The sequence below is a fragment of the Xiphophorus hellerii genome, chromosome 8 (genome assembly GCF_003331165.1).
Source record: "Xiphophorus hellerii strain 12219 chromosome 8, Xiphophorus_hellerii-4.1, whole genome shotgun sequence".
In the NCBI taxonomy this organism is placed as follows: domain Eukaryota; kingdom Metazoa; phylum Chordata; class Actinopteri; order Cyprinodontiformes; family Poeciliidae; genus Xiphophorus; species Xiphophorus hellerii.
Window position 1 is genome coordinate 27,765,695 of NC_045679.1, and position 121,346 is coordinate 27,887,040.

At 41.6% G+C, this 121,346-nt stretch overlaps 6 protein-coding genes across 10 annotated transcripts; 4 read left to right on the top strand and 2 right to left on the bottom strand.

Moving 5' to 3' along the window:
* The first annotated feature begins 506 nt into the window (after window positions 1-506).
* Window positions 507-13,662, top strand: hpse (heparanase). The gene is made up of 12 exons (XM_032570733.1): window positions 507-846; window positions 4,226-4,341; window positions 5,373-5,501; window positions 5,575-5,748; window positions 7,325-7,496; window positions 8,109-8,156; window positions 8,442-8,535; window positions 8,619-8,725; window positions 9,939-10,053; window positions 10,888-11,012; window positions 11,192-11,338; window positions 13,050-13,662. Exons 1-12 carry the CDS (start codon window positions 644-646, stop codon window positions 13,207-13,209), a joined length of 1,590 nt encoding a protein of 529 aa, XP_032426624.1. The 5' UTR covers window positions 507-643; the 3' UTR covers window positions 13,210-13,662.
* Window positions 13,663-15,927: 2,265 nt separating this feature from the next.
* On the top strand, window positions 15,928-50,334 carry ppp3ccb (protein phosphatase 3, catalytic subunit, gamma isozyme, b). Of its 3 annotated transcripts, none has more exons than XM_032569534.1 (14): window positions 15,928-16,492; window positions 31,637-31,834; window positions 32,975-33,099; window positions 39,271-39,382; window positions 39,475-39,620; window positions 40,537-40,676; window positions 41,759-41,836; window positions 41,947-42,041; window positions 42,143-42,268; window positions 43,520-43,597; window positions 44,691-44,775; window positions 45,800-45,897; window positions 46,972-46,998; window positions 48,757-50,334. In XM_032569534.1, exons 1-14 carry the CDS (start codon window positions 16,441-16,443, stop codon window positions 48,930-48,932), a joined length of 1,536 nt encoding a protein of 511 aa, XP_032425425.1. In that variant the 5' UTR covers window positions 15,928-16,440; the 3' UTR covers window positions 48,933-50,334. The 3 variants fall into 3 exon arrangements, with proteins under 3 accessions (XP_032425425.1, XP_032425427.1, XP_032425424.1); XM_032569533.1 differs by having other exon boundaries at window positions 15,929-16,492; window positions 48,748-50,334; XM_032569536.1 differs by lacking the exon at window positions 46,972-46,998 and having other exon boundaries at window positions 48,748-50,334.
* Window positions 50,335-53,922: 3,588 nt separating this feature from the next.
* Window positions 53,923-71,711, bottom strand: dmtn (dematin actin binding protein). 3 transcript variants are annotated; one of them, XM_032570662.1, is made up of 16 exons: window positions 71,452-71,711; window positions 65,419-65,466; window positions 65,223-65,303; window positions 64,726-64,869; window positions 64,512-64,556; window positions 62,430-62,538; window positions 61,668-61,712; window positions 61,440-61,574; window positions 61,261-61,364; window positions 60,276-60,381; window positions 60,144-60,193; window positions 60,000-60,045; window positions 59,418-59,425; window positions 57,946-58,011; window positions 56,330-56,410; window positions 53,923-54,823 (listed from the first exon to the last, which is right to left on the bottom strand). In XM_032570662.1, exons 2-16 carry the CDS (start codon window positions 65,425-65,427, stop codon window positions 54,710-54,712), a joined length of 1,143 nt encoding a protein of 380 aa, XP_032426553.1. In that variant the 5' UTR covers window positions 65,428-65,466; window positions 71,452-71,711; the 3' UTR covers window positions 53,923-54,709. The 3 variants fall into 3 exon arrangements, with proteins under 3 accessions (XP_032426553.1, XP_032426552.1, XP_032426554.1); XM_032570661.1 differs by having other exon boundaries at window positions 60,144-60,196; window positions 71,452-71,709; XM_032570663.1 differs by lacking the exon at window positions 65,419-65,466 and having other exon boundaries at window positions 60,144-60,196; window positions 71,452-71,709.
* Window positions 71,712-72,534: 823 nt separating this feature from the next.
* On the top strand, window positions 72,535-74,594 carry pbdc1 (polysaccharide biosynthesis domain containing 1). Its single transcript, XM_032570936.1, has 6 exons — window positions 72,535-72,668; window positions 73,475-73,540; window positions 73,620-73,679; window positions 73,763-73,903; window positions 74,118-74,229; window positions 74,308-74,594. Exons 1-6 carry the CDS (start codon window positions 72,639-72,641, stop codon window positions 74,397-74,399), a joined length of 501 nt encoding a protein of 166 aa, XP_032426827.1. The 5' UTR covers window positions 72,535-72,638; the 3' UTR covers window positions 74,400-74,594.
* Window positions 74,595-76,198: 1,604 nt separating this feature from the next.
* On the bottom strand, window positions 76,199-104,630 carry xpo7 (exportin 7). Its single transcript, XM_032569831.1, has 28 exons — window positions 104,556-104,630; window positions 95,019-95,165; window positions 93,711-93,804; window positions 93,410-93,576; window positions 92,209-92,274; window positions 91,452-91,556; window positions 90,068-90,233; window positions 88,915-88,988; window positions 88,721-88,840; window positions 88,493-88,639; window positions 88,230-88,402; window positions 87,146-87,339; window positions 86,959-87,064; window positions 86,691-86,826; window positions 84,850-84,923; window positions 84,674-84,754; window positions 84,197-84,260; window positions 83,982-84,090; window positions 83,786-83,892; window positions 83,617-83,705; window positions 83,414-83,521; window positions 81,849-81,931; window positions 81,530-81,744; window positions 79,996-80,134; window positions 79,739-79,896; window positions 79,561-79,659; window positions 79,351-79,478; window positions 76,199-78,362 (listed from the first exon to the last, which is right to left on the bottom strand). Exons 1-28 carry the CDS (start codon window positions 104,586-104,588, stop codon window positions 78,269-78,271), a joined length of 3,276 nt encoding a protein of 1,091 aa, XP_032425722.1. The 5' UTR covers window positions 104,589-104,630; the 3' UTR covers window positions 76,199-78,268.
* Window positions 104,631-113,624: 8,994 nt separating this feature from the next.
* On the top strand, window positions 113,625-114,855 carry LOC116724872 (keratinocyte differentiation factor 1-like). The gene has a single exon (XM_032570644.1). It carries the CDS (start codon window positions 113,730-113,732, stop codon window positions 114,810-114,812), a length of 1,083 nt encoding a protein of 360 aa, XP_032426535.1. The 5' UTR covers window positions 113,625-113,729; the 3' UTR covers window positions 114,813-114,855.
* The last annotated feature ends 6,491 nt before the right edge of the window (window positions 114,856-121,346 follow it).

The window sequence follows — 121,346 nt, forward strand, 5'->3', positions numbered from 1 at the left end:
CCTGTTAATGTAGCATCAATAAACTGTTGAAATATCTGCAACATTTCTTCTTATTATTACCTCTGTTATCTCTCACCTATTCAATTACCACTGTACTGGCATTGTGCAGTACTGTTACATTACATATGATCACCTTCCTAAAATAATGGCCTTTTTTACACCACAAGTGATTTTTGGGGGGGGCGACAATTTTGCGATTTTGGTCTTTGCTATTTGTCTGTCTGTCTGTCTGTCTGTCTGTCTAGACATGTCATAAACAAACCCTGTTGGAGGCTGGAAAACTCTTAATTTTTCAGCAAGACAGCAACCCCAAAAACAAACAGCCAGAGTTACAATGAAATGGATTACATCTGGTGTTATAACTGGCCTAGTCAAAGTCCAGACCTAAAATAGATTGAGAGTTTGAAACACATGATTGTGAGGCAACCAGCCTTTAACCTGTGGATCTTGTCAGGGCAGAGAAGCAAGAGCTTCAGTTCATTTTAATGTCCCATACAGACACCCGGAGGTGAGTGTCCCTCCGTAGAGAAGTCTGTCCCTCCTCTCCTGTCCCGCCTGGGCTGACGGCTGACTCCCCGCTGGGTGGTGCCAGCAGAGCCGGGTCTCCGACCTGAGCAGCAGGAAGTGTCTCTCAGTTGGAGACATGAACTACTTTCTGTTGCTCCTTCTAACTTTCTTCTCCTATCGGAGCGGAGGGGACCGGCTCTTCGATGGAAGCCCGCTGTACCAGGATCCGGACCTGGACCTGGGCCTGTCGGCGGTGCTTCGCCGGGTGGACCCCCGCTTTCTGTCTTTCACTATCGACGCCAGTCTGGCATCAGAGGAAAGGTTCATGCTGCTGTTGAGGTGAGGGTTAGCGCTCCAAGCAGGCAGGCAGCCGCTCACACTTTCAGTCCGCACAACTCTGCGTCAGATTCACCATAGAGCTGCTAAAGTCAAGGCTTTGTTCGCTAATCTTCGCCGCTGCGCGCAGTCTGGTTTAAAAGAGGACGATGAACGCAGCAGCAGCATCAGAGACACACAGCCTCTTATCCGGTTACAGGTTCTGATGTTAGAGACAAACTCTGCAAATCATTAAGTCCATGTGAGCTGAAAAGGAAGCTGCTTCAGATTCTGACTCCGAAGTTCAAGTTAAAGCCAGAATAAGAACGGTTCTGATTGTTCTGTAAGGTTCTGATTGTTCTATGAGGTTCTGATTGTTCTGTAAGGTTCTGATTGTTCTATGAGGTTCTGATTGTTCTGTAAGGTTCTGATTGTTCTATTAGGTTCTGATTGTTCTATGAGGTTCTGATTGTTCTGATCTGTAAGGTTCTGATTGTTCTGTGAGGTTCTGTTTGTTCTGTGAGGTTCTGTTTGTTCTGTGAGGTTCTGTTTGTTCTGTGAGGTTCTGATTCTGACTCAAACTGCAGAATGACTCTGAACTGACAGCTTTCATTTCATCTTTGAACTGAAATCCCAGCCTCACTCACTCCTGCAGTTGTTTTACTGATCAATTTCCTTTTTTTCCCTAGCTGTTCATTTAAGACCTGATTAATTTATTCTTCCTTTATTGTTACAAATGATTTAGTTTTTTTTATTAGTGTAATTTAGAGTTTAAGCCCTTGTGTGTTTCTGTTGTGAAGCAAACATGTGGCGGTTCATGGGTCAGTGGCACCAGGGGCGCCATGTGTTCTCACTAATGATAGGCCTATATCCGGACAATAGTCACATGACTCTTGTGATTGACGTTTTGCTTTGTATTAATACCTGTGTTAAGTTGCACAAAATTCGACACCAACCTTCAGCTATAAAAGAGAACAAACACAGCTTTAATTAACATTTGCAAATGGAGAAAACATACAAAGCTCACATCTCAGTGAGAATCAGATGAATTCTGACTTGGGGCTGAACGTCCCCTCATTTACATAGGATACATCACACATTACTTAGTCACACCCCGTGGCTCAAGTGTCAGGTAAAAATCTATACGTTACTTATCTGTAAGTTCCAGTTGAGCAGGGTTGTACACACATTCACAGCTCAACTTTAGGCGTTTATCCAAAAAGCCTCTCTGCTGATGGCTAAACAGATACTACTGTAGTAACTGAACTTCTACAAACTAGGCTTATCACCGTAGCCATGTCTCACATTTCTAACTGCTGAACACCCTGTTCTTCACTTCTTTGAGGAGGGTCAGAAGAGCATATGTCCTGTTGAGCTGCAACTGAGTGCAAACCTTTAATAGAAACATCATAAAGTGTACATTCAAATTTATTTAAACATTGTTACTAAATTTTTCCTTCACACCTGCAAAAAGGATGCAATATTTTACTATTAACTTTTAGCACTGTGTAAGTGTACACTCTTAGAAATGTCAGTAAATTTACGGCAGAATTCTAGCAGAAACATACTGCTATGATATTTGGTAGAATACTGAATAAAAAATTACAACTGCCAGTAAAGTAAATTACCACAGAATCACATGTTGTGTTGTCCTAAGTTAACTATTACTGGTTTTCAAGTGTTACTGCTGCCGTGTTTAATTTTTAATTTTTTATTTTGTTCTTTTTTGTTTTTAATAATACCAAAACCATGGACATGTGATAATTTTCTTTAACAGTATTTTTTGAGTCTTTGATTGCAAAAATGGACCAGTAAAACCCAGTTTTACTGTAATTCTTACATTTTTGTACCAGTGTTTTTGCAACCATGACTAACTCTCTGCATAAAAGGCTTAGTTTTTAATAACTGATTTCTTGAATCTTGGCCATGTGTTTTATTGTTATTTTTTGCATAAATGTATATGGTTTGTGGGATAAGAGTGTGTTTAAATGAAAATTTGGTCCAAAAGAATTTTTATTGCATCCTCTTCTGTGAAGTGACGTAATGACAATGCATTTTAAAACTGCACCAATTTTAGCAGTTTTAGTACCACTCTCTACTGTAAAGCTAAGACTGTACAATGCAATGTTTCACAACCTTTTCTTTCAGACAAAGAAAAGGTCCATTTACTTACTGATAAAGTAAATGGAGTAGAAAACTAAACTTACAGTAAAATACTGGCAGCTATAGACACCAGTACATTACTGTATGTTTAGTTTAACTACTATATTTATTTTAACAGTGAACTACTTTTAAAATTACAGTGTTCAATATGTACATTTACAGTAACTTACTGGCAGCTAAATTAACCAGTATTTTACCTTTTTTTTTTTTTTACAGTATCTGTACTGCATTTACTTTAGCAGTAATCTACTGTCAGATTAAATTACGGTGCAGATATTGTAAATTTACAGTAAAATGCTGGCTTCTGTAGCTACCAGTGTTTTACAGTACATTTGCAGAATTATTTCTTAGAGTGTACCTCATTTTACAGCTCAGTAAAAAAAATTAAAGTAAAAAAAATGCAGCATCAGTTGCCACGGCAACGGTGTGCGTGTGGAGTAAAGCACACAGAGAGAGAGAAAAGAAAAGTTCAGGTGGTAAGAAGTTGTTCTTCTGTTTTTCTGCGTTATTTTACTTTTGCTCTGGCGAACGAAGCTGCTGTAATTAAAAACAATTTTTATAAGGGAATAACATTGTAACATGATGTAAAGCTAAAAAAAGAGAGGATTTTGCATAATACTGACCCTTAACTCAGTAATGAACAAATAAATTAACTGAATATGCCGAGACCCAGAGAACATAAATTAAACAACCAAAACATAATTAATAAAACACAAATAAAAAGCCTTGAATCATGTCCTAGACTATTATTTTAAATACAGCTCAGTAAAATAGAATATATAACTGCTTCATCCCAGCTGTTTGTAACATTTCCCAGACTGATAAAGTTATCAGTTCATTCATGACATCAGTTACTTTCTCTGTTACCTTTTCTGCCGACTGCTTGAGAATCATGAAATGTTGTTTTTCTGGATTATTTCTTATTATTCTGTCCCTCACAGTTGAGGCGTACCTATGATGACACTGTTCTTTGGAAGAAGGGAAAATTGAAAAATCAGTGGTGTGTCAAATACTTATTTTCCCCTCTGCATGTCAGCCTGTGCTCTTCAGAACCACCATGAGACACGTAGCAGAGTAGTGACAAAGCTTCTTCCTCTAGGCTGATAATAAAAATAAAGGTGATGATGATGATGATGATGTCATCATGTTGTTCAGAGCAGACAGTCAGCAGGCTACATGAGGACCAGCGGTTGTGTTTGAGTGTTTGTGCTGAGTTCTGTCCGCCTTGTTTCCTCTGCAGGTCTCAGAGGATCCGGACTCTGGCCACGGCTCTGAGTCCAGCCTTTCTGAGGTTCGGGGGAACCAAGCAGGACTTCATGGTGTTCAGTCCTCAGAGGAGCCAGCAGCTGGATCCAGGTCTCTTCTTCTTCTTAGCAGCAACATATCTTAAACATATCTTTATGTGAAACCAACTTTGTTGACCTTTAGGTCATGTTATAATGTTATTCCCTGCTCAACAACATACCTGGAGTGTTGCCTTGATTCTTTCTTGCATATTTGAGAAACCCTTCAATCTCCATGGCAACCATTCAGTTGTGCAAAATGCCGACCCAGCGCCTCAGAGAAGTAGCTCCTCCTCTGAGTTGCAGTTTCCAAGCTTCCCCCTCACAGAGCAGCCCTCCCCCATTCAGCTCCTTCAGACTAGCCAGCAGCAATTAGCAAACACCCGGTGGAACTGTGGATCTGCTGAGCTCATTATAGGAGCTTCTTCTCAGTGCAACGCTGACAGAGGCCCAATTTCAAGGCGATAAATCAGAAAGTAAAATTCTTTTCAATCATATTTGATATGAAACAGCATTTTTATATCAACAGATTTTTCTACAAAATGGCATTATGGGCCTTAAAAATGCAAACTACCGCCCCTTTAATTGTAACAGATTCAAAATTAAAGCAAATACACTTTGCTTTAATTTTTACAAAATTCCTTTTTTTACAGCCATTACTAAACAAACATAAATGGAAATCATGGATGCTTTTTTTCATTTATGACAGATTGCATAATAAACACACTGCACACGCTATGTAAACCATTATTTACAGTGGAGATGGGCGGATCAATCCAGAAATATTGATAATATCAATACCAAGCCGGTATCATTTTCAGGAGGGCGTCTTCATCAATTTTCAGATTGATACTGACTTCTCTTGTCAGATTGATAACAGTTTTCCTCTTGAAATGTTATTTTTAAATAAGTATTGGTATTGGTTGATGATACTGGCGCTGTATTTACTCGGTATTGTATTGATACCATGCAGTATCAGACTCCTCCAGCTTACAGGACTGCAACGTATTTGCAGAAATAAATGCCGTGTTCAACAGTTTGTATTCTGATGGCTCCTTTAGCCAGGAGAATTTGTCCTGTGACGAGTGGCTCTCGCCCCCTCAGGTGAGCCCTGCAGCAGTGTCCGGCTGCCCTGGTGGGTGGAGCAGAGGCTGAAGCAGGACTGGGCCCAGCAGCAGCTCGTCCTCACCAAGGAGGAGCAGCAGAACCAGTACAACCAGATCCACTTCACGGGTAGGTTCTGGATGTCCGGCCGGCTGTCTTCTGAAGCTGCGGGTGTCTCCTGACGGCTGTCTGTCTCTGTCAGAGCTCACCGTGGACCTGCTGCACTCCTTCAGCAGCTGCTGCGGCCTGGATCTCATCTTCGGCCTGAACGCGCTGCTCCGGACGGCAGACAACAGCTGGAACAGCAGCAACGCCCGCTCTCTGCTCGGCTACTGCGACTCCAAACAATACAAGATGTCCTGGGAGCTGGGAAATGGTTAGCATCCGCTCTCACAGTTCTGACTCAGACACCGGCCTCAGTGGTACACTGAGGGAGCAGGGTGGGCTTCAGGCAGTGGCATGAACTGCTCAGCTAGTCAGGTGCTGCTAACTAAGTCTAACTCACAAGGGAAGGAGACATTGACAGATTCAAACACCGTGGTGACATCCATGTAGCCTTAACCTGCTCACTGAGATGAAACTCAGTCAGTGATTAATTAACGTCTCCATCTGTGGTGTGTTAAGAACCAGGAAGTTATTGTCTCGTCTTCGCTCTGCTGAGAGGGCTGAGGAAGGAACAGGAGGGCGTCTTTATCAGGAAACGTATCTTGTTCAGAACATGGCGCCTTGCAAAAACATTCACCGCTGAAACATTTTGTAATCTTACAATCACAAAATGTAAAAGAAGTTTATCAGGATTTTATGCAATATCCCAGCACAAAGTACTACATGCAAGGGTTTGTATCTGTTTAAAAATTGTTTTAAAATAAAAAGTGTAATCTGCAATTGTATTTAACTCCCTTTAATCTGATACCCATAAATAAAATCCAGTGCACCCAGCTGCCTTCAGCAGTGCTCAGGTCAGGGATCCGACACCCGCAGCTCTTTGGATCTAACACAAAACCATGAGAACTACTGGCTTTTTTAATGTTTCCACAAATATTAAAGGAGCAGTATTGTGTAAAATCCACTTTTCTTTTTACTTTACATCATATTATCATTTTATTCCCTCATCATGAACATACCTGGAGTGTTGCGTTGATTCCTTCGTACACGTTTGAGGAATCCTTTAATTTCCCATGGCAACCATTTGGTTTGCAGAAACGTCTGCTGTCACTGAGCGCCGTCTTTTCCATACAGCTCCACCCTGATGCTGCAGACCCCACAGAGCAGCCCCTCCTCCGCCTCTCTCACTGAGCTCCTTCAGACTAGCCAGAACCTGCACATCTACTTCTCAGTACTCACTGGTAAAAATATTTTTACTCTGTTGGTAGACGACTGTTGATGTGACAACACACACCCGTGTGGATGGAAAGCAGCTGGGAGTCGAGTTCATCCATCTCAGAAACATGATGTCAGAGTTTAAACTTTGGACAGAGTCAGAGTTTAAACTTTACATTTTTCTCTTTCCAAAGCAGCAGAGAAAAACTTGAGTTTGGGATGAAAGTGGAAGTTTGTGGTTGTAATGTTGCTGCTGTCAGTTCATCTCTAAGGACAGAGAGAAATGTCTGCAGCTCCAAGTTTCAAGTTCCTTTAGAAAACAAAGTCTGTTTGTAACAAACAGAAAGCTGGATGGACTTCTGAAGATTGTTCCTTTGTTGTAGAGAGGAGATGAGTCTGTGTGGTTTTATCATGATCCAAATTCAGCAGTGAACATTGAGCTTTATGGGAGTCAGGATTTTTAAGCCGATTATCAGATGAGCTTCTTATTTCTCTCTTCCCTTTTTACAGATAATTGCAGCGAATCTGAAGTAATACTGAAACTCTGTGGTTTCTTATGTGACGTCTGAGTTTCACTTCCGTGTCTCCTTGTGGTCAGAGTCTCATACTGACAGTGTTCTGTGTGTCTGCAGAGCCAAACAGCTTTGAGAAGAAGGCTGGGATCCGTGTGGATGGAAATCAGCTGGGAGTCGATTTCACCCGTCTCAGAAAGATGATGTCAGAGTTCAAACTCTACCGGGACGCCGGGCTGTTCGGACCCGATGTGGGCCAGCCGCGGGACCGCAGGGCGGATCTGCTGGAGAGGTCTGCACCGGACGTGGATCTGCATCACAAATGGAACTATAATGCTTCTGTTTTCTCTATGAACATTTTTATTTTCTTATGAATAATAAGGAGAACATCTACAAAAATCCTTTTATTGAACTTCAGAGGGGAAATTCAGATGTAACAGCAGGATGAAGACATGCAAGTTTACACAAAAAAGTTTCAAATAAGTGCTTAAACATATACATATAAAAAACAAGATGAACAATAACAACAGTAATAATAATATATTATACAAGAGTCTAACATAAAAATACTGCCCAGTTATTAGAATAGAAATATTGTACTCACAATCCAAGAGATGTGCATCTGAGTAGGATGACTCTTAAAAATGTTCATAATGTGTGAACATCAAAAACAGAAAAACTGATGCAGAAATGATGTTAAAAATGAGCAAAACTGCAAATGGTTGAGCAAATGCCAGCAGGAATGTAAACAGTGAGTGAGTTTGCAGGGAGCTGTGATGTTTGTAGAGTCTAACCTGCTGACTGCTTCATGACTGGACTGAAGAAGACGTCAGTGGATCCCCACTCTGCTTTAGTTTAACTTTATAAATTCACTAACTGTTTCCTCCCCGTGTTTCTGCTGCAGCTTCCTGCAGAGTGGAGCCAAGGCCATCAACGCCTGTACCTGGCACCAGTGAGTTGACTGTTGCCATGCCGACCATATTCTTCAGCAGCACAAAAACATCAGCTGCAGCATCACTGCAGAAGCTCTGTCCAAACAAATCTGTAGTCACATCAGGGTTTTTGGACAGTCAGTGCTGCTGGAACTGCTGCAGCTGCTGATGGATTCTGATCCCTCTGTGGTTTCACACCCTGAGCTCAGCCAATCATTGATTAGATATGAAATCATCCCTGAAGCGATGGCTGCTGTCACATGGTGGTTCCGTCACGCTGTCCTGTCCTGTCCTCTGTCTCCTAGTTACTATGTGAACGGCAGAGACACTTCACTAGAGGATTTTTTAGATCCTGACGTTCTGGACACCCTGGCTTTGAAAACCAATGAAGTTCTGGAGGTAACAGTGTCAGGCTGCAGCAGCTGGGTGGCTGAGGGTTTGATGACAAAGATGTTTCATTGTTTGTTCCTTGTGTGGCTCAGAGAGTACAGCAGGAGTCTCCGGGGAAACCGGTGTGGCTCGGAGAGACGAGCTCGGCTTACGGAGGCGGCGCGCGGGGACTGTCGGACACCTTCGTCTCTGGATTCATGTGAGTCCAGAACTATTTAGGAAATAAAGTCTGATTCATTCAGTGATCACTGCTGCTGAGACAGGCTCATGTTGAGGATCAGCTGAAGCTGTACGATGTGTTCAGGCTGTAATTCTGAGGGCTGGAAAAGAAAGCAGATGCTCATCAGAACCAGAAATACTCTGCTGAGTCCGACTTGTGCTGGAAGTCTGAAGAGTAGAAAGTGAAAAGGAATGGTGAGAGAACAGTGCCCTGTGGTGCTCCTGATTAGACACACAGTCCATCAGGTGACTGTTGAGGCATTCACCTTTGACCTCTGGAGTTTCTCACAGGCTGAATTGTGTTAAATGAACTTGATCCTCACGGTTCCACTGCTTTGACCAGATGACAGTGGGTTTGTTGATGACATCATCAACTCCATGTTTATTACATCACATTACCGTTTACCATCATTCAGTTAATTAGAATACTGAAAAGTTCGTTTCACTCAGTAGCTCAATAAGTGAAACCTATTTTATGGATTAATTCCACACAGATGGATGTTTTCAAGCCTTTATTTCTGTTAATTATGATAACATTCTGTTAATGAAAACATGACATTTGAAATCATAATATTACATCAGACCAATAAAAAAACATTTTTAACACAGAAAGTGTATTTAATTCCCACTTATACCTGGTTGTTAGTCTTAAAAGTTACTTTTAATCTGACAAACAGGACTAATTGGAACAAGATAATGAGTTTCTGAATCTATCTTTAATGATGATGGTTGTAATGTTCGACTGGTGTGACGACGTTCACTTCACAAGGCATAACTGAAAAGTCTGCACAGTTTATCAGCAGCTGTGTGATGTTATGGTTTTATGGTGCAATGGATTTTGGATCCAAATGGGGAAGGAGAGCAGCTGACTGCTGTCATAAAATGGTCTCATAAAATGATAACTTAACAGATCAGTGCTGAAGTTTAATCCAAAACAACCCAGAAACCTTTTATTAATACACCTCATATTTTACTACTGAAAGCCTTTGACTAAATCTAAAACAACCTGAGAAAAGTGAAGAAAATCATTCAACAAACAAAGAAGGAGAAAGAGAAGATTAAATACAAAGTTAATTGCAAGAATGTTAGCTCGATAGCAGCTCATGCTGACATGAGGGCCTGTGCTAAGCTCACATTTAGAGCTGAATATTTTCACTTGATATTTTCACTAATCAGATTTGTGGTGTGTGCAGGTGGCTGGATAAGTTGGGCCTGGGAGCGAGGCTGGGCCTGGATGTGGTGATGAGGCAGGTGCTGGTCGGCGCCGGGAGCTACCACATGATCGATGACGACCTGGATCCCCTCCCGGTAAGACGGTTCTGCACTTCCGAAAACTGAGTTCATGGTGATCACCATCGTTTCAATCCACTGCGTGTCTTTACAAGGTGACTCAGTGAGTTGATGTCAAAATAATAAAAACGTTACTGAGTGAAAAATAGATCTAGAAGTTGTTGATATAGGAATATAAGAGCATGCATGGAATGATATATATGAAGAATGCTGATGTCCGGCGGAAACACCAGGACCATCGTGTCATCCTGAACCATGTCGCGGATCCGGGTCCGGATGAAGCCATGCTGCCAGAGACTCCCTGCTCAGCTGGGAATCTGATCTGGGTTCCTGTTGACTATCGGAGTAACTTTAGCCATTTTCATTTAATGTGGAAACGATCCTGTTGGAACACACCAACTTTCAGCCCTGTGGGGCGGAGGAGGGAATGGCTAAATAATGAAAGAATATCATGACTTCTGTCATTAAATGGTGGAACTGATGGTGTTGCTTTCATCCCCAGTATCCTCTAATACAAAAAACACGTTCTGCCACCATAGTTGTTAGGCAATAGCATATACACAAAAGTAAGGGCAGGAATAAATCTGAAGGCTTGACTGTCTAATTTCGCTTTCTTCTGGTCTTCATGCTGGACCAAGGATCAATCTTTGCTGAGTTTAGTCCCACCCTGCATAGAGGAGGTTTTAAAAGACACAAATAAAGGAACCCAGAGTGAAGGTCAATTTAACATCTTAACAAACTGGAATCTTTATTTTGGTTTGATTTTATTCGCCCATACTTTTCTCTCTGATTTTCTGGCGTCCTTCTGAATCACGCTTCTCTAGCTGACTGAATTGCTGACTCTTCTTCCAGGATTATTGGCTGTCGCTCCTCTACAAGAGACTCGTCGGACCGGAGGTGTTGAAGCTTCAGCTCGTTTCTGATTCCAGCAGAAGTAAAAGAGTGAGGCTCTATCTGCACTGCGCCAACAGGAAGAGGTACTCACAGAAACGAGACAAACATGTTCATGAAGCACGGAGAAACAAACTTATCAAGAGGTCGAGACAAAGGAAATGTTTGCCGGCGTTTTGAAGTTCAAGGCGGTTCGAAGTGGTGAAGCTGGTGTAAAGATCTGGTGAAAGCCCAAGGTGAGATGCTGTGTTTTGTGTGTGTGCAGTTACCCCGGCGGAGCCGTGGTGCTGATATGGATGAACCTGAGCAGGAAGCCAGTGAGGATCTCACTTCCTGCCCTCGTCTCCAGCAGCACAGTGGACGCTTTTGTCCTCCAGTCCAACCAGCCGGGGGAGGAGGGACTGCAGTCCAGGTGTCTCTCTCCTCTCAATACAGCCTTTTTTCCCCCTAACTGAGAGCCACCGAGTCACGTGGAAGATTTAATTTAGTTTTGTCTGGTGCTTCCTGTCATGTGAATCGTTGACAGCGGTTTAAATCAGAACACTTTCCCAGAGGAAAGAGGAACGTTTGTAGGCAGTGATGGACCAGATGCTTGTGGCAGCGGCTTTTTTGAGATTTTAAGCTATTTGTTTGGAATGTTTCTGTGCTAAATGGTTAAATAAAGTCCAAGGCATTTATTATCAAAATAGTCAAATTTATATGAAAATTCCCCCATTTACATTCTTGATCCTTCTTTAATTCAGTTCAAAAACACTTCGTTCTAAAAGGAAATGTAAATGTCATCTCACCCAAGTTCTTCAAATAGTGGTAGATGGTGATGCTGTGGGCAGAAGGGTGCACCAGTAGCAGTCTGTGTTGCATCATATCTGAACTAATCTCTGACTGAATCGAATTACATTTACATAGCACCTTTACGAACAACTGCCATTGGCCAAAGTGCTGCACGCAAAGACAACAAATCACAGCAATTCCGACATTAAAGAAAATACAAACCCAGCATAAGAGAGAAACAGAAACATAGAAAGGGCCAAAAATGAATCTCTCACTCTGTATTAAAAGGCATTGAGTACAAATGTGTTTTAAGAAGCAACTCAATAACACCTAGAGTTGAGGCATGTTTAATATGAAGTGGAAGCTGAAGGGAATGAAGACTTGCTGGGTCTGCTAACCCACCTCCTTTGCTTTTGTTGCTCTTTTCCACACCTCTGCCTGGCCGTGGTCAGAACATCGAATAGAGAGACGTTAGAGTTCAGTATGTCATTAGCAACCGCTGCTAACATGGAGAGACTGATTTCAGCTCACATGTCCCTTCCTTATAGGAAACAGTCTGCTGATTAGAATAAACTCTTTCACCACTTCACCTGTCCTGATGATCTGAATGAACTGACATGAAGCAGCCAGAACAGAAATAAGAACTATAAGACAGAAGAAGATGAGGCATTTTTCAGCACCCACCTCTCGCTCCATCCTACTTCCAGGGCAGTCTGTGTGGAAACAGTTGGGACTGGGTGGATGTGAATCCTACAGCGTGTGTGCACTGATGCATATAAAAGCAATGAGAACAGAATTAGGGGCAGGAGGGAGTATATAACCTAACCACTTACCCTGGTGCATTCAGAGTTCTTCTGTTCTCCTGGGTTCCTGACATTACAGTGACATTGTGGACCACTGTGTGCTTTTGGAAGGGTCATTAATTCTCCAGACCACTGCCTGCTGGACACTTCGGTTCAGTCAGGTCAGCATCAGAAGTTACAAAGGACACAAACACACCAGACTGATGCAGCTGGACCTCTGCTTTCAGCCACATTGCTGATGTCAGCAAAACTAAGGCTTTTGTGTTTGACAGAGAGCGCCATCTAATGGTGAACTGTAGCGATCATGTAGCAATAAGGTATGAGCAGGAGTAGGGTGACATCTAGTGGTGAAAGGGACAAACTGACCAGATGAACTTCGAGGGTTCTAGAGAAAGTTACCGAGGCTGATGCACCAACCTTATTATGAGCAGAATTTCAGTAAACGTGACAGTCTGGCTCTTTACGGACTATTGGAGCTCTGCTTGATTCTCACCGCCCTTGCCTGCATTGTCCTGACTGCTCAATGAGTGTGTTCTGTTTTCCCTGCAGGTCCGTTCAGCTGAATGGAGAGCTGCTGAAGATGGTGGATGATAAAACTCTCCCTGAGCTCAACGGCACTCAACTCCCTCCAGCAGAACACCTGAAGCTTCCTCCGTACTCCCTGGGGTTCTTTGTCATGATGGATGCACGGGCGCCGGCCTGCAGCTGAGCCTGGTACCGACCCTGGTTCTGAGCCTGGTACCGACCCTGGTTCTGAGCCCAGTGCCGAGCCTGGCTAACTGCTGCTGGCTAGTCTGAAGGAGCTGAGTGAAGCTGCTGAACATTCTGGGACTGGACATGATCTTCTGCTGTGCAGGTTCACTCACACCAGGCGCTGCTGGATTGTCCTGCTCTGAGAACACACACTGTTTGTAATCAATTTCTCCTGCTGGGAAAAACTTTTATGTGATAATGTCTACATATTTATCCTGATAGATCTCAGGTTAGTTCACAACTGGACTACTTTTCAAGAGAGCACCTTGAAAATCGGTTACTGGACTAAGGGAGAATTTTAAAGACGATTAATGATTTTATACCATTTACAGCTGAGGCTTGTTTCACTTTATTTCATCTTGAATAAAAAACATTCAGGTTACATTTCTTGGCCTGTATTTGACAAAGATGCTGCAGCTAGAAATGTACTTCATATTTTAGTACTAATCCTATTACAAGTATACAGGGTCAGTGTCATGTTACCAATACTGGTATGGATACTGATACTTTGAGTTTGAGTGACAGAGCTAAGCCCCTCCTCCCGGCTCTGATTGGTTGTTTTTGAACGGGAGCGTTGCGTTTCTTCAGACAGCAGCTCAGGGAGGAAGTGGAAGAGATGGATCTTTTCACAGATTATCTTGTCTCATATTGTGCTGTCACAACATGGTGACAGCTTTAACAAATATGTAGAAATCATACTCTTTTAAGGTTACATATTGCAGCTTTACCAAACTTAGAATATTAATAAATAGCTGTCTCTGCATTCCATAAGTACGTCTTAAAAATAAATTTCATTTTACATTATTTATCTGCTTTATCTTATTTAAGCAGATAAAAAAAATCTGCTTTAATTTGATTGATAGAATAATATTTAAGCAGACAACTTTTATCTTAAAAGTTCTATTTATGTGGCCCTCTACTCTTCAGAGGGCCACATAAATACTTAGTAGAGGCCTGATTCGGCCCGCTGTGCTCCAGTGTGTCAGTTCAGATTTCTGTTTTTCTATTGTAGTTTGGTCGGTGTCCACACGGGGGCGGGCTTGCTCCACTCTGCTTTTCTGTGCTCGTAAAACCCATGTGGCACAGCAGACACTAGATCAGCAGTACTTCACTGAAGGTTTCAGTCACTGTACTGTGGCTTCAGTACTTTTAATATTTGTTTGCATGTTACATTAGACTACAGCAGAGCAGACGAAAATTTAAAAAAACAACAACAAACAAACTCTGATGTTTCAAAGCTTTATTAGGTTTCCAGGAAGCACATTCAGTCCAGCTGAACGTTTTGATCGTTTTAGGCACAGTGCTCCTCTTTTAGCAGTCAGTCTTCTGATTGGATGGTCAGAGGGAACCTGTGGAATCCTTATCAGCTTCAGCTTCTCTAATAATCAGGCTGTGACCAAATAAATAGATGGTCAGTCAGTTTGTATTAGAACAGCATATCCATAATGTTGATAAGTCAACATTATAAACTTCAGTTTCAGACTCCCTCTTTAAATGTTATTTGATTTTTGGGCTGTAGTTTCTCAATTCTACCCTGAAAAAAGATTTAGCTTTGATTTGGTTTCAAATGATAATCCTTTGCACTTTGTTTATTTATAAATCAGTGCACACAGGATAAGGTATTGGTTCTGTTTATCATATAAATGTGCTATCAAAGCATTTTGTCGACACCTAAACAGTTGATCTAAATACTGTTGTTGGTTTTAACAAAATATTTTAAGGGAAAAACTACAAAAACACCTAAAGGTCCAAAGTCTGATAATATATCATATTTAAATAATAAGTATCGGTAGAAGTATTGACGATACAGGCTCTGTATTTAATTGGTATCAGATCGATACCAAAATTTAATTCCACACCCCAAGTAATCCAGGGCAAAAATATACAAACAAAGTTTTTTGGGGGGCAATTTATTAACATACATCTGATTACTGTAAATATAATCTCATAGGTGAATTGTCAGCATGAAAAACTGTTAGCACATCAAAACATTGTTCTTAAATTCATCTTTCATAATAATATTTTTAACCCAAAAGTGGACCAATCAGTGACATAAAGTCCTTTTCAGGAAATCAGACCACTTTCTTTTTGAGATACATTTATTTTATACTATCAATTTTATTAAGTATATGCATTTCTGAGGCTTTAATTTGTAAGTCCCGCTTTTTGAAATGTTACGAGCATCCCAATAAATTAGAATATCATTTAAAAGATGATTTCATTTAGTAATACACTTTAAAAATGGAAACTTAACTCGTATATGATTCACTACAGAGTGATTAATTTTAGACCACACCCTCCACAAGGACATAAAACCACTAAAGGTGATTGATTAAGAAACTGGTTGTTCACTCACAGAGTGCTTTGTTCAGTCATGTTAACGGAAAGCTTTGTGAAAAGAAAAAGTGGTGCAGAAAAAAATGCACAAGCAGCAGAGATGACCAATTCCTTGGTATCCGCCTTTTGAACTGAATCAGTGACATAAATGAACTTTTCTGTGATATATTTAACTGAGAGGAATATATACGTGACATTTTATTGGAACTATGCGAGGAACATTGAGCTAAAGAGCTGAGAGTCTGGGCCCTGGCAGCTGCATGGAGTGGCCTCAGCGACTACAGTATGAAGGCGGCGCCTAAATTTCACATTAATACTACACTACCCACAGATCCCCGCGTCGAGCCATGTTATAGGAAATCCGCTTGCGGCAGATTATTGTAATCCGACAGAGGGTCTGGACGACACATCGGATCACGATAAAAAAAAAACCAAAGCGCAGCGGCCTGTAACAGATGCAGCTGGTCCGAGAATAAAAGGATAAAGTCGGGATATGATCTGAGGCGCGGCGCCGTGTTGCTGGAGCCAGAGATCGGTGCTGCTCCCCCGGGCCGCTTCATCCGACACACACACGGTGACAGCGGCTCGGCTTTTCTGCACCGCAGAGCTCGGGAACTGCTACAGTTAGCTGGACAGAGACATTATCTCCGTCAGCGCCTTCCTCCTATCCGCGTCGGGGTTGAGTCCTGCTCGGCCTGGAAGCTGACTGCCGCTGTCCTCTCTGCCGCTCCGAGACGCCCCGCTGCTAGCGCGGCTAGCCCAGCCCAGCTAGCCTGCTAGCTGGAGAGGAATCTGTCAAGTTTGGTTCGGATTCAGCTCCGTGTCCGCCCGCGGCCAGCAGGCAGCGAGGATGTCGACCAAAGACCAAAACAAACTCTCTACCGTTGAACGGCCCATCAAAGGTAGGCGACTTTTCTTCCTGTAAACTTCTCTCCGGGTGCAGGAAGTGAGCGGGGCGGTGGGGGGGTACAGGGAAGGGCTAACAGGAGAGCCGGAGGTAGCAGCCGCTCAGCAGCTCACCTGCTCGGCGATCCCCCGCTGGTCACCGCCGCCTGCTACTTGACAGCAGCGGCAGATGTGTGACCTGACGCGGGCAGCTCTTCTCGGAGACACGTCCCCCGTTTCCGGGTGAACGTTTCGGTAAAAGGGGTGGGGGTCTTCATTTGGACGGACACCGTCCAGGGTAGTTTTCTTGCTGGCATAGTTATCGGTGCAGATGTCCCTGAGTTAGCTCCGTTTTCCTACAGTGTCCTTTTAAAGACACGTATGCTTTAAAATGCTTCATTGGCAAGTATCGAGCAGGTCCAGAGGAGTGGGGGCGTCTCTTTATGTTTCTAGGGGAAGAATGTAAAGAGATGCCATGAGGGGAACTGCTGCTGCATGAGGAAGTCAGGTGAAAGTGAGGGGCTGTGCAGCCAGACAGTGGTGAGGTGTGCGGTCTGAGTCCGGCTGGGGTTAGAAATGGGCCAGAAGAGATTCTCACAGTTCGACCTTAAGTTGGTCAGTAGTTTCACAACAACCTAATAAAATGTAAATGAAATAATAATGCATTTTATTTCATTTTACTTAACCTTCATTTAACCAGGTGAGTTATTAAGAACAGATGATTTTACAATAATGAAAATTCTATTACATTTATGATATTCATTCTCTTCCAACATCTATAAACAAACACCAACTAAATTTAGTATTACTTTTCCAGTAAACTTGCTAATAATGCAGACTTGAATTACTTGAGAGAGCCTGGGAGTTGAACCGGCTGATACCAGCAGGTTTAATAACTGGTTATCTGCTCTGGTAGAACCTGCAGTCAGAGCTTCTACCCTGTAGTTGCATGTGTAATAATGATGGGTATCATAGTTTAATTTCCCTGCCATAATTACCTTTTTTGCGCTTGGCAATTTCTTCCCAAACACTAAAATTTGCTCTTTTAAGTAAGGCTGAAACGATTAATTGGAATAATCGATTATTGAAATAATGGTCAACTAATTTAGTAATAAAGTAATCGTTAACTGGAGTGTAAAGACAAAAAAAAAAAAAGTAATTTGCTGAAAGAACAACACACTCGGAGGTAGCCTGGTAAAACCAGCCCCTCGTTCTCCATTTGACTTCATCCAGAGGGTCAGAGCTCGGCGTGCCTCACGCGGGACGGACTGACTCCAACGCCTGGTCGGCAGTCTTCATGTCTGCAGATGAAGATGAGGTCTGCAGAAATCAAGACGGGGTCTAAATGTGAGAGAGACAATCGGAGCAGAGCTGTTTGTGGAGGAGTTGGACTTTCTGTGGTTCAGACCAGCATCCAGAGCAACAGGAAGTGAAGAAGAGACCAGTCAGTCCAGCCGGGTCGTCAACCTGCCGGTGGGTCAGGTTCAGAGGCAGTGGGTCAGGTAGCAGGCGGCCATTCTGATGGACTCAGGACGTGTCAGACAGGCTTATGGAGGCAAATCTGCCTGAAGAGCATCAGTCCATTAAAGCTGGAACCTGTAAGCTGCAGGTCGACCCGACCCGACCCATTCTGATTGGCTTCTCACTTTTAGCTCCGTCTCCTCTCACGTCTACTTTCATCTCTTCATTTGATTATTACTCCGGACTTCATGAGTCGCTGGTGGTCGTCCTTCACCTTTTTCCATCACAGCAGCTGTTTAATTGTTGCGCTCCACATAATTAGCCTCTTCTGGTTCCCAGAGCGCAGCATCGCCCGGCGAAATGAGGCAGAGAGACGCAACGACCGAGCACGAGAGAGGCAATTTAAAATGCATTTAGTGCTGCAGTGAAAAAAACTTGCAGATATCCATCTGCCCAAGTTGGTGTGCCTGTCTTTGACTCCAGCATGCCGCGTCGAACTGATTAGATGTAGGCTTAGACTGTTGGTTTAACACAAGAAAAGGAGAAAACTAAGACTTCATAATATGTCACGAATATCTGGTCATCGCAATATCAGTTTGTGCAATATTTATATTGCATAGAACTGTTTGGAGTGTAGTAATTGTTTGACTAATGTATTCCAGCTGTTATGATAGTTGGACAGCGGATCAGTCAGCTGGACAGAGATGCTGCCCAAAATGCTGAAGGTCACAGAGGAACAGAAACACAGATGAGAAAAATAGGCAAGAAGAAAATATGCTGCTATATTTACCAGCTTTATAGCTGTTGGAAGATTTTCTAACCTCTTGGGGGGAAAAAACAACACATTTTGCCTTGTAGACAGATTCATGTTCTATTTGGCTTCGGAGGCTACCAAGAAGTAGCACGTAGTTGTGAAGTAGAGAATAAGTTCCTTCAGCAGTTTGCCTCAAGTCGACAGCGTAGCCATGTTCACCACCGATCCCTCCAGGAGGTTGTGATGTTCTTTGTGATTTTTGTGGCCTAAAATTACTGATTTCTGCAGCACCTTTTTTGAAATGTGGAAGTCAAAGTTGCAGTTTATTTAAGTTTTATTTTTGCCATAACCCGGTCTTACTAGAAAGTGAAATCGCTGCACATGACCTTCCCAAAAAAGACACAGGATTTTAACATGGTTCGTGATTAAAGTGAACATTTTCAGGGTCCTTCTTGACAGAGCAGCTTTACACAAATCAAATCCTGTCCTGAGGAGAGGTCAAAGTGCAAAAGAATAATTCCATATTGTCTCATCCAGGTTAAGATGAACTGTAGACACAGTAGAAGCAAATCTTTCAGAACATCTCTCAGAAAAAAAAGTCTGATATTAACATTTAGAGTCACTCATGCTGTCAGGTTTGGCTTTCAAGATACCGTGGGAAACAGGAAGTTGAATTAGAAGGGGGATAATGAGATTGGTCAAGATTCAGCTGAATTGCAGTGATTGGTCAGAAAAGAAGGAAATACAAAACATTAAGGTGATTGGTCAGATTAACAGAACAATTACGATGACTGAGCGTGTGCAATGTTGAGTTGCAATCTCAGTATTGTAGCTTCCTGGAGGAAGTGAGTAATATGAATAATAATAATAATAGTATTAATAATATGCTCTTGTCAGATGAGACCACAATTGAACCTTAAAGCTCACAAGCTAACGCTGACTAGCTGCTGGTTCTGTCAGCTTCCGTCTGGGTCTGTTTTAAGGCAAACTCAACGACCTGAAAATGTGTGTTAGGTATAATGTTGTCAAATACTTGAGACAACTAAAAACACGTAGAACTGTCTATTTTAATAGAGTTTTAATATGCGCTAATACTTATAGTGGAAACTATCTGGGCATTACTGCAGAAGGTAGCACACTTGACCGTGGTAACCTCCACTTCCCGGGCGTACAGCCAATCAGAGTCAAGGAAAAGGAACGGCGTTCCTTTAGGAAACAGAGGGGTGGGGCAGGGAACTCCTACAATTATTCTGCTTTGACTACAAATGGCAGTGGTTTCACACTTCTCAGCAAATGGTGATGTGAAGTTGTTTGCAACCTTAATAAAAAAAAAAGTAAGAACAATAAAACAAAAAGTGTTTTACTTTAAGATGATTCGGCAACTTGGTGGCCTAAGAGATGAAAGGGGCTCAGTCTGGATCGACTTTTATGCTTTTTTTTCTTTTTTTGTTATTGAATAAGGCTGTCGCAATAAGAAATTAATGACATGATAAATTTAAATGACCTCAGTAGTTTCCATTCTGATGATGAATATTTTTCGAAGGTCAGTTTTGTTTACTGAGACATCATAATCCAGTTTGTTTATGCATTTGGTTGCATGTTTTTTTTCTTCCCTTTATTGTTTTTGTCGTATTTTATTTTGGACATATGAAATATCTTCATCTGTCCAGTGTTCCAGCTTATAGTCATTGAGAGGGCCAACTTGCATTATTATGACATTTTCCATATATTATTTATTAGTTATATTATTTGAAAATGATCTCAAAACCAAATATTATCGTTTATCGCAATCATTTCTGTGACAATGTATCGTCCAGTAAAATGTGAGATTGTGACATGCCTAATGTCGAATTGATTACATTGAAATATTGATTATTCTTAGCAAACCTAAAATGGAAGGGTTTGCTACAACAGCCTAGTCAAAGCCCAAAGTTGAGAAATTGTGGCCAGGCTTTTTGAAAATCCTGTATCCTGTTTAGGCTTTGAAAATTATTGTGTAGTTTGTTACTATTGCAGTTACATTTTTTAATATCACATCAGATCGTTACAATAAGCTCTAATTGATTGTTTATTTTTGGGGGGTTAGTTTTGTTTAGTTTTTTTTTTTCCTTAAAAATAAGTTACAAATGACAAAAAATATTTTCTCTCATTTGGCTTTTATTTCAGAGCCTGATGTTACCAGAACATAGTCACAAGATTAGCAGAATAAAAACTCAACTTAACCACAAAAAACACCTCTTAAAATTACAAGGAAAAAGCATTTTAACCATAAAACAGCTCAGTTATCAGGATCTGATGTCGCCACCTCAGTCTATGTTGAAGTTTTTTTTTATAAACTCAGTTGTTTGCACAATTGTTTCAAAGTCTTGCTACTGCTGATAATTTGAAGCTGATGTGTTTAAAGATTATTTCTATTTTGAGTAAATCATACACCGAAGTGTAACTTCACAAGATGCTCAACAGCCGTCATTTAATCTTTCTATTTCTCATGTTGGTCTCATAAAATTCCCACTTTATTCTGGTAATATCCTGTCATAAACGTCACTGGAATTCAGAGTCTAAATAAATAGTAGCTGTAAACAAGATGGCCGCCCTGTGTGTGCTGACATCACTCTGAACCATGGAAACCTACAGCGTGCATTGGAGGGAAAAAAATCCAGATTTACCAAAGATTAAATCTTCAAAAACCAAGAATTGGATTAATTGACAAAATGCATTTATAGCCCAGCCCTAGTTGGATGGTAGCAGACGGCGATATGAACGTAAAGTTTTATCATGATACTTTGTGGTGATTGGTAATGATAAAAGTGATAATGAGAGATATTGCTGTTTTTTTAAAGAACTGTATGGTTATGACTACATGGCACATCATTCACAGCTCATTCCACAGGCCTAATTAAATCCTGCTCTTGAAAAACATGGAGTTTGTGAAATACTTCTTTAGGACAACAGTCACATGAAGAAGTGAGATTTGTATCACTAAAACAGTTTAACTGCATTTAATCATGTTTTCAAATGTATTGATATCTATTGATGCACCTTTACTGAACAAACGGTGGATAAAAATAATTAAAATAATAATCCAGACCACACAGACAGTCTGAAGGGATTTTAAACATCATTAATTGGAGTTTATCGTGACAATGAATCAAAATCTTATCGTGATTATTAATCCATTAATCATATTCATGATAAATGTTACGCTTAAATGCCCACCTCTTTTAGAGGGTGTGAAAAGTTTTTCTGGAGGCGCTCTGCTAACTCACGGCAGAGTTGTCTCTGGTGATATCGCCGTGGAAACGGCTGCGGCAGGCACGCTGATGCATCACTGCTGTTAGCTGCTTTCAGCTTCCAGCTTACTTACTGATGGTAATCCAATCAGTCCTGCCTTTTGCCTCGCCCGCCATGTGTAATGATTGTTTCTGCATCCATGATTGATGAGGCCCGTCCAGTGAGGAGCAGGGGGCGTGTCCTCTGTGACGCTCCGTTCAGGGATCAGGGCTCAGCTGGCTCCTCGCAACAACAGGTTGGGGTAAGTGTCATGTTTTCCCTCATTTCCACCCGTTCCCGTCCACACAGCCGCAAAGTCATGCTGCTTCTTGCTCTCTCTGCCACTTCAGAGAGTGTTGTCAGTCAGCGGTTTGCCCCATATTCTCCTGGAACGCTCCAGCAGCGGTTCAGTTCTGAAGGCCCAATTGTTTCTCACACAGCCCACTATGGGCATCAACGTTTTTATCCAAGAGCCAGACTGATCAGGCTTAGGCTCCCTGGACCACTTCACCAGTAACAGTCGCTTGTTTGGCTCTAACTTTTATTTTACCGGGAAGACAAAAACCCACTGAGATAAAAAAAAAAAAATCTCATTACCAGAGTGTCCTGGGCTTTGCGAATACAAACAAGGCAATTTCAATTTTCCTACTTTAAAATAAGTAGCTTGAAGCACTGTTAATACCTTCAATAAGAGCTGTCAAAATCAGCATTTTTGTTTTACTATCATTTAATTTGAAACATATAATGATGTCTAATTTTTAACCGAAATGTGCCTGTGCTCACTTTTAAAGGCAAGTAAAATTGCAAGAAGAAGGAAAATTTATAGTGTGAAATAATTTGACCCGGCTGCAAGGTGGTGCAGTAGGTAGCACTGTTGCCTTGCAGCAAGAAGGTCCTGGGTTCGATTCCCGGCCCAAAGTCTTTCTGCACGGAGTTTGCATGTTCTCCCTGTGTATGTGTGCGTTCTCTCCAGGTACTCTGGCTTCCTCCCACTGTCCAAAAACATGCCTGTCTCTAAATTCTCCTTAGGTGTGTGTGACAAATTGACCCAAAGGGAAGAATATACAATGAAAACAAATCTGGTCTCAAAATTGGGCCTTGAGGCACTCCATAAGTCAAGAGAAGTTATTTTTGAGCTGAATGGGATGAACAATAGATGGATAGATGTGGGCATTTTGTTGCCGTTTACCACCATTCAATATGAAAATCACAAGTGCAACAAAAAACAGATTTGCGCTGGTTTATGCACAATGTTATGAAATGGCTTGTTTACAGGTTAATAATGCAGATACATCACATCAGTTATGGGTCATATTCCCTCATCATCAAACTAATGATGTTTAAATCTTTCTAAGGATTATTTCTACATACATGTTCAGTCAGTTTATATGAGTAATTTATTGCACAGTTCACACGAATAGTCAAAGTGTACTGTTTGGAGTCCTGTGGTAAATGTTAAAAATTCCTCAGGAACAAAAGAACAAGCCTAAACTTGAGCTGTCCTCCATGCTGAGCAAACAGTCACATTCTGACAGCGACACAAAAGTTGTTTAAAGTTTTAATATGCTTCCCATTTCCACTTTGTCCTGAAGAACAATAGAAAAGCTAGTCGTGGCTCAGAGCCTTTAATTGAGCTCACAGTCAGCCTGAGGTTTGTCTTTTTTAAACACCCAGAACCGTTAAATTCCATAAGCATGCCACAAAAATGAGCAACATTTTAGTGGCATGCTAAAACATTTGCTAAAGCTAAAACATTTATTGATAGAATAAATGATTACCAAAACATTTATTCTATCAATTATTTTTGCGGAAAAAAAATTATGGCACATTATGCAGATTTTTCATATAACTTCTAGCCTATTTTATAAAATATTATAAATACAAATAAACAGTTCCTTTTTAAATAAGAAAAGTAACATTAAGAGCTTTCTTTTAGTGAATTCTTGATCACATGTAGCAAATGATGCATCTGCATCTAAAAAATCCTTCCAACATCAGCATGTGAAAAGTTCAGACCTTTCTGCTTTTCTCGTCAATACAGTACATGGCTGATCTGGAGATTAATTTCTTGGATTAATAAATTAATAATTGAACAGTAAAATGTACTCAATATGAGCTAGTGGAACATATTTGCAGACTAAATATGTTGTATCAGTACAGTTTGGACTTGCTGCTCTGACTGTGGCATTCTTCCAGTAAATGCCATGTTTGAGTTTGTATGTGCATCCAATGATCAACCAATTACCAATTACTAAATTTGTCAACAATTATTTCAATAATTGATTTATCACGATTAATCAGATTAATCGTTTCAGGTCTAAGTAAATGTGAAACTGAAATGCCTCGGAGTAATGTTAGCATTAGCCATTAGCTTGTGTTTACCAAGCAGCCAATCCAGGAGCGTCCTTCATTTTCCGTGCTGCTGATTGGCTGTACCCCCAAGAGCATTTGTTAGGAACACTGTCATGTTTGACGGTTGTCTATTGATGCATGTTTAGGTAAATTTGGTGTTGAATTGTTAAAATAAGCAGTTCTTAGCGTTTTTAAAGGGGATATCAAGTTTCCGCTATACAGTACACATAGCATCAGAGCGTATGACTGCTGCACACAGACACAAACACTCTAAAAATTCTGCCTATAATCAAATGTGTCTCTCAAGTGGCCACTTGGATAAAGTAGTGCTACTGTATAAGAAGGCAGTGCACAATAGTTTGATATTTTTGAAATGTATTGAGCTGTCTTTAGGCAATTGTGGAAAAGCGCGGTTCAAAAGGTAAAACGATGTCAAACATGATCACTTTCTTTACTGATATCACCCTAAATCCTAATCGTTATCAGAGTTTTGGTTCCCAGACAGTGAAATCCCAATCCTCCTCTAACAATGTGGAGCAGGCTCTGCTCCCATGTTACCACCGCCCTGCAGCTCACTTCTCAGAGTCCTGCTGCTTGAACGCTGTTGGACTTCCTGCAGCCTCCCTCGCCACACCAGAAGCTAACATGTTGAAGTTCCTGATGGTCCAGATAAGTTCTATCAGCTGCTGCAGTTTCCTGCCTGTGAGGCCATTTTGGTGCAGCTGCTTCACACTGTCTACAGGTTTCCACCAAAACACGACACGGCTCTCTTTACAGCAGTCAGTCATCATTATATTCTGACAATGTGAACCCACACCACAAAACTGAAACCACACAATTTGCAAAACACATCAGTGTGTCTCTGCTCTGAATGTGGGGTTTGCTGGCTCTGAGACGAGCCATTAGGGTTGAGTCCGTCGCTGAGAGCAGAGCTACTGACAGACGGAGACTTCAGCCGTCCAGGCGGTTCAGTTGAAGCATAACCAACTTCCTGGATGAAGAGCGCTGAGCCAATCACAGCAGGGGTCTGCTGCAGTTCATGGTCAGGTGGTCAGTAGAAGTGTAAGGCTGCATTCAGATGGTCACTGAAGCAGCAGTCACACTGTCAGCTAATTTGCGCATGTGTTGAGAGAAATATTTCCAAGGAGTTTTTTTTTTCCTTTTTCTATGTCATTGTAATCATAAAAATAGTAAATGATTTATAGAGAATAACATGAAGTAAAAGTAAAAACATCTTAACCGCATTTTGCAAGATTTTTTTTGAAAATAAAAAATCAAGTATGTGTCCCTGGACCATAATAAAACGAGGAAAGAGTAATAAATTAGTGCTTTCCATGAACTTATTCCATATCTAGTCTTGTACAGTCCATTAACACCTTGAGTTAATCTCATAGAAGATGTAATTATTCTAAAAATTATACCAGGAAGCGGTCTGTAGCACAGGGCATTCTGGGTAAATGCACCCAAAACAAACCAAGTACTTCTCAAACAAACTCGTAAAGTCTTCATGCTGTTTCCTTCTGTGGTTCTTGGTGCATCGCCACCACAGGTGGGGAGGGGTTTTTACATTTTCACATTATGTAACAAATGTTGCAACTTTGGTCCCCAATGGAACTGAGACTACTGGACTATCAGGTCTAAAGACTTGGTTCATAAAAGTGGTCCACAGTGGAGTTCATGATTACTACTAAAGTGAGCTGGGTTTGTACGGTGCCCATTGAGGACCCAACTGAACAAAAAGCAATTTAAAAAGAAGACCAAAAGCTGAGCAGTGCTTTACTGAAGCTATTGACTCACAGTGTGATGAAGTCTTCCTCTGTCCCTCCAGCCGTTGATTATTTGACTACCACTTCCTCCTGCGGTCGATGAAGCCTTTCTCTCTCGCTTGTGGTTTTTATTTTCCTCTACAGACTTGAGGCTGGCTTCACAGGTTGCTCTGTTCAGGCCGCACATCTACACATCGTCACTGGACTGCTTTCTGCCCTGCTGGTGATGAACCAGTTCAGGAGCCAGCGGCATGATTGGCAGGATGTGTGCGACCTGGTTTGCTTTCATTAAACTAGACCACAGAGCCAGCTGTGTGTGTGTGATATATAGGGAAGTTTTCTTCCAGTGAATGAGAAGAATTGTGTGCGTAATGTCAGTTTTCAACAAAATGTCAGTTTTGTTTTAGAAAGCGGTTTCATTTATTGCATTTGTACATGTTTTTGTGTGTCTGTGTGGTGTGGGGGGTGTCAGCAGTCTATGTCCTCCGTGTAAACCGTGTTTACCATCATGTTCTACTTAGAAAAAGCAGAAATCTCCTGACAAACTGGGAGGTGTTCACATTTAGAGCAGCTCAGTTCCTCTCCATTAATAGACACATGGTTCAGTGAGTTCATGTGCTTTATTCAAAGCTTTTCATATTCTGCCAACAATAAGAACATGAGAAATAAACAATGAGATAACCGTGTATATTGAAGATTAGAAATGGGGACGAGATTGAGTGTTTTATCCTTCATTGTTGTTTTAACCTGAATGCATCCTTCCATTTTTAAAACAAGTTAAGTGACTGAAAACTAGACGGCATGGAACAGAAAACCATTCAATGCCTGTTTTAAATGCAAACTGCTACATTAAAAAGTGGCCAAACATCTTATGTTATATCCAGCTAATGGAACACAATGATGATTGAGTTCATGAAATGAGATTTCAGAGACTGAGTCAACTAAAAATCTACCTTTTTTCCACAAATATAGTAAAAGTTCAAGGAATCTCAAACTTCATTTAGTCTCTAAATCATGTGGAATATTCCAGTCCAGGGTTCTACTTGTTTTCACGCTGTTTTTATGGAGGCAAATTGAATGTATTCCTGTTGCTTTTCAGGTTCAGGTCTAAAGTTTTATTGTAGATTTTGAACTACATGTGTTCATTTTGAGTTGAGGTTCCTTTAATGAAAACTTTAAAACAGCCGTTCAGTTTAGCGCCGACAGGAAGCTAATAATTCCGATTCCAAGCTTTGGTATGCGACGGCATTTAGAATTTTTTCTAACGTTTTGGATATTGGCTGACAATACCACAGGTGCACCGATCCGATACTAATATCAGAATCAGTCCTGGTATTGGAAAAAAAAATTCTACATTGGATATCTTGACAATGTGTCCGATCCATCAGGGTAGATCTATTCAGTTTAATTCTATGCTTTGTGCTCTGAGCGACATCATGCTTTATTTATTTTGCATTATATTTAGAATTTCTAACTGCACTTCCTGAACGATTTGAACGAAGGTTTGTTGCAGTTTAATTTTACATGTTTGACAAAGGCAGTCAGCCTATTGTTGGTTTTTACTGCTGTTCTCCTGATTGCTCTGGCTGAAGAGGTTGGAGTTGTTTTTAAATGTTTGACCAAGCTTGTGAAACTATTGATGTATTTAAGTGTGCTCTACCGGTGCAGTGTTATCAAATAAATTTGTAACATTTCTTTGTTTTAATTAAACAAACATTTTAAGTCGATTCAGTATCGGATCAGTATCGGCTGATACTAAACCTCAGATATTTGTATCGGTATCGGAAGTGAAAAGAGTAGTAATCTGATATTATCTTTTAACAGTTCACAACTTGCAGAGCAAGAAACAGAATGAAACATGTACATGGCTGTCACTGAGGCGGGAAAGAATTCAGTGTGCAAGAAGAAGAAAGCTGCTTGGGCTGTTCTTGAACGACATCGTTCTGGCGTCAAATTTTTTTTTAAGGCACACATGTCACACTGAAGGCCCGCAGGCCAAATCCAGCCTGCCTGTCAAATTTGTTTTATCTCTATAGTGCCAAATTAAATCAGTGTGGAAAGATGTTTAATAATAGTTAATTTTGAGAAGGACTTGTGGAATGCAGGAATTGCTACTTATTAATATTTGAAGAGTTTGTTGATGGGTAGTTTTATTAATACACAATGAACCCTCTAAACATTTTTCATCTCGACATGGCCCAAAGTGAGTTTGCTGCCACTGTTATCAGACTCAACCTGCTGAGTCCAACATCACAGAACCGTGCTGAATGTCTAACCTGGTCTGAACTCTGACCTTTAGACAGGTGTTGTAATTAGCTCTTAAATAACAACAACACAGTACAGTGAATCAGATTATTTGGTTAAGGTGGAAATTCCACTTCCAGTGTTACTGTGATGTTTATGTAACGAGAACTAAGCACTATAATAAACTTCACCATGAAGACGGGGACATCCTCTTCCAAATGAAGTTATTGACCAAACATGCAATGTCACTTAAGAGTCGTAAATTATATTAAACTGATTTTGTATCAAAATCTTTGCAAACTACATTTTCATAGTTACATTTGTACTGTTTTATCAAAGCAAAGTCACAAAGTCCATATCTGTATCTCAGGTTTATCAGCATATTTATCAGGCATCTTATTTGAATGTCACACTGTTTACTATTACTAAACAGTATGCTGTTCACTAGAGTTCATGCTATTTACTGTGACCTCTGTGTACCACTCCACCCTGGTAGCTGCTGGACATTTTAATGAGCGGCCAGTGAAACACGATGATCGCAGTATTCTGTTCAGTTTTACTCTTTGTATTTGCATAATTATTGAAACGATGGATATCCCATTAAATCAAGTGTCAGGAATGTCTTGAATAAAGCCAGTAGCAGTTGTTGTTGGTGTGCTGTCACACCCTCAGCCAGCTACACACAGCCGGATTCTAGTACAGGGAACAGACAGCTCTGCAGAGTGGAGGAGGGGTAGTGGTATGTATGGGCTGCTGCCATTAACACTGCATTAGTTGAGGTTCAGTTCCCACTCACTGAAGTTTGACGAACTCCTCAAATTCATTGTGATCTGAAGGAGCCGATGTTCTCAAAGCAACATTGGTTAGTTGGTTACTAAGATGAGGTGTGGTATGTTTACAGTCAGGGGTCCAATAAACGGTGTGCTCTACTGGCACTGTACCAATAAAAAACTGCTTCAGCAGAAATATAAAGATCTCTTAGCCGCTGCCTCCTCCATGTGATCCGCCAGATTTCTCTGTGAAACTGGTATTTTCCAGGAATCGAGCCGTTTGGTATTTCCTCTGGGCGCCGCACCGCGCCGCACTGCCAGAGTGTCTGGTCAAGCCTCAGCATGCTGTCGTAGCTCATTGACTTGATTACAGCTCTGTGAAAACGTCTGAACACCACGTTGACTTCCAACACCGACAACGTACAGCAGCGGCCACTTTGTGGTCAGCACAGACATTCCTGGTTCACACTTAAACATTGTTGAACTTTGTTCTACCTGGAAAGGAGAGAAGACACTCTGAAATGATGTAATCAGAATGAAATGATCAGACTGAATGGATGCTCATGGGAAATAAGGTGGTGACTGAAGGGTGGGTGTGAGGGGATGGAGTTGGAGAGAAATGTGCCTTTGGAACAGAATTGGGTAGAAGAAACAATGACAAACCAAACCAGTTCGGTGAAGTCATTCTAGTTCATGCTGTAAGATTTTTGTCCCAATTTTCTCCTTCCGATCCTCCTGGGAGAGATTCCTGCCATGTGTGGTGTGTTAGTGTTCTGGTCCGCTCGGAAAGACATCGTCATGTGTGGGAACTCTCAGGTTTGGAAAATCGGCCCGCAGTTTCCAAATCTTGTCGTGTGAACAAGACTTTAGCTTTCTGTCTGATGCTGGAGCAGTGCTGAGTGATGTGACCTGAAATGATCACAGTAACTGTTCTACACAGCGGTAAAAAGAAGAAAAAAACACACTTAGGATGAAAAGAAAAGCAACTCTTCAGCCGTCCTCCTTCTCTGATCTAACAGTGCAGCTTCAGTACAAAAGTTAAGGTACAGAAAGTTTGAAATCAGAACTGTTGCTTTGTGTTTGGGGTAAAATGCAAATGCTGCTGATAATCCCAACATGGCAGAAAGTTGCTGAACGGTGATAACAGAGCAGAGTTCAAAGTGGATCAGGGAAGACCGGGAGTGATTGTAACACTTGTTCCTATGGTATATTTAACTCCTTGACGTTTGAAGACAGAGTTCTCAAAATGTTCTTCAACATACCCGTGTGTGTTCACTACAAACGGCTCTGGTTGAAAATGCTGGAAGAATATCTTGGACTTTGAGTTACACAGATGTCCTTTGTTACATTTTAACTCACCACTTTGGTAGTTTGTAACAATAAGACCAAAAAAAGCAACTATAAAGGCAACTGGTTGAGCCGACTCTCAAGCTTATCAGCTTGGTGTTGCATATAAAACAGTTTCACAGCCTGCCGCTGGCATGATCATTTAAAATGAGCTCACTAATTTCCATTCTAATATTTCTTTGAAGGCCAATTTTGTTCAGAGCCGTAATGATCCATTTTATTTTTGGTTATGTTTGGTTTTATTCCCATTTTATTTATTGTTTTTGGTTGTTTTGCATATTTCAAATGTCTTCCAGTTCCAGTGTTGTTCTGTACAAAATAATGCTCCATTAGTCTTTGAGAGGGCAAACCTGTTGACAATATATTACTTAAAAAATGGACACCAAAAATATTATTAATTTCTGGGACAATTCTTCATGACATTCTTCACATCTCTTTCTAGAAATGTTGCTAGCTGTGAGCGTTCTACTGTGCGACGGCGAGCGGTGGTAAAAATGGACTTGATTGAGTCTGCGCTAACCTCCAAGCAGTAAAGTAAACCAGAGTACATGTGGTCTGAAGAGATGTGTTCAGGAGTGTTGTGGCATCATTTGTAGATGAGGGAAGCTAACCCTCGATGGGGAAATGATGCTCCATAGTGCAATGAAGCCATTTTCCCTATTCTGCATGCAGCCTGAGTGAGAACGGATTTCTACTGTGAGGAACTGAAGTTGCGGCAGCTGCTGTGCTGAAAGCGTCTTCGTGGCATTCAGGTGCTTTGTCTCTGTGTCCTTGTGGAGGATACTTCCTGTTGCAGCTCCGTTTTCAAAGCATTTCTAAAGAGCTGCATCCTCCAGCAGAACCCACTCATTCAGAGGACGGAGCTGCCTTGGCATCAGGCATTTCACAGAACAATTCCATTGAAATAACTTCTTGAATGAAGCAAAATTTATAAAGAGACATTTGTCGTCAACATGTGGTAAGGGTTGAGATGTTTTATTGAAATCCACCCAGAAAAGAATGTGCGTTTTTCTGCCTCACCTTGGCGTCTCAGTTTGGGTAAGAGCTCTTCCTGCCTCTGTAAGGTAAAGCATCCGAGCAGGAACCGCTCCATCGCTCATGTCCTGTCCTCACAGTGAACCCTGGGTTTATCAGTGTGTTTGTGTCGTTGACGTCAGAGCCTCACCCCCCTGCCTTTCTTCCCCACCATGTTTGCAGCGGTGCCATATCCTCCCGGTACACGCCTGTCGGTCAAAGACCTGTATGCGGACGGGAAGCCCAGCCTGGAGCTGCTGAAGGCCCATCTGGTGAAAGAGGGCCGGCTGGAGGAGGAAGCGGCCCTGCGGATCATCAACGAGGGAGCCAGCATCCTGCGCAAGGAGAAATGCATGCTGGAAGTGGAGGCGCCCATCACAGGTACACCAGCCTACATTCTCCTGTATCTATGAATGCCCTGAAAACTAGATCTGTTGGTGGTCAACAAATCTGTTTTGGGCTAATCCAACTGAAGTAGCAGCAGCTGTAGAGTCTGTGATGTTTTACTGTCTCATAGCAACAGCTGGGTTCCTAATGACAGCAGGGAGAAAAGAACAATCTCTTTATAGTTTCTATGGCCACACAGAAGTTTATATTTCTACTCATATTAGGACTTTGTATTATCTTCCATTCATTTTAGTAACTGCATTAATGCCTAACCCAGACATTTTAATTAGTAAGTATAAACTTTACTAATTTATTCAAAACCCTATTCCAAAACCTAATTCACATAAGTTGATCAAGGTTTCATTTGCTTCTAACCAAAGCAACGCTAAACAGCTGGACTTTATCTTTGATTTATAGGGACTCACTGTTTCAGCTGTTATGCAGTTTTCTGGACAGGTCCTGCTGCAGCAAAGACACAGATAGGGCCACACAGTAAGGACTATCTGAACCAGGTTGGTTCAGATAGGGCTCTTCCCCTTATTTAATAAATGAAGTAATCATTTAAATAGTGATCACACCATGTCACCTCCTTGGACCTCAGGCTTTCTGCAGTTAGCATATTCCCTGAAGTCTTCCACCTTCTTTGCAAATAATGCAAACATGTTAAACTTGATCTCAGTATAATAACCAAACATGTATCTGTCTGGAGTTAGTTGTTAAAACAAGAATCCAACCAGCTTTTTTTTTTTTTTTTCATGGAAATAATAAAAGCCTTCCATGTAACTCTACACCTTTCCTTCAGCCAGTAGACACTGATCTCTGATATGCAAATGATCCCACCTTGTCCGGCTGCAGCTTCCAGTCTGTTCAGACACACTCCACTTTGTTTCTGTCACACACACACCAACATAGATCTGTCTGAAACCTTTGCAAACTAATTTTGACTTATACAAATATAGGAAATATTCCAAATAAATGCTTTGTCTCCCGTTATCCATTTGACAGCAGAATACCAAAGCATAGAAATGGTCATCCTAGATTCCACAGGTTTTCAGTTGAGACCCGATGCCGAGTTTTCTAAATGTTTGGAGAAGCTGAACCCAGCTGTGTGTGTGTGTGTGTGTGTGTCTCCAGTGTGTGGGGACGTCCACGGCCAGTTCTTTGACCTGATGAAGCTTTTCGAGGTGGGTGGCTCACCCAGCAACACCCGCTATCTGTTCCTCGGAGACTACGTGGACCGAGGATACTTCAGTATCGAGGTAGGACTGCCCAGGGCTCCACTTCCTGCCTCCTGCAGCAGGTGCTTTTGAAACTAGTTGGTGTAAAATTATAGATCTTAAATGGAATCAATCTGGATTGGCTCATCGGTGCTTTCCAGAAAATATAGATTGGAAATCATCCACAGACCTCAGCTTTCCCTTCATCATTTCATTTCATCCGTCTCATTTAAAGGGCCAGTATCATGTCTGTTCCAGGCACATAGAGTCATTTTATAGCACAATCAAGTAACTGTGTTATCTTCAGTTGTTATAAAAATGCTGTGTGTATTAAATATGATTTAAAAGAAATTTGACAATATTTAACACCTTAAAATTGGGCCTCTGTCTCTTTAAAACCTCCTGTTCTTTCTGACAGTCCGCCTTCAGGAAGTCATCACAACACGGCTCCTCTGTTAACGTTTTTACCTGCGTTTCACTGAGAAGTAGCTCCTATAATGAGCCCACCAGGTGTTTGCTAATTGCTGCTGGCTAGTCTGAAGGAACTGAATGGTAGAGTGGTGGGAGAGGGCTGCTCTGTGAGGCGGAGTCTAGGAAGCTTGGAACTTGCAGCTCTTAGCAGGGGCTTCATCCTCATAGGCGGAGTTAGGTCCACCCAGGCATTGTGTACAGCTGAATGGTTGCCATGGAGATTAAAGGATTTCTCAAACATGCATGAAAGAATCAAAGCAATACTCCAGATATGCTTTTGATGAGGGAATATCATAACATGATGTAAATCTAAAAAAATATCAATTTTACATAACACTGCCCCTTTAACCTTCTTCTTCTTCTGGTCCTTTAACAGTGGAGTTTTGTCCGTTTCAGTAAACAAAGGCACAGACATAAAGAACTGTTCCATAATTAGAGGCGTTACACGAGGATGTAACAAGTGAACCTTCACAGCTTTAAATAGTGTAGGAAATGAAAGACGCTCTGTTGGTCGTCTCACACCCCTGACTGCCAAACTCCCAGCCCCACCCATACAAACACACAACACAAGCCTGCCAACGCCTCCCTCTCCGACTGTGTGAGGGTTCTGAGCTGAGGAGTGGACTCTGTGTTTTCTGGCTGGCAGCCGTTCTACAGTTGACTTCCAGGAGCCCAGAGCTCATTAAACAGCTGCTGCGTTCTGGGCTCCTTTAATGGAGACGCCGTTAGTCTCCAGACTGACTTGTCATCCAGAGCACTTGGTCAGCTTGACCACTGCACTGTCATCTGCCTTTAAAAATACACAGTGTTAAAACTTTTGAATTTGTGGTTTGACAGGTTTAGAATATTCTTTGAACAAACCTTGATGATTTCCTCCGATTGCGTGAATTAAATCACCAACATAGGTAATCATTAACTTCTCGTTCCAAACTGTCTTCCTGCTACAGCAGGGAGCTAATTAAAGCTACACAGAGTTTTTCTCTTGTCTGAGCCAAATGAGTGATAGATTGTTCATCAGTATTTTTTCCTGCCCTTTGTGTGTCGTTCACACATGAAGGCTACATTCACACAGCAGGTGAACAACGACCCAAATCCGAACAATCCAATTTCCATTTGTTTTCACTCCCCCAAAAAATCTAATCTGTTGGATACAGATCCGATTGTTTTCAAAGTGTTCGCCGTCTGAACCGTATTGTTGCATTTTATCTTACTTCTGTCATTGCATCATAAATCTGCACCAGAAGAAGCCAGATGTGGTAAATCAAGACCTGACCGATGGCTGAAAATTACAATTATGAACTTCTATATTATTATTATCAATTATAATCCCATCACTCCTGGCTTCAACTCCACAGCCAAACAGTCTTCTCTACAGGAGTTTGGATTTATTCTCTGTTGCTATTAGTTGTGCTTCCTTCATCTTCCCGTTGCAGAATAATTCTAAATTTATCCCTGGACGGCCATTATTGTTGTGATAAGCACGTCAACCTTCTTCTGCACATATGGGAATTAATTCATTCATCAAAAAGTCTTGATTTGAGCATCAAGACCTGCTGTGTGAAAGTAGCCTGATTTGAAACCGTCAAGTTTATTTGTACAGCACATTTCGGCAGCTCAAAGTGATTTACATCATAAAAAAATAAAAACAAAAGTCATAGAAACAACATAAAGTCAACAAGTGAGGAGCCAGTACCAAACATTACATTTAGACGAGTGCTATCATCAGAATCATCAAATATGTTGATCAACGTTCCAGTTATTATGGTTCAAAACAACTCTAACATGTTCAGTTTTTAACTTTGATTTAAAGGAACTCAGTGTTTCAGCTATTCTGCAGTTTTCTGGAAGTTTGTTCCAGATCTGTGGAGCATAGATGCTGAATGCTGCTCCTAACATGAGAAAACTAACTGTAGACTAGCTTGGAGCTACTAGCCTTGCAAGCAAAGGACAGAGCAATTATGTGGAGAAACATGAGGCTTTCAGCTGCTTCCATTCTGCTGTAGGGCTGATGTATATTTGGGAGATACAGGAGAAATTGAGGAGCTGATACAGAGATAGCAGAGTAACAGTGCTGGTCAGAAGTGGAGCAGAAATTATATCTACCTTAGTACTACCAGAAATGTAAGTTCTAACTGTCACTGTAGTAAATTACAGGTAGACTGTTACTTAGAAACGGTTGGTAGGGAACCGGGGCCTCTGAGAGATGTGATCTGAAGCAGTCCAGCCCCGACTTCAGAGCGATTCACTCAGCTGCTGAGAGCGAATCTCAGCCAGGAGACCAGAGACTTCTGTCTTAGTGAGGGGTTTGGTTGACCCCGTTGCTAGGTGTGGTTGACGCTGTTGCTAGGTGTGATGCTTGTCTTCTAGGGACTGTGTAACGCTAATTGAGGCTAGGCGCCTGACTACGGCCAATAATGGTGATATGGCAATCAGAATGATTCGACTGAGGAGCCCGTGTGTGAATAAACACCAACAAACAGAAAGTAAAGTTAAGTTATTGTATTTGCATGTATATTTTTCCATATATTTAGGAAGGTATTGAATGATAATAATATTTTCTTATAAATATAAACAATAAACACAACAAGAAAAACAACAACAAAAATAAATAAACCCTGATGACCCCCAAGAGTCTTTCTCTCTCTCATTCAAGTCCGTGCTTTTTGTTGGTAAGGTGATTAATGGTTCACCAAACAATAGTCCAACTGGTTTTAGTCCATAATCCAAGGGAAGCAAAAGGAGGGGGGGAGAAAAAAAAAAGGTCCGGGAAAATGAGGTAGTTCGGTTCAGTTACATCCTACCGCGAAGCTGCGGTGATCCGGTGGTAGCTCGCCATCCTGACGTGGAAACAGTGGGGGGGAAAAAAAAAACCTGACCTAAACGAGGTCATACATAAAACAAAAATTAGCATTTAACCAGAGTTAACCTGCTATCCAACAACTAAACATTCAGAAGAATACATAGCTATATTCCAAATAATATTTGTCAGGAATCATTCAAATAAGTTTAAAGTTAATCACATTAATATTACAGATCAAGTAAAGTCAGACGAGATATCAAAGTAAAGTCAAGTAAGATATCAAAGTAAAGTCAAGTAAGATATCAAAGTAAAGTGCACTTTTAAGTTCTATCCGAGTTTAATTGACACTAAAGTCAATTAAACTTAATTTACTTAAATACTATTTCAATAAACATTGAATTGGTTTCTGGTTTTGTTGCGCAACTACGGAGCAACCAACCAACTGCAGAGTTCTGTTGGCCGTTCACAAAATCAAATGAAAAATAACTAAAAATATCCCTAAAGGACAAAATCAAAGGGCTTATTTAAGGGCATATCTTTAGTTCGGCCACATAATTAACAGAAAAGAATGATTTTTAGTCTACAAAACCATTTTAAAACGCCAATACATAAATCGCAAGTGGGCGTGTCGCCACCAAGTTTCTACTTAAAAAAAATAAACAAAGGACAGGATCAACAACTCACCGTCGAGTAGTTGTCATAACAACCAACGTGGTGCTTCGGCTGTGTTAATCTGAGTCGATTTAGCAATGTTCTTGCAGCGATTTAGGAAAACGCCAACACACGCAGCCAGCCACAGCGACAGCAGCAACCGTCATGAAGAGGACCCGAGTCCACCCCCGACCCGGAACTTAAAGTGTGCTGCTTGACCTGCCAAAATAAAATATGTTCTGATTATTTTGTGCAGGTTACAACTGTGATCAGTTAGGTAATCCACCCCAGTAATGAATTGATAGAAATGAACCTATCATAGAATCTAGACGGATGAGGAAAAGTGTCAATTAGGGCTAAAACGATCAATCGGATAAATCAGTTGTTGAAACCATTAACTAGCTTAATTGTTAGTAATAGATAAGTTAATTAGATTATATTAGTTAACTAGATTAGTTAATTAGTGTATAAGAACAAATTCCTAGAAAAAAGGTCTAATAAGTCAGAAAAATGTCCATCTTGGCAAAGGCAAGACTGTTTTGGTAAATGTTGCCATGATTTGATTCTCTATAGACTGAGGCAGACTGAAGTGGAGACAGAGAGGCGTGGGTCTTAGTTCTGGCGTGTGGATCGGTCCGATAAGCCTTGAACATTCAGAACTCCAGAGTAGCGTTCAGCAGATGAGCGGAGCGGGGTTTCTTCCATCCCGTCTCTAAGGTCATTGTGTTTGATCTGATGGTGCCTGCTGTCTTATCCTGGTTTGTCGGAGCAGAGAACCGTCTGTGACGTCTGAACCGAACCGATAAGGCCTCACCGGGCTGCGTCCGCCTTCTCTAAAACCACCTGAAAGTCCACTTCCAGCCCGCTGCAGCCTTCCTGCTGTGTCCGCCACCTTTCCCAGCCTGTCAGATTTGACTGAGTGTGAGAACAGATTGAGATGAAGCAGGTGGTTTGAAGCGGTTTGTGTGACCGTTCAGCCCAGCAGCATGTTTGCGTTCTGGCTGCTTTGTTCCGCCGCTGATCAACCCTCCAGTATTTCCAGTTGTTCCAGTCGTCATGTAGACAGGATGTTGATCTCCAGTTGCTCTCGTGGGAGTTTTCTGCAGAGCCTGGCTGCTGATCAATGATCACATCGGCTGAATCCCTGCACCGGTTAATGATTCTGTCCCTCCTGATCCGGTGTTATCCTGGAAACGGTTACAGATGCTTATTAGTGCTGCAGGCCGGTCGGCCCAGTTCGGTCCGGTCCGGTTTGGTCTGGTCTTCCTGTGCAGTTTGTTGAAGTCTGGTTAGACTACAGATCAGATCAGCTGTGTTCTGGTCTGACTGGTGCTTTGAAATACTTCTTCAGTTTTCAGGTTAGAGCCACAATAGTACAGTAATGGTTTCCTTTGTTCCAACTGAGAGAGAATTACATCCCACTATCTCCTTTATTATGGAGATTCAGGAGGGTCAAATATACAGAAGATTATTTGGATTACTGGGAGAAAAAAATAATTCTCACTTTATTCTCAAAAGTCTGACTTTACTTTCATTTTTCCTTTTTGGTCCAGAGAGTGTTTTTGAGATCTCAGAAGATAAGTCAGAATTGTTTTTTTTTTCTAATCCTCTTCTGTACAAACTACACAAAATAAATAACCTATGAAATAATTATTCAAATAAATATTCAAATTTAAAAATACCTCAATAATGTATTAAATATTTGTGCCTCAATTAAATGTATTGATTTCATTTTAAAAACTAGATGTAATTATTTCACTATTTCATGTTGCTGCGCTGAAGCAGGTCATGAATTGATTTAAACTGTCAACTCTGTGGGCTCTTCTGATTGGTTGCAAGACTGCCTGCAGGAGATCCTTCTGGCCCACAGCATCACCATCCATGACGACTTACTTGAAGATACTTACATGAAATTAGTTTGATTTCCATTTGAGATGAAGTATTTCTGAACTTCTGGTCCATTTGCTTCCTTAGGTTTTTTTATGGATGGTTGTCATTTGGTCTGTTTCTAGTGAGGAGGAGTCCCATGTAGGTCTGATTTCACAGTTTATTGATTACTGAGGTGATTACATGGAGGTGAATGATCAGATGGATCTTCACCGTGGAAACGTCTCTTCAGCTCTGCTGTATTTATTTATTTTTTTAAGACTGAACAGAAAAGGAAAGTTGTCAGAAATCTCCCGCTGGAGCCGCTGGGAACAAAGTGATCCAGGCAGAGTGGGTGCTGAAGCAGAAAGTCAGCAACTTGTTGTTTTGTTGGACTAACCGTCTCTTCCCGTGTGTGTCTGCAGTGTGTGCTGTACCTGTGGGCTTTGAAGATCAACTACCCCGACACGCTGTTCCTCCTCAGAGGGAACCACGAGTGCCGACATCTCACAGAGTACTTCACCTTCAAACAGGAGTGTAAGTCCAGCCGCTCTGCTTCCACAGTGAACGGCTGGATTCTCAGAGTGGTAGCGCCGTGTGTTCAGTGTGTGTGTCTGTGTGTCCTCCAGGTAAGATAAAGTACTCTGAGCAGGTGTATGATGCCTGCATGGAGGCGTTCGACTGCCTGCCTCTGGCGGCGCTCCTCAACCAGCAGTTCCTCTGCGTGCATGGAGGCCTGAGCCCTGAAATCACCTGCCTGGACGACATACGAAAGGTGAGAAAAACCTTAACATAATGCTAAAATATAAAACAAACAGGCTTTGGTCGTTAACAGCCATGATTTCAAGTCTTGTTGAATGCACATCTGAGGTTTTCTGTGGGACTTCTAATAACCTGACGAGTGTTTGGCGGTTCAGACCTGACCTGCTCTGTAACAGTGGGGACTGAAGGTACACCAATGAATCTGCCCCGATTTCATTAATTTTGGGAGATTGGTGATTGGCTGATACTTACATGTGAAGCTGATCGTATCTTCCTCTGCAAAGGTCTAAAAATCATCCACTGTCCTCTGTCTGCTGTGAGAGGTTTGACTGACAGACCGACCCACTGGGTCATGTTTGCAATAGTCACCCCACTGCTGCCAACTCAGCTATTTTCTTTCTATATTTAGTGACATTTCTGACAAAAAAAAAAATTGTATCGGCCAAAATTGAAATCATCAGGTCAGGCTTTTTAAAGATCGGCCAGAAAACTGTTTTTTTTTTTTCTACAAACTGTTTTGCAAGATGCTAATTTCCAAACAGCTAACATTGAGTCATGCTAGTGCAATGATGAACGTGACTCACTAGTACGTCTCATGTTTGTTGCAAGCAGTGACTTTTTCTGTCACCCAATCAATGGACTGAGTTGTGTGACTCCAGTAGCTCTGCCCTAACCAGCCTGTTGTACAACTGAAGGGGGAACACTACTAATTCAGTTCCACAGTGGCAGAAGGACAACCAGATCAATGTTCTGGGATGGCCAGCAACTAGAAAACTAGTCTTTGTTAGCGAGGCGACCTACAGACCTGACTGAGCTCCAGCGGTTCCGTCGGGAGGAAGGGACCAGAGCTCCTGAAGACAAATATAAGAATTCTGAAGAAGGAAACTAAAACCATCAGTGTTGTTGTCTAATTAATGATTTGTGTGCAGCTGGACCGCTTCAAGGAACCCCCTGCATTCGGGCCCATGTGTGACCTGCTTTGGTCAGACCCGGGGGAGGACTACGGCTCGGAAAAGACCCAGGAACACTTCTCCCACAACAGCGTACGAGGCTGCTCTTATTTCTACAGGTACGGCCCTCTGGCAGCCTGACACGCCGTTAATCTGCTCTGATTAAAGCGATCCCAAACAACGGCTTATCTCCAGATAAGTGACGGCTGGTTAAATCCTCCGCCACACAAATATTGGAAACAAATATTAGCATTCTCCTCTCAGTCTTAATATTTGTACTGAATCGGCCATGTTGACACCAAACATGGGTCATAAAGGAGACGGAGCCGCTTCTGCCTCTGCTTTCTATTGGCTCAGAGGCAGAGAACACACAGGATTTGGGGCGGGGGGGTTTGGCTTCAAACTGGAGTCACTTTCAGGATGATAGAAAATAAACCACATGAGCACTAGATGATGATTTCCAATTCACTTCAGACCCCTGATCTCATCTGTTTTTTGTTTTTATGGTTGCAAGCATCAGTAATACAGTTACTGAACCTGTGAGATGGAAGCATGAGTGACGCTGGGCAACATTTGCCCTTTTTGTAAAATCCAGTCTGAGATGTTCGGTAGGATCTACTTCTACTGGGTCTACAGTTTGTGTCAACCAGGGTGACCAATATGGAATTCCTCTTTTGCACTTTGACCTCTCCTCAGGACAGGATTTGATTTGTATCAAGGTACCTGCAAATGTTATTTGTACTTTAAATATTAATTCTGTTCAACTCCTGTCTTTTTGGGAACGTTTTGTGCAGCAATTTCTACTTTTTAGTAAGACCAGGTTATGGCAGAAATAAAGCTTTCACCAAATTTGCACCTTTGAAAACGGTGCGGCAAAATCAGAAATGTTATGCCACATCTATCACAAAAAAGGTCAATGACGAGTGGATTTGCATTAGTAGTTGTGATCTCAACATTGCAGCTTCCTGCAGGGACTGCTAACTGCATGCAGTGTGCTGTGTGTCCTCAGAGACCTGCAGTGGTGGAAGTGGGTTAGAAGCCCCCTCCCTTGGCCCCCCTAAAGCCTCGACCTTATTAAATCCCTAATTTTAGTACGGCTACCGTCTCTGGTAATCATCTAGTTAAAGCAGCCATCTTTACTGTCATGGCAACCGAGTTGGAGTGGAGGCGAGGCAGCAGTAACCCCGTGTTGTTTGTGCAGTTACCCGGCGGTCTGCGACTTTCTGATGAACAACAACCTGCTGTCTGTCATACGGGCTCATGAAGCTCAGGATGCAGGGTGAGTCTGGGTGACCTGTGGAGTGGGTCCATATTCTGACTCCTTGTGTTCATCCTGAAATGTCCTGTCCTGATGTCCTGGGGACGTCCCCTCCTGTCTCTGTCCTGCAGGTATCGAATGTACAGGAAAAGTCAGACAACAGGCTTCCCGTCTTTAATTACAATTTTCTCCGCTCCCAACTACCTAGATGTGTACAATAATAAAGGTAGGAGAAGCGCACGCCGGAAACCATGGATACGGGCTGGAGACCTTGGGTCCCTAGCAACAGAACGTGGAGATGTTGACGTGTTTGTGTTTTGTCCTCAGCTGCGGTGCTGAAATATGAGAACAATGTGATGAATATCCGGCAGTTTAACTGCTCCCCCCACCCCTACTGGCTGCCCAACTTCATGGACGTCTTCACCTGGTCCCTGCCCTTTGTTGGGGAGAAAGGTCAGCCTGCCGACCTCTGCTACACACACACACACACACACACAAACAGATTGAGACCAAAACCTGTTAGAAAAGGTACAGACAACCAGAGCTGGCCCTGATATTCTTCTGAGCAGAGGGACACAGAGGGACCTGGTTCCTCGACCCAGATGTTCATCTGACTGAGGCAGCGGGTAAAAACAAAAGAGAAAAAATTTGTCTTTTTTTTTTATCCTATCCATGAAGTCTTAAAGGAGCAGTGTTATGTAAAATTGACTTTTTAGAGCTCTACATCATGTTATATCTACATCATGATATATATATATATCATGAGTGTTGCCTTGATTCGTTCGTTCATGTTTGAGAAATTCTTTAATCTCCATGGCAACCATTCAGCTGTGCTGAACACCTGGGTGGACATTAGCCCCGCCTTCCAGGATGAAGCTCCTCCTCTAAGCTGCAGCTTCCGCCTCACAGAGCGACTCCCTCACTCAGCTCCTTCAGACTAGCCAGTAGTAATTAGCAAAGACCTGGTGGAGTTGAGCATCAGCTGAGCTCATTATAGGAACACTGCTAAAAATGTTGTAGTGTTAATAGAGGAGAGATGTTTTGATGACTTCCTGAAGGCGGAGTTTCAGAAAGAGCAGGAGTTTTTAAAGAGACAGAAACCCAATTTGAAGATTATGAAGTCACACTTCATTTAAGTCATGTTTGACATGGATAGATTTTTTATAACAACTGATGTTAATAAAGTTACTTGATTTTGACATAAAGTGGCATTATGTGCCTGGAAAACACACAATGCAGCCCATTTGCAATCACTTAAATTGTTTGTTGAAGTTTATTATTTTAGAAGCACCTAAAATTATTTAACCCTTTCTGTAAGTTATGTTTCATTCCCAAAATATATCAACTGAAAACCTGATGAGAATAATTGAGAGGTTTGAGCTTTAATTAGACTCATTTACATGATATGTCCCATTCAAATGAAATCAATTCATCATGTTAGAATTCATTTGGTTTTCACAGTCTGTTCTCTGAACTTTTAGGTCACTCTTCTTAGTGGCCATGATGAGTCCAGGTATTCCTGGCTACATCAGGCCTGGTGCCTCAGGTTTGACCCCAACCTGTTCTAAAAGCACCAAGGTTCTTCTCCACCCACTTTATTCGTCATTAGCCTTAACGTCAGGCGTCGGCTTCCCTTATCACGTTTCCATTCTGTGCTGCTGTAGTTTTAACCACACACTGCCACCTGCTGGTGTGTTTTCACAGTGACGGAGATGCTGGTGAACGTGCTGAACATCTGCTCCGACGACGAGCTGATGTCCGAAGGGGACGACACGTGTGAGGGTAAGAGTTTTTCCTCAGCGTCTGCTGCAGCTCACATCCTCAGCTGGAGAGGTGATGGCTGACAGGAAGTGTCGTCACGTCCAGCTGTCGCTAACAGAAGCTAGCCCTGAACCTGCAGCTCACTGAGCTGAGAAGATCTGGGTCTGTTACACACTGGTGCAAACACACCCCAGTGTGTTTGTGTGCATGAAGGGACATGTCGGCCTGCGTGTGTGTGTGTGTAAGGCCTGGCATGCTGCCATGCTGACACACAGCAGGCGTTTAACACTGAATTTGATTAATCAAATATAGCGAGGCCAGATGAGGAAGTGAAACCCTGGAGGAAGTGGAGCCGTTCAACTTCTTCTCTTCCAGCTGCAGAACAACTCAGGCTGCTGCTGCCACCGCCGGCGCTCACACCACCTCAACGCTCTTAGACGTTTATGAATAATTAATAACAAACTGGATGATGTAGTAAAATGATCAGCATGGTGAGAAGCTGACAAATCACAATACTGACGATGATGTAAATAAGGCCATCAAACATGTTGGTGCTGTGTGTGAAGCTGGCAACACTCTGATCAGCGGGATTTCTTAATCTCGCTGGACGGGACATCAAGGAACGAAAGTGTTCGCGGTCGCTAGGGAAACGGCCTCAGCAGCTTCAGAAGGACTTTGGTTGATGTAACGCAGAGTGCCAACTTTGCAGTTGGCACTCTGCCCAATGAGGAAAGGCCTTTCGGGTCTCCATGGCAAGATGAGCTTTTCCACCGTTAAACGAAACTGGAGATGGACACAACCTCAGACTGACCTCTGACCTCTCAGTCAGCTTCCCAACGCATTAACAGCAAGGCGGCCTTTTATTTTCATACTTGTGTTTTAAAGGTTTCAAGGTTTAAAGGAATATTATTTAACTGGAATAAAATGATTTAGTTTCACTTTACCACATTTTCTGTTGATGGTCATAAAATGTTGACTGTTTAGAGCAGGATAATTAGAATTTTATCAATAATTTGCTAATTATTTAGTTTTGTGAGCAGAGTTGGTCAGAGGATGTAGGTAGATGTGTGTGTGTGTGTGTGTGAACTCATTTTGTTGCTCTCCCTATGTTCAGGTGGAGCCCCTGCTGCCAGGAAGGAGGTGATCAGGAACAAGATCCGCGCCATTGGAAAGATGGCGCGCGTCTTCTCTGTGCTCAGGTGGGCCCCCAGTCTTCCATGGGCCCCCAGACTTCCATGGGCCCCTCGTCATGCTGGAGGGAGATCAGAGTGATGCTGTTGGCATCGTTCATGTCCAGCGGATGTTGTTTGGACAGAGCCGTCTCTCTCTCTCCTCCACTTTCCTGCAGAAATAATGACTTTTAACTTGTCCTCCTTTAACTCTGAGGAAGTGTCACTCTGCTTCTCATGACCCAGTTCAGTTCAGAATGAACACATGAATAACTCACAGCAGTGCAGATCATCCATGAAGGGAGTTTTCCAAACGATGCCTGAGATAAATGCTCATCCTGCCGGTCAGCAGCTGACCTCAGACAGAGAGAGCTGCAGGCTTTTTGTCCTCTGTGGCTTACCGTTGCTGACATGCTTGGATTGTGTTCTAAACTCTCTTTATGTTCACATGAGGACCAGCGTTGTTTCCTGGAATCCTCCAGTGATGTGAGCAGCTCAAAGTTTCTGTTTGGAGGGAAAAATAATCAAATTGCTGAAAACATCTGATCTGTTCAGAGATGGATCTGAATGGAGGTGAAGGAGAACAGACTGCACTGCTGCCCTCTACTGCCCCCTGGTGGCTGTAGGCCTTACTAACCCTGTCCAGTTAGCACTGTATTTTATTTCAGAGCATGAGAGTAAAGGGGCTGAATGGAAGAGTCATCTGTGGGTTGAATTGTTTTGGGCTCCTGATCAAAAAAGAAAACTCAAAAGTAAATCTTTCAAGTCTCCACACTAATTCTTGGTTTTCTTCAAGTCTGGACTTTGACTAGGTCATCCTAACTCATAAACACACATGGTAGCTCAGACTGTGTTGAAGACTATTGTAGAGAATCTCCATTAGCGCCTTGCTAATGAATACTTTAGCAAGGCGCTGTAGCCCCTCCTACAGAACCAGGTCATCTGGGGTCATTCCGGGGGTCATGTGGGGTCATCCGGGGGTCATGTGGGGTCATCCGGGTGGGTCTGAATCAGACCCAGCTGTCAGTCAGTCAGACGTGTGTTTCTGTTCCAGAGAGGAGAATGAGAGCGTGCTGCAGCTGAAGGGACTGACTCCCACCGGGACGCTGCCGCTGGGCGTTCTGTCTGGAGGCCGGCGCACTCTGCAGAGCGGTGAGCCTCCCAGCACACACACACACACACACACACACCCACACACACACACCACACACACACACACAATCATGAGAGTTAGCTACCACTAACTGCCCCTGTGCCTGTACTCACACCCTGAGACTAACTCAAGCCCCTATGCCCCCCCACCCTCCCCATCTACACACTGATTATAGACATGGGGGTCGTCTGTCCTGCCGTCCTGAAGAGACAAACATCTGATCTAAAGCTGATTACTAGAATATGATTATTCTAGTAATGGATTGATTATTCAGATGATTAATGAGTTAAGATGATTAATCGATCAATCGGAGAACAAACAATGAAAACAAATGAATTTCATTCAATCATTTCAGCTTTTTTCTGTACAATGTTGGAAATGCATTAAAAGATACAAATAAACAAATAGTTCAGTTCATTATTAAATGAGAAAATCAACATTTTCTTGCCTAAAATGCATAAAGGACTGAACTTTAGTGAACTGTCCATCATTTGTAGCAAAGCTAAAAAAATCGACATGTGGAAAGTTCAGGGCTTTCTGCTGGACTGAACATCAAATTCAACAATAATTATAATATATTAAAGAATAATACAGTGTAGGATTGATGAAGTGTAGGTTATTATATTAAGTGATTAATAACTGGACAGCAGAAGGTGGAGTTTGAACCAAGTGAAGCTAAAACTTCCACTATTTACAGACAAAGAAGTTTTCATGATTATTATAAATGCAGTGTTTCTATTTTTTATACAGTTTTTGCTAAATTACTGCAAAGTGTCATTTGCAGTGTACTCCAGTTAGTAATGAATCAGCTGATGATTATTTCTATAGTTGATCAAACTGATTGTTTTAGCCGTAGTGTTGAGCACTGAGTGCTAATAGATGCTAATAGAGTGGTTGTGCTCCGTTTCCATGGAGCCGTGCTGAGGATGGGGGCGGGGCTTTGTGTGATGTTCAGCTCCATGTTAACAGAACTGATGGATTGCATTGATAAAGTGTCTGACTGAATGCATTGATAACGTTCCCACTCTCTCTCTGTTGTTTTGGGCATGGCACTTCTACTCACGCTTACACAGCCACCGTAGAGGCAGAGGAGGCACGAGGTATGCTACCCTTTCTGTCCGTCCGTCTGTCTGTCTGTCTGTGTCCAACTCTGTCTCTGTGGAACTCTGCCTGTGCTTCTGGAAGCTTCTCTGTCCGGACAGGAAACCTTATAGAGCAGCAGCCGACCTGCAGGGCAGAAACGCGTAGAACCGAGTCTAGAACCTCCACAACGTTAAAGACACACAGAGCAGAAGTAGATCTAGTTCAGAATCTGAACTCCTCTGAGCCGGACCGGACCTAACTGGACCGGACCATCCAGAGATGAACTCTGAGCCTTCATCTGTTTATCTGACTGAACCCACTCCAGAACCTTTGTTGCAAGGAAATTTGCAGCTTGGACTTTAACTGGGCCGTTAAGGTTCATTGTCCCGTTGACGACCCAAATGCAGCCACATCTCAGCTGGGTGGCCTGCTGCTGTCATCGTTCATCACATCACTTATCATTTATCATGGTACATGTATTATAAGATTTTTGATTTTCCCCCCAAAAAGTCCATATTGTTGGAATTGTTGGTTTGCTATTTTCACCATTGAAAGTGACAATAAATGAGAAAATATGATACAGTAGAGTTACAGTGTGCAGCCTACAGTGTGAACTTGTTGTTATTGTTTGTGGAGCTCTGATTGCTGCGCCGTGCAACACAGCTTAAACTTACCTAAGAAAGAAGAAATAGTTCTCATCGCTTTTATCATTATCACAATAGAACCAGATATTGATAAATCAGAGCTGATATTCCACAGAAGCAGGACCTGGTTGCTCCATCTCCTTTGCTTTTGCCACTCCTCTTTACGTCTCTGTGTGGTCAGAGTCAGAGAGAGTCGGGATCTGATCCCGCATCATGTTCCCTGGAACGCCGTAATTCTTGTAAACTCTGCCTGCGTCCTCGTTTTGGACCTGAAGTTCATCCAGTTGTTTCCTGACGGATGGAGGAGCTGATTGACCGTCTCTCTCTCTCTGCATCCATGAAGCCTCATTTTCAGAGTTTATGTGTTGCTGAGCTTTTGAGATGCTAATCAGCTGCTCCCAGCTGTAGAAACAATCGCGTGTTGCCATGGTTACACGTCCCTACTGTCCAAAAGTGAGAGCAAAAATCCGTCCATCCAGCTGCTGGGTGTCCGTAACCAGGGCGTAGGATTGTCAGAGCCACCGCAGCAGAGCTGCTCCAACATGCTGCCGTGTCAGTGGTCACTGTGGGCTCAGAGAACAGAGCCGAGGTTTCACTGATGGAAGAGGACAGTGAAGCTTCCAGATGCTGCAGCAGGTTCTAACAGCACAGAGGAGCTGAATGTAAAGTTCCTGTTTAATGAAACTGACTCTCATTTCCTCCATGCTGTCTTTGTCTGCTCATGAAGTAAGTTTGTCTTTTGGTCACTTTAAAGCAGTTTGTTGATGTTGATGGGCAGCAGACGTCTGAACAACGTCTGCTTCTGGAACAGCAGTAATATTATGGGATGTGCTGTAGCTACAGCACTAGCAGTAACTGGAGAAACAAAATCACAAAAGTCTTTAATGTTTTCTTTAGCATTTTTTTTCAAAACGTTCATTTTTACGTGTTATGCTGATAAAGTTCAGCTTAGTGATTAATCAAGGATAGAGACAGCTGTCTGGTGCTGACCTTTGACCTGTCAGCTCAGACCTTCCTAATATGGCTGCTGTTGATCTCAGACTGGTTCTGACTCTGCTGCCGGTACTGTGTCTGGTTCTGGTTCTGGTTCTGGTTCTCTAACGGACTGCTCCCTCCCTGCAGCCATCCAAGGCTTCAACCCTCAGCATAAGATCCAGAGCTTTGAGGAGGCTCGGGGTCTGGACCTGATCAACGAGCGGATGCCCCCCCGCCGCGACAGCAAGCAGAACGAGGGCCCCCCGTCCTTCAACAACCTGCCGGCCGGCACCGGGCCCCCCGACAAGAACGGCACCAACGCTCAGGCCTAGCTCCCTCCGGCCTCTCTTCCTCTCCTCGTTTGTCCCTCCCTGCTTCCTGTCCCTTGGCCTCCAACCTGCTGGGGGGAGAGGAGGAGGGGGGCAGCGAGGCGGTCCAGTCTGAGTGCTTATTTATTTTCTCATAGAGTAAATATCATAGTATGAGACTGAACCGAGGAAATCTCAAAGCGACCAGGACTGGATGCTTGCTGGTACTCCACACCACACCTCCGTGCCAGCCGTCTTTCTTTCTGTTTTTTTGTTTTGTTTTTTTTACCATTGGGGAGGGGGGGTGCTGCTCATTCAAATGCTGTGTTTGTCCTCACACACACACACACACACACACACACACACACACACACCTGCCCGCACGCACACATCCATCGTTTTCTTATGCCAACAATAGTGTGACTGAGCTCTGCGGAGCAAGTATTGACATTTATACTGTATATGGATATTTTAACTGTTCCTGCTTTTCAATGTGACGGTTTTTCTTTTCGGTTTCTTTTGTACAGCACAGAGATGTGGGAGCTAAAGGGTCATTCCGCTACGTTCTGACTCAGAAAGACCTGCTGGGGTCTGCAGGAAGTCTGGCAGTGAGATCTGATTACTAAAACTGATCATTGGAAATAAATTGGTGTTTTTATTTGTGGAAAAAGGAAACGGTGAAATTGTGATGAAATGAATACATCACTTTTTGTCATGACGACATCGGGTCTTCCTGCAGTCCATTCCACCTTCCATCTCATTTCTGATTTCAAAATAAAGGTGGAACTTTTTAAGGATGTTGGTGGAATTTGAGGTTTAATAGGAGAGAATTATTCTAAAGAAGAACTTTGATTTGAAAAACTTGGAAACATTTTAAAAATGTAATTTAAAGCTATAAAATATTCAAGTGGGTTTACAATCTTGTAATAGCCAAAAATGTCTTGAAATTGACGTTATACAGTAAAAATGTCAAGGAAAAGCCTTTAATAAATTCAGGACATTTCTATAAATCTTATTTTAGGAAGGTGTATATTCAACCAGATAGTAAAAAGTTTTATTAATCTCTGAGGCTGAATAATCTAACAGTAAACAGAGCAAAACAACTTAAATCCTAACATGAGGAGTTCAGGGTTTCCTGTTAAATGTTATTTGCTCTTATGTGGATGAAAACCAAAGTTTTAAACCAAACCGATCTGAAAACGACGATCCGGTCCCAGTTGGTGTGAAGCGTAGCTGGACAGGCTGTGGAGGGATTCTGGAGGGAGGGGCCTGGGGGGGTCTGAGCCACGCCTCACCTCTCTGAGCATCCCACAGATTGTTTCTTTTTTCTTTACAGATGAATTTAATTTTTTTTTTGTTCATGTACTGCAAGGCCTCTCGTTTATGTAGACGTTTCACTCCATTCAATAAAAAAACTGAAAAAATCCTTCTTGTGTGTGTGAAGCCTCTGTTTCCACCTGCCGACCCTCGTGTCTCCTAGCAACACGGAGCCTCTGCATCGCAGCTGGCGGAAGGTCACCATGGTGAAACCTTGAACAGTGCGGGGGCATTTCAATGCTCCACAGCCTGATCACCGTCTGGAAACTGTGGTAACCACACACACATTGGGACCATCAGACCTGTGTGTGTTTGTGCAGGGATCAGAAAGCACATTCAGATCGAGGGGCCCCTCCTTCAACGTTCAGAGCGGTTACTACAGGATAGAAGCTAACAGGTTCTAAACTACATGTGTCAAACTTGAGGCCCGCAGGCCAGAAGCGGGCCGCCATAAACTACGTATGTGGCCATCTGGGCTCTAGATGGACTTAAACCTTCAAGTTAACTTATGCTCTTAAATATAATTTTATCAGTCAAATCAAAGTAGTTTTTATCTGTGTACATTCCAACTTATATCGATGTTAAATATTTAATTTAACATTGACTCATGGAATGCAGAGACAGCTGCTGCTTTATATTTTAACAGTTTGATTTCTTGTTTTATTGATACGTTCGGCCACAACCAGCACCCTGAGGACACGTCTGATTGACATCCGTTTTCTAGGCTGTCCGGAAAACCAACTCTAGCAGGATGGAACGTTGAGGCAGCAGAGAGCTGTGATTCCAAAGACCACATTAAATAATATAACATTATGCAGTTATAGTTTTGTTTTTTCTTTTAAGTTTGGATCACTACAGCTTATAACTAATGGAAACCCAGACTTTATAATATTAGAAATGACAACATTGCATAAAGATCTTTAAAACACAAATAATGTGGTCTACGCAGTCAGGTAAGGCTTGACGGTTGTCCCACAGCTAAGAACCTGTTGATGTTCTGTTGAGAACGTTCTGCACTGTAAAAAAAAAAAAAAAAAAAGACGTCCAAAATAAACATGCTCAGTAGAAATATAAAACGAGCCAGAAAATGTTGAAGCTTTGAACATGTGATGGGACTTGTGAAGAAGACTCACCTAGGTGAACTGATCTGAGTTCAGCTAATGACCGGACACAAAGAATTAAAGAAAGGACACCAAAAACGAGTTTGAGTTCAACAGATTTATTCGAGTCATATGACACAAACTGAGCACAGTGTCCTTTACTGGTACCAGTGACACCCTAATGAGCAAAAAACGCCCCTTTAATGTGCTGAATATTAACATCAGTGCTCATTAAAGGACTACAGTCTCCAACAAAAAGGTTCACAGTAAAAACACAATCTATAAATAAAGCTGCCTGAAATAAATAAATTCACAATCGGCTACTGAACGAGGTGGAGACTCCTTCAATCGGCCGTCATTCAAGTTATAGAGCAGGAAGCTGTCAGAGTTGGATCAGGAAGAGACTGGACTGGTACCATGAAGATGCTTCCAGTTTCATGTGAGTTCAAACAGGCAAAATGGCTTCTTTAAATCTTAGATTGCTCTCTTTTGGATTGCCTGTGAACTACAACGTGGCAGAGAAAGTCTTAATATTACAACTAAACTGCAAGTAGATTTCCACCCAATCCCTATTCCCTCTCAAACTGTGACCCAGTTCAGTTCCATCGTTCAGTTCTGACCTTAGCTTGGATGAAGAGCGACACTGTCCTGGTGAGCTAACGTGTTAGCTAAAAAAAATGAAAAAAAGAAAGCATTTAGGAAAGGTTGCTGAAGGATAACTGAACATGGTCTGTGACCTTGAGTGATTCCTTGTCTGTGAAACTTTTCTTCCCCTTCCAACATTCACTTTAGGGCAACAAAATGTTTGAGAAACAATAAAAGAAGGTTCCTCTTTTATTGTTTCTCAAACATTTTATTTTATTACTTTACTCGCAAAACATTCGGGGACATCTGCTCAAGGTCGTAGCCAACTTTTTAACAACCCTTCCTGAAAATGTTCTCCTAACCTTCTTACCTTGCATTATGTTAAAAGCCATTGTTTTTATTCAGAGAAAAAAAAAACTTCCTTTTCTAAAGTTGAGTCCTTAATAGTTTTAGCAGGTTAGCTTGTTTTAATGTGTCGATGTTTGGGATTAGGCTGACTACAGAATATTGTCTTTAGCTTTAGGGTCATGCATTTAACACTGCTACCACCACTACTACTACAACTACTATTATTAATAATAATAATAATACAATTAAGGTCAAATTAAAGCATACCTATAGTAATTGAAGTACCAGTCAGAGTGGCCCACTGATGTTCTGAATGTTACTAACAGAAAACACTTTGTATCCTAATAGAAACACAGTAGTCCAATGGATTTTGGTCATTTCTAACTGTATGATAAAACTCTGCAAGTTTCTCCTTGTATCTATGTGCATCAGGCTTCATCTCAATATTATTGACTTCAATTCAGAAGCTGAGTTAAAGAAAGAAGCAGGGCTGGGTGAGGTCCTCCCAGGTTAAAGCAGCTGGCTCAGTGAACCCCACCAGAGAAGGAATCTCTCAAAAGCATCTATAAGTTAAAGAAGCTCACTAACAAAAACTAAACTTTTAGATCTTAGGATTTTTAGTAATTCACCAGAAGCTCATTATTAGTAAGTTTTCTTTACAAGTAAATGCATTAACATGTTTGTTTTGCTTTTTTTCCTGTTTTTTAAAGTGTCAGAAAGACACTAACACCTGACAATATATGGTACTGAAAGCGATTAGAATATTGTGAAAATATTTCAATATCAATAAATAAATGGAGTGGTTCCTGTGGTTCTGATTTATAAATCCATCACACTGTCCCATATCTACCTTGAGTTTCTATGGTGTATGAAGATGTGCAGCTTGGACAACAGTCACCTCTCCACATCTAGTACAGTTCGACCGGCTTGCTACAACATTTTTGAACAATATTTCATGACATTAGAGTCACAGTTCTGAGACACCATTCATGTATTGTGCAGAAGTTAAATAAGTTTATACTCAATACAGCTTATCCATATAATAATTTGACTTGATCTCATGTTACATCATGCAGACTCTCAGTTTGCTGAATCTTCAAAGTAACAACAAGATGGCAGGTTAAGCAACTTTCTGATCAGTTCAGCTCATAATCATTGTGATGTTACTGACTATAGATCATTACCCATCATCCTAACATGGTCAGATAATCATTAAGTAAGGAAAAAATAATTATGTTTGACATTTATACAACTCGCTCCTTACGCAGTAACATTCTTCATCCTAACACACACTCTATACAAAACAGTGGCAACACATTTCATTTATAGATAAGAAAGAACTTGATGTTCATTTGTTAACGTTTTGACCTATGAAAGCCTTAACTTTAGATTTGCCAACATACATGGCAAAATAAGAAAGTAATGCCAGCTCAAGCATCTGTATGAAGACTTTAAGCTGCCTCTCCAGTTATAAAAACATCCATCCATCCATTTCCTGTACACCCTTGTCCCTTAAAGGGGTCGGGAGGTGCTGGTGTCTATCTCCAGCTAACCTTCCAGGCGAGAGGCGGGGTCACCCTGGACAGGTCGCCAGTCCGTCGCAGGGCAACACAGGACACACAACCATGCACACACACTCATACCTAGGGAGAATTTAGAGAGACCAATTAGCCTAACAGTCATGTTTTTGGACTGTGGGAGGAAGCCAGAATACCCGGAGAGAACCCATGCATACACAGGGAGAACATGCAAACTCCGTGCAGAAAGACCCTGGGCCGGGAATCGAACCCGGGACCTTCTTGCACCAAGGCAACAACTCTACCAACTGCGCCACTGTCCTGTAAAAAAACCCGATACTCTTAAAGTACCACTTTAGAAATAACTGACACAGTAAGAATAATGGGGAAGGAAAGTAAGTGTAACACACAACAACAGGTCTTGGATGGACATAGAGGAGGTTTAACAGACTGAGGGACTCCTGTAGGAAGCAGCTACTGGTCAGCAGTCGGCCTCTTTTGAACCCACAGATTAGCAGCAACTTTATGGTACCAAGAAACCCGAGTTTCTCCTAAAGATAACTGTTGATCTCTCTTCAAGATGGTGACCTCTGGAAGTGTAACTCTGAGACTAAATGTCACATTAACAATGGTGATAATGATGATGATGATGATGATGATGGTGGATATATGATAGGAATGGTTTGCAAGCAGTGGTGGTTATAAGTGCAGTACTGGTAACACGTTAGTGTATCGCCTAAGTTTAGATCTGAGCAGAACTGGTCGTCATTAGACGTTCTGATCCAGTCTTCCAAGGAGCGGGGGCTGTTAGTGGAGGGGAGGGGTCTGCTGATCTGCTGATTGGATAGCTGACGTTATGGCCTGTTCTTTGGCTCCTCCTCCTTGCAGAGGAGAGGCTTCATCAAGTATCGGTTGGGAATTAGGTCACTTCCTGTTAGAAAAGTGAGGCTTTTTTCTTCAGTTCGTTTCGTCTCCATAATGACAGGCGGTCAAACTCGCCGATGGGCATCCCGAACACCTCCTGGAACTCCTCCTGGGAGAGATGCCTCTGTCAGGACAGGAAGGGCCCAGAGTTGGTTAAAGTGCCTTCAGCTAGCGGACAAGCTTTAATCCACACCCAAACCTTTAGCCCTGGAGGCCAAGACTGGTCAGCTTAAACTACTAGGGGGTCACTAAATTCATTCATTTAAAAAAGCAAAAATTTGTTTGTTTTATCTGCACAACAATAAACAACATTTTTTATGAAATCTGTATATCATTAAAGATCCACAACTTTAAACGGACTCCGGACTGTTGCCTTAAATCTGGAAACTGACAGTTTCCAAATGATCAGGGTCATCAATTGTGTTTTATTTTGTTGGCAAATTTTATTTTTATTTTTTACTATTCTTGAATTGTGGTCAGGGGCCAAACAAAATCATCTCATGGGCCACAAATGGCCCCGGGGCCACACTTTGAACACCCCTGACCAGTGTTGTATAAAGTACTGAAATCTCAGAGTCAAGTAAAAGTACAAGTACCTCTCCAAAATACGACTTTGGTAAAAGTCGAAGTCACTGACTGAAATGTTACTTGAGTAAAAGTCTTAAAGTATCTGAAACGTCTTGTACTTAAGTATGGAAATTACTGTAAAAATGGATGTACTCAAGTAATGTAATGAAAAGTACAAGTAAAAAGTAAAACAAGGCAAGTGTGAATGACATTTCTTATATTTTGGTAAACTTGTCAAATAAACTTAAAATAATGTACCCAACCAAGTGCAGGCAAAATGAAACCTGCTAATAAATTGTTCCAGTTTTAAAGAGTAGCACATGTTAATGGTTTGTGGTTTTGAACTTGCATGCCTTTCCTATATTCGTTAAATTTAGTCTAAATTGCTATCGCTATGGCTTCTGTCCCCCATTGAACTAGGGTGACCAGACGTCCTCTTTTTCCCGGACATGTCCTACTTTTCAGACCTAAAAAGATGTCCGGGGGGAATTTAAAAATTGTCCGGGATTTTGGTCAACTGCCTCAAACACATTACATAGCTTACAGTGCATTATAGGGCACGGCGCTGCGTGTCACGTAATCCCTGAGCCGCGTCAGTGCGGGCAGCACTCTTCTGTGTTCGTCCCTCCCTCTCACCCGCTGTACGGTGTTCTGATTTCCCCAACAATGGGAGAAGCGAAACAGGTGTATCCTATTGGAGGTGATGAACAAGCCCAGGCAAGCAGGCTACGGACTTTGTTCGGTAGCCTACTTGCTAATCAGTAGATGGGGTCAAAACACTTTGTTTCTCTCTCTCGCTTTTTTGTAACGAGTAACTAAACCACACATTGAAAATGTATCGGAGTAAAAGTACGCAATTAAGTTCGGAAATATAGTGAAGTAAAAGTGAAAGTCATCAAAAATTTTCATACTCGAGGAAAGTATGAAGTACTCCAAAATATACTTAAGTAAAGTAGTGAAGTATTTTTACTTCGTTACTATACAACACTGCCCCTGACAGAGCGTTTGATTAATTTTGTTTTGCTCTCACAAGCTAAGCTGTCACCAGCAGGTGGATGCTCACCTCCAGCCGGGTCCGGTCCACTCCAGGGGGCAGCTTACAGCGCCCCCTGTGGGTTACAATCAGGGCTTCATATGGATAAATCTGAACAAAGAGCAGAAGATTCAGCCGGTCATTTCCTTTCCTTTAATACACTCAAAATGGAAGCATAACATGGCTGAAGCTAAACCTCAGTGTGTTTTAATGAGATTTATTCTGCATCAGAGGAGACACATGGTTGAATCCACTTCAGGAGAGCATGGAGTGGCATTAAAGCTGCAGGATGTAACTTTTATAAAAAAAATTCAGCTTTTCACATACTGTATTTGTGAAAACTGTCACCACAGTGTAATATGAGACAGTCAAGTTGTGAAAAAAATCTCCTCCACCACCTCCTCCCTGATCGACTGATGTCTGAAGAAACACACCACTCCATCAGAAACAACCAATCAGAGCCAGGAGGAGGACCTTAGTGCTGTCAATCAAGCTCATGTATTCGCTGCTCAATTTGCTAATGGTGGAGAGACAACTCACCATTACAGGAAATGTATCCACTATTATCGGTGGCTATGCTAAATGGCCTGAGCTGTAGCCTAGCAGAGAGCAAAGGGGAGGTTTTGAGCAGAGAGTAAATGAGGGTGATTGACAGCGCTAAGACCCTCCTCCTGGCTCTGATTGGTCATGTCTGACCGAGTGGTGTATTTCTGCAGATGGCAGAAGGACTACAGGAAGGAGGTGGCCTTCATAGATTATGTTTCATATTGTGCTGAGAAAACATGGTGACAGTTTTAACAAATATGTAAATGAAATATATTGTTTATAAAAGTTGTTTAAAGATTGTTTGCATGTGGAGGAAGGTGGTCTGCTCAAAGGAGACTGAAATGTTACCATCCTCACTATGAAACATGATAGAGGCAGCATCATGCTGTGGGGATGCTTTTATTCAGGAGAAACAAGGAAGCTGGTCAGAGCTGATGGACAGATGGATGGACATACAGAAGAACTCCTAATAGAGGTTGCAGAAGGTACTCACATGATATTCTTATGCTAGAATGGACTAGTCAAAGTCCACATCTAGATCCAGCCTGCAGTCTGCGATGTGGCAGGACTGGAACATTAATATTCACAGACACTCTCCAAATCTCAGTGGAATAAGTTCATGTTTGCAACCTGACATTGTTAAACCTTTTTGTGCTGTGTGTGTATGTGCGTGGGTGTGTGGGTGTGTGTGTGTGTGTGTGGAAGTATTAGTTACTATTTATAAGTTCTACATTTCCATCAGTAGGCGAAGGAAAATTAGGGAAATGTAGTTCCCTTCACTTTTTAACTAGTTTCCCTTTAAACATGTTAAGTTTCTTTTTAATTTGTTTCCAAAGAATTTAACTCAAAGCATTGATATGTATAGGAAATATGTTTTGTACTTTTTGTTTCTTAGAAGGCAGTGAAATCTTACATATCCATCTTCCTCATTTCATTCCACCAATCACAGAAATTTGTTTCCTGTTTCTCCTAATTGCTGCTAAAGTGACTTTACATTTTAAACTGTAAAAGCCTTAATAACTGGTGCTGGTTCTGAGATCAGTGTTCATGAACACAGACCCAGAGGCTGGGCTGCATTTAACCCTTTCAGCAGGTCTCACCTTCTGCTCCAGGATGCTCGGCAGGGAATTCCCTCTATCCATGCGATCTCTCCGGCTCTCTCCATTCTACACACACACACACACACACGCACACACACACATTTCAGACACACCCTGTCCAATAGCTGCTAAAATGTAAGCTACACAAAGAGCATGGCAGAAGAAGCTGAGCAGAGTCACACTGTTAGATTCCTGTTAGGTCCTGAAGCAGCTAATGCTAAAGGTTAGCTGCAGCTTCCTGCAGTTCCTCTCCAGACTGCAGCTCCTGTTTCACCTCACAGAAACATCAAGTTTAATCTTTCAGGAACTAAATGTTTCATATCATAATTTAAATGTAAAAGAACGATTGCTTGTGTTGCTACACAAAAATAAGCTAAGTAGGGCTGCAACTAACAATTCTTTTAGTAACCCATTGCTTTATCAATTATTCTGTTGATTAATTGATTATTCTGACACTCAATCAGAGAGAAAATTGTCACATTCTATAGATTTTTCATTTAGTCGCTTTAGCATATTTTACGCAATATTAAAAATACATTTAAAGATGTAAATAATTCACTTCATTTAAAAAAAAAACATTTTATTGTGTAAAATGCAATAACAGAATTCCTTTAGCATGGCTTGATCATTTGTAGCAAATGATGCATCTACAGCTAAAGAAATGGGTCGATCATCAACATGTGAAGCTCAGGCCTTTCTACTGGACACAGTGTAGGGATTGGTCTGGTGATTATTTCTCTGATTAATTCATTAGTAATTGGATAGTAAAATGTGCTTGATAGGAGATTGTTTTTTCTTACAGAATTTGAACCAGGTGAAACTAAAACTGACACTTGAGGAGTTCTGGATGGAACACATATACAGAAAAAGAAGTTTTTGTAAAATGTATGTATTTTTGTACAGATTTGATTTGATTACTGTTCTGAATGTGTTGTTTCAGGAAATGATCATTTTTAGAGTCTGTACACTCCAGGTAATGATTAATCAATTACTTAATTAGTTGACGGTTATTTCAAAAATCAATAATCATCATGATTAATCCGATTAATCCAATGAATTGTTTCAGCCCTAAAGTTAAGTTTGCTTTATTACCTAAAATAAAAACATTTCTTAGCTAGATTTTTCTCTTGAACATGAGAGACAGAAAAATAGAAAGCTGGGAAAGAACTGAAAACATAGATATAACACAATAAATAAATGATGACTCAATTAGAAAAAGAAATAGAGACTGAAAAGTTGAACTGAAGCAATAAATAAATGTACCTTTATACACCAAATATATGAGCATCTTAACAGTAAAGAGTTGATTCTTTAAGCTTTAGTACTCTCTCATACTCCATCCATTAAAAGCGGGCCAAATGGGGTACAGACTGGTTCAGAAGTGGTTCAGAAACATGGTGTGAAAAGATTGGTGCAGCAGCAGGACATTGACATGGCCATGCACATAAGCACACACATGAACACACACTTACCTGAGCAGCTGCAGGACACCAGGACAGAAAGAGAAAGGACACAGAGAGGTTGAGAACAGGAAGTCATCATCACAGAGTTTCATCGGGACTAGAGGTGTCCCTGAAACTTCCCATATAAATATAGTTCCTTGCAGAAGTATTCACATCCCTATATAGTGTCCATATATAGTATGAATATGTTCCAACCACTAATATTCTAATATGAGCCAGTATAGAGCTGGGAAGCAGAAGGGATCTGTGCATGGTTTAAAAACCTTATTAAAGTTTGTGGTTCAAAGGTTAGCTACTACGTTTGCTGCTATAACAACACCAACAGGAGAACACATATAAAGTGGCTTTTGATTAAGTAGCTACATAATTTTAATGCAATTAATTGTAATTTTCCTATTTACATGCAGAAGTCCAGAGCAGGAACCTTAGTATTTGCTTCTGGTGTGTTTAAATCTGATGCACAAGCAACATCCACAAACAGCAGCAATGGACGACAAAGAGGTTTCTCTCTGTCCACTGAGGGTCCATTTCTGTGTCAAAACGATCTGACTGGACTGCTGTTGTGTTCAGGTTGTGCTAAAAGGCTCCCACCTGGCCGTCCTTTATCTCCGTCTGTAGAAAACTCTTCCGACTGCATCTAAGGAACAGGAGAACAGGAAGCATTCAGGATACCAGGAGCAAACATGGAGGCTGATGTCTGACGCTGCCGGCCTGAAAGCCAGCGGCAATACTCACTCTGGTCAGGGCAGAGCGGGACGGAGACTTTGATGCACTGGCTGACACACCTGCTGAGGAGAGGGAAACAAAGTGGGGTCTGACCGGTTGTTCAGCTGGAGCGGAGACGTGTGAGACAACCGATGGACTCACTGCTATGCATGTGTGTTCTGTCTGGCAGAGACTGTGTCTTCCTCCTGATGTGGACACTCTTCTCCTTCTCCTCCTTCAGGATCAGACGGCCCAGGTTGGACTTGATCTGCAGACAGAACACAGCCGATGGTGGAGGAAGAGCAGAACACTTCCAGCACTGCTCACACGTTTACATACATGCAGCCTTTGAGTTGCTATTTTCCAGGGTTTTTATTCAGCAGTCTGGATTCAACATTTTTCAACATTCTTTAAGACCACAGTTTGAGGCACAAGCTGGAGGTTATTGGTGTTTTTCACTCATCCAAGTCAAAATTATGCATACAGGCTGAAACATGCAATTGCAATAGTGTCTCTTTTTTCCCTTTAGTTCATCAAACTGTTCCCAGAATCCTTTGAGAAAATCTTGGCCACTAAAAGTGAGCGTCCAGCCAACTATGTTGTTGGCATGCATGATACTTCTAAGATGTTAACCTACCAAATACTGCATCATAGCTGTCTTTTGAAATTTTAACAGTGCACACACTAATACTTCAATTATGTTTGTAATACAATTCATACTGCTGAAATTAAAAAAAGAATTTTCTGTCAAACATTAGAACTGGTTGTGAAGCTAAAGCTGCCATTGACTGTTTCTGATTTCCACAAAAGGCCAGAATGGTTTCAAAAGTTGTTCTCTCATCATTTTGTAAAAGCTTTTTACATCTATTCAGGTTATATTTGATATTAAATATTATATCTGATACTAAGATCGGTTTGATGACTCAAAAGAATTTAAGCATGGCAAGAAAGTCAAAACAGTCAATACTTTTTATGTCACTATATCCTTCACAGTAAAAGTTCCATATTTCTACCTAAATGCTGTTTTTTAAAAGTTATCGTTTGCTCTACATTGATTCTCCACTTGTAAAAAACAAAACACAAACAAAAAAATCAGGTCTAATGAATTAACTTAAGGTGATGTAAACTGTCAGGATGTGGTCCAGACCTTCTCCAGCTCCTGCTCCTGCTGCTCCTGCTGCTCCTGCTCTTCTTCTGTCACGTCTTCAAACTCATCTTCTTCCTGAAGTTTCTTCTTCCTCCACTCGATCTCTGTGAAGGTCATCATTGTTAAAGACGCTCACCATGAGTGGTCACTGTAGGAAGGATAAGTGTGTATTGTGTTACCCATAGCAGCCAGTGAAGGTGGGCAGGGCCAGTACTCTGTCTCAATCTTGGAGGGCTGGTTGGGGTCTGGAGGCTGGGCGGCGGGGAACTTGGCAGACTGAATGACCCCGCTGCCCTCTGACGGTTTGTTAAGGTCTGCGGGGCGAAGAAGGGAAGTAGCTGAGTGACAACAGCAGCAACAACAACAACCGCTTCATAGAAAAGAGATGGAGAGAAACAAGAGCTCACCGTGTTTGTAGATCGGAGGCTTCCTGTAGATGTTGGAGCCGTTATCTGGGAGTTCAAGAGAAGAAGAACTGTTATCAGATTTATCATATTTACCGTCTGTGGCAGCAGGAGTGTTTGATCAACACCACACACATATCAGTAAGAACTGCTAAACAAATATTAAATTGTTAAAACAACAACATATATTTCATTTATTGAGCTCTACCTAGAAAAAAGTCATCACTGAATTTACTGATATTGTGTTTAGTGTTTAGCTTGAGCTGGGTTTACTTTAGAGTTGTGATGGGAAGTTGCTGCAACGCCCCATGGTGGATGACAGAGGAAATGCATGCTCCAAAAAAAATAAAAAGGCTGTTTAATGTAAGATTTAAATTTCCAGGATCAAAGAAGACTACATGTCCTTCCCATATGGATTTGCTGCTTTTACAGTTTGATACCTCATGTTAACATTTTAATGAGTATTGAGGATTTTATACACATTCATCTATATACACATTCATACCTTTCTACCATTGCATGACAATGGACCTGACTCAACACGACTCGACTTGACGGCTCACTGGGTTGCTGCACCCAACAACTTGAAGTTATACCAGTTATGTCAGGTTGTCTTTCATTCAGTGTGGGGGCTAATATATCCTTTACCAAAGACACCAGCAGATGTTCTCTGGATGGAGTCAGTAAGGAATCCAGAAAATAGCCACATTTATTATGTGTGTGCGAGTGTGTTTGTGAGTAGGGGTGTGTGCGCACACTAGCTACCTGGTCGATGGAAATGCTGCAGGCTGGTGCTTATCTTGCGACCTGCCTGCAGTTGCAGCGTGGATCCTCCAGGGGAGCCACTGTCGCTCTCTGCTCTGCGACCTTTCACCTGAACAGGAAGCAGGAATCAGATTAAACACTTTGGTTCTCTCCACTGTTGCTACAGATGTATTGTGGGTAATTCAAAGCATCTCCAATAGACAAAAAGTGTCCAACACTTTGACACGAAACTCAGACCTGTTTACACTGGTTTATGGTGTTGGAAGAAAATACATAAAACATTTCTTTTATTCAGACACAAATTATTTGTGGTGGAATTTGTTCAAAAGTCTTGTGGAAATCTCAACACATTCCTGTGACTGATGCTGAGCTCCAAAATAAAAGTGCTGTTATATGTTGCAGTAACAGTTACTATGGACTGAAGAGTTCTATTGATGGTTTTCCCACTTGCTTCAGTTCCTGGCCCTCTCGGCAAACTGCAAATCAGTGTCACATTTCTTTATGAGAAACACAAAGCAGCAATTGATGCTGAAGGGTCAGATGAAAAAAATCTGAATGAGTGAAAAGACCAAACAGCTGAGGTCAAGACCTTCAAGTGAGGCGTGGGACAGTCAGAACGGTCTCCAGAGGGTCATCTACTGTGTGAAACATCACAAAATGACCAAAACAGATTTTTTTTACCAAAATACTCATTTACATGCAGTAAGACTGAGTACAGCAACAAGAACCAACAGGAGTTACAGAGGCACAGAATCCAGACAACCAACAAGAAATCTGCCAAAATTCAGTTTCTACAAACAAATGGTAAAAATGTCAATTTACTAGAAAACAATAAGATATTTATTAAGCAGCCCCCCTTCCCAAAAAAAACATGTTCACGTAGTAACCTATTTAGCTGATAACGCTAAACTAAAGCCAAATATTTATGTTTGGAGGTTTCTTAGAGACAAACAGGAAAAGATAAAGTCTGAAGGACGCCACATGTTGACTCTGCAGTACTACAAGCTAATGCTACAGCAACTTAAAAAGGTCAATAAAGCTGCATCTGCAACAGTGAAGCACTTAGCCTCCCAGATGACATAAGCTAAAGCTAACACTAATGCTATCTGTTTAGCTTCACGGACACGGAGAGCTTTTATGGTAATCTGACTGTCGGTTTGTGCTCCCATGTCAGGATGTACTTCTTACTTGCAAAGTTCTGAACCACACAGTGCTCCGATCTACTGTGGTACCAACTACTGAAGGAAAATCTTAATGAGCCAACAGCTCCGACAGATCCTTAACACTGAAGCAACAAAAGAAACCAGTAACCCCTCTGCTCCCCCCAAAAAAGAAATATGAAACATTTCCTGTGGTATCAAAAAATACCACAGTTTTTTCTCTTTGAAATTCTATGATAGGTTTGTCTTTGAATCAAAACCAGGAGGCTGGCATCAGGTATGCCTGACAGTAGAGAACATCTGAGACACCATCCAGCAACAAAATATTCCTGGAGTGGATCAGAAATGCTAAGACAGTGTTTATGGCAACATAAACAAAATATTAAAGCAGAGGAGAAGCAGGAATTGTTACTGAAGTATAATCTGCTGCACAGGATGTACCACTGGCAACCGGTTGACATCAGGAAATTAAACTTATGGGTAGAGAATGCCCAAACAGGTCCAATCAAACAAACAGCTAGCACACTGTGCAGAAACTTGATTATTATAAATATTTTATGTATATATGCAAAGTATGGTCCCATAATTGTCTTGCAACAAAAAAGTCCTGGACTTGAATCAAAGTTGGGGTCTTGCTGTATGTTCTCGTGTATACATTCATTTTTTCTAGGAATTCCAGGTTTTCCCTCACAGTTCAAAAACATGCACTACAATAAATGATCACTAGTAGAGTGCATGTATGGTTTTCTGTCTGGAGTTGAACTGTCCAAGGTGTATCCTGACTCTCACCCATTGACTTCTCAAGGCAGAAAACAGTGATGACAGAGGGAACAAAAAATATACAATTCAAGACTTAATCTGAAGCAAACACATCAGAGGAAACATAAACTGTAGCATCTAAGCAGCTTGTAGCAGATCCTACCTCAGGAGACCTGGAGGGAGACATGGCAGGAGGGGACAGAGAGCGCTGCAAAGACAAAAAGATAACCACTTAATGGTTAAGTACTCTGGTATAGAGACCTAATTCTCCAAACCTGTAGAAATATTACAAGTATAGAGCAGTCTAAGTGTTCTTGTGCATGCAACGTTAACAGGTCTCCCATTACTGCTACCCATGTAGGGGTGTGTGTGTGTACCTCTCTGCGTGGCGGGTCGAGTGGTGAGAAGCTCAGGTGGGGTTGATAGGTCATCAGGTCAGGCCTTTCCACCTGCAGGATGGCTTTATCTCTGGGCAGTGCAGCAAGGTCTTTGTAGCCAACCATCTGGTCATTCAGACGAGCCTAAACACACACACACACACACACACACACACACAGAGTATATATATACAGTATATATATATATATATATATAGAGAGAGAGTATATCACTGCTAGTAAGAGGAGTGTGTTGCAGACAGAGGATAGAGGAATTTCAGCAACAACAGCAATTTGTATGCGAGTGGCTTTGGAGAACACTAGGTCTGCAGCATACAGTCTCTGAGATAGACTCAGGTAGGCCATGAAGCATTTCTTATCATGAAACCCACAACTAAGCCTGAAGTTGCATCACTCAGATTCTGCACTCAGAGGAAAACTGACAGAGATGTCAACTTTTCCAAATCAAAGAAGGAACATGTCTGTGTTGTATTTACCATGATGCCAGTGGCAGGAGACCCCGGAGCGCTCGGGCCCCTAGATGATGGAAGGATAACAGGAGTTACACGTCCCTCCACCTGCAAGAACAGTCAGAAACATTCAGATGTTTCAAATGGTTCCAAACTCACAAGTCCCAAACATTGTTTTTTTTTCCCTTTTAACTGTTACTGATAATACAGGAAGATGAATCACCTTTTGCATGGCTGTAGAGAGACTGCCCTTCTGCTCAGTTTAAACCAGCTGGGGGAGGATAGGAGGACAGACAGGGAGTCAGTGACATCTTCCCTTTTACCCAACATGTCACCAGAGCCTGGCATTTTAGCATGAATGAGTTCTGGACTGACTCATCTAGATCCTGATTCTGAGTGAGAAGCATATTAATAACTTTTTCTTCCCACAGCTGAACATCGTGAAGGGTAAGATTTTAAAATGCTCTCTGCTCTTCTCCAACAGCAAAACAGCCTGGCTTTTAACCAAAAACAGGAAGCAACATAGAGACACAGTTACTTAAAACCATTCATGCTAGAAGAATGCGTTCACATGTAACACACCATGTGTTCATGACAAAGACTCATTGAAAGGTTGGATGACTAGTCGTAGCAGAGAATATCCATGTTTGATTCCTTCCCTTATAATTTGGCAGAGAGAAAGAGAAAAATGTTCAGGTATACCACCTATCATCACATTGGACAACTTCAGGGACTACCAAACATGTTTCAACCAGTAAAGGCGTCAACTCTATCCTGGTCATTGCTGTCCTACAAATCTCATTTCATTTCAGTGGTCAGCCTGGGTTTTCTCCCATTGACCTGGATTCTTCCAGAAGAATTTCAACTGGGCCAATCAGTGAACAGAGGAAATTGTGAACAATGACGTTGCTTTTCTGCGTTTTTTTTATAATTGCAGTCTGCCTGTAGTTTTAGCAATGGCAGTGGAGAAAGTGAGCAAACCTGTTCAGTCCATGTTGCTCACACTTCCAAATAATGAATTCACATTAACAGCCTCGTTCAGATCAGCTATTCTCTCTTTGCAGTGGAGGATGACTGTTTACAATGCAGGCAAATTTCCGGTGCCGTCAATCTGGCGTATTACATATGTCATGGTCAAATATTGAATGATTGGCAAAATTTATTTTAGAGTCCACAACTCTGAATAACCAATGACCCAGACCCATCAACTCTTACCAAAGGACATTTTCCTCTAGCAGCAGTGAAAACACAACTACATAAACGATGAATTTATCAAAGCTTTCCTTCAGATACAGGAGATCAAACATCTGATGAAAGAGGAGCAGCACCTATCATATCTCTTGACACCAAGCAGCAAAGCGATTTATCACAGAAATCAGTGATTAGATTAGCAATCTATGTACACCACACTGCATTCAATCTCTATGATAACCACCTTCTGTATCATCCAGTGGTGGTGGTAGTCTCCACTGCTTCAGGTTTTAATCAGGCATCAGAATATTGGTTTTGTATCAGAACTGAGCATGTTAATTGCAAGTATTGCCAGTACATTCAACTGGATTCAAAGTCTTTGCTAATGGCTCGTTCACATAGCATAGATTTTGACATTTTCGGCCAATTTTGGTGACAGCAAGAGGCTGGGCTGCTGCAACAATGGTAGAGGAGCAATTCACTGGGATGTAATGTTCCATTTCTGGTGGAAAGTGGGTGGCATAAACCAGACAATTTTTCTAGGATGAAAAAAGCTTAAACATAAAGTTTAACAGCATTTTTTATTATTATTTTATATGTTGAGAACTGTAAAAAAAATATCTGACAAAGGCAAGTTTAGTGACTGGTCACTTTTTGATGAAATCAGCCAGTTAATGTTTTGTTCTCAACACTGGCAGCAGGTGTCATTTTGTTATTTACACTTTGTTATTCTGTTCTTCTGCAGCGTGGCTCATTTTGTACATGATCAAACCAATAATTCATAAATAATTTTTCTAGAAACTTTTTACGTGAATCGTAAGTTTATTTCACAGTAGGGGACTGATTCCAGGTTCTTCCTGTTAGGTCTATTCTTCAAATAAACTGCAGCAAGGGGAGAAGCCTGTCAGACTCCAACGGGGTCTTGCCACCCTTCAATATTTATTCACTTCTAAGCATTGGCGTGTCGTCATAGTGATAATTCAACAGCAAAAACAAGTACAGGAAAATGCATTCCATATATGTTAACTCTTTAAGAAAGCTGTGTTGGATGTCACCTATCTTTGTAGACAGGTGCGAAAGCGTTTTGCAACTTGTCTGGAAATATTTTTAACAGGAAATCACAACTTGCCGAAGTATAAAAAAATACAGTAGATATATGAATAAAATGGTAAAAAGTATCAGTAAAATAAATGGTAAAAAGTATCAATAACCCCATCACTTCCTTCCACATGTTGATGTGCCACTGGGTAAGAGACATGATGTTGACAGAACCTAATAGGACTAAATATGACGTGTGTGTGTTTAGTTTCTTATAAGTAAAACATTGAAGTGATACTCTGATTGTTAAAAAGGATTTAAAATTTCAACAATATTTCCTATAATCTTGTCACAAACCCATCCATAAGTCATTGCTAAATGCCTTGCTAAGCAGCATGAGTGGATGCTGTGCTCCATCTGAGCTGTGTTACAGAACCAGCGCTCCAGTTTCAAACCTTCATCCTCACATGGAGAGTGTCCCTGAGGTGACCGAGGACATGATGGGGCAAGGAGGCTGGGACGCCATTGAGTCAGTTTCAGGGCTGGCTGTTATCTGACCTTCCTCTAGGGACAGCTCAGGGTGGGGGGCGCTGTGTTCGCAGTAACTACACCTTATATCTTAAGAACATGAGGGCCTGTCTGCTAATGCTTTGCCGGGGGGTTAAAGCTTCCAGACTTCCTGTGAAGCAGCTTTTTTCATTTGCCTTCCTCCTCCCCTCCTGTTTATCAGCTCCTCCAGCCGGGCCAACGCCCAGGCGCTCCTCAACTGTTACTGCTGTGGTTACACTCCTCCCTCCAGAGGGACGACGGAACACAGCCAGCAGCAACCAGCAGCTCATGTCTGCAGCCCAAAGCTGCTGAGGTATCAGCTAGAGAGGAGCTCCCTGCTGGCCTCACCTGAACCTGACCTGAGTAGACCGGGAAGCAGCTTTCTGTCCAAAATACCACAAAACCTCACGGTGAACAAGCACCTCCATAAACAAACACTATACCAGGAGAAGAAGAGCTGGAGGAGGAAAGAAACTAAAGGTGTGTTTGATGCTAAGGAGGTCATTTGACTGTTGGAGTAGGAATCCATCTCAAACTGTTGGATTAAAGCTAAACTCTCAATGCTAGCTCAGGTTAGCATAAAAATAAAAACAATTAGCTTCTGTGCAGGGCTGGAACGATTAACTGCATTAAATGTCAATCGATTTTTGAATTAATCATTCATTAATTTAGTAATCAATTAATCGTTAACTGGTGGATGCAAACTCAAAACACTCATTTGCTGAAAAAATAACACTCAGAGCAGTAATTAACCCAAAACTGTACTAAAAACATCTACATTTTGCAATTGAGTTAAAAAAACCAACCTTTGTATGTAAATGTCTTCTGAACTCATGAATTGGGAGTTTTAGCTTCACCTGGTTCAAATTCTGAAGAAAAAAAACAAACACCTTTTCCTGCCCAGTTATTAATCAGTTAATCAAAAACAAATCACCAGATCAGCCCCACATTTTAACTTCAGAAGAAATGCCAGAGTGTTTCACATGGTGATGTTATAGCTGCAGATGCATCCTTTACTACAAATGATCAAGTGTTCGCTAAAGGAATGCTGTTAATGCATTTTAGGCAAAAAAATGTTGATTTTGTTGCTTAAAGAAGGAATCTGTTTATTTGCATATTTTAATGTATTTCTATTATTTAAAAAAGGGATAAGACGTTGAATGACAAATCTGTGGAATGTGTCAATTTTTTAGTCCAATTAATCAATTAATTGTCAGAACAATTGACAGAATAATCGATTACTAAAATAATTGTAGGTTGCAGGCAGCCCTAGTTGTGTGTCAAAACATCACATCAGTAACACACACATCCCAGCAGCTGTGTTATGCAGCTTTGCATCTTTCTACTTTGTTTTCTGTGGGTAACTTTTTGTTTCTGTCATTTCTTTGTTGTCACTATTTAATCCATGTGGATGAATTGTTTCTATAGCACTTTTTCTGTATGTTTTTGGTAATTTCAAAATTTTTTATTAACTTTTTTGATCTGTCTATGTGACTGCACTTCTAGTAGCACTGGTGCTTTGCAGAAAGGAGGTTCTGGGTTCGAATCCCAGCCTGGGGTCTTTCAGCATGGAGTCCACATGTTCTCCCTGTGCAAGTGCTTCCTGGGTACTCTGGTTTCCGCCGACAGGAAACAGTCAAAAACATCCATGTATTACTTAGAATCTTTAAGCTTCCCTTAAGTGTGAGGTGCAGGGTTGCATTGCCCTGTGATGGACTGGCAACCTGTCCAGGGTGAACCCCACCCTTGGCTCCTTGACTGCTGGATAGGCCCATCAGGTTTTGCTTGTTGCCTTTTTTATTTTTTAGTTCTTTATCTATGTGTTGTCACTTCCTGTGTACCGTCATTACGCCTCCTTGTGTTTGGTGGCTCAGTTCTGTGCAGGCTTCTCTCTCTTTGGGCCTCTTTAAACATTGCAAAGCAGGAGATTTTAGTTTAAATAATCTATAATCAATAGGAATATTGATCCCCTGTTGTTTCCCCTTTATATATTAAGGTTTAAAAAAACCAAAAGTGAAGCAACAAAGATATGTTTGGGTCAATAAATGCACAGTAAACTGTACCTGGTAACTGTAAAGTGGGTAAAACTACTGAGTAATAATTTGTGTGCGTGCGTGTGGGTGTGTGGGTGTGTGTGTGTGTGTGTGTGGTGTGTGTCTGACAGTGATCTAAGCAGCTGCAGTCTGAGTGTCTGTAAGGCTGATAGTCTTATCACCGAGAGCTTTTAGCTGCCAGAAAGCCAGTGATGGAGCTCAGCTGAGGGTGTGTGTGCTCCATAATGGGACATACACTTACAAGAGACCAGCTGAATGTACAAAGTCAGGCAGGAAGGATGTTTCCCACAACATTACTGGGCCCAATCAACAACTACAGTCCATCTATGAATACTGACCAAGCTTGGTGAAATCCTGTTATCCACCAAAAACACAGTCGCTTCATCTGTACATGTTCATTTGTTTTCAAGCATAAAAAGCTGAGAACTATTTATGTTTTAACTTTTAATTTGATTAGAACAAGGGTGTCTGCTTCAACTCTGCACTAAAAGATGTCTGAGACAGAAATCTTTTCCTCTTTATAGTTCAAATAATATTTCAGTTCTGCTTCACAAATATCACATCAGTCACCATGTCTAAAAACATTTTTTAGATAATGTGCTCATCTAAAAACAAGCTGGATTGTATTTAGATTTTAGAAGCAGATGAAATTTGAGACAATTAAATGCATATGATCTATAAATGAAAAATGAAATGAATCAATAGATGTGTTTTCAAGAACTCCTTGTGAGAAAGATTGGCAGATTTGATGATTCATTTTACTCAACTTTCAGTTCTCTTGACCTTAGTTTTCCAAGTTTTGAGTGAAAGCAAATCAAGGTTAAAATTTTATAGTTATGAACAATTTCTTTATTTTGTTCTTTTAGCTCTCCTGGACTTTTCACATTTAATTAATAAACATTACAAAACAGATTTATGTGGAAATGGGATCGCTAACCATTTTTTAAAATCTGTAACCTATCATTCCTTTCCCTAAAGTCTGAATTCAGAATGAATAGTTAAGCAAACCTCCCAGTTTGATTAACCGGATGGATCCCGTTCCCCGCCGCTGCTGCCTCAGGTCTGCGGGTTTGGTGATGGCAGCAGCAGGGTGAACAAATTCTGGAGATGTTCGAACCAGACAAAAGCCCATGTGAAGGCCTTCCCCTCACAATTAGATGCGATGTGCTGCTAAAGTGGCGTTTCAACAATCTAATTCAGTTTGTTCGGTCCACCTGATCCCCGAGCAGAACCGACAAGGCCCGGAATCTTCACCTGCACGCGCAAACAAGCCCCGTTCGGTTTGTTTTCCGGCGATAAACGACGGTGAAAAAGAGGCTCGCGGAGGATACTGCGGGTCATGTGCGGGATGCGGGGATGCGGGAGACGAGAGGAGGAAGGACTGATGAAAGAACAGACGGAGAAGAGGCTGAAGACGGTCCTACCTGGAAACAGCGGCCCGGAGCTCAGAGTGAAAACATCCAGCAGAGAAGCCGAGCCGCTCGGAGCGATGAAGGAGGAGAAGAGGAGGAGGAGAGGAGGCTGTTTTCCTGTTGCTCTGTCGTGGGCCGGTCCACTATGTGCTGAAGGGGGGAAGAGAACAAGCACCATTGCCCCCCAGTGGGCACGCGCTCCGTCCTCCTGCAGCTCGCGCACACTCACCAGTCACAACACAAGCATGTTTACGTCACCAGGCTGCTGTCCCTGCGCGGGATGTCCTGAGACGGGACGAGCCCATCGTACAGCAGCGAGGCGACAAACAGCGGGGCTCTATGGAAAGCCACTTTTGCCATAAGTCTGGCTAAAAAGGTCATATAACAAAACTCATGACACCATTCCATGACGCCTTACATAGCAGCGTTCAACGACCTGACATTTAGTAAAAGTGGCACTTTTGACTTTTGAAGTACCTAGCTTGCCAGTTTCCTTTATTAGGAGCTATGGCATAGCTTCAGGGGAGTGGTGGGATGGTTCATTCCTGAACATTTGCTGAATTGGCAAGAATTATGCCAACTTAGACTTCTGTCAAGTCAAAGTGAGGTTTAATTGGACCCAGATGCATCAAGTTGATGTAGAAGTATTTAAGAAAAAAAATGAGTGAGAATTTTATTATATATATAATTCTCACTCATTGAGAATTATGAGTGAGAATAAGTTGTATATACTGGGGAGCTTGATTACTGAACAAGGAGCGGATGGTTGATTAGACACAAGTTGCAATTTAATTTCCATTTGGAATAAATAAAGTATTTTTGAACTGAATTTGAGGTGTGAGGGGAGAGCAGAAGGCATTTTGAGGAGAGAGAGAGGAAAAATGGCATAGGGGGCGAGGGAGAGAGAGTAAACGCAAGAGAAGAAGAAGGCCTGTGACGACACGAAGTGTCATAGTTTAACACAAAGGCTTAAAACGTTCAAATGACTCACTCTGTGCTCAAGTGAAGAATTGATCACTCCAGTAACTGGAATTTTAAATAGTCTTTTAACAGGACTACTTGTGGCAGCTTGATGAAGACTATTATAACACAAAATATTACACTGTCCTAATTTTCAGATAGTGTTTTACAACTCCGGTTTTAGCCCGACGCATGGAGTGATACATCTAGCCATATAGACGATCTTTGTTTGGAATAAGATGGCGTCGCATGAGGGACTAGCAGCTCTGGTAGGACTTTAATAAAAAAAAAACTGTTGTGTTTTCATGTGCTGTGTGACGTGTCTGTCTGTGAGCTGGTCCTGGTCAGAAGACACGGAGTCCCTGTGTGGAAAAAACACAGTAGGAACCGAGTTTAAGCGAAGAACCGCGAGAATTAGCGAAAACACGTGTGGAGACTGAGGAGCAGACAAACAGTGGTGTGTGAGGAACTGCATGTCCAGATTCAGAGGACGTTTACTCTGAAGCTGGGAGCTTCCTGATCACAGGTCCAACATTTCAGTGTTCTGGTCTTCATAATGGTTTCATGGTGGTTCTCAGATGGTTTTCCAACTGGTTTCATGGTGGCGTTTTTGGGAGGAAGCCCACTTCTTCAGATGAGCAGCAGTCCCACGTAGAGGCTCCCACCAGTGTTCCCCTCTTCTTCTCTGGAAAAATATTTTTCCAGCTGTCCCAAGCAGTCCAAAGGGGGAATACTCAGATAGACATGTAATCTCAGCACTCCCATCTCTGTTTTTGTTATTTCTTATTTGATTTACTTTTATTGGAGCCTTGCAGTGAAATTTCGCTCAATACGTACATTGTAAATATGCAGTTGAATAACAACAAAGCCCCATGTTCTACACATTCCACCACATATGCTGTTAGACTGCTGGCAGCGTTAGACAAGCTCTGCACTGGTGGGAGCACGATTCAGTTAAAGTTCTTGATGGTCCAGGAAACACACACACACAGAATCACAACTACTGAAACACACACTCTGATTCTTCTCTGGCTGCCGTCTTAACAGCAGTGTGTGTGTGTGTGTTTGTTTCCAGGGGGTGGAGGGAGCCTCGGCGGCTGCACACGCTCTGTCTCTGCCGGCGGAAGCTTACGGAAATGACGTGAGTGTCTTCCGTCACATCCAGACTGGTGTGTGTGTGTGTATGTGTGAAACACTGATCCACCTTTCTTCTCTTTCAGCCCCGACTTGAAGTCATGTGGGCGATGAAGGCCTACAACCACGCAGAGGTCTACTTCAACGTAACGATCCGACCGCCCTGCTAAGAACCGATCACACCGCGGCGTTCCTTTCCAGATTCCGACATTTTCTCCTTTTCTTTCAGCTCATCTCATCCGTCGATCCCAAGTTCCTGAAGCTGACGAAGGTGGACGACCAGATCTACTCGAGTTTCAGAGAAACCTTCAAAGACCTGGATGTGAAGCGGCTGAAAGAGGAGGACCTGAAGTCAGAAGAGGCCAAGCAGGTCAGTTTGGTTCTGCTGCAGCGGAATGTTCCAGAGGATTCCAGCGTTCTCAGTCATATCGAAGACATTCTATTTAAAAAAAAAAGGCTCCAGGGATCATAACGGCTGCAGTGAAATAAGAAATATTAATCTAAAGTGAATAATAACTGTTGATGAGATTTGCATGATTGATTTTTCTTGTCGATCCAACCGATGAATATGAACGTCGTCCCAGACCTGGCGCCCCTTCTGCAATCAGTTTGAGGGAATCGTGGAGGACTTCAACTACGGCACCCTGCTGCGTCTGGACTGTGAGAAGGACTACAGCGAGGACAACACCATATTTGGTGAGTTGGGAGTGTCTCACTGGACCAAACGGCGTCTCTCAGGGCAGAAAGTGAATGTCGTGTTTTTGGTGATTTCAGCCACCAGAGTCCAGTTCTTTGCTGTGGAGATCGCCCGAAACAGAGAAGGTCACAACGACACGGTGTTCACATCCAAACGGGCAAAGAGCTAGCCTCCAGTTGAACCAGCAAACACCAGTACGGACTCGTCTCACCCCGCTCGCCCTCATCAGATGAACTGCAGGCGCTGAGCAGACATCGCATGTTGTCAGTCGGCTCAGGGCTGTTTGCCATCCAGCTTTTTTATATTCCCTCTTAAGATTTATCCAGCGTTGGTGGTAATTGGAATAAATAAGAAGAGAACCACAGAGTGTCCAGTCTGATGTTTGTAGTTCCAGAAGGAAAGATGGAAGAATCAGCAGAATGAACCGACTAAGCTGCTGAGGAAAAGATTTCACATTAGCTGATGTTGCTAACTGTTAGCGCCTGACAGGAGATTCTGCAGCATCCGCTGTACAACAACCAAATAGTGACCTCCCATTGGCCATCAGATTGCTCGACCCCAATAATCACCCCACTAAGACTGTTTCAAAATGCAGTTTTATATAGATGTATATTTATTTTATTCATTTTTTGTCTTACCTGCACCAGTTTTGTAAATCTATAGGCCAACTTGTAGATTTTCAGTATTTTTTCTGTACTCTGGTACACCAGCATTTTGTTGCCAAATTCACTATTGAGTCTTTGTGTAATGACAAAGTCTAAAACCACAATCTTACCAAGTATTTTTGTCTAGTTTCTAATGCTCTTAGTTCACTTGAAATAAGATGGAATGTATAGGAGATTGTTTTAAGTAAATTGCTTAATGTTGATGAAAATGTGGAAGTTCCGCTGAAAAATTATTTCACTTATGACAAATTCTTTTCTCCATAAGTAGAACTAGTACTTTTTAAAAGAACAAACTGCAACTCAGAAAGTGGCAAAATTACCTTTTTATCTCCAAAATAATTAACACTTAATCATTTATACATTTGTTTCAACATTATTTGATTTATTTTAATTTGCGGATTAGGCCTGTTGAAATCGAGCTCAATGGGAGAATTTACAGGCGGAGCACTGATGAGAATCAGGTTGAATTGTAGGAAGGCCCTGGCTGGTTAAGTCTTTTTACACTGAATATGATCAGGTAACTAATTTTAATCAGTTGCTCCAGCTGTGATCCAGCTAGCTACAGGTTTTTTGTTAAACAACCAAAGTGTCTGTTTCCAACCTGATGCTGTACTTTAGAACAGTGTTTTTCAAAGTGGGGGCCGTGGTCCCCTGGGGGCCCTCAGAATGTTGGAGAGAAGATGTGAAAAAAAATAAAAGTATAAAAATTTACTCCTTTTTTTGTCTAATAAAATTTTAATCATAAGATGTATTCTGTTTTCCAACCATAATTAGCTGCCAGCCAAATAGCATAGTTTGCACATTTATGACAAGAAAAAGACAGAAGGAATTGACTGCTGAAAAATTTTTTTTCTAAAAGTTGTTTCTTTACAAATTTTGTATGAATTTTGTAGCATTGTGGGTTCTGGCAAGTGTGTCCCAGATCAGAACCTAATGGTCTTGGCAGGGTTTCCCCAGGCTTTACTTGTGCCCCCACCAGGCTAAGCATTGCTTATTTATTAAAAATTTTTTTTAAATGTTTGCATTTTTAAGTCTTTATAGTTGGTGTTCAGGTGTTACTCTTCCAATCTTTCAATAACACATGATTATCAAGTGATATTTTCTAATTTCCTATCAATTTGAAACATTTATTAAACTCAAAAACACAACGGGCCGCTGGATGAGTGACTGCCCTACCACCCAACCACCGGGCTTAGCAAGTTTTCTGGGGGAAACTTTGGTGTTGGGGAAAGAAAAACTTTGGAGTTCTGAACCGGCAGAGGATCAGAGTGAAGGTCCAGAGGAACAAACCCACATTCAGCAGTGTTGTAAAAATCAATGAGGTTTATTTGCAGTCACAATGCTTACACTATATGTAGCAGACATCCAAACAACTCAAACAGCTATTCACTCTATGGACCCAACACATTCAAATCAGGGACACAAACCAAACTTAGGAACATCCGTGAGTGCTGACATGGTTAGAGATGAGCTAGTTGTCACAAACAGTTAGCAGCAACATCGTACAGAGTAACACACGTTGCTAAGAGACGCCTTTACACTGTCCCGACTTCTACTGAGGTTCTTCAGGCTGAGCTGGTCTCCATGTCGCCACGCTGGCCTCCCCTTCTGATTATTCAGAGTCTGTCTTCAGACACACACACACACACACACCTTGGCCATTTGAGCTCTACCGCAAGTTCACCAAGTGACAACACACACACCAGGCAACAGAGAGCCACACCACTCCACACACACACACACACACCCACACACACACCAAAAGGACTTCACTGCAGGACCCAAATGGGGGTCCGAGGAATCCAGAGTGTAAACAAAATGGTGGATACTGCACCGAGCCTGCCAGAGGGGGAAACGGAGCTGCGACCATGTTGCTTACACGTCGTCAAGCAGCAGGCGTGTGTGTGACGCCTGCAGGACCGTCAGGCTTTAAAGGAAAAATCTGCTGGAGGGCGGGGTTGTTTTTCTGTTTGGGGTTTCTTTCTGATCAGCTGCGACACTCAGACTCCCGACTCTATGGCGTTCAGGCAGGACAGCAGAAACACTGCAGAGCAATTTAGTGCTGGTTGGTGGTAGAAGACAGAGGGAAGAAAGAAACACTGAGCAGATGTTTCACTGCAGCCGGAAAGCAAAGCAACAGTGAGGAATGATGCACAAATGCTTCTTTAACTCCTTCAGAAAAACTCCATAATGTTTAAAACTACAGCAGAGGAATGGTCCGCCTCCAATCTCATGCTTATTAATGCTCACTCTGGATTCTTTAGGTTTTATTGATTATTTTTGTTTTAGATTACAGATAACTTCCATATTTGGTCTCTGTTAAATGAATAACTCTTAAAGACTGCTTTTCTTCTTATGATCAAAACGGATGAAAAACTAGCATGAGTGAAACCCTTGGAGAAAACAGAGAGAAGTGTCAGAGTGGGACCACATCAGAACCACTTGATGTTTAATTACCTCACTGATGAAGAGATTTGGTGAAACCCAGCCAGAACATTGGCTGCGTATTAATATTTCTTTGTGGGGAAAGCCAGAAGTCAGTTAGTGTCACGTTCCAAAACTAAGAAGAAGAACCGAGGAGCAGCAAACCCACGTGGGAGATTTCTCTGCTTCCTCCTGCTGGCTAACGTTTAGGAGCCATGTTGAAAGGTTGGACTAAATAAAAACAGCAGAATGTTCCTTTAAGAGCTGCCTCCCTGCTGCTGCACAACTATTTACATCACTTCAAACAGAGACTGAGAAAAATGTACAGCATGGTGCTCTGACTCCCTTTCTGTTAGTGTGTGTACCTCTGCCCCCCCTCGTCCCCCACGCAGACGGACAGTTTGCACTAACTCACTACACTGTAAAAAGCTCAATCACACGTGGGTTCAATCCTCAACTCATCATCTGGTTTAAATTCGATCATTATAAACATTGTTCAAAATGTTACGAAAAAAAAATGTACACTTGGTTTGTTTTGTTTTTTTTTCTGTGTGTTTTCTATACAAGGCAGGCAGAAGCGGGTTACTACGGTTACCGGTGTTCGTCCTCTGCGGTCCCGTTTCCTCTGTTTCTCAGCCACAGCACTCTCGCCTTCCTCTGTCAGTGATTTAGAGTGCCAAGACGTGCCAAGACATGCAACCCCCCCTCCCCCCTCCACCAGGTGAGTCAGACCAACACGGACTGGCTTTAAAATAGATCTGTATATATTTATATATGCTTATATCAAAAAGAAGGCGGGAAACTTTAGCCGATGTGGTGTCGGGGTGAGAAGATGTTCCCTTAGGCATCCCGGCCCAGGGAGGAGGCTGGGGGAGGCGGGGGGGGATGCAGGGTGGGGGGCGGGGGGGCGCCCGCTCTGCAGCTGGGTGAGGCTCTGCCGTGTGGAATGTCAGCTCATCATGTCGTTGCTGTTGACGCCGTACGTCGAGTTCTTCATGCTGTCATTGACTTCCCTCCTGAACACGGACAGGTTCTGTGTGAACCTGCACACACACACACACACGCACACCCCCACACACACACACACACGTGCAGCTTTAAACTTCAACCATCACAGATCAAAGACTCAAGACGGTTTTACAAGAGTACGACTTTAAAAACACATTCTGCAAAAGGAGAGCAGAGGGACAGGTGGACGGGCATAAATAAAGTCCCACTAGGCTGAGAGGTTCTATTAGTACCAGAACATACTGGGCCCACTTAAAGGGGCGGTGCTATGTGTTTTTCCAGTCACATACTGCTATGTTATAGCAGTCAAGTAACTATATTAACTTCATTCAGTTGTTATGAAAATACTTTATATATCAAAGATGACTGAAATAAAATTTTATTTTGATATTTGCAGTCTTGAAATTGGGCCTCTGTCTCTTTAAAATCTCCTGCTCTTTCTGAGACTCTACCCTCAGCAAGTCATCACAACATGGCTCCTCTATTAACCCTTTCACAACGTTTTTAACCAGCGTTGCACTGAGAAGAAGCTCCTATAATGAGCTCAGCAGATCCACAGTTCCACCGGGTGTTTGCTAATTGCTGCTGGCTAGTCTGAAGGAGCTGAATGGGGGAGAGCTGCTCTGTGAGGGGGAAGCTTGGAAACTGCAGCTTTGAGGAGTAGCTACATCTCGAAAGCGGCACTAGGTCCACCCAGGAGTCTTGCTCATTTGAAAGATTGCCATGGAGATTAAAGAATTTCTCAAACATGCATGGAATAATCAAGACAACACTCCAGGTATGTGTTTGATGAGTGAATTACATTATAAAATGATGAAAAGCTCAGAAAAGTTGATTTTAAGCAATACTGCCCTTTAAAGCATTTAAACTTCAACGTGACTCTGACTACTCTGCTGTAGCTAGGCAACATGGCCGTAAACAGGGTCACTTCTCACCTGCAGTTACTGTGGGATTTGTAGTTTAACCACTAGAAGGGACCCCGGCCCTCAGGAAGACAGACAGACAACCTGAAACCCGACCCACCTGTCTCGATTCTTTGTTAGAAGGTTCCGCTCTATTCCCTCCATCAAGTTCTCAAAGCATAAGTGCATGGCCTGCTGCTTCTCAGGAGGCTGGCTGCTGACGATGCTGTTCCTCAGGTCAGCGAAATACTGCAGGACACACAAACACACACACCCGTTGAAACACACTTCCTAAAGACAGCAGCAGGTGAGAGCAGAGGGAGGAGCTCACCTTCTCATTGAGCAGGATAAGGCCCAGCAGCGGCCTGGACATGGACCACTGATTCCTGCAGTCCTCGAAGATGATGATGTTCAACACGGTGGACAGCATCTGCAGGATGACACAGAGACGGTCGGTCTGAGCGGACGCAGTGCGCCGCCACGGGAAGCTGCAAGCTGATTGGTCTGACCTGCTGGATCATCTCTGGGTGCTGCTGCATGATGTGCAGGAAGCGGTCGTCTGTTGCCATGGGAGCAGGCCTCTTCTTGGTGGAGCGTGACAGCTGCTTGAACAGGTAGGTGACTATGTGGTCCAAACTGGAGCAGCAGCCGGTGCACACCATCGTATCTGAGAACAGACACAGAGAGAGAGAGAGAGAGAGAGAGAGAGGTGAAAACCCAGATCGGACCGTGGTCCCGGTCAGACCGGACTGCCGCCGGGCCTCACCCAGCGCCGTGAGGCCTTCTGATATCGATGACAGGATGTACATGACGACGTGCGGCTCTAAACTGGCGATGAAGTTCATGTGGTCCTGAGTCAGAACCTCCAGCAGGGAGTAGAAGGACTGGCTGAGCTTCGGGTAATCCTGCAGAGACAGACAACACACACACACTTCCTGCTTTCACTGCTAGACACTGATCAGAAAATCTACATCCACCTGCTGGTTTCCTCCACACGTCTTAGTCCTTCTAAACTATCAAATATCAGCATCCAATAACTTTCATCAGACCATCTGCAGGTAAACCTAAGACTTTTTAAGACCTCTTTGGCTGACACGTTGAATGAAATGGAACACAAAAAAACCTATAAGTATTGTTTTTTGGCTGTGATGCCTCCCAGACGTCTACAACCCATAAAGCTTAGCTTAAAACTGTTACGCCATAGAAAGCACCTAGCATCTTATGGGTTAGCAACAGAAGTGGGCAAGTGGCAAAAATGAACGTCGTCCATCCAACTGGACCCAAGATAGACACAGAAATGTTAGCCAGCAAGGGTCTGTTAGCAGCTAGTTAGCGGTAGGCTTAGCTGCCTGGAGTCAGAGAACAACGATGTCACCAGGCAACTCAAACTTTGGCTTGACCAAAAATCCCACCAGAAAAATTACGACGTGAGATTCAACAGTCCTGCCACCACAAAGTTTAAGAGCTGTTATTAATGAGTTTAAGGCCAGCTTACAAAAAAAGAAGAAAATCATTTAAGACTTTTTTAAGGCTGGGTGGACACACTGGTCCCAATAACACATTTTACTGGACAATAAAATGTCCTACTAATTGTCGCGATAAAATTGTTGTTTTGAGACCATTTTTAAGTAATTTATTGAAAATTGTGTGATAATGCAGGTTCGCCCTATCAAACACCAATAAACTGTAATTATGTAAAGAACACTTAACACTAGAACTGGAAGATATTTTAAATATCCAAAATAAAGCCATAAATAAAATGTTCCTTCCAAAAATATGAATCATCAGAAAAGAAATGATCAAACTAATTGTAATTTATCAAGCAATTAATTATTAGCTTATTGCAATATGTTTATGGGCAGGCATTAAATATAGGATCTCAGAAATATGAAACCAGACGGAGGAAAAGAAGGATATAATGGAGGGTACGAGACAAGGGAGGAAAGAAGAAAGGACAAATAACAGAAGTATTAAGTATGGAAGGGATGAGGAAGATAAGGAGCTAGGGTACAAATATATAAGGAAGGAAAGGCAGAAAGGAGAAAGTGAACAAGGATGGAAGGACAAGAGGAAGGAGTCACAAAGGAAAAACAAAAAGAGAAGAAAGGAAAGGCACAGGGAAGAAGAGGAGGATGAACATGAGGGACTCAGACACACGTAGCAGAAAATCCTGAAACCAGATTCCAGACTGTTTAGGAAGCGAGCATCAACAGAGAGCATCCCATAAAAACAAAGAAGTGGCTTCATTTTGAGGTCATTAGAGACATCCTGTCTGACCACAGGAAAAAAATTCAACATACTAGTAAGTCACTGTGAGGGATGGAGAGCAGTAGTTTGATGAAGGTTTGCAAGGCGTTGTCCAGAGCGTCATCGCCATAGAGACGGAAGACCCCAAAGTTGACGTAGTTTCCGCTGAGCACGGCCTTGAGCATGGCGAAGCACACGCTGACGCCCTTCAGCTTGACGCCGTACACCTGGTCCTTAGGAACCTCGCCCAGCGTCAGGATCCGGTTCCCTGGGGGACAAACCAGCTACTGTTAGCTATCATTAGCTACTGTTAGCTACCATTAGCTACTGTTAGCTTCCATCACACTTCAGACTGCATTCCAGTCCAAATACCGTATGTGGTGATCATCTTGCTGGTTTCCCTGAACAGCAGGATCCCATTTGGTGACGATACATCAAACTGAAGCCGCTGCGATCTGCAGAGAAAACAAACTGACTGATTGTCTGGCGTCACACAGACGCAGCAGAGTGGGCCGGCTATCGCTGAGACCCTCACAGATCAATTCAATTTAGATTCATTGGGTCACAATTTGATTCCTTATTATATTAACATATTTAAATCACTTATTACTAAATATTTGATTTAGTAATAAGTAGCATACAAATAATTAATTAAGGAACCCAATAATATTTATAGGTATAACTTATTTTAAATTTTTTCCTGCCAATATGAACTGTGACATACGTTACTTTTAACAGTGTAAACATGAACAATTTTGAACCTGTAAAATTTCTGAAAATAAAACTAGCACAATAATACTTAATGAAACTAATGTTTCATGGAGACGTCGTCAGGATGGCTATTTATGTGTCCATCCATCCATCCAGGAGATCACATCATTCTTTGCATTTCTTATTATTTATTAATCAGCTGATATTGCAGCTCCATCTGCTGGATGGAAACAGAAACTACATCTTCTGCTTGTTTCAGCAACATGTGCCATGTCACATGTGACTTCTGTCCACTTCAATGAGAAGACTGGAACCAGCTGAGTTCTGGACCGGAGTGTCCGACCCGACTCTCCAGTCGTTTCAGTAATAAGACAAGGTCAACACTGAGGTCCAACAGAACCAGCAGTCTGTACTTATATGGATGTCATTGATCTATATGACTCAGTACTATGTGAGTCTGGAAACCAGACTCAAACATATCAAAGCGGTTGGTTATCGTTAAGAAACAATTCAACAGTTGAAACAGCATTTCCAATCATTTCACTGATGAATGGATGGTTGGAGATCGGCCTGTAGTTCTGCTGTAGTGATTTGTCGATTTGACCAAGTTGTTGTTTTTTTATCAGTGGTTTGATAGCTGTTGTTTTTAAAGCTTGGCGGAAAACAGCTGGTGAGAGCGATGAGGTTTCTGTTCGGATCAGATCCAGGCTTGTGAGCCCATCAACTGTGGCAAATAAAATTCATTGTTAGTCTTTTGATTTCTGCAAAGAGCATTTCTCTTGCACGTCTTAGTGTGGAGCGATAGCTTCACAGTCTCTCTGTATATTTCATAATAAATGTGAAGTTGGTTTATTTCAAAAACTGTAATGTAAACACTTTTTTCGCATCACATAAGTCACATGATCATCAGTCTGATGTCACACCAGGTGCAAACCACAAAGACGACGACAGGAAGTGATAGTAGAATGATAAGTTTTAATGACTTATCACATGAACAAACTTATTAACATGTGATTTGAATCCCGTTTCTTATTTAATGGAAACACCACTATTGCGATATTGTGGGTTTTTTTATTAGCAGAATATTGACTAAGTTGTGCGCACGTTTGTAATGGAAATGGAGCTACTGACACCAGTTTAAAACTGGAACCAGTCTGGTGGAACCAATGGGTTCATGATAGTAACTCCAGAGTCCTAGTCCACTCATCATGACAGGAAGTGTGTACCTGTTGTGAACGAGCTCCGCCATTAGCTTGAGGACAGGAGTGGTGCATGCCGGGTCGTGGTACCACAGCTCGATGGCCCGCTGCAGGATGGGCATGTACGTTGGGTATCTGCAGAGCTGGTTAAGGACACTTCAGCTAGGTCAGTTACAGTGAGAAGAGAGACAGCAGCTGGAGCGAGGGACGGAGGGAGGAAGGAAGGATACATCCAGTCGAACAGCATCATGAAACTTGTCTTGGCGTTGAAGGCAAACGCAATGCCTCGGAGGTCTCGCACCAAACCCACCAAAGTTCTCTAGAAGAGACGGACAGGGAACCGTTAGGATGCTAGGGCAGAACCAGAACAACCAGAGGAGGTGTGTGTGTTCACCTCACCTTGGCTTCCTGCTCGTTGAATGTGTTCGTACTCAGCATCTGAGCCACAGCCTCAAACGCAGCGGTCAGAGGTAACATGAACTGTTCAAACTGGTCCTCGTCCTCACCTGCACACACACACACACCCCACCATTAAACTCCCACCAGCAGAGATAAGCTAACAAGCTAACACGTGACTGTGTATGTTTGTGTTTACCCAGATCGACCATGAGCAGGCGACCCAGGGCCGTGTAGAAGGTGGTCCGACAGCGCATGTCGCTCAGGTTGGACTGGTTGTTCACGCCCAGGAAAGAGAAATGCTCACTCTGTTGCAGCACAAACACCGACACACCATGTTAGTGTGTGTGACTGTGATGCGTGGGTATTCCAGTCTGAAAGTGTGATCTGTACCTAGTCCAGGGAAATACTCACGGTGTGGTTGTTCAGCATGAACTGGACAGCGCTGAGCTTCACCAGCTTCCTCACGCTGCTGTATGTGCACAAACAGGAAGTCAAGGAGAAACTCGCATCCTGATGGGATCCTGATCAGCAGGAAGCGCTTCTCCTTATAAACAGCACATATGAAGACCAGGACAACTAACTGAGGCTCGTCTTGCTTTAATTTACATGACTGAAATGAAAGTGAGCGTCTTTCTGTGGACAGATATAAACATGTTGATGAGGTTACACAGAAATCTGGTCAACCATCATTAGCAGCTCTGAAGGTTGAACAGATTTCTGCGGCAGCGGTGTCGTATGTGACAGTTAACTCTGAAGAGAACACCATTCAGCCTAAACTGGATCTCCTAATTCTGTCCTTCTGCCATCCTGGATGTTCAATGGTTCTGCCAGTTAATCCCGGGTCAGGATTCTCAAAGACACACACTTCCACACACTCTGTAAGGATATCCTAAGGAGAGGTCGTTCAGCAGCTGGAGGGTTTTGGACGTGATCGGCTCACACTGGCCCCAGTACTTCAAGTTTGTAATGCTGGAAGAAACAATCAGACAGTCAAATGAACCAGTCCAAACCGTCGGGACACAAAGTAGTGTAAGGAAAACACTCCTCAGAATGAGGCTACTTACATTTTCCCTATAAAGACGCTGAGTACCATTGTCTCATCGTTCAGCCCCAGAACTTCTGATAATCGTCGATAAAGCTGGAAAACAAAGATGTTTCAATGACATACAACTCATCAGATTTCACCACCTACAGGTGCTGGATGTCTGATGACCACACGATTCTCTCCTGAGGCAACATACAAAGAAATCAAAGTCCATATCATTTTAACACAAACTTCTTGGGAGCCACTGTGGAACATCCAAAGAGCCACTGGTTGCACACTCCTGACCTCTGACCCCTGACCTACAGCCGTCTTCAGCGTGTCTTTAGTCTTTGTTTACAGCTTTATGGAATGCAATACATGCTAAATGTGGCTGAATACTTCTGAATGTACTGTACAATCATTTTTGGATGAACAGTTGTCATTTAGATTGTAAAAAAAAGTTGACAAATTAATCAAAAACAAAAACTCACAACTGAGACATAGCAGAGCAGAAATCTGTCTATTGTTGTAAAAGTCTGCATTCCCACTGAAGTTTACCTACCTAAATGCATGTTTTTATGTTTTTATGCAATCAGAAAATGAAAACACTGAAGGTTGTCCACTGCAGGGACGTCCCAGTGTGATCTGAAGTATCAGATTAGGCTCCTCAGCTATTGTTCAAAGGCAGCTACTGGAGATCCTGATACTTGTTCTACCAATCAGCTGAGATTTTTTTGCAAAAAATAATCTATACATATAAACCCTATAGATTATTTTCAAGTTTAAATAATAAAAGACATTTAGTCAGAGAGACCCTGTGCTGGGAACAACTGTCATGTCATGTGACCTGCTCCTCCTGCAGTGTGCAGATGAAATACTAGTTATTACATTTTATGATGTTCAAAGCTAAGTTTCTGAGGTGGGACAACCTTTTCAGAAGGTTGTGTTGGATAAAGAGCCAAATTAAAGTCTAACCAAGATGTGCAGGACAGAGCTGGAGACCTCTGGCTCTGCTTTGGGATTTAAAGGGGCAGTATGATGTGTTTCAGGCCACAGTCCCTTTTTGTAGCACAACCAAGTAACTATGTTGCCTTCAGTTGTTATCAAAATGCTATTTATCAAATATGACTTCAAAGAAATTCTACTCTGTAATTTAAGACTTTGAAATTTGGCCTCTGTCTCTTTAAAAACTCCTGCTCATTCTGAAACTCGTGTTGCGAAGTGGAAGTCATCACAACATGGCTCCTCTATTAACCTTTTATCAACCATTTCACCAGCGTTGCTCTGAGAAGTAGCTCCTATAATGAGCTCAGCAGATGGGCAGGTTCACCAGGCGTTTGCTAATTTCTGCTGGCTAGTCTGAAGGAGCTGAGTTGGGGAATCGAAGCTCTGAAGCTTGGAAACTGCAGCTCTGAAGGGGAGGCGGAGCTAGATCCCCCAGGCGTTTTGCACAGCTGAATGGTAGCCATGGAGATTAAAGGATTTTTCAAACATGCATGAAAGAATCAAGACAACACTCCAGGTATGTTTTTGATGAGGGAATAACATTGTAACATGATGTAAAGCTCAAAAACATCGATTTTACAAAACACTGCCCCTTTAAAGCTTCACTTTCATTCTTTTTCTCAGAGAAAACCTTTCCTGGTTGCAGCCTAGCAGATCTCTGGCTACAGATCAACAGCTTACTGCCATGTTTTCTTTACAGACACAACTGCTACAAAAACACCACCAACACCACAGTTTCTACTTTCCACCACTTATCTGAGAAGTTCACAATTTGCAGTATGTGCCTTAAAGAGGGAGAACAAATGTCAGTGTGCATCACGACAGCGCAGGCTTCCTGTGATCCAGCCCGCTCCACAGCTGTGTGCAATGCCTCACCTTTGAGGACTTCTGCACCTGGTCGCCGATGTAGATTTTTCGGAACTGTTCGAAGAAGCTGAGCATGGCCAGCTCTAGCCTCTCGTTGCCTGCCTGAGCCAGCCGGGAGTCCGTCAGGTTCATCAGCTGCAGAACCCTGACATGCAAACCAAACGTGGTCAGGAACTACAGCGTGTTAAAAGCATAAAGACTGGGACAGAACCTCAGTCAAATTAGACCAGTTCTCTGTTTAAATGATTCTTAACAATTCAACAGATACGCTTCCTACCGGCAGACCAACTCTCCGTCCATGGCATCCTGCTCATCCGTACTGGCAAACGACACCCGTCCACCGATCACGGCACCGATTATATAGACCAACCATGTCAACCGACCTGCAGACAGAAGACAAAAGCTGAGACTCTACCCGACGCAGCCTGACGCAGCTGGGTTTGAACGCGTTTGGCTGGCCGTACCCTCCTGCACGGTGACGTCTGCAGCACTGGAGTTGGTGGACTGCAGCAGCTCCTGGTAGGTCTGAGCCGCCTGGTCAAACAGCTGCACCAGCAGAGCACACGTCTTCTCGTACTCACATCGGCCAATGGTGGACAACTGGTCCAATTGCTGCTGGACCAGCCCAGCGTCATCCAGAGGGTCCTCTAAGCCGTCTCTGTGGAGAGAACCAGAGGACCGGATGTAGCAGGGACAGAATGCATGCAGGCCTCCCTCCCAAAGGGTTACCTAGTTCACAGCGCCATCTGGTGCTGCTGGCAGAAATGCAGAGTCAAAAACCCAAGTGAATAGATGAGCCAGCAGAGTCAGACTGGTGTGTTCAGGAAAAAAATTAGTTTTAAAAACTGTACACAGCAGCTACAGCCCTCAGTACAGCACGTCTCTCTGCCCGTTCCTGTCAGATTACTGTCAAATAATCAACCACTGCTGCTGAAGATGATTAAAAAAACAAAAAAGAAGAAAAAACACTGCGGTCGACATTTGGATAAAACCAAGTTAGTATGTAGCCTATTTATTCTAAGAGGAAATTATTCTTCCACCAAAGCACTAGTTAACTTTTTCAAATTCTGCTTGGAAATGACTTTTTTAAACCTTCCAGATTATGAAAACCTGGAAAACAGATGCTTGGTTTGAGAAGATACAACATATTTTGGAAATATGCATTTTTACATTTCAAGCTTACAAAGTTAATCATAGTGATTAATCACAATACTAATTGTGATTAATCTGATTAAATTTTTAATCGATTGGCAGCACTAAAAAGCATCCAAAATAAACAAATAAACGACGGCTAGCCTGGCTGGGTTTCAGTTGTCAACAGGACTTCCTGTGTAAAAGCTGATTATTTTCAGGCTCATTCCTTCTGATCATGTTTCTGGTTGTTATCATGAAACCTAGCAACATTCATGTGCTGTCTACGGGGAAAGATATCTGAGAAATGGAGGTTTGTCCATCGTTAAACGTTGCAGGAGGATGAAACCAGAAACGTTGGGTAGACTCATGACAACCACTGTGATCTGCAGTTCTGACAGCCTCTGCAGAACCTACCTGAGGATGACGTGGACCGACTCCAGCCGCGACGTGATGTAGGCCTTGGTCACCTCTGGCGTGTAGGTCTCCAGCAGGTGGGGCTCGGTGGCTTTGACGTAGGGGACAGACGCTGCCAGGCGCTGCCACAGACTCAGCAGGTAGTGGACACTGTTGGGGGCAAACTCCCAGTGCTGCAACCCCACAGAACCCCCAGACTAGTTGTTAGAACCCACAACGTCCTGTTGTTTTAAACTGCTTGGAGTGGAAGCTGACAGCCTCACCTGCAGGCTGGTGACGGTGAAGTTGGCAATGAGACGGATCACCTCAGGGTAGTTCTCCACTTTGACCAGTTCTCCCAGCTGGTAGTTACTCTTCAGCCTCGCCAGTAGGCGGCAGAACTCGTGGTAGTTGTTGGGATCCGGCAGACACTGTTGCACAAAAAAAAAGCATCACAAAGAGGCACCTGATTGGACAATCAGGGGAGCGTCCGGGTCAGGTGACTTCCTCACTTGTGGGTTCGCCAATATCCTCTTCACGCCGTCCACTAGATGGGAGAGGAACTTTGCTCGTTCTGCATTGTTGAAGAGAGACCGCCTGACAGAGGCGATCTGAACTAAACAGGACAGCACCTGCACAGGAACACAACCGGCTCAGAATCCGACAGAAACCTTACGGCTCCGCCTCCAGTTCAGCTCACACTTACCAGCGGGGAAAGGGACGGAGGGAGGGAATGATATAAATTGAAAAACAGCTGCAGGGTGGAGGAATCGAGAAACGCTGCAGGAGAGATCAAACACAAAGTTAATAGAGAACATCTGACTGTTTGGAAATTTTCATTTGCAATCTGGAAACTAAATATCATTTCTTTCCTCAATCCAATTATGTACTACTTTGAAGCAGAGTGTCAAAAAATGAAAAGTTATTTGTTTTGGATTCAAAGTACCGTATTTTCCGCACTATAAGGCGCACCTAAAAACCTTTCATTTTCTCAAAAGCCGAGAGTGCGCCTTATAATCCGGTGCGCCTTATATATGGACCAATATTGAGCCACAACATGTCTCGCAACTACGGTAAGCAGCCGCCGACTTCATTTTCCCATGTAGAAGAAGAAGCGCGCGGTGCACGCTGGGTTTTGTGTAAAGACCCCAAAATGGCTCCTATTAAGAGACACGCTTACGACGCAGAGTTTAAGCTCAAGGCGATCAGTCACGCAGTAGAACACGGGAATAGAGCAGCAGCAGAGAATTTAACATGAACAAATCAATGGTGCGGAAGTGGATATATATTGTGATTGCACTAACGTTTGATTTACCATAACATTATCAGACTGTTTTTTACGTGTTTATTGAATCGAGGAAAACTTCCCCTCCACTATATGTTACACCTTGCTGTTGTTAAAAAATAAACTGTGTCACGAAAATACCACGTCACTGACTTTACCTCGGGGAAAATAATAAAACAGCTGTTTATTCATTTTGGGAATGAATGGAGTTTTCAGAAAGCTGGTTTGTAATTATTAATAAAGTTTGACTGACCTGTCTGACTATTTTGTTGACATTCCCTTTAGCGCAGCTCCATCTAATGGATGCATAATGTAATTAATGCATCCATTAGATGCATTAATTACATTATGCAATAGACGCTACAGCCTCTGCTGTAGCGTCTATTCTATGCGCCTTATAATGTGGTGCGCCTTATAGTGCAGAAAATACGGTACTGCAACGTGAACTATTTATGATCCATTTATGATTAAAGCCTCAATTAATTTGAAAAGAAATGCATTATTGGAGCTTTAACTTGGAGATGCCCCTTTTAGGGCTTTCTTCTGAACAACCCTGAGCTCAACACTAAGTTACCTGATCTCCATGATGTTGGAATCTGTACAGTGCAAAGGTCATCTGATGACTCGTCTGTGGAAGTTCCTATAAAATCAAAGTTGAGACAATTGTAGCTGAGCTTGAGGAGCTGCATCAGCAGGCCGTGCTGGGACTCATCGTTCAGGTTCAGGTTCTTCCCTGAAGCCTGGAAACGAGACAACAGAAACGCCACCATCACTTCCTGCATGCTAGAACTCCACTGGTCACTTCCTGCCTGTGCTGGCTCAGAATCACAATCAACTTTATTCACCATGTTTCTGTACACAAACAATGAATTTCACTATGGTTTTGTTTTGCTCTCAATGAAAACATTTTAAATATCTAAAGAGAGGAAATAAAACATGTAAATTATGTTATGTATTTTCCATTTTACAGCACAATCAAATAACTATGTTACCTGTAATTCTTATTATTTGTATGTATGTCAAACATGACTTAAAAGAAGTTTAACTTTGCAACTTAACACCCTGAAATTGGGTCTCTGTCTCTTTAAGAAGCTCCTGCTCTTTCTGACAACTCTGCCTTCATCACGTCATCACAGCAATGGTTCTCCATTATGCTGTTTACAACTATTCTTAGGAGAGTTGCACTGAGAAGTAGTTTGTGTGTTGAGATCAGCAGCAGAGCAGTTCCACCAGGTGTTTGCTAATTGCTGCTGGCTAGTCTGAAGGAACTGAGTGGGGGAGGTGTGTGTTTAGGGACCCAGAATGGTTGCCATGGGAGATTAAAGGATTTCTCAAACATGCATGGAAGAATCAAAGCCACATTCCAGGTATGTTTTTGATTAGAAAATGACATTATAACATGATGGAAGGCTCAAAGAGGTCGAGTTCACATAATGCTGCTCGTCCTTTAACTATATAGAAAATGAATGGTTTAAATACAAGTATGAAACAGTTTGTCCACAGCAACAAAATGGAAGGAGGAAGGGACTAAAGACATGGCTACAGTGCAAAGATGAGGACAGGAGAAGAAGTGAAAATGGTGAAAATGTCCTTGAGCTGAGGACTAACATCTGAGTCCAGGAGGAGGCGCTGTGGATCTGTACAGTGTAATGAAATTGGTGCAATTATTTTGGAAAGATAAGACAGGAAGAGAAAACAGCAGAACCAGCTAAATAAACTAGGGATTGTTCTGTTACAGTGCAACAGCTTTGACCTATTAAAACCTAACAACATGCAGTCTGTACAAGCTGCTTTATATACCTCTTAGTAGTACTAGTTTCTGACTAGAAGATCAGATTTTGATGTATTTCCCCAATCAACTTCCCAGTGCATCTTTGTTTAAAATAAACAATTTTTTCCTAACTGCCCATTTGAGAGAGTTGGACTCATTCTCCGACCCCGTGACCTTCGGGACTGACCTGTTTGAGGAGGTTGCAGGAAAGTGTGAAGATGTCAAAGAGCGAGGAGTCTCTGAACGATGACGCGATCTTCCTATGTTTGGTCAGCGGATGCGTTGTGTCGGCCTGAGGGAGACAGAAACATGAGGGGCGACTCGGGTTCCTGATACTGAGGAACAGCAGGGAGGTGACATCATGTCATGTTAATGCCAATGGTTTGTTTGTTTTCTGTTTTTTATGACTGTATTTTTGTGTTTAATGATGTAAAGCACTTTGAACTGTCTTGCTGTTGAAATGTACTGTATCAATAAACTTGATTGGTTGATTGATTTAAGACTCAGTTTATACCATAATCAGAGAGTCCAGGCTGCAGGCAAAACAACTTTTTAAGTGTAGATCCTAAATAAGGAACATAATCTGGAAATTCTAAAACTGAATTATGTTGGAGCGATCTGCTGCCACTGATCAGTTTACAACAGGCTTATCCAGTCACACCAACACACTGCTTCAATCTGAGCAGCTTGACTTTTGTTCTTAAGAATCAAAGCAAACATTTGGTTTTCCATGTCTCCACCTGGCAGGCAGCACAAATGAAAATCTTTACATTTTCCATCTTTAAGCTACTGGGAATAGCTTAAGCACTAGAGTGTGTCACATGATGAGCCCTCCAATCCAGACTGGAGCGCTCTGAAACCGTTAGCGGCTCAGATTTATCTTGCTTCCACCGTTCCAGTTACATATCTACGCCTCACACTGAAACACTCACAGGAAAACCTACCTGATTTATCTCGTTCGTCAGCTGGGACAGGATGGTGACACCTATGATGCAATGCTCCACGCTGTCCTGGAAACACACAGTTCCAAAGTTTAGGCTTGAACTGAACAGCAGGTCCAGAATCATTCTCAGGTTCACGACCATTTTCAGTTGTTCTTCAGCCTAATCACGTAAATTAAAAATCTGAAAATAAATTTGCTTAATGAAAGCACGGCAATGTAAAAACAAAAAAAAAAAAAACACGTTTTTGATAAGTTGTTGTGCTGGGATGAGGTGGATTATCCTCAGATGTATTTTGTAAAACCGCGATGGAAACATTGTTTTGAACCACACCAGTCACATAATCATTACTGGATGTTATTACTGGGAAGAGGCGAAGAAAACAAGAAGTAGTCTTTTTTGTGGTTTGTAGTTTGTTTTTTCAAAGTGCGGCTGGCTCCACTGTAAAATTTCCCCAAAATGCCACAAATGTAGGTCCTCCCAAGGAGGCGGGGCTTGTTGCTCCAACGCCTGAACAAGACCCTGACGTCTCCTCTGATTGGCTGATAGATGATGTACGCTAGCACTATGGCAGAATTATGAATACTGTATATCTCATAACTGTTTACATCTGTTGCTACCATGATTTTCAACTTGTCATGTGAACATGCATGATTTGAATTTCATTTCTTATTTAAGGAAACACAGCAATTGGAAAATTTTGCTTTCTTGACATTAGCAGAATACTGACAAAGATCTGCACACATTTGTAAAAGAAGACGCGCACACACACACACACACACAGAAAACAGAGATAAGGAGAGAGATGTACACAGAGATTACAGAGAGTCTGAAGCATAGAAACACCATCATTTCCTAGACCACAGGTGTCAAACTCCAGTCCTCAAGGGCCGCTGTCCTGCAACTTTTAGATGTGCCTCTGCTGCACCACACCTGAATAGAATAATTAGGTCATTAAGGCTCTGGAGAACTGATCTACACAAGGAGGAGGTAATTAAGCCATTTCATTCCAGCGTTTTGTACCTGTGCCACATCTAAAAACTGCAGGACATCGGCCCTCGAGGACTGGACTTTGACACCCCTGTCCTAGACTTTTCCAGCCCACACAAAAACTCAAAGCTTCTCAATGCATCTGAAAGTAGACCACTTTCTTTGAACTCAGAACTCTGACAAGGAACCATCTCACAAGACTTGAGATTCTCACCTGCAGGAATCGCGTAACATCAGCGATGACGTTTCTAAAGACGTAGTCATCTTTCTGACAGTCAAACCAGCCCAGTTTGGTGATCCGGGCATAAAGCTGGATCAGAGCCTGGGTCACAAATGCTGCTAACTTCGGCCGTGTTGCCAGGTAATTCAACACATAGTTCCCTGTGTGTTACATAAAACAACATCCCACTTAAAAGACATGTGAAGACTGCTTTGATTTGTCAAGAGCACTAAGGAGAGTTTTCCTTCATGTTGGAAAAAAAAAAGATGGCCGCCAGAGAAACAAATATACTTACGAATGTCAATGCGTTGCTCAAGGGGTAAAGGGTTACTGGTCCGAGACACCAGTTTAGATAAACAAGTGGCGGCAAGTAGCTGAGAATAAGAAGACTGAGAAGAGAGCAGAGATATAATGTTAGCTAGCTTGTAGCTTAAATTAAAAATCTAAAAATAAATTTTGTATTATTTTCGCTATTGATGTAATGTAAAAAAAATTATGTGGACAGAAAAGAAAGATGTATGAACTAGGACCCCTCCCTGGGCTGCCACCTTACTGTGGCAGAGGGGTTTGAGTGCTGCAAAGACCCTAGGAGATATCCTGTCATGAGCTTCATGCCACCAGTAGGGTCACCCAAGGCAGATAGATCCTAGGTGAGGACCTAGGAAAGTGCTGCCCAAAGACCCCTTGTGATGAGTAAAATCAACAGAAACAATGTTCCCTGGGGACACCGGGGCCCCACTCTGGAGGTGGGGCATGTTGGTGAGCGCCTGAGCTTCAACCCATGGAGCCTGTTTGGGCACACCCTGAAGAAGAGACATGGGTCCCACTTCCCATGGGCTCACCACCTGTGTGAGGGTTAGGGCTCTTGGGATGTAAAATATCACATGGCTCTGGCTCTGGATCCAGTATCCTTGAGAGGAGTTGGACACTGTTTCACTCTGGAGTTCCCCTGGTGAGAGACGTTCAGCCGGAGGGGGTCTGCTCGGCGCCTCTACTTGTTACCCCCATCTTGGTACCTGTATGTTATGGTTCACTCCAGTGAATGACAGGATAACCTCCCCCTGGCTATGAGTGGGGGGACAAGGTCTGACTGTTGTTTGTACTTAGGCACTTAGATTACCCACCCCTGGACCTGCTGGTGGACAAAGGAGGTGAAGGATGATGTCAGGCTGAAAAAGGAGTCCTACTGGACCTCTCTGGCCTCAAAAGAAGCTGAGGTGTCCCAGCAGTCCAAGCAGCATGCAACTCGGGTAACATGGAGTTATTGGCTCGAGGATGTATTAGACCTACAAGCCTCAGTTCATACCCGCTTATGTACAGAACTACCTATTAATATTGTACGTTTGCACTAGTCAATTAGTTTTTCCCTTGTGAACAGGCCACCAAAACTGGCTCCAGCCCAGGTTCTTGTAATTCTGGCTTTGTCATTGACATGATCAGGGCTGTACCGCCACCTGTTGACCACACTCACTGTATCTCTATTTTTCCACTTAAAGACATAAAAAGCCTGTAAAGTATTTTCTTTGAAGTCACACTGCAGCACGTTTAATCAGAGAAACAATGATTAGTGGTGAATGAAGTGAGTCCCCCTGCAGACACTTACACTGCCTCTCTCCAGCAGCAGCTGACATTTACTAAGACAGTCAGGGCTGTTGGTGAACTCCACCAGAGCTTTCTCTGCCTGGTGTCGCACGGCGGTGTCGGTGGTCTCATACAGCTGCTTACACAGGATCTCCAGCTGGGCAAGGCCCTGCACAAACACAACACACAGTAATCACAGACAGAACCCACAGACAGTTCACTTTCAAGCAAGTCAACATTCCCTTTTTCACTGAGAACAGCTTAAGTGTGGGACCGTTTGGTCTCCGGTTGTAGCCGGCAGACGAAAACATGGACGTCTGTTTTTCACCTGTTGTGAGGAAGAGACGGCCTCCTGTACATTAATGATATCAAATTCCTGTAAGGTGCTGAGTCATGTCTGGTGACACAGAGATGCCGGTCACTGATAAATTCAAAATGGTGGAGCAGGCAGGTTATACTGCAGCAGCAGCAACAGCAGAGGAGCTTCTGTTGGCTACAGCAGCACTGTGGTGCAGCAGGTGTATGCAGGAGTTGCATCTAGCACGCTCACTCTGTAGTCCTGAGATAAGAGCTGCGCACGGAGCCCTGCCTGCACACGTGTCATCTGCTGCATGAGATGAGCACCAACAAACTTAATTACTGCTGATAAACCTCCACATAAATGACTATTAAAAGGACAGCAGCGGTTGGCTGGCTATGAGTGACAGAACAAGACGTTCAGTTCAGTCTGAGTGTTTGATCCAAGTTTGACCAGCAGATTCATCCCCAAAACTAGGAGGAAAACCTCCAACATAACCATGGTCAAAGAAACTAAAGAGTTTATCAGTAAAAGTGTTTTTTTAATAAAATATTTAAATATTAAGGTTGAGCTCAGCTCCTCACAGGTCTGCCTGAAAAATCAAACCTCCAGCTGCAGCTGATCCAGAACGCTGCTGCTGGCGTTCTGACTAAAACCAGGAAGATAGTTCTATAGTCCTTACACTGAGAGAACAGACTCTAAAATACAGTTGTTAAACCACCCAGAAAACTTCAAAGATAAACCAAGAGCCTTTAAATCAAGACTAAAATCCATTTGTTTAGCGCTGCCTGTGATGAAGTTATCGTGACAAACAATAATTTTCAAGTAACATAATAGTCATTGCATAATAATGCAATAACACATTCTCACAGAGCTAGAGAGTGAAGTGAGACTGATACATATATATATCACATATACAGTGAACTCTCGCTATAACGCGGTTCATTTTTCACGGCCTTGCAAATTTTTTTGTGCAGTTTTTTTTCACAGTGCATTGTGCTCTGCGTCCTGATTGGCTAAACAGTCTCCGCGCTTCTTCTCTGCCTGTGTGCCAATAACGTTACGGTATTTAAATATACGTAATACAGCTTGGCAAATTTTGGCAAATATTTTTTGCCCAGAATAAAAAAGAGCAACAACTACCGATAACTATGTTCTTCTTCCGAAAAAACACACCTGCACCACAGGCTTCAGAAGAAAAAGACACTAGAGAGCGGAGTCAGGCCGCAGCGTCAGTCAGAGGCGCAGTGAAATACACGAGTCACAATTTCTCCTACTGTACTTCATATTGATGATTAAAATGGTTATTTTACTGTAGTTATTTGTAAGAAAGCGTTATATTTGTTTAAAAAAATGCTTGGGCCTGAAAACAGGTTTTGTTCTTTGGTTTCAATGTAGAGCATTTAATTATTCTGTATAATAATTGTAAAAAAAAACAAAGGTAACTACTTCACGGATTTCGCCTATCACGGGTTCTTTTTGGAACGCAACCCCCGCAAAAAACGAGGGTTCACTGTATCTTTGTGAAAAAAGAATGAGTGCCATTAGCTTTTACATCTCACAGAAGTTAGCTCAGCAGGTGATCCAACACACACCTGGCTCTTAGTTTGGGCCTGCAGATGATAATGTTTATGTAAATGAGTCACACCACCAGCAAATCACAGATGGGTCTTAATTCAATCACCATATTCCTTGCAAACCCCCCAAAAAACAATGACAACCAGCAAATCAAAATACTACATCAAGCTGTAGACATTACTAAAGCAAAATGGCAAGATTCAGAAAAACATATCACAATGAATTTGTAACCAAAAGATATTTAGTTAAGCATGGAAATATGCTTCCTATGCTTAATATTTCTTTTAATTTCTTCAACCTTTAAATGTAACTTACTTTATGACCCCACTGGCCATTATGATCTAACTGGAGTGCAACATTTTTATATTTATTTAAATGATACTTTTCTTGTTCGCCTTTTTACAGAGACGTTAAAGAGTTGGCAAGAATGTCTTCCAAAAACACACATTTCCATATTTTCAAATTTACTATCAACTTTTAAAAATTTTTAACACAAAAACACGAAAACAATGGGCCGCTGATGGACAGCCTTACCAGCAGGCTTAGCTAGTTTTCTGAGGGAAACGCTGTGAAATGGGAGTATTTTTATTGGTATCAACTTTGATATTTTGGTATTATAACAACCTTAATACAGATAGTTGAAAATATTTACAAAGACAATTAGATCAATTTTTACACTTAGGCAAAAGAGAAACTCAGGGTTTCTCCAAGAAAACTTGCCAAGTCCAGTGGTTGGGGTGCTCAGGCAGTCATTCATCCAGTGGTGTGTCGTGTTTTTGAGCTAAAAAATGTTTAAATGACAGGAAACTTGAAAATATCACTTGATAATTATATGTTATTAGAAGATTAATACCTGAACTCCAACTATAAAGTCTTAAAAATGCAAACATTTAAAAAAAAAATTTAATAAATAAGCAATGCATAGCCTGGTGGGGAGGCAAGTAAAGCCTGGTGGCCCACCAGGCTTATAATATACTGGGGAAAACCAGTTTCTGGATGGGTGGAAATCAGAAACCTGGTGGATATCTGAACCAAAACACAAGGTCAGAGCTGTCCTAATGAAAAATCTGTGATTTGAGGATTTCTTTCCTTCTGTTGAAACACGTTGGTGTGCTCTGTAGCAGCTTTGAATACGGAGGCAGAAGAACGGAGCCGCTCTAAGGAACACACTGAGCCCCGCAGCTGTTGCCTCCATCCAGCTCATATTTGGACATTGTTCATGTCCTGATGTACTCCTCCTGAGTCAGCATGAGCCAGCCAACAGATGGAGCTGGCTTTCCAGATCGAAATCCAACTATTTCGGTTCTCATTTAACTTGCTTTAGGCTTACAATAGACATGTTTTAAACTATGAGTGGGTTTCTCATGCAGCCGATTAGGAACTGATTCAATGTTATGATCAACAATTTCTCTGGGACCGATGTTTTGATGTAGCTGTGTTCAAGTGAACTAAAAGTAACAATATTTTACAAGGTGCAGAGAATTATCCAAATTCTACACTTCTTCAGCTTACCTAGAGATGATAAAACTAGTTTGTTTTTTAGAGTTTGAAAAGAGAAATCAGAACAGTCATAAATTTAAACAATTTATTGAAGAATCAACGTTTTTTAATTATCCACTTTATGACCTTAGGTATAAAGAATGGAAGCAGTCAGTTTTAGAGGGTGTCTAGCAGCTAGGGCTGTAACAATTCCTTGAATGAGTCGAGTACCTTGATTATTAAAATTCCTTGAGGCAAATTATCTGCCTCTGAGCTTCATTAAGTTATGTTCTATTATTTAGCGCACTGAGTTCCAGCTGGGTGATTATTTGCGCTGCGCAGCGCTCTCACTTCTGCCTACGAGTTGTTGACAAATGCTACATGTGTTTACATGTAGCATTTGTCAACATAGCGTCCAATTTTCATTGTTTTCAGGGGACCAATAAGCATGATCTCCGCAATTCGGGCACGGGAATCCGCCTTCAGTTTGTATTAAAATTATTATTTTACAGTACAGTAGTTATTTGTAAAAAAAAAAAAATGTTTATACAGTACTTTTTATTTGTTAAACAAATGTTTGGGCCTGTAAAAAGGTTTTGTTCTTTGGTTTCAATATATTATGGAGTATTTTATTGTATAATAATTGTAAAAAAAAAATAAAGGTTACTACTTCGAGGATTTCGCCTATCGCGGGTTCTTTTTGGAACGTAACCCCCTCAATAAACGAGGGTTCACTGTATTCAACAAATCCATTATGTTATCAATTGTTTTGATGATTAATCAGATAAAGCAACATGGGCACATTCTGCAGATCTTTATTTCTTTTTAAATATGTAAAAATATATATATATTTTAAAAAACACAACCTAGTAGAAAAAAGAGATAAAAAAATACTATTTCATTAATATAGACTTATATGTGATACAGTCACTGAATCAGTTGTATTCCATCAAGTACTTAAAAAAATTGTAATTGTTGTTTTATATATATTTAAAAACAGTAGATAACCCAAACCTGAAGGCAGCTACCAAAGCTACCTGGACTTCCATTGCACATACACTGACCCACAAAGGTAATTTTATTTATATAGCACATGTTCAGCAACAAGCCCTTGTTGCTGAACAAGGCACAAGTGGATCTCATCCATTCCACAGTGCATTGATGCAATAATTCATGCAAGAGGAGCCAAACCAAGTTTTGACTGGATGGAAATGATACTTTTCAGAATATTTGGGTTTTTTTTAAAAAAAACATTTTTTAAGTTATACTCTTATAAAATATAAAAATTTTCTGAGACCCTGAATCTTGGGCTTACATTATCTATAAGCCATAATGAGCAAAGCAACAAGCATTTCACTGTATGCATGGTTTCTTTTAGAGCAGTGGTCCCCAACCACCGGGCCGCGAAAGAAATAATGAACTACTTCGGGATCTTTTATTTTGAAAATCCTAAACCGGATTTTACCGGTTACGTCTTGCGTGTCAAAATTGAGCCAACTTGCAGCAGAATGAGTAACAAAACAACATGCTTGCGCCCCCCCCCCCCCAAAACAACAGCATTGGACTCGATACTTACGACACCCCCACCACCACCACCCCCCACCCGCAGCAAAATTGCGAAGGGCTGACCGGTCCACGCGACTAAAAAGGTTGGGGACCGCTGTTTTAGAGTATACTAAGCCTCGTGGGCTGCCAGGCTTCACTTGTTTCCCCCCGTCAGGCTAAGCATGGCCAGTTAATTTATTTTAGACAGTCGTTTTTTTTATTATTATTATTCACCAGTAACAGTGGCAGCAAAGATGAGTTTAGAGTTGATGCTTTGGGTGTCAGGTGCTGTCTCAGAGTCTGGTCTTGCTGTGTTTCATCCTCACTACATGTAGGAAACTACCGGAGCAACACTGTCCTCTGTCTGCTGTTAGCTGGCCAGTGAAAAAACATTTAGCTGGATGCTTCAGGAAGGTCAGATTTGTTTGATTAACTGGTTACCAGCTTGTCGGATTTACTGAACTTCCAACTTTGTATTTGAGGGACTAAAACAATAAGAAGCAGGTTCATTGTTCTGTCAATAATAAAGCATGTTTCATATGTTTTAGATAAAAATAGTGAAGATAAATGGAGCAGGTTTTACTTCAAATTAACATTTTTTCAGCTGAACAAGAGCTTTAGATCAGTGTATCTTGTCTTAAATGACATGTTTTCAATGTCAATCCTGCTTGGAAAAATTATGCAAACCAATTAGAATATGGTTAGAATTACAGTTTTCCCCAAGTCAGGTTTTTCCTTTAACAGCTAAGTGTTAATCTAGCCTAATTGTGCTAAAATCCTTACTGTGATTTCACAGCATAAGGATCCATTTCAACTGGAGAGGTAGTTCCTGAGAGCAAGCCTGCTGAGAACATCACTAAAACTTAAACTGTTAATTAAAAACCGAGATCCCACCTTGTTGAAAACTAAGCTTATTATTTTCATCATGAGCTGATATTTTAGGGTAGTACCAGCTGGTTAGATCTGTTCATGAGATTTCTTAGAAAATAATATACACAATAAAACAAACTAACTTAAATGTGTCTATATACCGAAAAGAAAAACGCATTGTAATCATACTTTTGTGATTTTGCACAAAAGTATGATTGTGTAGAAGATCAGCATTAAACAATTTCATCCAACATTGACCAGTAGAAATATTTCAGATTTTCAACTGAATGTCAAATTTCAGGATATCTTCACTGCTGCTTCCAGTGTTTCTTTCTAGTGTGTCAATAAAGTTTTTAGCAGTTTATTTTTCTGACCTGGCTTTAAAGTGCTGCCACATCAACAACTGGTGGAAGTCATTCAACGCTAATTTAGCATGATAATAATCTGACTGCAACTGACCATCACTTAGCAAGACTGACTTCCTATAGACAACAGATGTCAAATTTACTGTTTCACCCTTCGCTGCCCCCATTACAACTATTAGAGCAGTTAGTTTTGGAGAATGACAGCATAACCATTATTACACTAATAATAATAGAAATCCTAGATAACAATCAGAGCAATACAATTTTCACTTAATAAACATGGAAAAAAACCAACCAAACAAAAAAAAAAAACAGTTTTTACATGCATTACATGTGACCTGAGCTGATGATGTATCAAGTTATAGCAAGCTGCCTGATTTGTACATTTCAAGTGTGAATCATATAACTTCAATTTAGGCCTGAAACAACTAATTAATAAGATTACTTGTGATGAATTGATTGTTGAAATAATGGTCACCTGATTTAGTAATTGATTAATCATTAACAAGAGTAGGGGCCGTGTTTTGTTTTAATTCTTTTAAGCACCTTTTGCTATCCAGATCTCAATCTGGATAGCAAATCCCAAGAAGTAACCACCATGTCAGCTGTGCATTGTACTGATATTCAGTCTTTTTTTTAGCTGCAAATGATGAACTGTAAACTAAAGGAATGCTGTTGCATTTTGGCCAATTACATGATTATTTTCTTATTCAAAAATAAGAAAGTTGGATCTTTTAATACATTTTTAATCTGCAGATGTTGCCCATTTTCTTGTCTGATTAATCTTCAGATTAACAGTCAGAACAATCCATTACTACAATAATCGTTACTAGCAGCCATTAGGTATAATAAAAGCCGAATGACATGTTTTTGAAGCTTTTTGAATCTGGTGAGGATTGTGTCTCCTTGCTTCACGTCGTTTTCAATACTTTCAGATTAAAGTTTTGTTTCCATCCTCAGCAGCTTCTGAGACACGACCCAACCCGAAACGTTCTAATGAAATTTTGTCTTTTGATTCGTCACCCATTATTAAAATCCTTTCTGCTTGGCAACGTGAATTGGGTCTAAACTCAATAACACCAGCTTTCATCAAAAGCTGAACATCAGATTTTTCAGGCACCTGATTAATTTCATAACAACCCTTCATAACATTCTCTCACTTTTTTTGCCCTACTTTAGAGCCAAACGTTGTTCTATTGAGACTCAAACGCCACTGAATGTAAACGAAGGGCAACACAGAGCTCATTCCAGGGTTGGTCAGTGTGGTGATGCTGTCATCACCACACTGTGTAGATTCAGACAACCTACTGATGCACCTACACATGAGGTTACACAGCAGAGCACAGCAGGGCAGGTAGGCGCTACTCCATGGAGGAACCTTCAGCATTCCGTGATTTCACAGCATAAGAGGTACCATCATTACTGCGCATACTGCTCACTCAGGTTTTGCACCTGAGTGAAGTTGTTCACCTTCCTGTAAGTCAAAATAAATTTCTGCCACATGTTTGTGCATCTAAGAATTTAATTTGTGTTGTTACCAAACAAACATGGCTTCAAACAGCTGTGCTACAGAAATATTAGCTGCACAAACATATCACAATTAATTCATATCAATTACATTTGGTTTTGTTAAAGAGTGTATATGGGGGATAAACTTTATTAAACTCTTAAAAAATTAAGAGGGGAACATTTTTGCTGTGCCTACTCCTGCAAATACATTGATTATAAAAGTTATAATGTAATTTATGCTTCAGAATTTTTTTAAATAACTTTTCACCATTCTGAAATTTATACAACAAGTACAACAAGCTTGTTAATTGGCCTCCTTTCTGATTTTTGCAACTGCAATTTCCAAACAGGCAAATTTGTAATCAAATATAAACAATAGTAGCTTTCTTTTTGCTGGTTGGAGGGGAGTGCATAGCAACAAGTGGGGGTGGGTCTGTACTGGTCAGTCTGATGCTAAAAAACAACTCGCAAACCGTTTGTTGGAAAATTAGAGTCAGTTTGAGAGTGGGACATTTTAAAACCCCCTAAAAGCTCATAATCTGTCTACTGAGGATTCTTCTTCAGTTGATCAGTCATGTAGGTTCATTGATAAATTCAATATTATGTTTTTCATTTTAGTTGTAAAATACACTATTTTACACGCCACATCAAACGACATCAAATGACCAAAAATCATAAATAGTCATAAAATCAAACATTAATTGTATGCGTGGTGTTTTAAGCCACTTTTGAGCAAAAAGTAGTTTTTATATGTAGAATTCCTGCTTCGTTATGTAGGGCAGTTTATATCAAAGCTTATTTAGGTTGATGTGTGCTGCAGATTCCTGCCCAGGTCGATCTTGGGCAGGAGAAAATCCCATAAACATACAGGGTGAAGCTTGCTGGGATGCAGCGACACTCGGTATCCATGATGCAGCTCGCCTCCCGTGGGAGTTCACTCACATTCACATAAAACGCGAAGCATTGCTGTGTGTGTTTTTTCGTATTCAATGTCCGGTAGGTTATCCACAACACTCTCACACTAAGCGGAAAAAGCATGTTAAATCTTTCTCACGACAATCAATCGGCGAATCGGAAAGTTGAGCGCTGTCCCGTCTGAGATTCCTTACACATGTGTCCGGACCCGAACACGAAGCAACAGAGCGGGCTACACATCACAACACCGCACCGCTAAGCTCCCTCCGGTAACAGCACACAGGGGGAAAACCTCCCCGGTGCCTTGACAACAACTTCCCCTTTCCCTCATCCCGTGAAGATGAAGTCATTTTCACTGACAAACATTTCAACACACTGGGTTATGTTTTCAAAGAGCTCGGGCGGGAGAAGTTGACGTCTGGCTGCAGCTAGTGTTAGCTTAGCATGCATCAGCGTCCGGATAGCTAACAACAGAGACGAAAATAACGTTTTATCCCAACGGCAAAGTCTCCGGCGTCACACCGGTCCGCTGCTCCTGACAGGAAAAATGCCTCTAATGTGGAACATATTGGCGCCAACTCGCACTTAACCCCTGCATGTTAGCCTGAAAGCTAGTGGCACACAGTCAGCCATTTGTGTTTTACTGTTTATTTCCCCAAAACACGCAAGTAATGCACGCTATCATGCCGGTAGTGGTAAACCACCAGCTAAAACAGACACTTGGAACCCCACAGACTGGAACTGCACGCCACCACAGTGTCTGTTTTCGTTCCGTCCAGCAGCTAACACAAGCTAACGCAATGACAGCAGGCCACGAGTCAACACAGGCTGCCTCATCCTTTCTTTTACTGCCCACAGTCCCGCGTTCCGACGCCCACCGCATTCCCTGGCGCTGCACACCGGCTCCGTACCTGCACCACCGCATCTGGATCAAGGTTCAACCTCATCTTCCCGCTCTAGAACAAACTGTCGGTAACAAAAACATGAAACCTCTACTTACCTGCACATGATCCGCCATTTTTCTCCATTTCATGCACCTCTCACTCCTCCGCTTATGGGTATGTTAGGAGACAACAGCGCCCCTTCTGGTGGCGGCTCGAAATTCAGTTGTTCGCATCACAAAGCAGGATCAATGAAACAGCCTTAATGTAATAAAGTTGAAGAAATCTCAGTAACAAGAAAACCCACCAATATGTTACGAAACCACCGCAACATAGCAATAAACCAGTACATCTTGTCAAAATATGGTCAATATAAGACTAACTTAATTCAGCTACAACAAAGACTACAACACAACAATACCAACAAATGAAACATTAACCATGTAACACAATTAAGTTGGCAGAGTTTTAAATTTAAAATTAATTTACACATCCATGCTCCACAATCCAAATTATAATTCTTTACATTTTTTATTGCTTAAGTTAGTTAAAGATTTTAAGTTTTGTAGTGATTTTATTTTGTATTTTTAAACATTTTAGCTGATAATCATAAATATCCAGATGACCATACAGACATTTGGGTGGATCATCTTCCTCTATCTCGTCCTGTCTGTAGCATTCTTCTTTGTCACACCAGCATTCTGCATGTCTTCCTTTACATTAATAAACCTTTTCTGTAGACTCCATGTTTTACTCCTCTCTGTAGCTCCATTATGTAACAGTTTTCTGCCTTTTCCCCACCTAAAAATCTCTGCACATGTTCAAACTGTTTCCAAACTGCTCAACCTGAGTTGTACCTCTGATAAACTTCTTTCTAAACCTGTTCATTTTGTTCATTCCAATTCAATTTATTTTTGACCTATCCTTTTTCCACCCTGATACTTGTCTCTATTCACTTCTCTCTTCCTTCACTCTTTTTAATGTCTCTTGTGCGTCTTTTGTGATGTATAGTAAACCACGGGTTCCTGTTTCCCTGTCATTTACACACATCATTGGTCTTGCTTCCACAGACTTTCATTCCTCCTCTCTCCAGAGCATGCAGTGTCTCTTAAAAGAACTCAACCCTTTTTTTTGTTACATCCTTTTTATTGCTCTTATAAATCAGTCATGACTAACATTTTTTCTTTATTTTTTTTAACAAAAAAACCATTTAATGTCAACGTAAAATCTGATCTCTAGAAAATAATGGCAAATAAAAATATGTAACATAGAATAAGTAACTGCATAAATACAGATCAGTTTCTATCAGGCCAGTTGAGCAGGAAAACTCCTCATCAGTTTTCCTCTAGTCTTAAATTGTTCCAACTCTGTCAGGTTGGTGGGGATCAGCTGTGAGCAGCGCTTTTCAGGTCCTGCCACAAATTCTATTTTGGGTTGAGGTCTGGGCTTTGACTGGGCCACTCCTGTCAAAGCCCAGTGGAATATATACCATCAGTCTCTGTGTAGCTTCAACTGGTTGCTTCAAGTCATCGTCTTGCTGGAAACAAAATAATTCTCTGAAGTTGTCATTCTCCTGCAGATGGAAGTCAATTTTCTTCTACTTCTTTTTTTTTTTTTTACATTTCAGCAATAAGAGTTCAAAGTGCTTTGCACATAATTGGTTGCTGTTTACATGATAACATGGTAATCAATAATCAACAAATAAACATTAGATTTTGTCAAATGCCATCATGAATTGTATTGTATTGTATTGATAACAATTTGCAGTTCTCCTGAGGTTTGTTCCAGATTTGTGGTACATAGAAGCTGAATGCTGCTTCTGCATGTTTGGTTCTGATTCTGGAGACCAGAACCACTTCTTTTTTTTTCTTCTTCACAGATTATGTGTCTCATATTATATACTGTAAGAACATGGTGACAGTTTTAACAAAGAAAGAAAAAACTTTTTAAAATTTTTTTAAATAAAAGTTACATACTTGGTTTTGGTCTTTTGTTACCATCTTATTTTTTTCTTGGTTTGTGTTGCCGTGATACGGTAAGTTTGTGTCTTTCCTTGTTCAGAAAACTAGCAACAAATGATCAGCAAAGACATCGGGGCCTCCGTTGTGATTACAGAAGTTTTCATTACATAATGCTTAGTGCTGGTGTTGAAGAGGGGACAGCTCTGCTCAGTGCTGGCCTAGCTGTTTCGTCAAAGTGCAGTCGGTACCCATTAGGTCTCTTCCATCCTGTTAAACGTCTCAACAGATCTAAAGAATGTGATTTACTTTTCAGCCTTGCCCCAAGACAGTTGCACGGGGTGGACTGTTTGTCATGGTGCCAGGCTGTCTGTCAGTCCCTTGAGTCCCTCATACTTCACCCGAAGATGAACAGTCCACTTGGGTTCCTGTAGTTGAGTGAGATTTGTATTGACACACACCTTTTACAGCCCACCTGGAGACACCCCTCCTGCTTCAGCATATGTCACGACACGCTCTGAGAATATTAGATAAAAAGTCATGGAGTTAGCACCACATCTTTCTGCAGACAGCCTTCTCCATGGACTACAACTTTGCAATTTCCTTCCGGGTGTCTAGCTAGTTTTTATCCTGCAGAGATATGGATGGACTGTAGCAGACAGCAGCAAAATGTTTCTCTCTGATAAATCCTCCCAGTTGTTTTAGGCAACAGAAAAGCAGACAAAAACGAACACTTCTCAAGCTTCTCTTAATTCTTCCCAAGAAGAAAGCGTGAGATGAAAACATACTCCAGTAACTTCTTCTAACAGTCCAGAAACAAAGTGGTTAGTATTTGGTCATGCTCCACTGTGATAGAAGGAAAAAGTAACTCCAGAATGTTTGAAACTTAGTGAAAATAACGAGTCCTTTCATAATTCTAATATATTTACTAATAAAGGTGTTGAAACACGTGAACTGATTTAAATGTCTTCAGTATGACAAAAGTGTATCAAAGAAAGAAGAAGCAGTGCTGCAAACAAAAACAACAAAAAACCCCACTACGCACACTTTTAAATATGTATCTTAAATTGTGGTTATTTCATGCTAAAATACATCTTAATTCACATAAACTATGAACACTGAAAAGCTTTAGTTGTAAATCAAAATGTTACATTTTCTTAAATGGTGTCCAGGAGGCCTCGAGTACATCCAAGATGATCATGGATGTACTGGGCAGCAGATTAGTGTAGCTCCTGTTTTAGCCACTTGGGGGCAGCAAACAGTAACGTCTCAGAGAGGCACTGTCGACGCCTCTTGTTCTTTTCAAATTAAAAGAACCAGAAGAGACGAGATAAGTCCGACCTAATCAGTAAATATCAAACTGGATGAATATTACTCAGAAACAAACAAAGTGGTTTCCTGTCGTTTGTTAAGCCATCCTGTGATTTCTCTGATAGTTCTCTTTCTGTTCTGATTTAATCAGCAGAGATTAAATCATTGAATCATGAACTGTGGCTTTAGATGAATGCAGGTGCTGAGAATTGTTTATCAACATGTTAGAAATAAACATTTTCTTTTTGAATAAAAGAAAACGGTGGAATCAATTGTCCTTCTGATTTATTGACTATGGGTGATGTATTAGGAATGTATAACATGTATAACTATGAAGTTTATTACAAATGATGGAGCAGAAACTCATCCATATCTCTTGTATGCTAAAGTAAAATGGCCGTCTCTGCATGTGTGTGTTCTACATCGAAATCACAAGAGATGATTTCGATGTAGAAATTAAAATCATCCATCGATTTCAATGTGCTGTGGTTCAAACTGAAAAGGTTTAATGATGTTACTCTTTGCTGTTTTGGCTAGACAGAGCTTCCGGTCTCAAGACTTTTGAGATGTGAATGCTCCTCACATCAGAATAGAAAAGGGAAAGAAAAGTTTTAGAAATTAGAAAGTATATCTGATTATCAAAACAGTGGCAGGGCAAGAGGCCAGGATCCAATAGAGAACAATGATGCAGGTGAGTACATATTACACACACACACACACACACATATATATATATATATATATATATATATATATATTGTTGTTAAGACAACAATTCCATTTCTTCAGAAACTAGAAGAAGAAATCAAGCACTTCTCCATGGTGTCTGTGCCTTTCCTAATGCTAGCTGCTCTGTTCTCATGGTAGGATCCTTCTAAGGTCACATCGCTCTACTTTAACAGCAGATCCCTCATGTGTAGCACTGATCCCACATCAGTCAGACCGTCTGGCTCTGCTCTTCCAGCTGACTAGCCGCCTTCCTGCTGTGTCGGGTTGCTCCGATCTCTTTAACATTTCATCATCACAAAAAGGTTCTTCACTGCATTCCGTTGCTGTTTGAGGTAAAGCTGCATCTAAATCTGCTCTTTGATGTTCGTCTCACTGTGCCTCACTACTCTGTTTTAGCATAAAGACTCTCAACACTTTTGTGTGCAAAACTCTGGGCAAACTTTAATTAACCTGAAAATCAACCACAAGCAGAAAGTATTTTCTTTCTGCAGTTCAAAGCAGAGCAGGCTGCAGGGGGCATTGTTGCCTCAGACATTAGTGTTTTCAACCATGCAAAGACACACACACACACACACGCACACACACACACACACCTACATGCATGGTTTCCAGCATGTGTATGTTGGTGTCCACTCACCTGCTGTGTAATTCATTAAAGAACAGAGGCTCTCAGTAGGACGTTCTGACATGACAGAAGTCTGCAGATGAAAGCCTGTGGGTTTCTTCGCCTGGGAAAACATGCTTGCACACCGTTTCTGTTGGAATCATGCACACATGGGATCAGCAAGAGAAAATGTGTCAGGACGTGGGTTGTTTTGGGATTTTTATTTGTTGATTCTCTTCTCATTCTATTCTGTTCCTTAGTCTCTTTATTTGACTAGACCAACCTTGTTTCTGTTTTACTTTAGTTCAGTCCTTTCTTAGTTAACCTAGTTTGTGTTATGTGTAGATTAATTTTCCTGGTTACCCAGTTAGTGTACTCTCTGTCTCAGCTCTCTCCCCTCACACCTGCAATCTGTTTCTAATCAGCCATCTGTTCCCTGTTCAGTAACCAAGTTCCCCAGTACACAAACTTTTTTCATGAACTGCACACTGAGGAAGTGATCCAGCCATTTGATTCAGGTGTGGTTGGTCCAGTTACAGTTACAGGTGACCAATCCTCAAAGACTGGAGTTACAGGCTCCTGCTCCAGACCGATAATTAGGTATTTTAATACATTTCTTTCATAAAGTACTTATTCACAAAACTAGGATCTCCAAATAAATGTTTTAGTTCTGGTTTTGTACCCTAGATGCTGACAGAAAAGTATTTCATTTTCCCAAAGAAGAAAAAAAACGCTCCGTCAAAATAAAACAGTGTAGGATCACCTCTGAGTTTAAACCACCAGACAAACTATTGGCTTCCCAACAGCAACTCCTGATAACTGAGGTATGCACTGTCTGAGCTCCACCTCCTTGGTGACAAAGAAAACCCCCCACCAGAAGCCTGTCTTTGTCTCTCCTTATGCCTGTTGCAGAGCCGTTAGACATCACAGAGCTGATCAGATCAGAAGAGGATCTGCTGCTGGCTTCAGGCTGCAGCTCCTGAACATCCTCTTCTGTTTGATATAATCTGTGGATAAACTAATCAGAACTTTCCGCCGTTTAGATTTCAGTGTCTCATTGCTTAATGTTTATGCATGTTTGTGTGTGTGTGTGGGGGGGGTGTCACATCTCTTGATGAGCCAGATATTGTTACTGTGCAGAAGTAATAGGCTTCTTGAGTGTATAAGAGCAAAGATGATGTGCATGACTGAGAAATATTGAACAATTATAATTTGACTCTTTTTTTATTATTATTATTTTTTATTCAACAGTGTAATTAAATCACCTGAAACTAAAAACCTCAGTGACAGACCATACTGTAGAAGATACAATCTAGATTTGATCATCTTTGGTGCTCAGTTATTTTTGAAACAAGAAAATACCTTCTACAGATAAACATAAACCTTGTGTTCACTTTGTTTAACTAATATTGTTTTTTTAAAGTATTCACATAACATATATCTTCTCTTTTGTTTTTATTACTAATTTAAATATTTCAAATCATCAAATAAATGTAGCAAAACAAAGATTACATGAGTTAGTAAGATCAGTTTTAAAGGATTTTATTTATAAAGTAAAACAGACCAAACCAAACTGGCCTCATAAGAACAAAGTCATTACCTCCTTTCTAAATCAAATTATGCAAAGATTTTTGTTCGGCTTCAGGTCTGATTACAACAAAAGCTGTAGAGTTATTACTTAAACAGAACCAGTCTGACAACATGAGATAGGCTGGAAGACCTCACAAAGCAACACATCATGTTTGATCAAAATTAAATCAACAGATGAGACACCAAGTCAGCGAGTCACTATCTATCAGTCTGGAAAGGTTATGTTAAAGTCTTTGGATGTTCAGAGAGAAACATCCACAACAACAACAGAGAACCTTTCTGAGGAGCCAACTGAACATGATTACTCCAAAAGCTCAAAGGCGACTCATCCAGGACGTCACTTAAGACCAGAACAACATCTAAAGCTCTGCTGCCTCGGTTAAGGTCAAAGTTCAAGATTCAACACAAATAGACTCGCTTGGACAGTTCCAAGGCCAAAACCATAGCTGACCAAAAAGAACATAAAGGCCTGTCTCACATTTTACAAACAACGTCTTGATAACTTTGGGGAAAATATTCTGTAGACTGATTTAGAAAACATGCAATACTGACAGAGAGCCACAAAAAAAAAAACATGTGACGTTGGGTTAATCTACTTATTATAGTCTAAATAGAGGAATAGATGGGAAAGAAAGTCAGGTCCAGATGTTCATTAGACTGTAACAAACGCACTGCATAACACCAGTTTTAAAGTCCCTCCACTGGCTCCCTGTAGCTCAAAGAATAGACTTTAAAATACTGTTGTTAGTTTATAAATCACTGAACGGCTTAGCACCACAATACATTAAAGATCTGCTGTTGTTGTATCAACCTTCCAGACCTCTCAGGTCTTCTGGTTCTGGTTCTGCTCTGCATCCCCAGAACTAGAACCAAACGAGGAGAAGCAGCTTTCAGCATCTATGCACCACAAATTTGGAGCAAACTTCCAGAAAACTGTAAAACAGCTGAAACACTGACTTCTTTTAAATCTAGACTAAAAACCCACCTGTTTAGAATTGTATTTGAAACGTAATAAATTACAAATTTATTGATGGAACTTGACTTAATGTCGTGTTTTGATTGTTGATTCTATGTTGCATTGTGTTTCTGTGTTTGATATGATGTAAAGCACTTTGAAATGCCTTGCTGCTGAAATGTGCCATACAAATAAAATTTGATTGATTAATTGATTGACTGCACTGTACAATGAGCACACAGTTCCACCCTGCTCCGCACATTCCAGACCATCCTGGTAACAACCACCCTCTAGTTGCACACTTTGCTTAATCTAGAGAGTCTGGGCTCTAGTTGCTGAGGAATGATGGCTTCCTGAAGGCGTGGGCATCTGGCTAATCCTAAATGACAAAATCTGAAAACAGGAGAAGTTACACTGCTTGCTCTAATAGTCTAAAAATGAAAACAGTAAACTGCTTAATTAAAACCGTTTGTTTAGTATCCCCTGTGTTTACAAAGCAAGACAAATATTTTCTGTCTTTGACTGTTTTTTTTTTTCAATGTGATGGAATAATCTGGCGACCATTTTGATAGATTACACACACCTGACCACTTGGTGCAGATGTGCAGACAGTTCCAACTTTATGCACAGAGAAAATCTCAAAGGTCACTATATCAACAAACAGAACAGAACAATAGAACAATTTCCATCACAGTATCATCTCTGATCCGGACACTATCTGAGAGCTGATGACAGCATGTTGAAGAGTTATGGACCAGAGACGTTGGAGCGGATCTAGAACAGCTGAACCACTGATATGAACAGTCTTGCCAACATCTAAAAACTTCAACTGGTGAAATATTGCATTTCAAAATGTCATCACTGCAGAGAAAAGTTAAATATATTAAGTTTGATAATGACACAATGTGCATTTTCTCTTCCAATTGTTGAATATTGATTGAGCAGAATAAAAATGAAATGCAATTACATATCATTAGCACCATCTAAAAATTTGATGGGGAAAAAAATGAACTGACAGGATCTTTTTTAACACAGTTTGTTAAAAGGACGGACAACAGAAAACTCTAGAGTGACCTCCACTCCAAACTGGGATTTCTTTTGATAATTTGTTTTGTTGTTTTTTGGAGGCTCAGCAAATAACTTAGTAGTGTTTTACCTCTCCCACTTTGCACCAAATCAGAGTACTTTACTCTGGCATTGGGCCCGGAGCACCACTAATTTATATGCAAGTCTGGACAATCCCAATTAACATAGAACATTTAGCCAGCCCCTCCTCCTCTCTAGAAGCCAGATTGAACTCATCCTGGGACAACAATTAAACAGCTACCAGATGTAAATGCAGGTGAAAGAAGCCATGCCTTTTGTTATTTCCTACTTTGAGAGCACACTATTCCTCTTACTGGTGTTACTGGTGAGGGTTTGTTCTCCCAAAGCCTCTTAAAGTGGCTGAAGATCTGCTGTTTGTCCTTCCAAAGACACAGAGCATAAAACACATACATTGACATTTAAACCTCTCAATGCCACATTTGGCCTGTGGGCCTTCAGTTTCACACTTGTGATGTAGATAAGGCCCCCAGTCGTTTGCTTAGTGCAGAAGTTGAGTACCACCATTTAAAAACAAATGCAACCGTTCACTCTTTTGTTCTTTTGAATGTCCTGGATTCAGAGAGGACTGCATATAATCTGGGCTCCTTGCAGAAAGAGGCATTCTTCTTTCCAGAAGGACAGAACAGATCTCACATTTTCTACTGTTTTCACTACAGATTTTTGAGGATCTGTTGGAATTGCTGAGCACAGCCACATCTGAGAGGACAAAACTCAAACTTTGATTTCTTTCAACGAAGTACTGGGAAACGCTCGGCAGCTCCAGGGACTCGCTTTTTCTTTTTTTGACCAGAAGAGACTGTTTTTATGTGCTGGGTGATCTCGTGCGGTGGCGGCGCCGGACTCCGGGCTTCGACTGTTTCATTGTCGCTTGTTGGATGAAACAGTGACTCACCTGGAAGTGCCTGGTCCTGTCGACACTTTTGAGGCGGTTTGAGGCTCTAGCAGCAGGAGCTGTGTCGGTGTGAGACTTCCGCGGTTCGCTCACCAGCGAGCACAACCACAACAGTTTCTGCTTATGCGGCCCCGGGCGTTTTGAGCCATGCCTAGCCACAGCTCAGGGGCTCCCCAGACGTCCTGTCATTCAAAGCACCACACCTTCACCTCTCAGGGCAACCACAAACCAAGTCGAACTATATACAGGGAGAGCACGGGCTTAAGTGACCTCAGAGATCTTCATGGGGGACATTTCCGCGAGCACCACAACGACCACCCCCGGCATTCGGAGAGCAAGAATGGCACCAGTAGAACATACCCGAGAAACGGCACGGCCCGGGGCTCAGAGACTATAGGATTTATTCCAGGATTGGATGACAGCGCGCCGGCCAGCAGGCCCTCATGGAGCTCCTGCCCCTCTATGGGCTGGAGTGCCTGCAAGGCCTTGCTCTGCGGTATGCTCAATTGTGGCTGTTGTGGCAGCCGAGAGCTCTCTCTGCCTGTTAACGAGAGCTCAACAGACCACCCACCCAAATCAGGCAGTGAGCCTTCTAACGGCATGGCTCTGACCAACCCAACCTGTGGTGTCTCCATGGAGCCCAGCAAGCCCACCAAATCTGCCAGGTTACCCACCAGCGAAAGTTTCCGTTACCAAGACGTTCGTTTTAGAGGTGAGATTGTAAATTATCCAGTGAATCCTTCCAAACGGACCCGTCCTCCCGCAAAAGGGGAAAGCCAGAGACTGATCAGCAACACCAGCCTCTTGTCTAACGACTGCTACGACTTGGACGACCCGTGCGACACCACAGACGTTGACTCTCTTATCACCAAGAAGCTCTTGGAGCTGTACGCCTTCCATCAGATCGAAGAGCTCGCCAAGTGTACGTCCGATTCCTCTTTCATCCGCAAGACGAACGAGATAAGCGACCTTATCTCCAACATTGCCCAGAACTACAACCTGGAGGAGCAGGAGGCCGAGTGCAAGCTGGCGCATGGGGTCATCCGCATCAGCACGAGGAAGGCCAAGAAGAAGGCCAGCCACCAGCGTCCTAACGGCAGGAACGACGGGACTCTGCCCGAAAGCGGCAACGAGACCATGACCCAAACCTTCATGAGCAGTGATTTTCCAGAGGTGAAAGTGTCTGAGCAAACGCCGTCAGACGAGCTGGTGAGGAAAATGAGACAATAAGGCTCAAGGACATATTCCTCCAGCACTTCCACAGCCTACTCTCCCTACCAGCACAACACCGGGACAAACTCTTCAAAGAGCTCCTCTGCTGATTTGAAAGGCTACGCAGAGATTCAAATGTCTATATGCTGAAAAATCATGTAGCCTCCTTTCATTTATACTTTTACTGAGCAGAGCAACTTTATCCTACGTGGTATAGTTCTCCTTATATTGGTCTTAATATTTTTTTTAATCTTTCCTTTAAAAACAACCAACAGAGGAGCTTTTCTTTTGTTATTGTGTCATTTTCTCATGGCAGAGGGATGTGAGTTTTTTTTTGGTTTTTTTATCCACGCAGTGTTTTAGGTTCAGACAGTAAAGGCTCAGTATTCAGGAGGCCAGAGCAGGACAGAACCGTCCTCGTTCTTATCTTTGTTTTTGTTTATACAAGTTGCCTTATTCTGCATGTACAGCTTAATGTCTCCTACCATTTTGCTTGACTGCTGAGGGACACTTTGGTTTGTTTCACCCGCAGACTATATTGTTAAAAACCATATTTTGATGTACCGTATTTTCCGCACTATAAGGCGCACCTAAAAACCGGTGCGCCTTATATATGGACCAATATTGAGCCACAACAGGTCTCGCAACTACGATAAGCAGCCGCCGACTTCATTTTCCCCCGTAGAAGAAGAAGCGCGCGGTGCACGCTGGGTTTTGTGTAAAGACCCCAAAATGGCTCCTATTAAGAGACATGCTTACGACGCAGAGTTTAAGCTCAAGGGGATCAGTCACGCAGTAGAACACGGGAATAGAGCAGCAGCGAGAGGATTTAACATGAACGAATCAATGGTGCGGAAGTGGATATATATTGTGATTGCACTAACGTTTGATTTACCGTAACATTATCAGACTGTTTTTTACGTGTTTATTGAATCGAGGAAAACTTCCCCTCCACTATATGTTATTTTGGAGGACAAAACATTTTGGAGGACAAAAACCAGCTTGGAGATTTTTCTGCTCTTCGTTTTGAGCTCATAACAACAGGTAAGTTCCACACTTTACCAAATTCCTCCCTTGTGTTTTACTTAATCTGTAAAGCAAAAATATTAATAGATTTCTATCTTTTTATTAAGTCACATGTATGCTTTTGTTTGAGAATACAACGTTTTCTGTTTAATACCCTGAAGCAGGTTCTACTTTTAAAGAACCTCATTTGGTTCTTTAACCTCATTTGTAGAGTAGAGTAGTAGAGTGTGAGAGTACTCCACACTCTACTAGTGTGGAGTACGACACTGAGCTGCATGTTGCTGCAGTCTGTGTTTATTATCTGTAAAACTATTATGTGTTCTCAAGGAAGGTTCAGCCAGTTTGAACATTGTGGGACTGTAAATGCAAAGCTCAATGAAACCCTGGTCATGTTCTTCAGGTTATGGAGTTATTGCCACCAAAAACATTGAGCCAGGAGAATTCTTGCTGGAGTATGTTGGAAGACATATCTCTGGCTCTGAAGGAGAGGACCTGGTTAAAGAGTACTCCGCTGAAGATGCAGCATTTTTATATTTCTACAACTTCCAAGGACAAAACTTCTGGTGAGTACAACTGCATGAACGTCCAAACTTTGAATCTAAGCCCAGGAATAAGTATAATTAATCTCTTTTTTTCAGCATTGATGGCAGTAAAGATACAGCAAGACTTGGAAGATTCATAAATGATGATCACATCAAGCCAAACAGCAAAATTAAAATTGTAAGTAACACAGTCAAAAGTCTCTGTTAATTTAGTAACTGTTTCATTTAACAAACTGACTGAAATAATTTGTGAAAACCCCAACTGTCAATGGCGACAGGTATGTAACTATTCTTTACATATATTTATATTTTATTCAAAGCATGTTTTAGCAAATGTCATGAATCTCAGATATTACTTTTTCATCTCTCATTTTTACTACATTGTTAATGAGCTTTAAGTGGCATAAATGTTTGTAAACATGTTAAAACTCAAAATGCAAAAATTCTGTCAAAGATTAGAACAGTGGTTCCCAAAGATTTTCTGGGCCCCCTGATTACAATTCCCCCCCCCCCCCCCCCCCCCCCCCAAAAAAAATCAACTGGACACACACATCGTTCAACCAGACATAAATCTATACACATATTTTGTTTTCAAACTCCACTGAAGTTCATTTTATATTTCAGCTTTCAACAAAACAAACTACAAACCATCTTAACAGTGAAACACTTTTGTGTAACTTCTTTTTTTGTCATTCATCTATACCACTCCCCCCCCTGCAATGGCACTGCAGCGCCCCACACTTTGGGAACCACTGGGATAAAACAAACTAAATTCTGTATAATAATGTAATGCTTTTTTTTCACAAAACAGAAAACAAGACAAAAGAATAAAAGTTGTATTTTTGTTTTGTTTGTTTTCCTGGGGTGTTTTTTTATTTATTTATTTTTTTTAGGGGGATAATGATTAAATGATTACTGTAAAATGTAATATCTAATGACATTACATTTTAATCATTTATTTGTCTATCCCATTTGTTTGGTTTTCAGTTACCTCTATAATTCTAATTAATGTACAAAAATACTTTACTTTAACTCTGCTGTGAGATTGAGTGTGGGTCACAAATGCAGTTTGTTCTTCTTACTGTGTGTGTATGTGAGGGCGTGTTGGTGATAAAGTTGCTGTGTTTGTGTACGCATGCGGGTGTGTGTGTGTGTGTGTGTGCGCACATAATGATTACAGCATCCAGAATGGCCTTCTGTTTGACTTCAGTTTATGGAGGCTTTCACAAAAACAGACAGATGAGCTTAATTTTAGCTCTGCTGATGGTTGTTATGATCACAAGAACAGAGCGAGTTTAGCAACTTGTTAGTTGTACTTAATTCCAGCTCAGCATGCAAAACACTAGAACTTATGAGCATGCACGCGAGTGCTGTGTGTTACACACATGTGAAGGAGTCGCCCAGAGCAGAAGCTCTGTGGACTCCAAGCAGCACTGCTAATAGAAACAATGTGAACCTCCTGAGGTCCTGATGATGTGTTTTCCCCCCTGTGGGGAACTTTGATATGTGCTGAATACTCCGCTGACTTCTACCACCACATGCCTGCACTATGCTAACAACAATTCTAAAATCATTCCTGATAATGTATGTCACCTTCAGCAAGAAACATAAAAAAAAAAAAAATCAGCTGAAGAGGAGACAAAGGGCCTGTCACGCAGAGGCTCAGTGTTTAGAATGAGGCATGACAACAAAAATGCAGTTGAGGTGGATTTATTCAGGAACTGCAGGTCACATTTACACCAACATCATTTTACAGAGAGCCAAAGAAGCTGGCTTTTATACCTTGAGCAATTTCACCATTGTCAAGAAAACTGGCATGGGGTTGTGAGATCTTTCCAGGTACACGCAGAAAAGGCGCATAAAGGCCAGAGCGAGAAAGCAATCTTGTGTTTTGATTAAAATAATAATTAAGTTGAATATGTACGAATACACTTGGTAAAATACAGGTTAAGTAATCACTCAATAACTTTCTGAAATGTATATCTGAAAAATGATCTGTAATGATAATAACAGTGTAATGATTATATTTGATGATTTATAATAAGTAAGAGATGTGATTAATTCTGGCAAGGTAATGGTTAAATAGTGATTAAGTGATGGTCTGAAATAGATTCAAATGTAATACAGAGAGAGAAAGAAAAGCCCGGGTTGCTGATTCGATCGTCGGCCCTGCCCCACCCAACTTTCTCAAACTCTGCAACGGACTTGGAGGAAAGACAAAGGTCCCTGAGGGATAAAGAGCTGGGTTTTCGAAGGATTTGGATCCGCTCTGCTTTGTTCTATTCTGAGGAGGATTTTTCTACATAAGGACAAAGACTCTGACCAAGGATTCTGGATGTTTCCGTTGCCAAGATTCACCATCAACTGGGTGTGAGTTGCTTCTGCTCCATAAAAATTCCATCTCAGAAACTGCGACATAGGTTAGGGAAAAGAGACAGGATAGTATGGTTATACATGTTGATTTTATTATACTGCTCTTGAATTATATGCAATTAATTATTGATTTGTATGTCACATATCCCTGCTTAAGCTTGCTTAATACATTTAAATTATAAAATTCTAATGAGGTTGGTGGACATTGGAATGAATTGAGTCACTTAAATTATTTTTCTGTTCTCTTATTTGAGGTAAAACTAATGTACATGATTCTAGTAAATAGGAGGCTTCATAATTTCCTTTAGTGAGTGTAAATAACGACCCTGGGACTTATATCTAAGTCACTAAATTTAATCTAGTCGGTTCCAAGAGCGAGTTATATTTTAGAAAGCGAGCTACCGTTAACAGGAGCGGTTATTGGAATTATGCAACTGCGAGGGCTACTCAGCTGATTGTTCCTTAACTGTAAAGGGTTGTAGATTCTGGATTGGAGGTAGTTAGAGCTAGACGAATCGCTTTCGCCACCAGTTTAAATAGACTATCTCTTATAGATCACTTTTAGGGTAATACCCAGGTCTTAGAGATTTTCCGGACCTGTTAGACAGAGAACTGGTCAGTAGTCAGCCCAGGAGAAGTTGTGAGGAGTGGGCGGGGCTGGCTATTGCGCAATAACAGACACCATCCATACCAAGGAAATGGATAGTCAAAGTTAAAAAAAGAAGTAAACATTATTTACACAAACCTAACACAAAAGCAAGAAATGGTACCAATAAATAATATATAATAAATAATAAATGTGACATTTAGTGGAATGAATGTTCAACTAAATGTCACAATGCAACTGAAATAAAGAAAGGAGAAACATTTGAAACAACATGTTAGGTAAATTGTATATATTATTATCAAATATTTGTTGTTTCATGTGCCTTTATAATGTTCTTGTCTTATATGCCTTTATTTGTTTCATCTTAGCATAAAGAATGTTTCTGTGTTGTATAATTACTTTGATTCCTTTCTCAGAAGGCCTCTCTGAGGAAGAGCAGAGACAATCGTTTCCAACAGCAGAAACCTCTGCATCCTTGACCTGTTAGATAGCTAGAAAACCATCGCTGTGAAGACGTACAACTTGCTCTGTGTTATCCTGTGTCTGGAACAGAATGATCTAGTGTGTAGATACCATGTGTTTTGTTAGTGACTAGCATTTGCGTTGCAATTATGTGATTGAAGTGTTCTCCCCACCCCTTTGAGACGCTCTCTGTAACAGGGATCCTAACAGCAATAAAAAGGGAGAACGGACACATGTTTTCAGAACGGAAGAGATGTGTGACTGAAAACATCTCTGGCCGTTCTCCTCGCGAGTACAAAAGAATCTAACTCTCTTGTCTTTCTTGTGTTTGTTAAATCTGTCTCAATAGGTGTTTAAACCTGACACAACATAATATCAATATCACGTATAAGACATTCTGCACGTGTTCAGCTGTAAAAGAAGGCTGTATTTCCTGGTTTGCATGTGCTGAACCAATGGGACTTGCTGGATATTTTCAGTATGTTTGTTGTTCTACACGTCTACTATTAGACCTGCATTCTGTGATTGGTTGTTTGCGGAGGTAATAAATTTGAATGTCTCTGTCATATCTACTTATTAATTCCAAAAATGTACTATTTTGTCAATTTCTCTGTGAACATCCTCAGGAGCAAAAGTCTAAAATTGGTTGAGTTTTTCTCTTCCTGTGATGTCTTTAGTTCATTTTTTTCTAACTCAACATTTCAGGATAGAGGGCGCTGTTTGATGCTGTGTTCCTCTCACAGTCAATTATTTTTGATAGTGAGCTGTGTAAATAGAACTGATTTGATTCAACAATCCAAAACATGTTCCTGCTCCGACCCTGGAGGGTTCATGAAGAAGCAATCTCAGTGCAGCCAAGAGAGCACTGTGACTTTAATTCAATTTGAATCAGTAAAAAGATCAGAACTTCCTGGAATAAGGCAGCTTTGGCATGAGGCTAATGATGCTGTTCAGGTCTCTTAGCAGCAGCCAATAGGATCCCTTCATAACACTGGGCAGCCATAAGCAGTTACTCTGTGGCTTTTTCAGTCGTATTTTTTAGAGTTTAAAGCAAAAGAAGACTTAAGCACTGCACCTGAAGCAGGACAAAAGGAAAATTGTAAAACTCACCTCATGATCAAAGCATATCAAATCTATAACTGTGTATTAGAACCGAAAGAAAAGAACAACTCGGAAATTTTTAGATGAATTTCAGGTTGTTGTTTTTTCTGGAAAAGTTTGAAAATTTCTGAGTTTCAGAAGTAAAAAAAAGTAAACTTTTTTTTTTTAATTTCTGAGATTCACAAAATTTCTCCCAGTTCTTTTCTCTCATCTGTTCCCAGAGTTCTTTCAAGGAAATTAAAAAATATATTTTTCTATTTACAGTGGTTCTAAAATGCTGTTGTACAAATCGAATATGATTGGCAAGGTATATGAAGAATATGTTTACCTTCTAAAAGTCATAAGTTTTGTTAAAAAAATGTTTGTGGACATATACTGGATATAAAGTGTTTGCCCTTTCTTCATCTCCAGTTCTGTATATTTATACAGATATGCTGTCAA

Bases quoted from the DNA above. Each gene is read 5' to 3' on its own strand.
- pbdc1 (XM_032570936.1), top strand. From the start codon at position 72,639: ATGGCGTCGCATGAGGGACTAGCAGCTCTG. The intron at 73,541-73,619 runs GTGAGTGTCTTC...CTTCTCTTTCAG, and splicing joins CGGAAGCTTACGGAAATGAC to CCCCGACTTGAAGTCATGTG. The intron at 73,904-74,117 runs GTCAGTTTGGTT...ACGTCGTCCCAG, and splicing joins AGTCAGAAGAGGCCAAGCAG to ACCTGGCGCCCCTTCTGCAA.
- xpo7 (XM_032569831.1), bottom strand. From the start codon at position 104,588: ATGAAATGGAGAAAAATGGCGGATCATGTGCAG. The intron at 83,893-83,981 runs GTAAACACAAAC...GTGTGTGTGCAG, and splicing joins CCTGCTCATGGTCGATCTGG to GTGAGGACGAGGACCAGTTT. The intron at 79,660-79,738 runs GTCAGACCAATC...GTCATCCTGCAG, and splicing joins ACCCAGAGATGATCCAGCAG to ATGCTGTCCACCGTGTTGAA.
- dmtn (XM_032570661.1), bottom strand. The intron at 61,365-61,439 runs GTAACACAATAC...TGACCTTCACAG, and splicing joins ACCTTCACTGGCTGCTATGG to AGATCGAGTGGAGGAAGAAG. The intron at 60,382-61,260 runs GTCTGGACCACA...TTCTGTCTGCAG, and splicing joins AGGAGCAGGAGCTGGAGAAG to ATCAAGTCCAACCTGGGCCG.
- hpse (XM_032570733.1), top strand. From the start codon at position 644: ATGAACTACTTTCTGTTGCTCCTTCTAACTTTCTTCTCCTATCGGAGC. The intron at 4,342-5,372 runs GTCTCTTCTTCT...TCGCCCCCTCAG, and splicing joins GAGCCAGCAGCTGGATCCAG to GTGAGCCCTGCAGCAGTGTC. The intron at 11,339-13,049 runs GTGTCTCTCTCC...TTTTCCCTGCAG, and splicing joins GAGGAGGGACTGCAGTCCAG to GTCCGTTCAGCTGAATGGAG.
- ppp3ccb (XM_032569533.1), top strand. From the start codon at position 16,441: ATGTCGACCAAAGACCAAAACAAACTCTCTACCGTTGAACGGCCCATC. The intron at 39,621-40,536 runs GTGAGAAAAACC...ATTTGTGTGCAG, and splicing joins GCCTGGACGACATACGAAAG to CTGGACCGCTTCAAGGAACC. The intron at 46,999-48,747 runs GTATGCTACCCT...CCCTCCCTGCAG, and splicing joins AGAGGCAGAGGAGGCACGAG to CCATCCAAGGCTTCAACCCT.
- LOC116724872 (XM_032570644.1), top strand. From the start codon at position 113,730: ATGCCTAGCCACAGCTCAGGGGCTCCCCAGACGTCCTGTCATTCAAAG.